This window comes from Anastrepha ludens, chromosome 4 (genome assembly GCF_028408465.1).
Source record: "Anastrepha ludens isolate Willacy chromosome 4, idAnaLude1.1, whole genome shotgun sequence".
In the NCBI taxonomy this organism is placed as follows: Eukaryota; Metazoa; Arthropoda; class Insecta; order Diptera; family Tephritidae; genus Anastrepha; species Anastrepha ludens.
In genome coordinates, this window is record NC_071500.1 from 88,795,966 (window position 1) to 88,898,645 (window position 102,680).

Here is a 102,680-nt window from a genome sequence, read left to right on the forward strand (position 1 = left end):
GGCCGCCGCGCTCGTGTGATTTGACACCTCTAGACTATTTTCTTTGGGGTTATGTGAAGTCATTGGTCTACAGTAACAAGCCGGCGACGATTTGTGAGCTCAGAGCCAATGTTGAACGCGAAATTGCTGGAATTTCGGTCGATTTATGCAAAAGAGTGGTCGAAAATTGAGTTCAACGATTGGACTTCGTAAAACGTGCACGCGGTGGTCATGCAAAAGAAATCGAATTTCATACTTAAATGTATATGTTCAAAAATAATAAAAATAATAATAATAAAATAATAAAATAATAAAAAAAAAAAGAGTTAAAAAAGTCAAACCGTTAGTGTTTTATTCAAAAAAAAAGTTGAAGCGCTCTTACTGAAAAACGCTTTACATAATCGCTGCTCCAATTCATGATTCCTGCGGAACTGATGCCGTTTATTGGTTCTGACCCTCGCCCACAAGGACACTGATTCACGTTTGCCCAATTCATCGGCAATTTCGTTTCCTTGAACACCGGAGTGCCCTGAAACCCATATAAGTAAAAGCCTCTTCTGTCTTGCAACAGAATTAAGCTTCTGCTTACACTCTTGAACAATCTTCGAGGTTTGCTTCACATTCTCCAGGGTCTTCAGTGCGGCCTGACTGTTAATGAAAACTCCAATCTGTGTCCCGCTCCATCTCCTCTCGATTATCCAATCGGCTACTTTCAGGATGGCAAAAACTTCCGTTTCGAAAACAGTTGCCATTTCCCCCATAGCATAGTGATACTTATTACTATCGTTTAAGTACCATCCGGGATAAGGCCCTATTTCATTCATGGACCCATCTGTGAAGAAATTATCCGTCAAATCGTGCATGCATTCTGAATTGCTGACATCAAATTTCTTTACAAATGAAACTGTGGGTATCAGGTCGTCTTTAGGTACCAAAAACAGTGGGTACTGCTCAGATGGCAACTTAAAAATTTATCTGGGTCCCGAAGTTCCGTCTTTAAACCATATTTATGGAGTCTACACATTGCTTTTATTGCTTCCTGTTGTATCTTAAGAACCAAGGGGAGCAAATCCAGCATAGCATTTAAGGCATCACCAGAGGTTGTACTCATGGCACCCGTGACGCATAAACATACACTTCTCTGCAGCGTGTATAGTTACCGGATTGTGGACTTAACCATGCTCCGTCGCCACCATAGGACCACATCAGGTTTCAGACCCCAGGTTTTACCAAAGGCTCTGCGGCATTGCTGAAAAGCCCTTAATGCGCGATTCACCTTCAGTGAAACGTGTGTCTCCCAAGTCAGCTCCTTATTCAAGATATATATATATAATTGGCGCGTGCACCCTTTTTGGGTGTTTGGCCGAGCTCTTCCTCCTATTTGTGGTGTGCGTCTTGATGTTCGACAAATGGAGAGACCTACAGTTTCAAGCCGACTCCGAACGGCAGATATTTTTATGAGGAGCTTTTTCATGGCGGAAATACACTCGGAGGTTTGCCATTGCCTGCACTTTCGTGCAAAGCCTCCTTAGGATTTTATGCCATGTTAACGCACAGACATCGTCCGCATATGCTTGGACATGAAAACCGAGTTCCTGCATCTCCGGTGGTGTAAAGTCTACGACCAACCACCACAGCACCGGAGAAAGAACACCCCCTTGGGGACATCCTTGCTTGGCCCTGACGGTGATTAGTTCTCAAGTATACAAAGCTTATTCTTAATGAATTCTCGTAATCTGCTTGTTATATTTTATATTTATAATATTATATACTTTTAATTTTATTTAATATATATTTTCATTTTTGGATAATTTTTGTTTTGTAGGTACTTTTAATGTTCAAGAACAAATTTGACGATCTGAATAGTTACATTTCGTTCAAACTGGAAGTGGGTAAGGCTTTTAGGAAGCTTTATTCTGACAAAGAGCTTCTCGACAAGAGCGAAGCATTGACTTTCATATGAAATTCTTTCCCTACATATCCAGATTTAAAGTAATCATGAGGCAATTGCTGCACTGCACCTAAAACTAGGTGATGTTCATCGCATTAGTCAGCATTTATGCGAGCATTAACGTTAAAGGAGCAATAAAATTTCATGTTAAATGCTGAAAAATGAAATTGAGCCCCACGCAAGGTTGAGACGTGAGATGTTAGCTAAAAATCAATTTGAAAGCCAATAAGATTACGGTGAATTTTTTTCACTTTAGGCACCTAAAGGAAATGTGGGCGTTATTAAGCGATTCGTAGCAGTGTTCGGGTGGCAGAAGATATTAAACGTTTAGGCTAAGCGGCATTCAGCACCTACGAGTTCTCACAGTTCACTAGTCAGCGCGCGCGTGGTAGCCAGCATGCTTTGTTGGTATTTCTCCCTCATCTACATACAGACACATATGCAAGTGTGTGTGTATACAAATGTTTGTATATATAAAACACGCTAATGCATCATTAATATTTGAATTAAGCGGCAGTAATGAGCAGACCCACAATATGGGCCACAACACAAAAGTTTAAAGGATAAAAAATAAGACAAAAACACGCAAAGTTGAAGTTACTTTAGATGTGCTTAGTAACCATATTCCCTATGCTGCTATGCACGTACTCGTACTCGTACTCGTGCCCGTATACCTTGGCATCCCCAGTGCGTATGATGAACCTGTTGTCGTTTGGGCGCAAATCTCGTTTTGCTGCATAAATTTCGATTCCACACATATCCATAAGCTTATCTACGCTTATAAGCAAGCATATGTATGTATGTATGTAACTTAATAAATTCCATTTCCAACAGCTTCATAAATTTCCATTAAAATTTAATAAATACAACCACAAAATGGTGAAAAGGCATAAGCGCAGGCAAGGATTTGCAAGGCAGCAGCTGGCAGAAGATAAGCAAAGTGCCTGAGAGGCTTGAAATCTTTATTTACTTGCATAAATTTTTGTGTATGGCATAGTTAGTGTGTAAGTGTATGGGTGAGGACACATGTGCCTTAATTTATTTCCGCTTTTGTTATTCTAATTTTTCTCATTTAGCCCACACAGTTCGTTGCATTTGTAAATACTTGTGTGGATGACTTAATTGTTTATTTAAGTATCCGTTGGCATATGCTGCTTGCTGTGCGACCGTTTTTATATAAAATATTGCAAGTAAAGTAGATGGGGGATGGATCCATATGTAGAAGCCCACGCAAGTGGGGAAAGTTACTGATTGCCATTCACTTGGGAGTGGCCAGGACGATTCTTCTACATATGGTTCAAGCAGCTCACAACGTCCGGGATTAGCCCACGTATCCTCTGGGTAGCTTCCGAACACCCGTTCGGGAGTGAGCCAACGTGAGAAAGCAAAGCATTCCAGGATAGCTGGTTGTGCGCTGGGTTTGGGACCCCCCACTTAAAAACCTCCCCCACTGAAAGCATATACAAAGCCTCGGATGAGAACTTCCAACACTGATGACGACCCCTGCAAACGAACTAAGGACTATGATTTGAGGGCATGCACCTGGAATGTCCGGTCCCTTAATAGGGAAGGTGCCTCTGCACGGCTAGTTGATGTCCTCATGAGAGTAAAGGCTGACATCACTGCCATCCAAGAGATGCGATGGACGGGGCAAGGTAAGAAAACCATAGGACCTTGCGACGTCTACTACAGCTACCATGTAAAGGAGCGCAAATTCGGTGTCGGATTTGTTGTGGGAGAGAGACTTCGTCGCCAAGTACTGTCGTTCACTCCGGTGGACGAGCGTCTCGCAACAATCCGCATCAAAGCCCATTTTTTTAACATATCGCTGATTTGCGCCCACGGCCCGACGGAAGAGAAGGACGATGCGACCAAAGATTCCTTCTATGAGCGCCTGGAACGTTCCTATGAGCGCTGCCCATGCCACGACATAAAAATCGTGCTTGGCGACTTCAACGCCAGGGTGGGCAAGGAGGGAATTTTTGGTCCCACAGTCGGAAAATTCAGCCTGCACAACGAAACATCCGGTAACGGACAGAGGCTGATCGACTTCGCCGGGACCCGAAACGTGGTAGTCTGGAACACCAGATTCCAGCATAAAAATGTACACCAAGCAACCTGGCTCTCTCCTGATCGAAAAACACGAAACCAGATCGATCATGTTGTGATAGATGGAAGACACGCTTCTAGTATATTAGATGTACGTACGATCCGAATGTTCGACAGCGAAAAGCTGCAATCACAACAGAAAGCCAGAAGTTTCGCCACTCGACTCTCACTCTTGCTCTCAGAGAGTACTGCCCAACAAACCGGCATGCACGAGCAATGGAGCAATATTTCTCGTTCTCTACGTACCGCCGCCGAAGAAGAAATCGGATTCCGGCGAGCCCGAAAAAACAATTGGTACGACGAGGAATGTCATGCTGCCGCCGAAAGAAAAGATGCTGCCTATAGAGCCACGCTGCGATCGGGAGCAAGGCGAGCCATGTGGGATCGCTACAGAGAGCTACGAAAAGAAGAGAGACGTATTCTTCGACAGAAGAAACGAGAGGCCGAAATACGTGAGTGCGAGGAGCTTGAGATACTGGCCAATAGGAACAACGCCCGAAAATTCTACCAGAAAGTTCGGCGGCTTACAGAAGGTTTTAAGACCGGGGCGTTTTCCTGTAAGAACAAAGACGGCGATCTGGTGACTGACGTACAGAACAATCTTAAATTATGGAGGGAACACTTCTCGAACCTATTAAACAGTGACAACTGCGCATGTCACCGAGAATGTGAAGATCCCGATACCCCAATCGTTGACGACGGAATTTTCGTTTCGCTACCCGACCATGACGTGGTGAGAATAGCGATAACGCGGCTGAAGAACAATAAAGCCGCGGGCGCCTACGGACTGCCGGCTGAGCTATTCAAACATGGCGGCGAGGAGCTGGTAAGGTACATGCATCAGCTCCTATGAAAAATATGGTGGGATGAAAGCATGCCTGCCGAATGGAATTTAAGTGTGCTCTGCCCAATCCATAAGAAGGGCGATCCTGCAATTCGTGCCAATTACCGCGGGATTAGTCTACTAAATATCGCCTATAAGGTCCTAGCGAGCGTATTGTGTGAAAGGCTGAAGCCCACCGTCAACCAACTGATTAGACCTTATCAGTGTGGCTTTAGACCTGGAAAGTCTACCATCGACCAAATATTCTCAATACGCCAAATCTTGGAAAATACCCATGAAAGGAGAATCAACACACACCATCTTTTCGTCGACTTCAAAGCTGCATTCGACAGTACGAAAAGGAGTTTCCTGTATGCCGCGATGTCTGAATTTGGTATCCCCGCAAAACTAATACGGCTATGTAAGATGACGTTGCTCAACACCAGCAGCGCCGTCAGAATTGGGAAGGACCTCTCCGAGCCGTTTGATACCAAACGAGGTTTCAGACAGGGTGACTCGCTGTCGTGTGACTTCTTTAACCTGATGTTGGAGAGCATCGTATGAGCCGCAGAACTTCATCGCTCAGGCACAATATTTTATAAGAGCGTACAATTGTTGGCGTATGCCGATGATATTGACATTATCGGCCATAACAACCGCGCTGTTAGTTCTGCCTTCTCCAAACTGGATAAAGAGGCAAAGCGAATGGGTCTGGTGCTGAACGAGGACAAAACGAAGTACTGTCTTCAAACAAACAGTCGGTGCACTCGCGTATCGGCACCCACGTCACTGTTGACAGTTATGATTTCGAGGTTGTAAAGGACTTCGTATACTTAGGAACCAGCATTAACACCGATAACAATGTCAGCCTTGAAATCCAACGTAGAATCTCTCTTGCCAACAAGTGCTACTTTGGACTAAGTAGGCAATTGAGCAGTAAAGTCCTCTCTCAACGAACAAAACTAACACTCTACAAGACTCTCATCATGCCCGTCCTGACGTATGGCGCAGAAGCGTGGACGATGACAACATCTGATGAAGCGACGCTTAGAGTGTTTGAGAGAAAGATTCTGCGCAAGAGAGGCGTAGGGTACATGAATTCTATAGGTTAGCCAAAGTTGCTGACAATGAGTTCTGTTGGAAGGAGAATAAGGATCTACTAAAAGTATACAAGAAATAAATATGTAGAGCCAAGAGAGAATCTTGGAAAGACTTCTGTGGAAGACACTAATGAAGTGGCTAGACTTAGGAAACTGCTATCAAAGAATCCATCTATGCCAAGAACAATACGAAAAATTATCGGGGAGTGGGCTGACAGCTGCGAGGACTCACTAGAAGACCTAGTCAACACACATTTTCCAGGGTGTTGAGGAAATTTTAGAACACCTTTTGTGCGTTTGTCCGGCATTATTCAAAACGCGTTTAAAATGCCTGGGAGCCCCATTGTTTGAGGGTCTGGAGGACGTCTCAAAAGCGGATCTTCCAGCTCTGTTTAGATTCGCCAAAAGCGCTGACATCCTACATAATGTCTACTTTCGGTATTCATAGAGGTCGGTCTCCATCTGGTGTCGCTAGGGACCAAAAGGTCTATGCGTGGCTTATTGCCAACCAGGCTAACCTAACCTAACCTATAGGGTTAGTGGGAGCATGCCCCACATACCACTGGCACCTTTGATGATGTTTCTGACATTTTCGATTTTAACCTCCTCTGCAAAAACCAAAAAAGTAGCTTTTCGATGGTTTTCAACATGAAAGACGTAAGACTGATTGGCCTTTAGGATGTAATAATTAGAACAAAATATCGGCCAAAAAGTTGCCGCGGCCTCGGCGGCACACCTCCATCCGATGGTCCAAACTTTCGATGGCGCTGAGGCATAATTGAGGTTCTATGCCATTAATGTGCCGAATTATCTCATCCTTAGCTCTTGAATTGTTGCTGGCTTATCGAGGTAAACCTTTTCTTTCAAATAACCCCAAAGAAAGAAGCCCAACGGTGTCAAAGCACATAATCTTGGCGGAAAATTCACATCACCGCAACGTGAGATTATTCGGCCATCAAATTTTCGCGCAAAAGACCCATTGTTTCGTTAGCTGTGTGACAAGTGGCACCATCCTGTTGAAACCACATATCGTCCACATCCATATCTTCCAATTCGAGCCATAAAAAGTTCTTTATCATCTCACGATAGCGAACACTATTCACAGTAACTGCCTGACCGGCCTCATTTTGGAAAAAATTCGGTCCAATTTTGCCGCCGGCCCATAAACCGCACCAAACAGTCACTCTTTGTGGGTGCATTGGTTTTTCGGCAATCACTCTTGGATTATCATTCACCCAAATGCGGCAATTCTGCTTATTGGCGAATCCACTGAAGTGCAAATGTGCCTCATCACTGAAGATGATTTTCTTCGAAAATTGGTCATTGTTGCCATTTCCTGCCACCATTCTGACCATTGACGACGCTTGAAATGGTCAAGAGGCTTAAGTTCTTGAGTCAATTGCACCTTGTAAGCGTGTTAATGCAAGTCTTTACGACGAGCGTGAGAAGTGCAATTGTTGGGCACGACGACGAGTTGAGGTGGACGGCTCTTCCACCACACTATCGCGAACAGCAGCAATATTTTCTGCAGTACGAGCTGTACGAGCATGCACTGGTGTTTTCACATCTCCTACAGATCCGGTTTGCTCAAACTTTTGCACAATTTTTCCGACTGTGCGCAGATTTGGACGATTAAATTGACCGAAAAAATCACGAAGTGCGCGATATGCATTTTGATTTGAACGCCCGTTTTCATAATAAGCCTGAATAACTTTAAAGCGTTGCTCGATTGTGTATCTTTACATGGTTCAAATTGAATTAGTCTGGGATTGGAAAATGTCAAATGAAATGCAGAAACAAACTTGATGTTTAGGTGTGATTCACCTTCAACATCGGCCCTTAAAATTTAACCATCCTTTATATAAGAAAAATCGCATTAATCTCACTAAATTACCATTTTATCACACAACCAGCTGTGCCGATCACCCCAACTTGAAATATTAGCAGGCATCCATATTCAAAATACACACAGCCGCTTCTCCTCACTCTTTACTTCGTAAATTTGTAATAGTTAACACTTTATTAACATGCGAAGACAAAAAAATTATAATAAAAAATTAAATAAAATTGTGATAAGCGCGAAATAAATAAATTTGCATTAAAATTTTTTTGACGCCTAAAAGTGCGCAACAATTCACGCATTGTGTGGCTGTCACAAGCGTTTTAACCACATTTTTCAGACACTTTAACAGACTTTTTTTGTGGTGAGAGCAGCCAGCACCAGTACGAGCGGATGTGGTTTTTTGGTGGCTCAAGCAATGCGTGGTCAAAAGCCATAAAAAATGATTTTTAAACAGGAAACATGATGACAAAAGCCAAAAAGAGAAAAATTGCTGAAAGAACTGACTTACTTACACACACACACACTCATCTCTATGTACATAAATAACAGTAATAATATAATATGACAAAAACCACGAATGCTTGTTGTTTTAGTATCAATTATAATTTTTTTTTACAAGTATTGCTGTGGTTTGCATGTGCGTGGGCGTTCCTTAACAAATTAATAAATAAAACCTGATTGAACACTATCAGTACAGTGGCAAATACAAAAACAAAAGACAAGTTGCGAAAAATTAAAAATAAATATTTCAATTGAAATTTCGGGTGGAAATGGGTTGAGCAGAAATGTACACTGGCACTCGTTGTTCAACTGCCACTTGCGCGCCAAACCCAGTCTCAAACCCTTAACGCTGTCGACAAATTGAAATGTCCGCCGGACGGCGTTGATTTATGTGGTCGTAGAGCGCGGCTGCTGAGACCTTTAACTTGCGATAAGCAAAAACAATGACTGAGTTGAAAAATGAGTAAAGGCGTAAAAAAAAAACTGCATTTCAAACAAAAAGCATGGAAAAAACAGAGCAGCAAGTGCGAACAATGAAAATATTAAAACAAAAAACAAAAAAAAAAAATAGTAACAATAAAAATATCAAACAATAAACAGAGCAGTAAGCACAACATAAAACATGAAAGCACACTAACAAAAACAACATAATTGTACACATAACACAATAAATCAATTGGCGCTTCATTTTGTTGGAAAAACCGTCTCCCATCTCTTCCTATGCCACTGCAAGAAATGATGCGAAAAAAGGGTGGCAGAAAAAATAAAGTGGCAAAAAAATGCTATTATCGCAGGCTGGTGAAGCGCGCATGAAATATTTAATTTACTTATAAATTAAAATTAACACTCCGCAATCCTTTTTTTTTTTGACGGCAAATGGTTATGCGCAAACTCTGAGCAAGTAAGTAAATGAATTGCCTGAGGGTCAACGGGTATGTCCCTAAGTGCAACGATTGCTTATGAGCAGGGTAAGGAAAACTCCTGAGTGATTTAGGATAATTAGTGCAACACCAAAGTTGGGGTTATTATACTTGGCCTTACCATTCACACACAACCCGTTTCAAAATTATAAATACGCCACTACTTTTTTTTATAAAAATATAGTTCATAGTACTGCACAAACTGTTAAAGGCAAAGTTGCAAAGTTTGTAGAAAAATTTTCAAAATTTTAACAAAACTTTCAACTTTCTAGCCAAAATTTTTAGAATTTTTCCGGATTTTTACTTTTATAACCGCCAAACAGCCTGACACATCTTCCACTTAGCGCTTAGATTTATTTTCGTTTTCCCAAAAAATAAAATATTCCATAAGCTATTTATACTTGCTTGCTTTTATTTTCGAAATGTTTTTCAAAGGTCCTTTTTGGTATAAATTTTTTTTATTTTTTTCCTTGTTCACTCCTCTCGGGAGCATAGGGCCTCGACAAGACTCAGTCTTGCGTTGATTTCGTTAATCTGTTTTTCGATTTCTGACAGGGTAGGTGATTAGCTTGCCGCTACCAGTCCTAAGTGGTGGAAGCGCCATCTGTGTTTCACATTTTTCTGTCAAAAGGATCGCATAGTTGGTTGAGGACTTCACTAAAGTGGTGTGTCTGCGCTTCCTCGTGCTGGCGCCACTGTTGCAATATGTAACTGTGTATTTTTCTTTGGTTTTGCTTGTTTTAGCAGCCACAATGCAAATAATACGCAGAATATTGTTATTGTGTGGGAGGGAGGATGGAAAGGATAAGTTTTTGAGGTTGAGGAATGGAATTGGAGGAATATTTTTTTTGTTTTTGTTTGCTTTTTTTTGTTTTTGTTTTTCGAAGCAGTGAAAGTAGGTAAATTTGGAAAGTGCAAGGACCATGTTTTACGTGGGAGTCGAACCCACAACCTCTGCGATGGCAGGCTAGTGCGCTTACGCTAGACTATCGAGCTATAAATAACACCCCCAAACAGCAACACTCATTTACGACTATTATTTTACCTTGTACTGCCATTTTGCTTCTTTCCTCACTTCCGCCTTCTCTAAAAACCATTTAGCATTTTAGATTCAACTCCATATTCCATTTTTCGCAATACTTTTCTATTTTTTTTTTATTTTCCGTAATTTACAATTCTTCATTCAGGTCATTGTGGTATAAAGCGACAAGCATTGGAGACAATAGACAATCTTTGTTTAACCCCAGAAGTTGTTTCAAATTTTTCAGATATATGTATTTATTTATTATTGCCTAACCAAATGATTGAGCAGGATTTCTGATATATTTTATCAATAAAGTAAACAAATTTTGTCGAGATTGTCATTGCGTGTAATTGGTAAACTAGTAGTTTCCTAGGAGCCTTAACAAAGGCGGCTTTGAAGTCAGCAAAAACCCATACACTTTTTTCTCTCATGAAACTTTAAGTGAGCTTTTGACGCCAGTTTGTATAAGTAAATATTATCAACCGTCGGTTATTCTTTCTAAGCCCTGCTTGGAATTCTTTTAGAACACTATTTTCTTCTACATACCTACATTCAACCAATCGTGTATGTAAACCACCCATTAAGACTATAGCTACACAATTCATAAAGGAGATAAATTTGTTTTAAAACTTTCATCTTAATACGAGTACCCGTATTAAATAATCTATCATAAATTGTTGCTAACTACTCTAGAAGGTCATGTCGGAGTTGGATACCATCGCATCGTTGTCTGTGACAACCTCGTTTGCCTCCGCAAATGAAGTCGTATTTTCTGCGGAGGTGTTCTTGCTAGCTATCATAAATCATGTCTGTAGGCATGAGGAGTCAGCACTTGGAAGCCGTAATTAATCTTCCATTTCCTGTTGGCAAGTGGGCCCAATGATTCCTCATTGAGGATTATCACGGCCTCCTCCTCTTCCCGTCCACTTCGCCAATCTTTGCTACCTTCCAGTCGCTGGTAGGTAGTTCGGGGTTGCCTAGCTTTATCAGGTCTAGGACTTCCTCTGGATCAGAATAGAAGTCCGGTATCCAGGATGTAGATCTTAGCCGGTTGGGGATATTTTCTTGGGGGACCACATTCGGGACGGACTCGCGGCCAAAGTTCAACTATGCGATTAATTTGCTAGGATGTAAAGGTCCAGGGAACGTTCATCAGCGCACCTTATTAGTTTGATGCGTGATTGAAACCATCCCGCATCCGAACAACTGGGTGGAGGACCTGGATTTTCTTTCAGGAAGTCCCTGTACACCTTCCAAAGGCTCCTGTTTATCAGGCCCCAGTTTGCTTGCGATAGCGCACCATCGTGGAAACTGCGATCAGTCATCGCACGTATATGACTTCCTTGCGCTATTTCCGCGAAAGACACCTTATTTGTTTGGCTTCCGCCGATGTCCCTTCACTCGATCGCTTGCGTTTGCCTTGTGCGGAGTATATTTTGACCTTGTGTTCGGTAAAGAAGGCTTTAGCCCACGTCTTCGAGTCTGACTGTTAGTATGTCAGATCCTCTACTCAAATGTCCTTCAGTCTCTCCAGGATTCTGAAGACCGATCGCCTATTACGAAAGTACCTTTCTGAAGCACTTATATGCTTCCGGGAGTGGATACTACCCGGGGCAGTGATAGTGCCAGAAGGGCAAACACCAGAAACCATTGGCTGAGCCATATGGCCCGACGCTGCCGACATTGGTGGGGCTGTTTCTCCTTCCGAAGTGCCCGTGCCATCTGGAGTGACGGGGACAGCAAGGTCTGCTTGCCTTCTGACGGGGCAGTTCTTGATTTCCAAGGATTTTGTTGCGTGGAGGCTCTACGCCTCGCACCAGACATAGATGTTATGTCGTCCTTAACTTGTCTTATGATTGGGATTGTTGCCAGTAAGAGGCCTTGATTGCTCCTTGATTATCGGAGCAAATATTAATATATAACTCGCTTCCACCTGGAGGTTGACAAAGATTCCGGTTGAAAAGCAGCAGTATTCGGCAGTTTTAAGGAAATAGATAAATTTGCTGATTTAGAGAAAATCCTTGCTCTAACTCCCGATTCCATCTTAGAGCCGTCAGTGAAGACAGAGGTACCAGCTTCGGTGCGCGTACCGGTACCTTCTTCTGGTGTAATTGGAATAATATATTCATCGTACTCAGTGCAGCTTCCAATAGATTCTACTTCATCACTGACTTCATTAAGGTTCAATAGTCGGTATTATTACAGTACACAACCCATGGGGTTAGCATAGAAATCATTGAGGATGGTTGGAGGAGGTGGATAGTACTGAGCACTTTCTCTATGAGTGTTCTGCCTTTGCTAGTGCAAAGCTACGAGTTTTGGGTTCCGATGTCGTGAGAATGAGTAATATTCGTTCTCTAAAACTGGAGGATATCTACAGATATACCAAAGATTCTGGTCTCTGTCTCTGTCTCCGTCTCTGTCTCTGTCTCTATTCTCTCCAATCTCTTTCTCTGATACTTTTCTCCTTTCCTCCTTGACTATTTACCCTCTTTTCAGAGCTCTAAATACAATGAGCTTTTTAGCCTGAGTGTTTTAGGAGCCACCAAATCTCATGGTACTCTTTGGCTCGACCAATTCAAATTTCTATTTCCATTAAGGTTAAAGGTTTTTTCCAAGTGCTCGGCAAATATACTCGGTTTTTATTCACTTCACTATTTTTTAACTTGAATTTCGTTTTCATCTCTGGAGATCTAGTTTGCTGCCAGCGTTTTCGTTCCGGATGTTCCGTTTTTCTCCAACTAAGTTTCTGATAAAGGGTGGATACTTTTTCTTATCAGGAGCTTATTTTGATGTTGCTGTACTGTTTTCCGCTGGAAACTGAAGTTCTTGGGTAAAATTTGTTGTTGGTTTTTGATATTTTCTTCGCTGAGTTGTCATGCCTACTCCTCCACACGAGGCACAGGTACATACTCGATTTTTTTTGTGTGGAAATAAATGCCTAGTCGCCAACAAAAAATAAATAAAAAGTGCCAAAAATCGAGGGTATTTTTGGTCAGTTAAAGCTTGCCTTTTTATGCTAAACTTCCATACAATAAAATTTCCAATGTATACGTACTTTATATGCTGCCTCAGATAGTTGCATCTGATTTAAATATTTTAACATAAACAAAATCATTTTTGAATATTAATCTACATATAACAATTTTTCCACACTCTGCATTAAAAATCAAGTTACTGAAATGATTCAGAAATTTTGCGTAATTTCAAAAAAAGAAAAAACAAATCCAAAAATTAATATTTCATTTTCACTTCTCCTTTCTTAGGAATCTCAGAACTCTAATGGCAGTGATATAGCAATTTGAAATGAAAACTTACAGATTTCCAAACAAAGCATAGGCACATTAAAAATACAGAAAAATGCCTATAGATTTGAGTACTTTATGGCCAGCACCGCTGCCTGCATTGGCGGCGATTACTTGATGCCACTTAGCTAAGTCGGTCACCTGCAGTGCGAAAATGTGTTTTCTATACAATTTTCGATGCGATTGCCTTGTTTTGAAGTTTTGGTGCACATAAATTTCAAAAAATGGCGCAGACTCCTGGCGCTAAATGGTGCGCCATGGAGGCAAACCGAGTGTTGCCGTAGCTGTAAAAAGCATTTCGAAAATCTGCGTACGAAGTGCTGGAAAACATCTCGAAATGGGCACGCAGTAGGACAGAAGATCGGTAAACGTGTGACGCACTCAGCTGCTGGTCCAAGGCTGGAACAATTATGAGCCATGCGGTAGCGAAAGTGTGAAACGAAGACATTGGCAACGCACACACTCGCCTTTCGCTGATCACTTTTATCAATGGCAATTGAGCGCGAATGTAAATAGTGCTGAGCGCTCGATACTAAGCGAGTGTGAAATATAGTACGTTTGTATTAGTCTCGTGTGTATGTGGAAGTAGATTAGATGAGTCAAATATCTGTTTTTCTTTGGCCATTAATGCACTGCAGGCGGTAGAAGCCGCAAAGTGTGAATGCAATTTTATGGATTCAGTTGACGTGTAGAAAACTTTGGTGAATTTAGTGGGCGCAGCTATTTGCAGAAATCTCCAAGGCAGCCTTAACGCCAGCCTGTTGGTCTGGGGTCCGCTTGACCGCCCGCTTGCTTGTTGCCACTTTATTTGACGGCCTGTGGCGGTTTTTATAGCGGCACTTGACTTCTTCAAGAACCGCAGTATAAATTCGTGAAATAATGACTTCAAATTTCTTTGTGGGATTGAAGAATAAAATTACTTTATAAACAACAATTTTTTCATCTTTTCAATGCAAAAGGCGTAACAGTTGATCTTAATTTTTGGAAAAACATGGATTTGCTTACGAAGGAACTTACGTCTAACAATAAGTTTTCAAATCTTAATCCAATTAACTCGCTTATTAGTCCATTGAGTAGGCTTTTTGGAATCTGGACATCTCCATCTAACATAGAGCCACATCTTCGTTTTAGACCTGATATGCCGATTGTGGCACGAGAGCAGTAGCAAAAGGATGGGTTTGGGTTTTTTAAGATATTTTTCTCTGCTATTTTTTGATTTCGTCATATTTGAAGATCTTGAGAGATATAATAGATTTGCTGCGTGGTTTGCACTTCGACTTCATGGCTTTTTGTGCTCTCTACTGTATCACAGTAATTCATCTAAACCCAGTTCTTTTATTAAACTCAAGATAGAGCTGGGTTGAGCTGAGCCTATGTGCCTTTCTTCTGGATGCAATTGGTCGAGATGTCTCAACCTCCTCCGCGCTATACCGCTGCATTCAAGAAGAAAATGCATTGGAGTCTCCGGAGATTAGTCGTAGAAACGACAAGAGTCAGCGGGCCACATCCCAATCCTGTGCAGATGCCTGCACAATTTCCAATGAGCTCTGAAAATGCCGGTGAGTATTCTTTGTGGAATACTTGCAAGACACATCGAAAACAGACTATCTGATTCCCAAGTTATATCTGAAAAAAGCCTATAAAATAAGAATACCTGATACAAAGGATTGGAAGACCAGAGCCATATCACCCGTATTTTACTGACGGCTCAAGGATGGACAATGGCACTGGATTGGGAGTGTACTCGGAAAAATAATCCTTAAATTGTTCCTTCAGACTAGAGTCCCAGACGGGTGTAGCGTCTTCCAAGCAGAGATCTACACTATAGAAAAAGCAGCGAAGACGGTAAGACTAATAGGCTTACCTCCACCAAACCTTACCATTTTTGTAGATATTCAAGCAGCGATCAAGGCACTGGCCTCAGCGCACATCAATTCGAAATATGTTAAAGAATGAGGAAGTCGCTCTCGCTCATCCAACAATACAACACCACTCTTTGTTGAGTTCCCGGACACTCTGGAGTGGAGGGAAATGAAAGATCTGATGAGTGTGCAAGGAAAGGCTCTGAACTGGATCTTCAGCGAGTGGTAGAGGGCATTAGCATTCCTCTGAATGGACTATACACTGCGATTGACTTGAGCGTAATCGCGGAAACCAATAGAAGATGGTCTTTGACTTCTAACTGCAGGGTATCCAAAGCACTCTGGCCAAAACTAAATCTTAAAAGAACAAAATGTCTGCTTGGATTTAACAGATCAAATGCCAGCGTCCTCAAAGTGTTGTAACCGATCACTGCACTATTGGCACCTTAGCCAGTAAAATGGATGTACCTCACAATGACTTGCGCTGGAGTGGTGGAGATGAAGAAGAAAGTGAGTCGGTAGAACAACTCCTCTGTGAATGTGCTGCACTTCAAAGAAGCCGTGCCCAATATCTTGCCAATTATTATTTTTTTTTTGAAGACCTGACAAACTTGCAAAATGTCTCACTGAAATGACAAGTTACCTTCTTAAAAAGGTCTAAGTGACTTAAGCAACATAGTTAGGGGATGGAAATCAAATGCAGGTTTCACAATGGGCCTTAGGCCACCGAGGGTATCGTTTTAGACAAGCAAATTGGCTAACCATTTTCATTTTATCCGTAGGGAGGGTATGAGTTTTGCTAACCTCCCATAGTCTTAGTTCTTCACTCCTGAGCTTCTCCTTATTGGTGTGTTGTCCCATAGTACAGCAGGACTCGCCCACTATTAATAATATGCCGGTCGCAGCCTCTCTTGCCAATGTGTCCACTACTTTGTTCCCAGTTATACCCCTATGACCTGGGACCCACATAAAGAATCCTGGGACCCAAATTAGCCGAATGCGATTGTTCTTTCTTAACAAATTCAGTTTCTCAATATACTGAAGAATCAGTGAGGACTTAACCTCACAATATGGCAGAGCCTTACTAGAGACACCGTCTGATTGTCTCTGAGAATGACAATTCGCTCATTCCGGAGATTCCTGTCTAAGTTGATCTCTGCACATAGACAGATAGCATACACCTCCGCTTGGAAGATGCTTGTAAAACTACCCATCGACACAGAAACTACTCATTGGCACCAGCGCCTATGCCTTCTGGTGTCTTCTATCCATCTGTGTACCAGCGCGGGATAATTACATTCTTAGAGTTTCCTCGCAAATGTAGGTGTACTCCAGCTTGTCTTATCATCTTCGCCTTTTCGAATTAGTGACTTTAGTGATATTATCCCTGGGTAGCTGAGCAAATGAGGGCTTCAGACTCCCAGACTTTGAAGATTTTTATGAATATTCGAATTTTTGACGTACCATGGTGGGGCCTAAGAAATAAACCTGACTTGAGCTCATTGACAAACTCGAAATTTAGAACAAAAACTTTTTGGTTTTTAATCTTTGATTTGAACATCAAAAGGGAAACTCTAATATAGTCGTTTATAATTTTATCAAATATTTGCTATTTTAGTGTCTGCAGACTTTTATGTTCCTTTTATGCAGATTTTTTTTTAGGAAACCCCTGTTGAAATTTTACGAGAAATAATTTTGTGAAATATTTTAAACCTCCAGCGGCCTTGCATATGCATTGTTTTTAAGACTTCCCAAAAGAGGAGGCAAGAAGGTCATATTTTAATGAAGCTAAAGGAGTTTAAATGAGGAGCTTTTTCATTGCAGAAATACACTCGGAGGCTTGCCATTGCCTGCCGAGGGGCGACCGCTATTAGAAAAATGTTTTTATTAATTTTGCTTTCACCGAGATTCGAACCAACGACGGCGGCCGCCGTAGCCGAATGGGTTGGTGCGTGATTACTGTTCGGAATTCACAGAGAGGTCGTTGGTTCGAATCTCGGTGAAAGCAAAATTAATAAAAACATGTTTCTAATAGCGGTCGCCCCTCGGCAGGCAATGGTAAACCTCCGAGTGTATTTCTGCCATGAAAAAGCTCCTCATAAAAATATCAGCCGTTCGGAGTCGGCTTCCCTCCATTTGTTTAACAACATCACACCACAAATAGGAGGAGGAGTTCGGTCAAACACCTAACAGAAGTGTACGCGCCAATTATTTATTTATTTCAAAGGGGCTTAAATGGTATCGGTATGGGGCGAAACAATGTATGTGTGACCACAAGTTAACCAGTTCAACCTAACCTAAAGGATTTAAATATTCTACAGAAATATTACTCGTGAAACTTTGGAAGCTATGAAAGTACTTCTTTGAGATATCTTTTTTTCACTTTTTCGAAAAGCACTTAAATTAGGGCATAATTTATAATTTTTTTCAAGTTGTAGAAGAAATTTCAACTGGGAATATAAAATTTTATAATTTTTTTATAATTATTTTTTTTTGTGTAAAAAATTTTTTTAAAAATTATAATTTTTTATCATCATAATTTCTTTATAATTTTAATTTTTTTACAAATTTTTTATAAAAAAAATGCTTGTAAGACATTTATATTTTTTTATTAAAAGAATTATGATTTTTATAATATAATAAAAAACAATAATAATATATTTTTTAGAAAGAATTTTTTAAAAAATTATAACTTTTTTTATAAACATTCATTTTTTTTTTTAATTTAAAATAAAATAAAAAAAAAAGTTTAATAAAAAAAGTATGCTATTATATTATAAATTTATATATTTTTTTTTTATAATTTTCTTTTATAAAATTTTTTTTAAAAATAATATATAATATATTGTAATTTTTTTATAATACTTTTTTTTATAAAATTTTTTTTTGTAAATTATAATTTTATCATATTCATTTTTTTTTTGTAATAAAAATTGATAAATTTTATTTATTTTAATTTACTAAATAAAAAAATTATTATATATTTTTTTTACTAAATAAAAAAATGATTTTGAGTAATGGAAATCTTTATTTTGACCTTAATGCACTTCTCTGCTTGTCTGTTTGTATGCTGCAGCTGTCTTTTTCACAAGTGTCAAATGTGATTGACATACGACGCTATTTGCAAAAATTATAAATCTTACGATAGGGTGACCAATTTTACGCCACCTGTATATGATCCTAGTACTCTCATCCTCAATGGGTTTCATTCCGCCCCCAGTCAATGGCACTGAAATTCTTGAACTTTGTAATTTCTTTAAGTACCCAAAAGTATGCAGCCAACTCATTTTCGTGCTTATTGAGTGTCGCCTCCGACAAAAAAATATTAATCAACAAAGAGCCGTCAAGGGGTTGTCACAAATGTCACACAACCAATCAGCGTTTCGGGAAAAGAACTTCGCTATTTTTATTGCTGTTGATTAAACGTGTGGAGCGCATGTAAAATGTTTTATTTTAAGTGTTGTTTCTTATAGTTTTTTTTTTCATTAAAAGAAATTACTTTTGCAGCTGTCTCGCTTGTCTTTTTTGTGCTTGAACACTTTAAGACACTTCCGTTGGCCGCACTTTGCTGCATTTAATCCCATTGCATACAAGGCCATGACGGATCGCCAAATCACAAGCAACGCAACTTCTCAACTCAACATCAATTCGTTTAAGCTTCTCATTATTGTCAACATTGACCGCGATGCCCGCTTAATGAAGTCATCAACGCTCTAAGCGAGGTCTTCGAAATATTCTTTCTTGTATGCCCCACAGCGCCGCCCCAATTCAAATGCATATTTTAAGTTTGTGCGCTCAATTAAAGACTTGGATATTTCCAAGTGTGTCAAAAGTCAAATGCTTTTCACGCTTTCAAAAGCGCATACTGTAACCCGCAGTTGCCAACAAATGGACACATTTTTGTTTTTGTTATGGGATTCATCAAAAAATTCTGTGAAGGAATAGAAATAAAGGCATATGTGTGATTTTCTTGTTTTGCTGAAGATGAGTTTTAAAGGGCAAACTGCATTTTTATTAATTCATGTCGATTGCAATTTCTCTACAATAATAATCTGTCGATTTCCATCGCATAAACTTCATTCCATAGGAGAAAAGTTTAACTACTTTTTTTCGTCTTTTATAAAAGAGATAACAGTGGTTAAAAGAATAAGAACTAAATTTTGTTGTTGACGTTCTATGTGCCGAAGTGGAATAAAAAAAAATAAAAAAAAAATTAAAAAAAAAATAAAATAAAAAAACATTTTTTCAGTTTTCTGATTACTTGGTGATAATTTGGTTGTTCACAAGCAGCACCAGGCAAATAAGAAGCAAATAATATTCGATTTGTACAAAAAAGCCCGAAAAATATCAAAAATTTAGAAAGAAGTTGTTTTCTACACCAATGAGCTTCAACGAGTTACTTCGCAAATAATAGCAAATGAAAAGATTTCGCTACAAAATAAATTCTATTGTAACCATAAAAGGTCAGCTGAAAACCGTCTCCTTGCAATTAACTGACCAAATTTGTCACCACCCGTCAACCTGTTACCCGCTGTCTGGCTTCAATTCGGTTACGGGTCTTAAGCTTCCAAGCCAAATATGTAGGACAGCGAATCAATGTCGGGAAAACTAAATTCATGGAAATTAACAGCTTGCGCCAAAACGGATTCACAATTTAAAGAGAACCTATTGAAAACGTTAACAGTTTCACCTATCTCAGAAGCCAAATCACACAGGACGGCAGAGTAAAAAAAACGATATTGATGCCAGCACCAAAAAAGCCAAGGCAGCCTTTGCACGCCTCAAAAAGATCTGGTTTTTCAAACAGCTCGCAACGCGCACGAAACTAAGAATTTTTAATTTGTATATTAAATTCGTTGCTGTTGGCGTCTGTATCAGAGATGCGGAAGTTGCAAACATTCGTGAACCGATGCAGTAGAATCATCCTCCGTATCCGAACAGCTCCTTGATGGAAGCAGACAAAAGCCAATGGGCATTGAAACCAGGCAGTGAAAATGGAAATGGGTTAAAAAAGTGGTTGTAGCGTAGTACACATAACAGAAGTGAAACTTTCAAGGCAGACAAAGAAAGAGGGAGGTACCAGAGAGAGAATGAGAGAGAGAGAAAGAGAAAGAATATATATCTAAATAAATTCACAACATTTGCAGAGAATACAAATAGACAAAATTTACAAAATACGGAGAAGGGTCGACCGGTGTAGGTAAACACCGGACACAAACCGTGGCAAAAACGCGCACTATTCCGAGTGTTTATCACCCGCACAAACGCAGTGATTCCAGGACCGCAGCAACGGCAATACCAATAAATCCGACGCCGGAATGGATAGCACTTTATAGTACGCACAAGCACTAGCCAGCAAACGGAGATAAGCGCCAAAAAGTAAACACCAAAAAAATTGGAACCAAAAAACACCCCAAACAGTAGGCACCAAGGAAATATAACGCCAAAAGTAGGCACCAAAAATATATTGCCTACATGTTTGCACCAACAAACAAGCGCCAAAAAGTAGACAGTGTTATTTCTCTCTAGAAATTAGCAACGACAAGGAAAAACTCAGGAAAAAGAGCCTAAAGTGTATCTAAGATATATATAAGATATAGCTCTCTCTCTTCTTTTCCTCTGCGTTACATCTTTTTTCTCTCTCGCGGAACGAAAATACCCAAAACGTTGCATGGCCTTGAAATTTTACTCTCCATTCTCGCTCGTCCATCGACGCCTAAGAAGTTTCACTTCAAAAACTTGTATCAAAATTTTTCTTTCAAATAGAATATAACTTCCTCAAAAATCCCACAAAGCAATTTCCCTCTTTGTACTCTTTAATAAGCAAATCAGCGTTTCGTTTTTAACCAAATATTTATGTAAATCGACTTAAGCTTTTCTTGCATTTTCACCGCAGTTATATTTTATTGGATTTATGTGGCGTCCAAGCCAAATGTTCGCCCCTCACTTAGCAGCTGTTGTAATAATAATAAACGAGAGTTTTTTCCCGCACAATTTTCCTTTCTAGCGGCACATCACTGCTGGCATTGCTTTTCTCATCCGCGTGTGACTAATTGCTTTGAGTGGGCGACAACAACACTCAATTACGACGCTGTTTCACTATTCAATCGCCTCCATCACTCAACCGTTGAGTGAAGTGTTGAGTTGTGTATGAATCTCCGCATGGGCGGGGTTAGTGCCAGCCCGTGCATCAGTCAGTTTGTTTGTTAATCGGTCTATTTGTTGGTTCATTTAAGTTCGCTTTTTTTAGTTTTCCGGTGTTGACAAAGTTTATTGAATTGTCAACACTTAATAATAATTTCACACAAGTCCAAAGCCAACTCACACATCTTCAATACCTATAATGATTGTGTGTGTGTTTGTGTGTATGTCTCAGTGATGGTGATGGGGTTTGCTCAGCTCAGCCGCTTAATTGAGTAAACAGCAGCAGTGCTTTTTCGAGGGTGCTCAGCGGGAATGGCGCAAACAGTTCAGAGTCAAGTAATTCCATCAATCAACTATTCGTTTAATTTTTTTTCTCAAATGTAATTGCATTCAAGTTTGATTTCTTAACATTCATGGCAAAAAATTGAATTTTCAGCAATAAAATAACGGGAGATGCATATGTATATCCTTGGTGAGTTGAGAGTTCCAATAAAAATCCTGGAAAGATGCGATCAAAGATTTGAAGACGTTGTGTGAACGTATGAAACGTGGCACGCATATGAGAGTTCCTAAAATTTAAAAAGACTCTTCGAATAAATAATTCACGCCCAATGAATATCCTACGAGCGAGGCCAAGAACACTGCCCTGTGGTAGGTTAGGTTGAAGTGGTTGTCCATTGTGAGACACACACAGGTTCATGGCCCATTGGGATGCCGCGTAGGGACCTTGCCCTAAAGCCAGTGTGTACTTTTCAAACATTTTGTAAGATCCTTAATTCCGACAGAGCCAAGATCTTCTTGGGTAGACACCCAAAATGGCGAATTTACGTTCGGATAGCGCAGGACAATGACAGAGAAGGTGCGGGATCGTCTCTGCCTCTCCCTCGTCTAGACAACTTCTGCAGAAGTCATATGTTTGCACACCCATTCTCTGGGCGTGCCTACCAATTAGGCACTGAAGTCAGTGTGTTAAGACTTGGCTAATTTTTTCTTAGTAGAAGTTCCGTGCGTTTAGCATTGAGAGTCGGCCACAGCTGTCGGGCGATTCCGCAAGTGCTTCGTTGCTTCAGTACGCCATATTTCATTTACTACTCTTACAATTTCTTCGAGGATAAGTAGTTTACATATTTACAAGGGTATACCTACATATATCATTGTCTATGTACTCATCAGTCAATTTGGTCCCGATTTTCGGTAGCTCATCGACTCTGCAGGAGGTTGTCGACTGTTATGTAGGGGATTTTATCGCCGCCTGGCTATCAATGAAAATTTAGATATTATCTCCAGGCATCGCATCACACAGTACCAGTGTCACGGCTTTCATTATTGGCATCAGGTCAGCCTGAAATACATTACAGTAGTCGGAAAGCCGAAAACTGAAGGAAATCCCAAGATGCTCGGAAGGAAATCCCTCGAGCTTTGAGTCATCTGTGAACACATGGATAAACTCGCTCTGTCTTACCAAGTCCTGTTCCCACACCCAATTCCCTCGGGGGTAAGAGGGTCGAGAACGTTATAATGGCAAGTATAGGCGGGACTATGTAGTCCACCTATCGTGGAAGCCCGAACGTGCCATCCAGCTCAGTGCATCAACCTTATTGCCGCACTGTGCGCAATGTACCTTACCTGCAGGTCTACCGGAAGAAAGTTTAATATCGCATTCAGTGCTTTCGATGGTGTAGTTGACATTGCACCGGTTATAAGAGCAAATGCAAGTCTTTGGACCCTGTCAACTCTTTTAATGTTCACGACCTTCTCAAGGGCATTCCACCATATTGCAATTCCGTAGTAGAGAATAGGTCTAATTACTGCTGTGCACAACCAGTGCATCATTCTGGGTTTCAAACACAAATTTTTCCCAATGAGCCTTCCGCAGGAGTATAACGCCATTGTAGCTTTGCGTAATCTATCTGCGACTGTGAGCCCCAATTTAGCTTCCTATCCAGTACGAGTCCTAGATATTTAGCGCTTTCTGTTACTTTAAGGGGTTTTCCCCCTAAACATATTTATTTAAGAGCAGGTGTTTTATGTTTCCTGCTGAACAGTATCAGTTCCGTTTTTTTTGGATTTACTTCTAGTTCTTGACCTTTGCACCAAAGTGATAGTCTGTTGAGAGCTCTTTGTTGAAGATCAGACATTGTTGGAAGGTGTTTGCCCGGGATTGTTATTACAATATTTTAGCGAATCGACATATGAAATTATCTGTCCTGCGGTACTCCGGCTATAGAAGCGTAGTCATTGGATATAGCAGCGAATTTTCTTTCAAAAAGATGTGGTTTTCGAAACTTTTGGGTGTTTAGTGCCAGTAGTGCTTTGTTTCTATACGTAAGTCCATCCCTCAAGACTCGGTCGAATGTCTGTTCAACGTCCAGAAATATTGCTGTGCTCTTGAAGGCTCCCCATTGAAGATATGTCTAATGCTCAACTGCTACCGCCTTCTAAGACATCCTCCTGGTAAACTTAACTTTCTTTTTCGCAGAAATGAAGAAATGTAACACCTTTACAAGACACTCCCCATCAAACCACTACGGAGGCTGGAACTCTTGGAACAACATTGTTTGCGTCTTTAGAAGTTTCAGCATAGATTTTGTCGATTTGCCTATTGAAAACTTCTTCAACAGTGGAAATTTTCTTATCTGTGAAAAGAATATTTTCATGGTCATTGGCTGCGTGCCACCGAAGAAGCTGCTTACATCTGTAAATTTTCTTGCCTAATTTTCTTCTAGCGTGTTGTGAACTGGTCAACTTAGTTGAGCGACAGAAGGCTTTCATGTGGAGATCATCTCTAATTAGTCTTTACATGGATGTGATCGATACATTTATTTGGACATGATTGTCTGCTTTCTAAGAAGATTTTTGCGAATTCTTTCTCGAACGGCTTTTATGGATGCACTGGTGAGGACCACTACTTCTTTTTCTGTCTGTCACTTCAGCCGTTTGGGAAAAACGATTGATCGCGCGGTAAACAAACATTCTCGAAATATTAAGTTTTTTCAGCAATTCGTAAATCTCAATTGACTTTTACCACCCTTAGGTAATGCAATCACTGCAATGCGATTTTCCTTAGCTCCCAACTCCGTTGGTAACAAGCAAAATTTGCCACGAAACTGAATATAATTTATGAGTGGACACTGCATACAAAAAAAAGCACAGAATAACCGAACTTTTTTTCTGCGAATTTGTTATCGATGTATGCATTGTAAAATTTGTCACAAAATTTATAAACAAGACTAAGTACAAAAAAAAATTGTGGAACTTTCATAGGTTTCTACTTCGCTTCATTTATCGCATGCGATAAAATTAGACAATCTTTGTACGATACAACGAACTTGAGCATATCAATTGCAGCCTAAAACTATGCTACTCTTATGTCAATGCACATAAGAATATTTGTGGCTGGCAAAGATCATATAATATGAATACTCGTACATTAGAGAAAAAGCTGCTAAAGCAAAGCGAAGAGTAGCAGGGGACAGATAAAATATAATGCAAGATGGCGCAAAAATAATCACCCTATCGGAAGATTTATAATTTTGGCAACTGGCAACATATTTGAAGCTTGTGAGCTAGACAACTGCAATATACAAACAGACAAGCAACAACAAAAACAGTATTGTATTTAGCAAAATTTTTCATTTCTATGCTTTTGAGTCCTTTTTCTTTAGAATTTGCTCTGAAATAAAAAGTAGCTATTCCCAGAGGACGTCACGGATTTACTAGATTGTTCAGAAAGTTTTGCGGTTCAACAAGAGGAACATCATCTTTTGGTTTTATATGCACTCTATTATTCAGTATAGTCTCCCTGAACATCTAATCCAACGAGATTCCAATTTATGAATTCCATCCCTGCTTCCACAACTGTTATCACCTCATCATTTGGTGGATAAAACTTTCCACGCAAGAATTTTTTTAGGTTCAGCATCCCATATTTCTACTGTTATAATTGATGGCGAAAAGTCCTTATACACTTTCAAAATTCACTCATATATTTTCTTTGCTTTAAGCTATCAAAAAATAAAAACTCCATTTTTCGATTTTTTCCATTGCAGAAACTACTGTGACCCGACGATGCTAAATGGCTTGTAAACTAAGAATAAATTGACAGATTGAATTGAAACTTCACATACATAAGTTATCCAATCGCGCAACTTATTGAACAACCAGTATTAAGCAGCCGAAGATGGCTGACATTGGGTGAAAATTAGACATCTGACATCACCTTTATAATTGTTGCTGCATGGAAGCCACTAACTTTGATAAAAAATTACATAAAAATTCAAAAAAAAGGACATCAAAAATAGTTACAACTTGGTAATTCGTCGTGCTACTATTGTTTTGATCACTGCGATTTTGACCCTCATAGCTGTTTGCATTAGTTTGAGATTACCGGGCCCTCTTTCTGCAGATACCAAAATGGAGTCCTGGTAACGGACGTCCAGAGTCTGCTGATGATATGGAGAAGTCACTTCTACTACTAAAATAAGTGAAGTGAACACCCTCATTAATGGAGAAGTTGATCCAAGTAGTGCAGTTTCTGATGACGGGGTCGATGCTCCACCACCCGACTATGACGAGTTCTTGAGAAATATTACCCGACTTAAGAGTAACAAAGCTGCTGGTGCGGATGTTCTCTCGGCAGAGCCCTACAAGACCGAAGCTAAAAGAAAATGAAGATACTCATAGGCAAAATATGGTCGCATGAAAGCATGACCAGTGACTGGCATCTTAGCGTTATCCGTCCAATCCACAAGAACCAACCAACAATGGAACAAGCCTCCTCAGTATCACATACCAGGTATAGGACCAAGCGTACTTTGTGAAAGGCTGAAACCCCTCGTCAACAAACTGATTGGGCTTGTCAGTGTAGTTGGGGTGTAGGGCAGATCGCCTCCGCGTGGTGCACCCTGGGTAGCGCTAAATGATCTGCGGCCTCAACGGCCTCCTGAACGATGACGACCCCACCTCGCTTTTTCGGATTTGGACAAATTCTTTTTTCACACTACTTTTCGACTTTTCTGACCCCTGTGCTGGTAGTCGCGGCATTCTGTCACCTGAGTATGCTGAGGTGAAACTCAGCAGAAATGGCTGATGGGCTAATGACGTGGCTGCCCCCGTCCCGTTAAAACCCTGGCAGACCTCGGAGTACGTTCCAAATCCGTAGCCATTGGGTTGGCGGTGTAGGCGAGACGACTCCCGTCTTTGTGTCCGGTCTGGCTCTGAACGCATGCGTCAACCCTCGCATGGCCTCCCTGCTACGGCACAGACAACCATGGGACCATTTAAGGACGACTACACACTACGGGTTTGGATAGCGGCTTCGAGTGGGGACCCAACAACAACAACAATGAACAATAACAATAACAAAAACACAACAACAACAAACAATAACAATACAAAAACCCTGCAGAAAGCTTCAGGGGGTAGCGGGAGTTCGGAATCGAACCACAAAACCACCTCTCTCAGGACTGGAGGAGGAAAATCACCTGCCAAAAAACATACGCCCCGGGGGATAGTCTCTAGGGGGGGTAAGGCGTCGGAATCGACGTGTAGGGGGACACCGGGGGAAAGTCGGAACCGACTTTCTCCATAAATCCGGGGGTTAAAGGTGGGAACCCACTTTTGATAGGTAGCGGATCACAGACGGAACCGTCTGCGACTCCTAGAGCAGTGGCGCTGGTTGGGGTAGCCAGCACCAGCAAAGGACTTTCACTTAGCTTTCCGGGGACTTCGGGGGTATCTCTTCGAGGACCCTCCGTTAAGCCTAAACGGCAGCCTGGCCAGAGTAAGCGGTCCTTCTCTGACCTTCGTATGGCTACCCGGATTCTGGAGCGCTACGGTGACCAGAATGACCCTCAGTTATCTGAGAAGCATTCTCAGACGCTCGAATGGGCCAGGAAGGTGGTCAGAGGAGCAGAGGAGGGCAGCGGAAAGGGAATGGAAGCGAGTGCGCTACACCTGGGCTCGGGAGTAAAAAGGCAACGCTCCCAGGAGGAGGATGTCTCCCTAGAGAAGAGACCCAAGATTGGTGGTGGCCCACCAAAATCGTTTAGCGAAGTCGCTAAGCAGGCGGGCTCCATCATTCTCGGGGTGATGGACAGCGGTAGAGAAGACGGCGCTATCTCTACGGAGGAGTGGAAGAGGGTAGCGTTCGCCGTCTCTGCCGTATTCATGAAGGTGGTGAGGGAAAACCCTGGACCACCTCCAAGCTGTGAAAGTGCCGGATGGCACTACGGTTCCTACAAGAAAATCGTCTGCGATGACGAAAGGTCAGCCTCGATGTATAGGGCGGTAGTAGCCTTGGTGGGAGAGGTATGGGAGGGAGCCAAGCTGAAGGTAGTGGGCAGAAGGGATCTACCTGTGCGTCCGCGAGCACGTGTCTGGCTCCCCTCCGAACCCTCTGCTTCGAACGAGATGGAGGAAATCCTCCGCTAGTGTAACATTAAACTTCCCACGCACAACTGGAGGGTGGTTTAGGTGGAGAAGACTGAGGGATCCTACCGGCAAGCGCTGATTCTGCTGAATGCAGAGTCTCTCAGTCCTCTTGCTGAAGCAAAGGGGGTCATCAACTATGGCTTCGAGAAGGTAGTCCTTAAGGTATACCAAACCGATGCCAGAGGAGATGCCCCCGCACATCCGGAAGTGCTGGGAGAAGCAAGGCCCACAGTAGAGGAAGCTCCTGTGGACATGGAGGTAGATTCCGTCACGTCGGAGGGTGACAATGCTGATGACGTCCGCTCTTTACCGGGGTCCGTCATAAGCCTCGGGTCGTTCTTCGACAGGGCGGAGGAGGAGAGGCTTCTGGCCTCGGAGAGCGAGGACGCCGTCCTGGAGGTGATGGAGAGGATCCTGGAGGATGAATATTCTTCAGATAAATCTTCAGCACTCTAAGGCGGCGTCCGCCAACCTACTTATCCACCTTGAGCAAGATGAAGCTGATATAGTCCTGATTCAGGAGCCGTGGCTGAGCAGCAACGGCATTTCTGGGCTCAGGACGAAAAGCTACAAACTGGTGGCGTATAGCAGGACAGGTAAACCAAGATCCTGTATACTCATCAGGAGGGAACTTAACGCATTTATTTTGCATAATTTCAGCAATGAAGACATTGTGACGGTGAGTCTGGAGGGCCCGGCTGGAAAGCTGTGGCTGATGTCCGTATATATGGCACATGATGACGAGGTGGAATCACCTCCGGCGCTGCTAAGGGAAACCCTGGCTGAAGCAAAACGCAGGAAAATCGGCGTTATCATAGGCACTGACGCGAACTCCCATCACACCTGCTGGGGAAGTTCTAACATCAATGCACGAGGTGAGTCACTTTTTGATTATATTTTAATCGAGGGCTTGTTTATATGTAACAGGGGTAAGGACCCCACTTTTATTACCGCAGCCAGAAAAGAGGTGCTTGACCTTACTCTGGCTTCTTCCTCACTGATAAATCGAATCTCCCTAACCTAACCTAACCATCGATCAGATATTCACATTACGCCAAATCCTGGAGAAGACCTAAGGGACTACCTGCATGTCACCATATTTCGTCCGACTTTGCAGTATGACCTTAACAAATGCCACCAGCGTAGAGAGATCTTTCTGAACCATTTGAAACGAAGCAGTGCTATGACTGGGCGATTCTTTATGGAGAAAATTATTCGCGCCTCCAACATTGACATCTCCAACACTATTTTCCAAAAACGTGTCATGCTGCTCGTTGATGTTATCGAGATTGTAGGCATTAGTCAGTGGGCAGTTAGTGCAAATATCTCCAGGCTTGAAAAAGAATCCCGTCGAGTGGATCTTGGGGTAAAAGATGGTAAGGCAAAGTGCCTTGTGTCAACACCCAGAAAGTCTACCCGCATTGGATAGCAGGTTGCGATTGACAATTACAAGTTCGGCGTATTTAAGGACTTTACTGCCTAGGGTCCAGCATTAACACCGACAAAAATGTCAGCCAAAAGATCCAGCGAAGAAAAGCTATTCGTTACTTAACGGCAGACTAATCACCTACCCTGTTAGAAATTAAATAGATTAATGAAACCAATGCAAGACAAGTGCTGTCGAGGGAGTATACCGAGAGAGTGAACAAGGAAACCAAAAAAAAGAACAAAAAAAATAACTGCAATTGAAAAGCAGAGCCATCTCGAAAAAACGCTCTATCAATCACTCGTACTCTCGGTCTCACATTCTGGTGCTGAGTTCTGGATATTGACGAGCACCGATGGGCGGTTATTAGAAGCCTTCGAGAGAAAACTTCTACGCAAGATCTGTGGTCCAATTTGCATGAATGATGGATATCAAATAAGTTGGAACCACGAGCTGCACGAACTGTACGTCCACATCAAGGTAGTGAAGCTCGTTAAAATTCAGTGACTGCACTGGTTAAGCCACGTTATGCGAATGGACAATAACGCTCCAGGCAAAGAAGGTGGCTATTTTCGAAATGTACTGATGGAACTCGCGCGGACGTCCTCATCTACGTTGAAAGGACCAAGTCGACGTCGACCTAACCGCGCTTGGTATTTCTAACTGGCGTCGACGCGCGCAATGCAGAGGCGATTGGCGCAACGTTTTGGTAGTGGTCGAGACCGGCCATCGGTTATGGTTGGCAGCTAAGTAAGTAAATTTGTGATTATTTTAAATGTTATTATTTTAAGGTCTCTTTCGCTAAAAATTTCACATTCTCATCTATCTCAACTTCTTTGTGTGCACACACATTCGTGTTTTGTAACTGATTAATTAAAATAATCTCCAATTTTATACCACCGGCACTTGCGGCAACAACTTTGTCATTCCCCTTTGCCAGCCACTCACACGTAACTGTACATCAAAAGTTTGCGTTCATCTTCCATATGGTTCAACTGTGGTTGTTTGGCCCAATAACAAGAGTCATTAGTTCCCTTACACAAACAAAAAATACAAAAATAAAAATAAAAAAATAAAGCAAGGACACTCTAAAAGCACAAATCAAAGGATTTATTTGTAGATGAAACACATTGATGACAAATCACAAACGAGTACACAAAAGAACTTCACAATTACACGCCGGTAGTCAAAGTAGGCGAAAAAGTTTTCGAAAAAGTGGGTGAGCAAATATGTAGGCAAATGTGAAAAAGCCATTGTCCCTTTACGTGTTTGTGCTTGCTTTCCCATTTTGCAGCTTACAACATACTTTTATTCTGTGCAACTTTATAGTGCAATGCCTACGCAATATGCAACAACAATGGATTTATTTTCTTTAATTTTTTTAATTTATTTTTATTAATTTTTTTTTACATTTATTTTTTTATTACTTTTTTTTATTTTTTAATTTCTTTTTTTTACATATTTTTTAATTTTTTTCATGTTTTTTTTTATTTATTTTCTTTTTTTTATTTCTTTTCCATAAACACTAGTAGCCATATTTTTGTGCTAATTATTGTACTTTTTTATTTCTTCCCTTCTTTTTTCGAACTAATAGATACACTTGAAAGTATGAAATGCACTCAAACGCAGCTTACGTCCCTTCTTCTTTGTAGCAACAGCTGCCACAGCCGTTGACTTCAAGTACAGTTTCATGTTGATTGTGCATACAGCGATTGGGTGGGTAAGCAAGTTGCATTGCGCTCACTACTGGGGTCGTCTTACCGCAGCACTAAAATCGTCCACAACTGCATTGCGGTGCATTGCCTGCATTTCCACTGCGTATGCCCGCACGTTTGCGTAGCCTGGGTGCTTAGCACTTTTTGACTGCAGTTGATTTTCACTTAGCTTTCACTCGCTGTCTCCCACCACTTTCACTTGCCAGTGCATGGCTCTTGCGCCTTTGTCTTTGACTGCCATCGTCGGCCTTTTTTCGCTTTATAGTCTCATTCATCCATGCCTTTATATGTCCTTCATGCGCGCTCATGTTGTTGGTTTCTTCAAAGTATCCTTGCCGTTGTCGGTGCTGCACTTACGCGCCTACATGCCTGCGCTTCAAGAGACAATTGCGTGTAGGTATAAACTACTACCCGATTTGGCTTGCCCACCTGCTACATTGATAGGCGTTTTTTCTTTTTATTTCATTCATTTTGTTTTTTTTTCCTGACTTCATTTTTTTCTTTTTATCTCATTTTATTCTTTGCCCTGCATGCGTTGTTATTTCTCTTCACTCTTCACTCTTCACTCTTACACTTTTCTACTTTAATGCACCCTCTTTTCCATTACACTCTTCTCTGCTTTGTGCCCCTTTGGCACTGCACCTCTTGCTTTATGCAGTTTTCATTATTATTCTTCCTTTTGTTTTTGTTATCCTTGTGTATGCAAATCCAGCTAGTTGAGTCTATTAATTGCACTGCACTTGCTTTGATCTTGCGCTCAACCTACTCCCCCTGTTCGATTTTTCTTTTCTTTCCGCTGTTATTGACTTCCTTTCGCATTCTTTGCCATGGGTTCTTTTCTGTTTTTCCGGTTTTATGCCCGCCAAAAATCATCATGTGGGCTATAAAAGAACTTACACAGTACTTAAAAACAATGAGCGCCGTATATTGGCCTCATTGAAGTTTAATTGGTGAAACACAGATTTTCTCTTTAATTAAAATTATGCTGGCATATGCTGAAAATTACCAGCTGAACGAAATAATGCAGCCGGTAGCAACTCAGTTCATTTTGTAGCGATGTTTGCTGGGAAAAGAAAGAATATTGAGATGAAAACAATTATTTTAACGAGTGAAAAAATATGTGAACGTAATCAGTTTTTGGTTGGCGAGTGAGGTGGATATTTTGAAATAAATATGAGTGATATTTTTTGACTTACTTAGTTCCGGTTAGGCTACGAAAAATATTATTTTTTAGTGCCCGCTAAGCTTATCCCGACTCTCTTTCGCTTGGTTGAGAAACGTAGTAAGATGAAGTGAAGAGATTGCGCCTTATGTGCCACAATGAGCAAACAAACCTGTTAGGGATGAGTGAATGTTAAGCTATCTGTCGCATTACCTAGGTAGGTAGGTAGGTGGGATGACTGTCGCAATGACACACTTAGACCTTTCATATGTCCATTGGGATACCATGGGAACTTATCCTTACCCTATGGGTTCCTTTTCAAACCATTCGGTAGCAAAGCTTCGTTAGTTTTAGATGCGCTTTGTCTGCTACACCAATTAAAAATGCCATGACAAGAGTGCGGAGCCTCCTTGTTGCAAAGCTTTCATACTCACATAAAACCTGTCTGACTGTTTCCTCTTCTTCTGTATTTATACAGTTTCTACAGAAATCGAAGTACGGGAGTCCTAACCTTCTAGCGTGGTTGCCTATCAGACAATGACCAGTTAATACCCCTATTATTTTTCTTATAGCTTCTCTGTTAATTCTTAACAAGATTTTCGATCGACCGCTGTTCCATTTCGGTCATGTCTGTCTGCTCAGTTCTCTTCTTGTGAGGTTTTGCCAGCTTGATTTTCCTTTTTGATGATTTCCCTGTCTATAAGTAATTTACAAAAGGCTATAGGCATGGGTATCAACGTCTTATCCACTTGGAGGTCGAACGTTGTACCGGTGGCCTGGCACCCAAATAAGGTGCACTTTGTAGCGCTTAGACACGTCATTTAGAAGTTCATTCTAAGACTGTTTTTGACGAGTGTGTTTTAGATTCAAGCGCTTTTATTGTCGCGTGACTGTACGAGTATATAAAGACTTCATTTGTGGATACTACTCTCGTTTTTATTACCGTAAGTCCCTCTTTTATGGCAGTGACTTCCGCCTGAAATACACTGCAATGATCAGGTCGGCAAATGATCGGCTAACTCCGAGCTTATCGGAGTAAACCCCTCCACCAGCTTTATTGTCTAGTTTTGAGCCATCTGTTTAGATGTTTATATCATATTCGTAAATAATAATTCCATTATCCCATTTCTCTTTGGAAGGAAATGCTGTGACGAAGGATTTATCTAAGTTGATATTCTTGGTCTTACAGAAATCCGTTGTCACCGTCGCATTACATAACACATGAGCTCAGTCACGGTTCAAACAATGTTTTTTTGTTCAAAATTACTCGTAGCTTTATTCATCAATGCAATTTCTATCAAGAACAACGCAATCAACGCCGCTCTAACATTTAAATACCACCTCTGTAGAACGGTTTATCTTTTGCCTCAAAAGCGGCCTCAGTATCAGCGATAACCTCTTCATTCGAGCGACATTTCTCACCGTCGAGCATTTTTTAGGTCTGCGACCAGCCACTAGTCGCTGGGAGCCAAATTTGGCAAATTCCGTGGATGTGGGCGCGATTAAAAGTTCAATTCATGTAGTTTTGTCATTGTTTTGATGAAATAAAAACTTTTTCTTTGCCATATTCGGACGTTTCTTTGCATTTTTGGGCTTCAAGCGCTCTAATAAAGCTAAATAATATTTACTGTTGATGGTATTTCCCTCTCAAGATAGTCGATGAATTTTACACCACTCACATCTCAAAATTCCGAGATCATAACCTTTGCAGCCGATTGTTGTGCTTTCGGACGCTTTGGACGAGGTTCACCAGTTGCTATACACTCAGATGACGATCGTTTTGATTCCGAAGTGAAGTGATGAATTCATTTTATATCCATTGTCACATATCGATGCAAACATTCCGGTTCATTACGATTAGACATGGCCAAACTCTGCTCAGAATCATCAACACGTTCTTGTTTTTGGTCAACACTGAGCAAACGCGACACCGACTTTGAACAGAGCTTTCGCATAGTCAAATGCTCATGCAATATAAAGCCAACAATTCTTTTGATATCTCTACGATGTCAGCTAACGCACGCAACTTCACTTTTCGGTCATTCAAAATGATTTGATGGATTTTTTTACTGTCTTCTGGTGTTACCGGCTCATTTGGCCGTCCACTGTGTTGTGCATCATCGGTGGATCTACGACCGCGGTTAAAGTTTATTTTGTTGTTGTTTTTAATGGAGCGGAATACCCAAAATACTTTCAAGTCATTGCTTCGCTTGAACGGTATTTTTGCGCATCAAGAAGCAGTGTACAATTAAAGCACGAAATTCTTTTTGATCCATTGTTTTGAAAATAATAAAAGTAGGCCACTCTTAGCACAATAACTCTCGAACTAATGAATAGAATATTATGAAATTTTAATAGCTGTCTTTTTGAGGTTAGTACAAACTGAAAAAGAGGTGAACGCAATAAAGCCTTTGAATCGCTTTCCACTCTAACACTAACACCCTTTTCAACTTTTCCAACGACTCCTTTACTTTAGAACCCGATATGAAGACATTAGGAGTAATTGGGACTATCGACGGCGTATAGCCTTCATATGCTTCATGGGAGACGGTTCTACCCAGATGTTATACTTTTGTAGTACCCGAGTAGAATTTAGCCGAGGTGTGTCGCATATCATTGGTGTGATGGCCCCTTTGGGATGTTTCTGGCATTTTGACTTAAACCTCCTCGAAAAAAACACTACAACTACTCGTATCACTCTTCCTTTGGCACATAGTTCTTCCCAGGAACCATAGGAAATGTTAGTAATCACTCTTCTTATTTGCCATTTCTGACCGTTTCTGATTAATACTCTACCTTATATCTCTAACGGGTCGATGCGGTAGGAATTGGGTTTCTGGCTCACTGTGAACAATTTCAGGACGATGATTCCCTTCATCTAACGCACAGCAAAACCTTCTTGCCTGTTAATACGGGGTTATCAAAAGTTTGGCCCGGGTCATCCCGATTTGTCTACTCAAACTTTAGTTGTCGTTTGTAACCACTTTTCCAACAGCTGTTATCATTCGTTTCAAAAATGGGTGGCCTTCATTATGTTGCATCAAAAAGAGGCATACATAAGTCAATTCGATTCAAAAGATTATTTTGCATCAACTGGCGTGGTCTCCAAATATCGAGCTTTTTCGTGAAACCAGTCTGGTCGCAAGCAATTTTCTGGCTTATCTTTGGCAATTAAAAAAGTGCTCAAATGTCGGTCCGACTCCACGATTTCCATGATTTTATCGAACGAGTCTCATATTCGACGTTCCTACTACCAGAACGGATTAGTTGGGACCTCCGCTTTATTATTGCATTCTATTGCAAGGTTCCTGCAATGGATTATAATAGATAGGGCTATGAAATAAACATACGTATTTGGGTGATTTGAAAATTAACGTCTGATTTTATTTTAGAGGGAGTTAACATTTGCACCCTTTTACACATTCTTTTGATGAATTGATATAAGAAACCACTTGATTGGGCAACAGATTATAATGGAGGGGAGCAAAAAAGTTTATGCGACCCTTACAATTTATATAATGTATGTATATAATGTGTTGGGCAGTTCTTTTGTGAAAAATTTCAACTCTTTTTGTTGCTCTTTTTTCAGTCAGTGAAAAAATTCACCTCGCCTAAAAGATGGAATTAACTTGTGATGATTTTCATGCGATTATTTGTTATTTTCGACGAGGATTATCGAGACAGGAGTTGTTCAACTCACTTCTGCTTCTGACGTTGAAGCACCACACTTAGTCAATATGAAACGCTGGTACAATGAGCGTAAATACTTGTAGGATGATTTCGTGAAGACGGTCCAAAAATGGATGTTGTACCAGAAACAATCGATGCTTCGACTGATAAAACAAGATCGTCATGTGACATATCGTTAGATAGAGGAACTTTTGGGCATTAGTGGTACCAGGATACATTCAATACTGCATGAACATTTGGTTGCCAAGAAGATTTATAATTTCATAATTTAATAATTGCCCAAAAAAGTACTCGTGTCGATTGATATAAAAACATTGTCAATAAATTTGGCCACGATGGCTCAAGGAGCATCATAACAGGTGACAAATCTTCGATCTAAGTTTATGAGTCGGAAACGAAACTGCAATCGACAGTCTAAATGTTCCAAGACGAGCTGTATCCAAACAAAATTGTTTGTGGAAGTAACAACTTAAAGCAAATGGTAGGTCGCCTGTTTTTTCGGAAAATCTATTCATGTCGCCACGGTAGCACTAGAGGAAATTAAAAGAAAATCAATTCGGAGTGGTGCACAACCAATTGTTTGGCAGAAGCTTTCGGAGAAATAAGAGAAATCAACCGCCGCAGATGAATCGTCCTTTACCAAGGCAATGCGAGCGCTTACGTATCGGCTCACACAAGAAAGTTTTTTCGCACTCAAAAGATTGAATTAATGGGTTATCCGCCTAACAGTCCTGATTTGGCACCTAATGATTTCTCTTCGGTCCCGAACATGAAAAATAAAATAATAGGTTTTGCAATCCCTGAAGAAGCTATTGAAGCCTGTAAACAGCTCCTTCTGGAGGTATACACTTCTGAGTGGTAAAAGTGTTTTGAAAATTGGTTCAAGCGAATGTAGACTTGTATTGACCTCCAACAGGAATATTTTGAAAAGCATTGTGAATAAGTAATAATATATAAATTTTATAAAAAATAAATAAAAATAAATAAATATCATTAAAAAATATCGAAAAAAAATGAAAAACATTGCGTTTATCCACTGCTGTCGTTGCTGTCAAGAAGCTCATCTATTGATTTGAAACATATTTGGGGGAGCAAGCGCATGGCAATGCGCCTCCTAAATTCAGCAAAGGTATGAGTCATAAGTTTATTTATGGAGCTGCCTCCAAATGCGAGTCCTTGTAACCTTTGATCATCTAGTTGCTACCTTTCCTTTTTTTTCAATAAAAAAGAGAAAATAGAAAAAATTATAATTTTGTGAAAAGCAGAAAAGCGCGGCAAAATCCAAAGAGAAAGTTGAGTTCAACGCATTTTGGAGTGCTGCGCGCAATACCAACTCTTAACTGATTTGGTGCAGAGTGCTTTAGGAAAACTACACACACACACACGCACACTTATGAAAATGATTACATTTATAAATGCAAATATGTATTCAGATCTGGAGAAACGAGTGCAGCGGAATGCACGCAACAGCTTCCCGTGTAAACAAATAAAAGAGTACGCACAGGAATGAGTTGAAGAAAGTCAGAAGGAAAGTAAGCAAAGCGAAGTGAAGATATGTGAATGAAAGAAAGCTTAACTTTAGCGGCAAAGTAATATTTCGAGCGGAACGCGGCGGCAATGCGAAGAAAGCCTTGCAAGTACTCGCCCACACACATACGCATCCACACATACTTACGTATGTGAAATATCAAAGGGATCCGTGCACATTTAGTGCGCGACTTATTATAAAATGCAAACGATGAAAGCACCACAGAATATGTAAAGACATACGGCATACCAGCATAGGCGAGTGTGCAGTGCAACACAAAAATGCATTACTTTGGTTGCAATTGCAATAGGAAAGCGCATTTGGCATGTTGCATGCAGCAGGTGCTTAGCAGTGAAGTTGCATTGCAGTTGTTTGTCGTTGTTAGGGAAAAATGGTTGCGCACAAAGCCAGCCATGAATGCAACTGCCACGCATCCTTGTAAGTACGTGCAACGGCCGTTGTATGCATGCCAAAGCGCGCGAAAATCCTTTTTGATGCATGCCGCGGCATGCGCTTTGACAGGCCAAAGTGAATAAAAGAGAGGGCATGGTTGAGTGAGAACGACAGACAGGGATGGGTGGTGTTTTGACATTTTTGATGGTTAGGGTTGTTGAACAAAGCCGCTTGACATATTCTCAAGTGGTTATCTTCTGCATACGTAATTCCTTTACTGCAAGTTGGAAAAATGCAGGTTGCTGGCGATGATGTGAAGCACTAAAAAAAAATAATAAAAAATTAGAAATAATAAGAAAACTAAAAATTAAAAAAAATTTAACAGCATTAAAAAATAATAACAAAATTAAAAAAAAAAAACAGAAATTAAAAAGATATAAAAACTAAATACATTTTAATTAAGCAATTAAAAAAATAAGAAAATTAAAAAAAATTTAATAAAAAGGCGATAAAAATAAAAAAAGCTAAAATTATAAAAAAAAACAACAAATTAAGAAATAATATATTAACAAAAAATTCAAAAATCAAAAAGAAAAAAGAAAGAAGAATCTATTCAATAATTCAAAAATAAATTAGAAAAAAATAAAAATATAATAATAAAATGTTAAATTAAAAAACAAAAAAATTAAAACATAAATAATACTGTCAACTTGAGAATAACAAAAAATAAGAATATTAAAAAAATTAAAAAAAGGTTCAAAATTTAAAAAATTAAAAACAAACTAAATAAATTTCAATAAAGCAATTTAAAAAATTAAAAATTCAGTAAAAAAACTTGAGAATAGCAGAAAATACGAAAACTAAAAATTAAACAATAAAAAAGAAACAAATCAAAAAATTCAATTAAACAATTAAAAAAATTTAAAAAAATAAAAAACAAAAATAGTTATAAAATTAATAAAAATTTATAGTACTGTCAAATTGAGAATAACAAAAAATAAGCTAATCTAAAAACAAAAAAAAAAATATAAAAAAAATATTTGTTTAATAAAGAAAAAAAATTCAATTAAAAATTAAAAAAATAAGAAATAAAAAAAAATTGTAATTAAATAAAATAAAAATTAAAGAATTAAATAATATAGTAAAAAAAAATTCAAATAAAAAATTAAAAAAGAGAAAATAATAAAAACAAAATAAATTTTAATTAAGCAATTTAAAAAATAGGAGAAATAATATATTATAAAAAAATTTTTTTTTTTTTTTTATATCTCCCCTTTATTTATTACAGTCTGTTATATGTTCACAATATGTAATTTTTGTACAATTAGGGTCTATTATGTTCTTTTACCAATGTAAGAAGAATCTGTTATTATTATTATTGTTTTTTGTGATTACGCTGTAAATCTTATAGTTAGATCAGTCGGTGTGAGTCGCTTTAATCTTCGTTTGATATTTTCTGCCGGTGCTATTTTACGCATTTCTTCGTTTTGGTGGACTGACAGTCACTGTATATGCTTAGTGCTACATTTTGTGATTAATAAAACAAGATAAAAATAAACAAAAAAACATTAGAATTTAAAATAAAAAAAAAATAATAAGACTTTTATTGTCAACGTGAGAATAACAAAAAATATGATAATTAAGAATTAAAAAATCAAAAAGTAAAATAAAAAAGGCAATTAAAAATTAAAAAAAATGGAATAAAAAAATTAATAAAAATGAAAAAGTTAATTATAAAATATATTACACAAATAATACATAAGAATACTAAAAAATAAGATTATATAAAAAAAATTCAAATTTAAAAATCAAGAAGAAAAAAAAGTCAATAAAAAAATGAAACAAATAAGAAAATTAAAAGTTAAAAAATTAAAAAGTAAAAAATAAAAAAATTAACTAAAAAAATGTTTAAAAAATAATGCGGCTGAAACAGACAAAAACCCCTATAAGTCTTTCGAAACACGAACTAAGGCATATAATATCTCTTATCACCGGCCACTGCCTTTTGGGCACTCACGCACAATTTCGAAACCGTAATTGAGCCATAGTGACGCGGTTCTTACGAGACAGCGGAAGCTTTTTATCTGCAATCGGTAATGATTGGACTCGATGACAGTATTAGAGGGTTGGGAATTTAGAAAGGTGGTTAGAGTCCCCCGATGAATGCCGTTTAATATCTTTCTATATATATTGTCCGATCCAGTAGTTGCAGTTGTGTTTAGTCCTGGATCACGTTGGTGTTGCCAAACAGATATCTCCGAAGTGAAAGCCCAATGGAACGAAAAATCCAATTCGTTCTTTGTGATACCATTGTCGGGGGAAAAAGAGGGATACATAGAGAACAAAGAGGAAAACGAGGAGGATGACGATTGACAGATGGTTAAATTACGTTTATTTTAACCTGCCTGATGAAATTCATGAAGTTGGTAATATCTACTATACATTAGTCAATATCAGCAGGCGTAGAAGGGACTTAAAGCTATTGTAAGAGCCAGATTTAGGCATCTAACACAGCCCCACCCCAGCAAGATAGCTGAGGAGAAGGTACTTAGACAATTCCTCTTCATCCTCCAGTCAGCTGGCGCAAAAAGAACTCGAAGCAATGCCGAGTCTACCAGGCGGCATACCGCGCGGACAATGTCCGGTGATGGAACCTACAAAATTTTGAGAACTAAGGCCTTGTTAGTCTTATAAGCTCCCTTGAACGCCTGCAACTATCATAACGTAGGATCTCCCGACCTTACAAGTCTCAGTCCAGTGGTCGTTAAGTTGACGCAAGGCCCAGTAGCAGAGCACAAGTAATTAAAGGAATCCAAATTCTATCTTTTCGCAGAAAAAACACCTTTTTTAGTTAAAATATTTCATAACGTTTGGCTGGCATGGAAATATGGTTGGCATAGAATTGGACTCTATTATTTTGTGTGTATATACCCGAATATACCAAAGTTATAACTTCGCTATGAATTATATTAGAAATCGATCGAAGCGAAAAAATCATTTTTTTTATCTCTCAAGAAGTCTGCGCGTTAAGCCACCTTAGCTTTGAAGACACCGAAGACTTCATTAAGAACTCTTTAAACTGATCAATGCAGTGACTGATTTCACTAAAAATATTGCATTTCTGAAATAGCCAACCCATTTCATAACGATTGTAGTGAAAATGATAGTCCGAACTTTTCAGCAGAAATTTTTATAACCTCGCAATTCCGCTTCGCTCTGTTTATCTCACAGACAACAAATAACGAAGAAAAAATTGTCCTCATTTCCAAACGAAAAATATTCGTAGGTAGTTGAACAGCACATAAAGTTCCTTTTCGGCGACAGTTGCTTTGGGATTTTCGGTGACTCCAGCCCCTATGGGTACGGCGCTTCCATTAACCTTTGGCGGCTTTTTTACTTTGACAACATCAAAAAGTTCGCGCCGACAAACAACAAAAGTCAAAAGTAAATGTTTAATGAGTGTCACTTTCTGGTTTGTGTAGTTGTTGGTTTCATAAGTATACATTATTGTTGCAGCCGCAGTGAGCTGCGCTGGTTTTTTTTTTGTTTTTGTTTTGCTTTTTTATTTGAGATGTTGCACACGCGACGCAGAAAAAAGCCAATTAAAGCAAAAGACTCAAAGGCTGCCTAAGTAAAGAAATGAAGAGCGCAGCCGGAGTGGGTAGCAGTGGAGTGGCGCCTAAGTGCCAGCAAAGTGGGTAAGTTGTCGCTGATGTGGGGTGGGAGTGGGAGTGGGAGGTTGTTGAAGAGCTTTGCCCCGCAGAGAGGAGTTTGTTGTGAAGGTTTGTGTGGCATTGCTTGGTAAGTATAACAAAAATGTTTTGAATGCAATCAAAATAAAGCTAAATTATGACAAACTCTAAAACAATGAGAACAACAACAACTACCACAACGTAGCCACCACCGCTAGCACCGGCATTTCCAACAACAATGGTCCAACTTCAAAGATGTTTAGGTAACAAAACAAGATTGGCGTGGATTTTGTCGTTTTGTTTTGGTCTCATTTCATCATTTGGACTTCTGTCGCGTTGGAACCTATGTAGAATTGCTTTGTCATGGTGTTAGTATGTGTAAATGGACTCTGTTTTATGTGTAAGTATTAATACCTGATTGACGTTTTTCCCAAAAAAGTTTAGAAACCAACTGAAGGTGTAAGTCCTCATGTCTCGGTATATGGAGACCCAGACACTGTAAGATAGAGCTGAGAAGTGTATAGTATTACTGGAAGCTAAGAAGATAGAACGACGCCTCGCTTTTTGCGACCCTAAATGTCCTCCACAAAAGCAAAGATCAGTAGAAAAGGACTTCAAACATTTATCTGTATTTTTATCTCGTCAACTCATATCTTTAATAAGTTTGCAGGTAGACGGAATAAAAATTAGAGTTCATAACAGATCCAAGAATATGAATAGCCATAAAAGCGGTTCCTGGTTCTGCGCTAATTAATCTAAAACGCCCTGTCCAGTGCCTCTCAGAATGGTGAGGAGGCCAAAGGACTTCCTGAGGCTTCCGTATATTGTACCTACTGCGGCCAAATGGTTCTCAAAAGTGCACATGAATAAATCGAGATCTATCTTTTCTGGGTTTCCTGAGAAACAATTCCCCTTTAACAACTGTCAAGGGGACGCCAATGCCCGGGTAGGAGGTATCTGAGGCCAATTCACTCCCCTTCCTGTCAAGCTCATCAGCAATTTCATTTCCCTCTATGTTCCTATGTTCTGGAACCCAGATCAGAGAAATGTTACCTGCACACCCAAGAGATTTGATCTCCTCTTTACAGGAGTTTACTAGTTTCGTTCTGCACCACGGCGTCGTCAGAGCCTTAATCGCGGCTTGACTATCGGAGAAAATATTAATATCTCCCTCGCTGCCGCGTTTCCTTGACAAGAAAAACACTAGCAGTATTCGGCAGTTTAAAGGAGATAGATAAATTGGCTGATTTAGAGAAAACCTCTGCTCCGACTCTCGATTCCATCTTGGAACCATCAGTGAAGACAGAGGTATAATCCGTCTTCTGTATAATCCGTAAAAAATTAAAGATTGGTAAGGGGCATCTATAATTTTACATATCTACATATGTATAGTCTCTTTAGTGGGCAACGAACCCGCCCAAATTCTCAAATTCAAAATTCAGTCAGAAAATATACACATAATTTTCACACACATAAATTCCATAGAATTGAGTACTTGACTAATTTAGCTCTTTCTTTCCTCACTACAAAACCGCTTTGACTTACAAAAAACTCAATAACCTCTACTCTCCACAAAAATCCAACATCCAGTCCAAACATTGATTGCCTACATTCAGCCACAAAATTTAATTTATCTAACATTCACTGATGTCCTTTGTGTTGCGGTTTTTCAATTCAGAACACACCTCAAATAGCAGAGGTGGAGAAGAAAAGTCACATACACACTTAGCCGGTTGGAGAGCGCATACACATACGAGCAACAACACAAGCACAAGTGTCACATGCGAGTGCTCAATTTTGGTGGTTAAGCAGCGGGCATGGTGACGGAGATGTTGTATAGGCGATAGTGGCGTTTGTTGTGAATCAAGGAATGAGAGTGTAGGTAGGAGTGTGTGGGTGAGCATGTACCCGTGTCAAAATTTCGCACGTCGCGCTGATAAAACTTTCCGCTGTTGATATTAGTCTCGTAGTACTAGTAGTTGTTTTGGGTATTGTTGCCATTTGGTTCACTCTGTGTGGGGGTGTGTGTGTACGTATTCACACAAGTGTTGTTAGCTTAGTTTGAACTGATATCATCTGCGTATGACACTGATATTAACAACAACAACAATAACAATGCCCGCAAATACAATACTCGTACAAGCATCAGGTACATTGCGCATTAGTGAGCAGACGAAACCGCAGTATGCTAATAGAGATGGGAGGCACTCATACCCGCGCATAACAGCTGCAGAGCACCACTTGTAACATACGTGCGCTCATATGTACGTATATATGTCTGTACATATCCAAAATTGTTTTATAGAGTGCCGGTTACTTTTTTTTTTTTGCTCAACAACGAAGCTCAACAGATGCTTCATCTTAGACTGCCACTGTTCAACTTGGCCATATTCAACTCCAACAGCTAAGGCAATTGTTATCCCACCCCACTAAGCTGCCAACGATATTTCCGCTCAACGAGACAAGCGATCGCGCAAAACGACATTGTCTCCTTTGTACATCTGTATGCGTGTGTGAGCATATGCAATATTTTCATTAACTTATAAGTGAAATTTGCATTACGAAAACGCTAAATGGGAATAAGAGATATAGGAGTTGATACAGTGAGGAGTTGATACAGTAAAATACATAGGATTTGATACAGTTAACTGAAAAATAATAGAGTTACTGGTATGTAATATGGAAAATGAACACAAAAGGAAGTAAAAATGGGGAAGTTTACTACACAAACGTTTGTGCTTTAGATCTGTTCTATTTAAAAATATTTTAACTCTTAACTGCGCACTTTTTTTCTCGTTTGTTAACCCTCCGATGTTCGGTGCCTTATGATGCGGTAAGTGCATCATAAGGGTATGCCCAGACCCATACAAATAATGTAAGAAGTACGGTTTTAAAAATAATTTTATTTATTTATTTGAACGGATTAGTATTAATTACGAAGAGCAATTGGGTTTACAACTATATAGTTGCATGGAATGTTTATTAAGACATATGGGACGATTACATTTGCTGCAGTTAGTTTTACGTTGCTTTTTCGAAGAAGAAGCAGCACAATGGTTGCACGATGACCGTGTTGAAGCAACTTGAGCATATGATTGTTGCTGTGCTGCATCTGATGTCGATGGACAAGATTCCGGTACCTAAAAGTAGCGAAATAATTTATTTTAAATTAGTAAATATGAATACATGCATACACATATCTTTATACGCGGAGATATATGTAGGTGTGTATATAATTCATACTCACCTTGATATTGAAAAGATTCATTGCTTGTCTTATATGAGCAAACCTGCATACTAATGGGTTAGTCGCCCGTTTCGTCATATGTGGGATAACTAGCTGTCCTGCCAATTCAATGATAAATGAGCGCCTCTTATCACTCTGCTTTGCCGGATTCAGCTCGTCATAGATGATGAATGAGGCCAAACCGGCAATATCAAGCATATCAAACAAACATTGCCAGTGGCCAACGGTTTATCGAGCGTTTGCACGAATAGCCAGTCAACATTTGATCCATTGTATCTACCCCTGCTTTAAATTTACTGTAGTCCAAAATTTGATCTGGCTTGAATCCTTTCAATGGATCGGTGATTTGACGGTAATGGGCAGTGGATACCATAATTACTGGCTTTTTCGGCTTTGCCATATACGAGCACAGAGCGATATTATTATTGTGATAACAAAATAAAGTGCTTTTAACATCACGCTTCGGATTAAGCAATTCATGCGGAATGAAGGTCTTATTTTTTCTTACGGTACCGAAGAAAGCCACTCTACGATCCATCAACATTTCTGCCAAGTTGTATGTTGAAAAAAAATTGTCAGCATAAACAGTCCTACCGCTGTCCATATAGTTTTCCATCAATTTCATGTCGACCCGTTCACCTTGATTCGTTTCTCGTTGGCCACCGGGTGGTTTTCCGGTATAAATTATACCTTTCAAAGGGTAGTTTGAAACAGAGTCACAAATCCACCACACTTTCATGCCATATTTTTCCGGCTTACTCGGAATATATTGGGTGAATCGAGTGCGCCCACGATATGAAAATAACTGTTCATCGACGGCTACATGACAATCCGGAGTGTATGCTTTCTCTAAATTGGCCATCAGCATGAGTCATACATCGTCCAGGGCAGCAGATTTGCTTTGCTTCAACCTCTCAGCACGAGTACCACTGTTATCGAAACGGATGAAAGTAGTTAAGCTCTTGAACCGATTCAATGACATAGTGGCCTTATAAATTGGCATATTGTAACTGGCCCACAATTCTTTCGCTGGCTGAGAATTCGAGTGGAATACACCAGCAATAAGTAGCATCCCAAAAAAAGCATACATTTCGCCTTCGTTAGTCATTACCCAAGAACGCTGTTTATTACTGGGATGCTTTTCATTCCATAGAGGAAATGCTTCAACGGCTTTTCTGTTGGTTTCCCGCACAATGATACTTACGATTTCAGGAGACAGCAATAGCTTGAAAAGAGCTTTATGACTCAGCGACGCTCCTCGTAGTGGCCCTTTACGAGTAAAAGTTGTAACATTGTGACAACGAGGCCTTCCAGGTGGTGGAGGATTTTAATTCCACATCTTACCATCTTTCGACCTGTATATAAGGCCCTGGGTAATAGATGTGCTGCGTGATTCCATTGTGGTTGAAGCCTGAAGGGCGATAGCTTCTCTATACAAATCCTCAATATCATCATGGTTTTCATCCAGAACAGCCTCTAACTCGATTTCCTGTTCTATATCTGATGCTTCACCGAAGTCATCTTCATCTGGAAAATATTCATCATATTCTACGTCGCCACTTGTTTCAAATGGGTCGGACTCCTGTCCCATAATTTCTTCAATTTGTGCCTGAAGTAGCTGACGTTCTTACGGGCTCACATTTGCTGCACTTAGCTTACGAAGCAAACGCGTCATCACATCAACTTCATCCATATTTACTTGTTCCATTTTATTTAAAAAAACACTTCCCACTAATTAAAAAACACGTGTTCACTTTAAATTTCAAATGTTAACTAAAAAATTATCTCTGTCGCTACCTCCGCTAACAGTTTAGTTGTTTACACCCAACGGTTAACCAATTTACATGAGAAGCTTATATGGGTCTGCACAGACCCATGTGAGCTTAATTAACGAAATTAGTTTAAAATAATTATTTTACAACAAATATAGTAAAAATCTTAATTTTGCTACTTCATTGTGCTTAGCACACTACATTTTAGGAAGTCATGGACTAAGAACCCTCAGATATTAAAAATAAAAGATCTACATACATTTAAAGATCGAATGGGTCTGGCCAGACCCATATGAACATCGGAGGGTTAAACAAAATATATACATATTTGTTATTTAAGAATAAAATTAGTGCATTAGTAATAATAAAAAAAGTAAGTTAACCGTGTTCGAAATACTAAATGGCATGAAATGGCAAAGAAAATAAGGACAAATAGTAATGAAGTACTCAAGAGATTAGTTTAGTTTTCAACACATGGGCTGAAAAGTCCCATGCTTGTTTTTCTTTTTTTGTGTTTGTTCCAAATTAGCTTTATTCATCAACGTAATTTCCATCAAGAACAACGCAATCATTCCAGCGCCGATCTAACATTTGAATACCACTTTTGTAGAAGGATTTGTCTTTTGCCTCAAAAGCAGGCTTCAGTTTCAGGTGAGTGCAATAAAACTAGTGTCATCTATGTGCTAAGCCCGGGACTTTTCAGCCCATTTGTTACATTGTAAAAAAATGGCGACTTTGACGGGAAAAATGGCAAGTGATGCAATATTATGTAGCTCTTCCTCCTTTATAATTGCTAGACCCTATTCTTGTAAATATTTGGCTGCTGCACGGTGCTAATCAGGAAATTATGGTGAATACGTGGTAGTTTTAATTTTTTTTTATTGTTATTTCGACAAAAAAAGTCTTTATTATGTATGTAAAACTTTTATGCAACAAAAGCTATTTTTATTTTACAATAAAATTTTTCTAAAAAATATTTAAAACGTTTTTTCTATATATTTTTTTTTTAGTTATTTACTTTTTGCCAATAAAATCTATTTATTTTAAAACAAAATTTTCATAAAAACAAATATTTTAAAAATGTTTCTTAAGAGAAAATTTTGTTATGTATATTTCCTTATTTACTTTTTTGCCAACAAAGTGTTAATGCAACAAAAACTATTGTGAAGCAAAATTTTCCTAAAAAATATATAACAAGTTTTTTTAAGAAAATTTTGTTATATTTATTTATTTATTTTTTGCCAAAAAAATTTGTATGTATTGTAACAAAAACAATTTTACGACAAAATGTTCCTAAAAAAATGTTTAAAAAGTTTTTGTTAATATTTTTTTTAAGGAAATTTTGTTCCATTTATTTATTCACTAAAACGTTTTTTCTTTTTTGAAATTTTTGTTATATTTATATGTATATTTACTTTTTGCCAATAAAATTTATTTATTTTAAAACAAAATTTTCATAAAAACAAATATTTTAAAAATGTTTCTTAAGAGAAAATTTTGTTATGTATATTTCCTTATTTACTTTTTTGCCAACAAAGTGTTAATGCCACAAAAACTATTGTGAAACAAAATTTTCCTAAAAAATATATAACAAGTTTTTTTTAAGAAAATTTTGTTATATTTATTTATTTATTTTTTGCCAAAAAAATTTGTATGTATTGTAACAAAAACAATTTTACGACAAAATGTTCCTAAAAAAATGTTTAAAAAGTTTTTGTTAATATTTTTTTTAAGGAAATTTTGTTCCATTTATTTATTCACTTTTGACCAACAAAATGTTAATGCAACAAAAACTATTTTAAAACGAAATTTCCCTAAAAGAAATATTTAAAAAGTTTTTTTCTTACTTTTTTCCGGAAATTTTTTTCAAATTTTTGTTTGTTTTAAGAAAATATGGTTATATTTATATATTTTTTTATATTCTCAAAAAACTTGTTTAATTTTCCTAAGCAAAAATATTTAAAAAGTTTTTTTCTTAATATTTTTCAGAAATTTTCTTTTGTTTTAAGAAAATTGGGTTATATTTATTAGTTTACTTTTTTGCCAAGAAAATGGTTATGCAACAATAACTTTTTTAAAATAAAATTTTCCTAAAACAATATTTAAAAAGTTTTTTTTTCATTTTTTTCAGAAATTTTTTTTTTGTTTTAAAAAATTTGGTTATATTTATTTATTTTTTTTTTGGCCAACAAAGTGTTGCAGGGGAAAAAAATATATTAAAACAAAATTCTGCTAAAAAAAAGTTTTTTCCTAATTTTTTTTTAAGAGGGAACGCCACTGTGAAAATGCAAAAAAATCGATTTTTTTTTGCATAAATTGTTAGTATAGCTACTCAAGAAAGTGTGGTAAAAATTTTAAAGCGAAATTCCCTTTATTCCCGATTATATGTGCACTTAAGTGAGCGCCCGGCGGTTCGGCCCCGTGGCGCGTACGATACGATGCTTTATTTCAAACGCGTTTTTCTCGAAGCGACTTTTTTTGATACGGTGGCAACGATTTCTCGAAGACTAATGTACCGAGTTTAATTTTCTTTTTTTCAAAATTTTTTTTATCGCATTGGCTATCGTTGTACGTAGCCGATTTTCAAAATTTTGAAAATAACTATTGTTTTGGGTCTGTTGAAAATCAAAAAAATGGCGAAATCACCACCATTTCGTCAAAAAAAAAATACGGCTACGTACAACGATAGCCACTATTGTGTAGATTAATAAAATTTTTGTTTTTTTTATTTCAGATGATTATTCATTGCTGTATCGCTGCCACCAGATGACGTCATTTTTTTTTAACTCGTTACGTTTATTTACATAAACTTGTCAATTTTCAATATTTTGTAATAAAAATTTGCATCAACTCAGTTTAATACATATATAATAAATTGCTTTTGTGTCCGATCCTCGAATTCTCATTCCTACTTACAAAAAAAAATTCCCAAAAATCGACTATTTTTTGACTCCTCGCCACCCTTAATTTTGTTACATAAATTTTTTTTTTTTGTTTTTTTTTGCGAGCAATTTACCTAAAATATTTTTTCCCCCAGTTTGTCTTGGAAATTGAAATTCATCAACATAAATACGACGAGCCTTGAAAGAGACCAGTAAGCGAAAATGTGATACCGCAATGACCACCGACAGCCAGTTCAGTCTAACTTAAAAGTAGCAGCAGTCTAATAAAATTGTTTTGCATAAAGTTTCTGCAATTCTTCCAAGTAAAAAAAAATGTCCATTTAAGCTTACATTTTATCACTTAATCACTTTTTGAAGTGCACTGATTTTAATAACACACCCAATCTTCGTCTTCAAAATTGAATAAAAAACTTAGAATTTTCGAAATTCATCAACTCAACACATTTACCACATTGTTTATCTAGCACACCTGCAATTTAGACCACAAGCACAAGCCTATTGGATGAGCAAAAGGCAACAGTTAAGGAATTCAATGGCTGAGAGTCATCCCATACTTAGAATGCACATACACACGCATGTATGTATGTATGTGTAGATATGCTAGTACATATAATATATTTATTTATACCTGTGCAGCATCTGAACTGCCAGACACTTCCAGCTGCAAGTCAAAGATTACATTTTCATTTACTTTGCACTTTGATGGCACTAAAATAAATAAGTAAGCACACACACACACACACACCCACATGCATGCACATGCATACGAAAGTATTCAATCATATAGTTTTCCTGCAAATATTGACAGTACAACAAGCGCATACATACCCCGTAAGCCTCATGTGTGTGTATGTACCCGTATTGCTACCGCCAACAATAGTTTCGGTTAGTGGGAGAGTTTCACAGAACTTCAACTTTGCCGTCAAGGACTCTTCTTTTTGCCACCGATGCTCTTGCAACTTTGACACCTACGGCTTGCCTTGGGTATTGTGGTTTATTGTAGTGTCCTTTCAAGTTCATAGTCCCCCCCAGCCGCTTATGAGCTCACACCTTGGCGGGTGAGATTATGTAAATACTCCTGTAGAGAGAAAAAGTTCACCCCGCCAACAATGGCCAAACTAACGAAAACACTTGAAACTTTATTAAATTCGATGTATTTACTTAGGATCAGATCGTGCGGTAGCCGCACAAGTTGCATGCCTCAAGCACAGGTAAATAATCGTATACAAATACTTGTGCATAAAACCAACGAATCCACTCACACATTTGCCACTTGAGTGTTTAGATGGAGTGCAAGCAAAAAATAAAAATAAAAATAACATACAGTTCAGTTTCACTCTTACATACACAAAAATTTATTTACACTGAACAGTTTTACGAAATTTTATCGAATTCACAATTACTAGTCTAGTCTTTGTGAACTCTCTTCTTCCACTTTTTTGTGACCTTCGCCTTAGTCATAGCCGATTGCTTGAAGGGACCAATATCAGCTGCGTACGCCATCAAAGCGGGAATGTTAGACTGCTCATAATTGCCAGAGAAGTAGTGCGCGTAGGGTCCCAAGGCAAATACGGCCACGTCGTCACCGCCATGAGTCTCGGAGTCCAGGGGCACAGTCGCCATGTACTTGTATTTCGGCTTATCCAAATCAGCATCACTCAAATCCTTGCGTCCATATTTGGAGGAGTATGTTTTCGAGAAACCAGGACCATTGGCGTAGGAAAGTATGGTATAAGGTAAGTCATCATCAGCGTTCTCAGGAGACAGTCCGAAAATGTTGGATCCGCGTGTCTGAAGAAAAAATGAAATGGAAAAAGTGAAACATTTTGAGAGTGCCAAAGAGTCAACGACATGCTTACTTACCGGAAATCCCCCTATTGTCATGGTATGCGAATGATCTGAAGTCACTACGATCAGGGTATCCTGCGAGTCGGTAAAATCTTGTGCTATTTCAACAGCGCGTGCAAACTCTGCCGTTTCCTCAAGTGAGCGATGCGCATATGTGTTATGATGAGCCATGTCAATTCTGGCACCCTCCACAAACAGAAAATAGCCCTCTTCATTTTGACTCAACAGCTCGATAGCCGCTTTTGTCATTTCACTCAACGATGGCACGCTGTGGACCAAGTCTTTGCGCTCCAAGTCACCATGGTAGGGGCAGTGCGATGAACTGAATAGACCCAGCAAGTATTCCGTATTATTAAGATCCACGTTCTCTAAACCTTCCTTATTCCAGACATATTGCGCGCTTGCGTTTTGATTTTCCTTATCCGCTAACCACTCTTCGATGAGGTTCCGTCCATCGGTACGCCTACCCTCCGTCTCCTCCTCATCGTATTCATTCTCATCAATGAAATTACGTCGTCCACCACCCATAATCACACGCAAACCCTTACCCACTGGCCATTCGACGAGTTGACGTGCGATGTCCACATTCTTGGTCGCATCACAACCATCTTTCTCGATCGCAGCATCATATTCCCACGAACGCTGAGCGGTGTGCGCATAAACACCGGCCGGCGAAGCATGTGTTACACGCGCCGTTGTCACTAAGCCCGCCCACTTGCCCGCATCTTGTGCCCACTTTGCTATGCTTTCCGTGTGTGTGCTCGTATCGGTTGCCGATTCGCAATCATATTTCAGTACGTCGGCATTAACACCAATCGTGCCATAGTTAGCTTTCACACCACTCAGGTAAGCTGTCGACGTAGAAGCGGAGTCCGGTACGCGCTTATCGACTGCATAAGTTTTCGAGAGGCCAGTGTAGGGAAATCGTTCGAAAGATACTTGTGCGGAGCTATCGCCAAGGAGAGCACGCGTGGCGGTAATTGTGTGCACCGACATGCCATCACCGAGGAAGAGTATAATGTTTTTGGCACGATTTATTTATTTATTTATTTATTTATTCATCAATTAAAGTATAACTTAAATAGATTACTAATATTAAAGCTTAAATATAATTTATGGTAAACAATACTGTGAGATACATTAGTCACAATTCAAAAAGTGTATCTCCAGATTAAGTCTTGATTTGAAAGTCTCTCGTGAGTTAGAGAATATATCCAAATGTTTGCATAATTGGTTAGACTGTCTTATACAACGTGTGAGCGGTTCATTTCGACTAAAATTGGTCTTGTGATAAGGTAAATGGAACATATTGCTGAGTCTTAGGTTACGAGTGGGACAATTAAAGAGTATTAGCTCCAGCAAGAAGTGACATTTGATATGATTCGTAACTATGTCTCTTATAAACATTACCGATGAAGTTTTTCTCCGCATTTCTAAAGTTGGCAGTGCTAACAAAAGACATCTACTTTTATATGCAGGCAAACTGCAAGGCCAACGAAGTGAATAAATAGCAAATCGAGTGAAACGTTTTTGAACCTTCTCAATTCTTAAAGATGAACCCATATAGAATGGATCCCAAATGATGCTGCAATATTCGAGGTTTGATCTCACAAGAGAAAAATACAAATTTTTCAGCGTAGAGATATCCTGGAACTCCCTCGAATTCCTTATTACAAATCCAAGCATAGATCTAGACTTGGCAATCATAAAGTCTATATGTTTGGAAAATGACATTTTTGATGTAAATATGACCCCCAAGTCTTTCTTTTCGTAAATTTTTGTGAGGGTGGTAGTGCCCAACTTGTAATCGAAATCAATCGTAACTTTTCGTCTACTGAATGACATGTGCTGGCATTTACCAGCATTAAGAGGTAAGGAGTTATTATCACACCAAGCTTCCAATCTGGCTAAGTCTTCCTGAAGTCTTATGCAGTCAGTTACTTTCTCTACCCGACTGTAAATTTTCAGGTCATCTGCATACATCAGACAACGTGATGTCTCGAAAACGTCTGGAATGTCATTAACAAACATTAAGAACAATAGTGGCCCAAGATGGCTACCTTGAGGTACGCCTGAGGTAACTTTGATGGCATCAGATTTTATATTATTTATACGAACGAATTGAGTTCTATCTGTTAGATAAGATGCAAGCCACTTGAGTAAGCTAGGATGAAGACCAAATGAACCCAGCTTTTTAAGTAGGATACTATGGCTGACTCGATCAAACGCTTTCGAAAAATCAGTGAATATGACATCGCATTGTTGGCCTGTTTCAAATTGGTTTAAGACATAATTTGTAAATAACCCTAAATTCGTAACAGTAGATCTACTCTTAACAAAGCCGTGCTGATTAGGCGATATGAGATTTGAAATTTGGAAGAAAATCAAATCATAAACTAGCTTTTCAAAGAGTTTAGGTATGCAAGAGATTTTGCAGATAGGGCGATAATTTTGGACTTCCGACTTACTTCCAGACTTATGTATCGGTATGATAAACGATTTTTTCCAATTATGGAAAAACTCACCAGAAGCTAGTGATTTATTGAATATAATTGTTAATGGTTTTGCTAGCGATGTAGCACAGTTTTTTAGTAATATAGGAGGGAAACCGTCTTCTCCAGGAGTTGGGTCATTTGCCAAGGCCGATAGGCTCCTGAGTACATCATTAGATGAGAGCTGGAAACCTTTATTTGTTCGTGAGCTGTTAAAAGAGGTATCTTCTATTCCGGTGTCGGATTGACGAACATAAACAGATCGAAAAAAATCTGCAAAAAGATTACTAATTTTTTGAATGTCCGACGACGTTTCCCCCAAATAATGCATTTTTTCTGGAATTCCAGTGGTTTTCTTCTTACCGTTAATGAACTGCCAAAAAGATTTACAATTTTCTTTGATACCACTCTCTACTTTAGAAATGTAGTTCTGATATAAAAATTTGTTCAGAACATCGAATTCTTTTTGCAAACGATTGTACGCTTCATAAAGTTTTGCGTTATTTTTAGATTTGCGGTATAATTTGTATGCTTTGGTTTTTTTATTGTTAAGATTAATGAGCCTAGAATTGTACCAGGCCGGTTTGGACTGATTTTTTGCAGACACTATTGGAACAAACATATGAATTGCACTTTCTAGTCTTCCTACGAAATCATCATACATCTGTGATAGTACGGGTTTGTTTAAGATAGTTTCCCAATCTACCAAATCCAATGACCGCGATATCTGGTTGAAATTGGCTTTATAGAAGTTATAATTTATGCAATTATTAATAACTGATTTGATATAGTTTATATGTTTAAAACGTACACATAACGCTTTATGGTGTATGGAGTTAGGAAGAGGGGGTGAAGAGAGGGACTCGACATCGGACTTTAGATCATTGCTTATGAATACTAAATCAAGTAAGCGATTCATATCATTGTGAACTCTGTTAATCTGGCAGAGGTTATATTCCGCAAAAGTGTCGAGCACCTCACATTCACTCTCGCTTGATACCCCATATGGTACTAATTTCTTAGCATCATCGTCGAAACACCAATTAACATTGGGTAAGTTGAAGTCACCCAAAATAATTATGTGTTGACCGCCAGTTAGACTATCCAGTATTGTACAACAATTAATTACATGCTTTTTATATAATTCAATTGGGCTTGAAGGCGGTATATAACTTACACTAATGTATAATTCATTCGATTTTCCTAAATTAATTTTAATTATTATTTGATCAACATCAAAATATCCGTTGTCGGAACTCATACTTGGTGACAAAGTGATTTGTGTACTGGGTAGCCTCGAACTTACAGCAACAAGTACGCCACCACCTTTAGAGAGACCAGTAGTGCGGGAGCATCTGTCTTTACGAAATACATTATACAGTTGACAGTCAAATATTTCTGCTGTATAATGGCATTCAGAAAGCCAAGTCTCTGTTAAAACTATGATATCATAGACAGATGAAGAGGAGAAAAACAACAATGGTAGCATTTTAGTTCTTATGCCGCCAGCATTCTGATAATACAGTAGAAAGTCTGCCGTATTTGATAACTTAACGTCGGTACACGTTAGGTGTGCGGCGGTTTCGTCTCTTCTCTTTGAAAATTTTTAAACGGACGCACTTTTATATTCTCTTGCCAGAGAGAAGCGTCGAAAATCTTGTTATAATTTTTTTCAGACACACCAAGCTTAAATGATACTCTCTTTAGTCCTTTAAGTTCGACGTCTTTCTTTACTAGCATATAACAAGAAAGTTCGCTCTTATCGATCGCTGCGTGGTTGTGTACATATTCGATTATGCTTTCAGCGGTCACTGTGGGGTTGAAATATGACAAATGTACCCACTTCATAGCTACAATTACATCCAGTTCACGGTTTGCATTGCAGCCAACAACAGTGTTTTTCGGTTTACGTTTTGGATTTTTGTTCTTAGCACCAACAGTTGTAAACATTTCATCATTAACCGACTGCTGCTGCGAATCAGCAAGAGAAGGGTTATCCGACGGCACTGCTTGATTGCTTTGTGATAGCAACGACGTAAGCAGCGCAGGAGAGTGCGTAGCATGTTTTTGTGATTCTACTGTTTTAGAGTGTTTGGCATTAGGCGGAGCAGCGAGAAAGAGCTTATTGCAAACCTTAGCATTTCGTACGGTATTGCATGGAGAGTTGGCAGCGGCTGCAGCAGCGGCAGCATAAGAGGTAGATGGAGCAGAAGAGAAAGATGGTGGTGTTGAGTTAGAAACAAGTACTCGATCCTTGTTTTTTGTTGTTGCAGAATTATTGTTGTGTAGTACATGTAAATTGTTGTGAAGGGCTTTTATATCATTAGCCAAAGCGGGAATAGTAGCAGCGACATCGAGATCGCAAAGTTTGTGACGAACGGCTTTTACCTCAAACTGTAGTTCTTCTACCTTTTTAACTAGATTTCTCTTGTCGGTTTGCAAAGAGCTAATTACAGCTATCATTTTCTCCTGAGCATATCTAAGAGATTTAATTTCGTCGAAAACAGCTTGCAGGTTGATTTCTTGCTTGCTGCACTCCTCTGATGGATTCGGTCTTACGGGTACCGAAGTAGCTGGAAGCGATGAAATATTGGTGGCCTCAGAAATATTTTGATGTTGATTGTTGTTGTCTGCATCTATTGGCGGAGAAACTGAGCGAGGCGACAGTAGGAACGAATTACGGCGCGCTTTTGTGCATTGTTTACAACAATACTGCTTATTTATTTTCAGCAGGTACTCAATGTCAGCAGGCAATAAATTTTCACAAGTAAGATGGTAAAATTCACTGCACTTAACACACTGAATTTTTTTGTTTGGCTGCCCACGGTCAACCTTTTGACCGCATATGCATGGCATTGTGGATAAAAAAGTGTCCAAGTAAAACGATAGGTTAAATCGAGTCACTGTCGCACGAACGATTAGGTATATTACCAATAAACTTAGTTAACGCGGGAGGTCGGAAAAACACGTCCGTTTACGTTCAACGCAAGCACAATATATTTGTATTGAGGTTTGAAGTCTGCTTCAGTTTGTCGGCGAGTATGCTTTGGGCTTTATTCACCCAATACTCGGTCGATTGTTCGGAAGAGCTTATTTTTGATGATTTTAAGCGTGAAAAAGTCGCTCTGGGATGATCTGCAATAGGAAAGAAAGAGAACTCGAATTAGATAGTGTCTCCATGTAGCTCGAAGGTCGTTTCGGCGCTAAATGTTAAGATGAATTTTATATACATGCGGACTAGAATGGCCGTCATCAGCATATGAAGTTCTCATCCGAGGCTTTGTACATCTTTTCATTGGAGGAGATTTTTAAGTGGCGGGTCCCAAACCCAGCGCACAACCAGCTATCCTTCGATGCTCACTCCCGAACGGGTATTCGGAAGCTACCCAGAGGAAACTAGGACTAATCCCGGAAGTTGTAAGCTGCTTTAACCAAATGAATGGCGATATGCACCTTTCCCCACTTGCATGGTCTTCTGCATATGGAACCATCCCCCGAAGAAGAAAAATGACTAGAATGGCTCGAAAAAAAGGAACTCAAGGAAAATGTTCAAAGTATTGACTTTAGGGACTTTTGTGAAGGAAAATCAAAGAGAATACTAAAAAAATCGTTCTACAAACATTTTATACCAAATTTACGGAAAAATGAGTTTTGCGAAAGGAATTCAACAGTGATTTTCAAAGCGTTGGCGAATCGAGTAAATATTATATTGAAAAAAAAAGATAAAAAATAAAAACCCAAAAAAAAAAATAAAATAAACGTGACTAAGTATTTTGGCCGTTAAGGAATGAATAAGGGGGGAAAAAATGAAGATTTTTGGCCGTAGAACAAATTAGGGGCTAAAAACAAAAAAAAAAAAATACCAGTCTAACGGTTAGACGCGATAGAAGTGAAACCTTCCGTAAAACAAACTGAGAGAGAATGAGACGAAAGCAGCATTAGGAGCGGGATAATTATAGGTTCATTATATTTAATATTGCTATAAAGTTCATATTTTATTTTCTTCATTTTATTGTTATTCATCCTCAATGTTTTCAATTTCAACAAATGATACGAGTGGCTTATGATAGCTAAAATATGATACAAATGCTTTGGTTTCGATGTTGTCAACATATCTTTGAAATACCGCGTCAATTGTTGTTTTTGATCGTGTTGTCGATTCAGTTCGATTGTTACACATTTTTAAATTGTATGTTGTATTGAGAAAATCAATTAAAGGAACTGCTGTGCTCAATGCAAAATTTACGTTAAAATCGTAATCTTTTCTAAGTATCCGCGATACTTCTGGTGTATACTTTATTAAATTTTCGTGAATGAATTCCGTGATACTATTTATTGATTGATTCGGTGAAATATAAATTGCCACAATTAAAACTGTTTTTCCATTGCTCAATCTGGTTTCGCATGCATATATTTCTCCCACTTTAGAGAGCTGAACATACAGTGATTCTAGTTGCTGTGCATTCCGATCTATCTGTGGAGTTACAATACGAGCACCGTCATTTTGATTGTGGTATATTGCAACACCGCCTGCTCTCGTTTGTGGTCTTTTAAATTGAACTACAATATCAAAATTGGGAATGTCGAAAATGTTTTCATTATCCAACCAAGTCTCGGAAAGAATTAGAAAATTAGTTTTATTTTCTTTTTGTTTTTTTTTCTGTCGAAATTCACGACACTTTTCTGCATTATTTTTCGGCATAATTGCGGTAAATATTTAAAAATGAAAATATTTACGAATATAAAAATACGGACGCAATACAGCACACGCGGTTGCTATTATGAGCGTCGTAACGCGTATAATACACAGACGTACTAACATACACGCAAACATTCGTAGGACGCTTGGTTTGCATTTTTTATACATATGTATGGATGCTATACTATGGCCTAGCCTATGTACGTACATGCATATTTGTGTTCTGAACTTCCAGCAAAACAATGCTTATTAATATACACATATGCATCTACATACAACCGCACACACAGGCCACTCACTTTATTCCTGTAAATGCGTATGTCGTCCAAAGCTAAAATTCTATGCCTAGCGACTACAAGAACAAAATGCATTAATAGGCGCAGGCGTAGCGGCCATCATCCTAGTTGCCATAGCGCTGAACAGTCGCGGCGGCGCCGAACAGTTTCAACTATTGTACTGTGCAACAAAAACTCATCATCAAAAAATTGATTTATAAATTCGAGCTCATAGTTCTAAGAGCAAGTACTTTCATTCATAAAACGAGCCGCCCATATGCTAATTTTCTCGACAATTCGAAAATAGTCAATATTGGAATATTTCGCGTAGAATTATTTGCCAATATTCAATTTTTGTCAAGTCGAGTGCCCGCGGCTCCGTAAATATGTTTGCACCCATATATGTATGTAAATATATGTTTCTAAATGCTCAACATCCGCAGCTGCCTGTTCAAGGTTACTGTACATTAGGCCGGGTCGATTTGTGGGAAGGCAAAAAAATCGCCCATTGCTCTGTGAAAATCATATTCTAGGGATCAGAATAAGAAATTTTGCCGAAGGAACCATACCTCTAAAACGATTTCTGATGTCCCCCAGTATGGGTCGAACTTTTTAGTTTCTTTTCTATAACTCACATTCATTGATTTACATATGTTCTGACTAAATAAATTTCTTAAGAGAAAAAATAGATAATATTATAAATAAATAAAAATAAAGAAAAAACATAGCCATTTAGCTGATTTTTTCATGTAAAGGCCAAAAATGGTGATACTTTGAAATTGGGGGACATCAGAATTCGTTTTAGAGGTATGGTTCCTTCGGCAAAGTTTCTTATTTTGATCCCTAGAATACGATTTTCATAGAGCAATGAGCGATTTTTAAATCGACCCGCCCTACTGTACATGCAATGCTGTGCCTATGAATGCGCGCTGGATTTCTTGAGAAATTTTACCGTATGTTTTGCTGTGGCGAGGCACATATGTACATACACACAACATATATACATATATCCGCATATATACATACATATATAAATTCACAAATTTAAATTTGCTTATGCCATCCTTCTGTGTGCCTGGTAATGAAGCATTTTCTATACATACATATATATACGTATATCTTTTTTCTTCTTCTTTTTGGTGTCACTTTTTCGTTTCATCGAGTCTCAAATCACTCCCAACGATTCTAAAGAAGTTTTCACTTCAAAAAACTTTTTTTTCGCCTTCCTAATGTGCGCTTTGCAACCCGCCACAGGGCAGGAAATTAATATTTACGTCAGCGAATAAAATTGAGTTGCACTTGCCTGCAGTATCTGCTGTAATCTCTTCGCAATTTTTATTAATTCTTCAGTACTTAGTTCTTTAAAATTGTACTTAATTCTTTATTATTTCAAAAACGAATTTGGAATTGATATATTAATTTTCAAAATGTCTGCCTAAAGGGTTTGCCAAAATTACCACCAAAAAGATCAGCCGGCAGGTAGGTGAAATGATTGATAGCACTAAAGCGCCGTTTTGATACCATTATGAGACCTCCAACAGGTAGATATCTACAGCCAATCAGAGCTGTTGATATAATGGAGGAGATTGATGGGATTTAGGTTGGCGCACTGCCGCAGGCTGTTGAAAAAAAGAGCGCCCAGTGACCTTAGTCGTCTAGCTGCCAAACCCGGACATTTACAAAGAAAATGCTCTACAATCTCCTTCTCTGAAAGGTCCCCACAGCTTCTGCAGTGGGGATTAAATTGTAGACCTAGCTTTTCCGCGTGTGTGTCGATCGTCCAATGACCGGTAAATACAGCTACGAGTTTGGAAATTGAATGGCAAAGAGTCCAGAGGACTTTCTGAACCCTTCGTATATCGTATTGGGGCCAAAGGGTTTTCGAAATAGTACAAGAACAAATGGAGCTCTATGCTTTCTGCGCTCTCCTGAGAAATAATTTACGCATTTCCCCTTTAACATCGGTCAAGGGGATGCCGATGACCGGGTAAGAGGTCTCTAAGGCCAATTCCGTCCCCTTCTTGGTAAGCTCATCAGCACTTTCATTTCCCTGTATGTTCCTATGCCCTGAAACCCAGTTCAGAGAAATGTTACCTGCATACTCAAGAGATTTCATTTATTCTTTACAGGAGTTTACTAGTTTCGTTCTGCATCATGGCGTCGTCAGAGCCTTAATCGCGGCTTGATCATCCGAGAAAATGTTAATATCTCCCTCGCTCCCGCGAGCCCTAAGCATTTCCATGCCTGCAGGATCGCAAAGACTTGTGCTTGAAAAACACTAGCAGTGTTCGGCAGTTTAAAGGAAATAGATAAATTGGCTAATTTAGAGAAAACCCCTGCTCCGACTCCCGATTTCTTCTTGTAACCGTTAATGAAGACAGAGGAGCAAGCTCCGATGCAGATTTTCCCCTGGATCCAATCCTGCCTATTTGGAAAGATTGCACTATCACCACCCTCAAACTCTAGTTTACGGATAGGGAGATCTGGTCGAAGTTCAGAGAAATATGGCGTTAACTGCCCGAAAATGCTACCATGTCCCTTGAGAGATTGTCTCCAGAGGCCAACCTCTTTTAACCTGATTGCACTTAGAGCTGCGATGGAAATAACGAAATAACGGAAAAGTCGATGGGAAGTAAGTGTAAAAGGACATGCAGGGCAGTAGTGGGGCAAGTTTTACATGATCTGGTGCTGCCAATATATGCAGTCCTTTGCACCCTCCCCAGTTTAGTGTTATTATAACCCTTCCGAAGAGCCCACCAAACTAGTTGTACATCCACACCACGATCTGTGACTTGAATCTCCATTTTTTATCGCACATAGGTTTGCAGGAGTAGAAGGCGACACTGGCCTTCTTTACCCGATTTTCTATGTGTAGCTTCCAATGGAGTTTGGAGTCAAGTATCACTCCAAGATACCTAACTTCCGATGAGAGCGGGAGAACGTGGTTATTGAATTTGGGAAGTCGAAAGGGTGGGGTTTATATTTTCTGGTAAATAGCACCAGCTCCGTTTTGTTAGAGTTGACTCGGAGGCCGCAAGTGGCAGCCCAGCGAATAATGAATATTACTCGGGTGTCATTCGGTATTTGAGAGGCCAAATTTGTTAAAACAAAAAACGATTAAAAAAGCCATGAATTTTACAATTTAATAAACCAACATTTCAAAAGGCTATTCTGTACGAATTCCTGGCGAAGGACGCAAAAAATATCAGCGTACAAATCAAAATTAATTAATACTTCGACGTTCCCGTCTTCGGTTGATAGAAGAGATAAAAAGGTAGCCGCATCTTGACTTGAAGTCGATTATCGAAAAAGCACAAGACAAAATGCTATATGGTTGCAGGGTAAATCGGTTAATAATACCAATAATAAATAAGCAAAATAAAAAAAATCCCCTTCGCCCTACTTTTTTGGCAGTAAATATTGCTCTAATCCACTACTAAGCGATCAGCAGTTTAAAGTCTGCCATAGACCCCTATCAGTCAATTTTATTGCTCTCTGATGACTTTTTGTTTTCCACATCTATTTATGGTATATTCTTTAAGTCACCTGTTATTTATATTCACGTTTACCGTACTTTATCACGTGTAGCTTTATTTTTGCTATTCCATGCGAAATGTTTATTAGTACGAGTACAAATTCTGTGTGATTAAATTTGCCGATAAGCCGAGCAATTAATGTTGCGAAAAAAAGATTAATAAAAATGTGGCTATGAGAAGTATAAAATTGATTTGATTTATAACTCAATTTTTATTGCTTAATTAGACTATTAGATTTAAATTTTAGATTAAAGACTGAAAACGTGCGTTGAATGGTGTTGCTGCAAGAAATTTAAATAAATCATGCATTTATTTGTTGTATGATATAAGAACTATTTGGCAACTAGGAGCTGCTATATCCATTTATATGATACATGAGGTAGTAGTGGTAGAGAGCCTGATTGCGGTCACGTTTGGCAACGTGAGAATAATTTGGCCACATGGTGACACATCACTGCCACACAGCTTTTAGCTATTTTAGCACCTTTTTGGGCACAAAAGTTAATAGTAGAGCTTTCGAAACAATTCGAGGACTTTATCTGCTTGGTAGAAAACGGCGCTTCAGTGCTACTTGAGGAGTGCCCGACTGGTACTTCAACCATTTCACATACCTACTAACCTATCTGCTTCTTATAAGGAAAATTTGCATAGCTAAAGCGAGAAAAATCCTCACAAGATTGCCAATACCTCTTTACAACACCAACAACTTACTGTTTGATGTTATTTACATATCGAAAGCACTGGTGGTCCACAATTTTTCAAAACTTATTGCATGCTGCCTCTGCATTCACAAAATAGAAAGATCAGAATCGAGTTTACCGACCCTAAAAAATCCCTGATTTAGAAGTTTCAAGCCATTTACATTTTTTTATGTGGTCTCAGATTCATATTTAATGCTTATGGAAATCACTTTCTCCATTGGGTTGCTTATTTTATTGCTTGTGTTTTTGCTCTAATTCAGTATATTTAAGGATATCGTGGAGTAATTTTTCAAACCTTGGCGTCTGTAAGAAATCAACTTTCTGGACTAATTCGACTATTATTTAATGAAATAATAACGTCTGTAAAATATTCAGCAGTTAATTTTAGCCTCAGAACTGGTTAATGGACCCAAAACGTTTGTAAATATTAGCTTGTGGAAAAAGAAATCCATTATTTTTCTTGGTAGATGGCTGTAGTGATCGATACCTTGTAAAGCATCGATCAAACAATTTAAATTTTGTGCTCGTTGCCAAGTTGACATTTCACAGTAAACAAATGATTTTGCTGTTTTTTGTTTGTTCCATTCAGTTGTGAGTTACAGGGTGTTAACAGCGGAAGTCAACAAAGAGAAAATTCGGTACATTTTACAGTTTTTCTTTAACATAGGCAAAAATGCAAGCCAGGCCGCTGAAGTTGTGAGTGATGTCTATGATGCAGATACTGTAACACAGTGGTCGCCAACCTTTTCAATGTGTTGAGCTACTTTCAAGATCTTGAAATAAACAGCGAGCTATTTGCACAAGCCACCATAAATTAAATAATACACAGTTATATTCGACATACAATACATGTATTTATTTTACTAATATACGTTCTATATATAATAAACTTATGACTTATAGTGCTTATACTTATGCATAACTACATCCATGTTCACACCCATCAATCGTAACAAAATTTTTTGCAGTCATAATGGCAAATCACAAGCGACTTAAAAAACAACAAAACAGTAATAGTAATATACATTATTATATAAATAAAATATGGGCAGATAAAAAGAGCATATTTAATGAGAAGGTTGACATTCTGACTCATTGATAATTTTTTTAATATTTGCAGTATAATTTGATACAGTCATTCGAATACAGTTATCCAAATGTATATCTGTAAGCCGATTGCGGTATTTATTTTTAATAAATTTCATATTGGAAAAAGAAGATTCACACAAATAAGTTGAACTGAATAACGCTTTCACTTTCAACGCAACACGACATAAAACTGAATACTTATCTTTACTTACTAAAGTCCATATACATTTTGTATTTGAACCTCAAGATTTTAAAGTCAAGTCACTTTGAAAAGCAATCAGTTCCATTTCTGTCACAGCAAAGTTGTTCATAACACAAGTTGCAAACTGTTGTATATCAATGTCCATGAAGGGTGAAACAACAAATTGCGTCACTAAAGTAATTTTGCTGAAATCCTTGAAACGATTTTTGAAGTTTTCCTTCAAGTTAGAAACTATTTCCATATGATATTTACTGTCATAGGGCTCTAATAGATTTTTGGATATCTTTTCAGAAAGAATAGGAAAATGCTTAGTATCGCGGTTTTTTAGGTTTTGTTCCCAAAATTCAAGTGTTGTAATAAATACATTTATATCAGAAATCATTTCCGCTAATTCTTTATCCCTGCCTTGAAGCTGCAAGTTAAGCTCATTTAATTTCTCTGTAATGTCCACAAGAAAACCAAAATCTCTGAGCCAAGTCGAATTTTCCAGTTCAGGAATCGGTTCATCGCGTTCTTTGAAAAATTGGAGTATAGCAGGCAGGACATCATTGAAACGTTTGAGCACTCGTCCTCTGCTTAACCATCGCACTTCAGAGTGAAGAAGTAGCTCTCCGTATTGACAGTCAATTTCATCAGCCAAGGTTTTAAATAATCTTCTTTGTAACGCTTGAGCTCTAATCTTGTTCACAATTTTCACCACCAGTTTCATAACGTTGTTCAAGTTTAGAAAATTTCCACATAATGCTTGCTGATGTATAATACAGTGGTAACTAAGAAATTGTGGAAAACTTTCATCCTTATGGCATAGCGCCACGAGCCCCTTATCACAACCCACCATAGCTGGAACACCGTCAGTTGTCAGACCTACCATTTTTGATATTGGAATTTTCTCAGAAGAGATGAGATTTTTTAAATGAGAAAACAACTCTAGCCCAGTAGTATGTCCTTTGAGTGGAATAAACTTCAAAAGATCTTCTTTAATTGTAAAATCACTAAAATCCATCCTGACAAATATGGCCATCTGTGAGGTGTCAACTAAATCTGTTGATTCATCCAGTTGCAGTGAAAAATAAATACAGTTATCTAAGTCACTTCTTAACTGTAAAAAAATATCATTGCTCATTACTTCTACTCGCCTCTTCACTGTATTAGCAGAAAGTTGCTTAGATTTTATAGCAGACACTATTTCGTCTTTATTTCTAAAGTTGGCGAATAAAGAATCTGCAGCTTCCAAAAATGCTTGTTTTATGATTTCCCCGTCTTCATAAGGTTTTTTCTTTTGTGCAATTATCTGGGAAACACGATAAGATGCTTCAGTTGCAGCCTTATTTTTGTCGATTGTTTTCAAAAATATTGACTGTTGTCCAATTAACTGGATTTTTAAATGTTTCAGTTTTTCTTTTCTGGTGGCAGAATTTAACGGGAATGCCTTCTCAAAATTCGAATGTATAGTTTTATGATGCCTCTCAATATTTCCTTTTTTAGGAACTGGCACAGATGTATTACATAACAAACAAACACTTTTGCCTTTAACTTCTGTGAAGAAGTATTGTTCTTCCCATTCCGAATGGAAATGGTTTGTCTTCGCCTTCTTACTACTGCTTGCCCTAATGTTTCGAACTCTAAACAGTATTATATGAAGCCAAAAAATTCTCGAACACGCTAATCAGTTCCAGCCTATCCTAGAACGGAGACGCGACTTCGCGTCGTGTTTGCGAAATCGCTTACCGCAGTGTTGCCGCTGTTTATCTATTTATTATGAAAATTTCTGAAATTTGCTAATACTGGTATGATTTTCAGACTTTTGGATTTTTTGCAACGTGAGCAACGCGAGCTACCAGAATTGCCTTTGCGAGCTACCGGTAGCTCGCGATCGACGGGTTGGCGACCACTGCTGTAACAGCTAATTATGTGAATTTTTGGTTTCGTCTATTCCCTTTAGGAGTTTTTGATGCTAAAGAAAATGTCGATAAAATCACAGAAATAATCGCAGTTAACCGACATGTTAGTAGTCGTAGCATCGCCCAGGAGCTATTTATGTTGTCCCTTGATTTTCACAGAGCTTTCGACAGAATTGGAGCTCATATTATAGATCGGCAGCTTATAAAATGGAAAATAGGCCCAAAAGTGCCACGTTTCGTTACAAACTTTCTCACAAATCGTAAACTCAAAGTTAACGTAAACGGTTTTCTTTCACCAACACTTCCACTATATGATGGTACGCCGCAAACTCACCTCTCTCCGCCCTTTTGTTTATTATCGTCTTTGATAATACGAGTATCAGTCGAATAATAGAAACATATACACGAATGAGCACCAGATCTATGCAGATAATGTTTTAATGTACTCGAAAGTTTCCGACGTTCCTTTAGCTCCATCTCTATTTTCAAATATTCTTGTCGACATTGAAAATCGTCGCTGGAGTCTGGCGCCTCAATTTCTTTCAGAAAAAACCCCTATCCTTCATATTTGTAGGAAACACAAATGCACCGGGATAACTCTAACACATAACCACACTAACATCAAATGTGAAACACAGTTAAAAATACTAGGTTTAATCTTTGACTCTAAGCACAACTTCTGCTCACTCATCAATGTTGTCAGAGCTCTACTTCTTTCGAAAATGATCTACATACAGGGTTTGATTGAAAATGAAATGAGCCTTATTTTTTTTAAGCAGTTTTATTAAACCTTTTAGCTTATACAACTAGTATTCTTCAAAATAGGACCCTTGAGCGTCAATACACCGCTGGTAGCGGTCCTTCCACTGCAGGAAGCAATGGAGTCCAAACGCCTCTCCTTCAACTTTGTTTTCAGGCGAGGAAACAAGAAGAAGTCCGGAGCGGATAGGTCTGGGCTGTAGGGAGGGTGGGGAAGCACCGTAACCCCCATCTTGGCCAATGCAGAGGGGCAGAGGAAGTCGGTGTGCGCTCACATCTTCGTCTGTTTGCGTCGTCGAAGGCCTTCTAGATCGCTGTTCGTCTTCGACGTCCTCCCGGCCTTCCTTGAACGACTTGTGCCACCGTTTTACCTGGGCACTGGACAGAGATTGGTCCCCGTAGGCCTCCTTGAGTAGTCCAATGGTTTCGGTACTCGTTTTCTTGAGCTTTACGCAAAATTTGATCGATTAAAGTTGCTCCAAAGATCGCTGCATGTTCGCCGAAGCAAAATACTAATACACTTTTAAAACAGCTTTCACGCGCGGAGCGATGTTGACTGCACCGCTGTTATCAGCGAACTGGGACCGGTTTCTAGTGGAAGGGGAAGGCCCAACGATCATTTTCCGATTTCAGTTGATCGCTTGGCAGACGCTCCGCGCGGGAAGACTCATTACTTTTCAATCAAAGCCTGTATACGGGAACTTCTCAAAATCTTGAAATGCACCATACCATTGCGCAATACAACGGAGTCTCAGCGCATTTCCAACCTCACCTACCAACACCATTCTTGCTGAATCAGGGCTACCCAGCATTCCAAATAGAATTATTGACCTTAGGCGCCAACTTTTTGCGAAAGCGGTCGATAACACAAACCCACCACTTTACAGAACTTTCGCACGTACCATACGCAAAACGAAAATACCAATAATGCATTCAGCTACTATGAGGTGCTTAGATTTTGCCACAAAAAAACAATATTTTATCCAACATACAGCTGAAGACTATAAAAAGCCATCCACCTTGCAAGATCAATGACGCACTTCCTCCCAACAAACTGTTGATGTTTTCTAAATAAAACACACCAAACGAGAACTTTTACTGAACTAAAATCCAAGTACCTAAGTAGTGGCTGGAAGTTACTGTTCACGTACGGCTCCAAGTCTGGAGAATCTACCTCGTTTGCAGTTGTTACTGACACGGGCGGATTAATCTGTAACTGGCTTCTTCCTACAATGTATTCTATCTTTACCGCTGAAACGTCTGCAACTCTAAATGCAGTCCACTACGCAAGGAAAACTAAAGGAAAATTTCTAATATGCACGGATAGTAAATCATGTATCTAAGCAATAACGTCTCCGCCCAACTACAACCCAATAATTGAATCAATTAGAGACATGGTCATCGGTGCCACTCGAAAAATTAAACTTACTTGGATTCCGGGTCACGCTGGAATAAAAGGAAACTACTATGCAGACGCTGTTGCAAAAAATTTTATAAGGGCATCTAGTTTACTTTGCGACATTCTAACCAAATCCGACATGCTCCACTTAGTCAAACATATAAGGTACCAAGAAGATGCAAGCGATTGGAAGACATACAAACACCATTGCACAGAAATTGATCCAGACAAAAAGCGAATTACTTATACGGTGTCCCTTACTTATATTATACATCATCTTTACCCACAAGTGCCATGAGGATATTTACCAGATTACGAATTAGGCACACTATCATAACACATGCTGACTTACTGTCAGGTGATAGTCCTTCCAAATGCCCTCTTTGTGACCACACCGTCACTATCAAACAATTGCTTACTCTCTGCCCGATCCTGCACAATTCATCAGTCAGCTATGACAACATTGATATCATAAAACTGCTTAAAACACCTTTAGATGAAAACATTATGACAATATACAACTTCTTCAAAAACAATGACTTGTTAAAATATATTTAAATACTAACACTTAGGAAATAGTTTTTACTCATATGTATCTTTAATTAAAATGGCGGCTGAAGACCTCGTAGCCAGTGCTGCGTTTTGATATTTATGTAATGAAATAGTATTGTCATATAAATTTAATAAAATAAAAATAAAATAAAAAATAATTTAAAATCTGCAGAAAAGTGTTATGGTAAGTGCGTTGGTTGGTTTAAGTGGTGATTCGTCCAGAATCCAACTAGCGCTTCCGCACCATTTCGTTGCGACATCCTCGTTACCAACTTGTTTACCAGTTATTTACAGCATGACTATATCCAGTCTGTGCAGTTCAGGAACTTTATCAGATTGTTGACATCTAAGCCAGACAGTTGTTCGAGACTCTCGAACAGCGGTTTGCCCACGGTTAACATTCTGTTCTTCCATAGGGCAGGGCATTCGCAGAGGAAATGGAAAATTGTTTGCTTTTTCTCTGGTTGTTTGCAACTATGAGAGTATGTGTTGTAAGGGATGCCCATTTTGGCTGCTTGTTCTCCGACGGACCAAAAGCCAATTATGACTGCCGTTAGTCTCCAGGCGTCCCGTCATTTCATGTTTAACAATATTGACGATTGTTTGAGGTTGTAGGTGGGCCATAACATCCAGCTAATTTTGCATTTCATCTGGTATCTCCATCTTCAATCCGCGATTCGGAGGTATTTTTGGGAAATTATATTCTTGACTGCACCTAATCGTGTAAATACCGATTCTGCAAGGGCTTTATTCATGGCAGATCCCCTTCTTGCCAGTTCAACTGCTTTTTCATTACTTTCAATGCTGCGATGTCCCGGCACCCAGATTAAGGTAACTTTATGGTTTTCGCTCAAGGTGGTAAGGCTAAGGTAAGTGCGTATTGAGAATAAAAACTACAATATTGCTCGAATTTGTTGCATAACTTTATTATAGGGATAACTTCTTGTAGAGCAAAGACACAAACGGTTTGCGATTTCTTCAAAAATCCCTTTTCGAATTCTTTAAAAATCTTTAAATTATTGCCGAAGTTGTAAAACGTTGGATACTCTGCATTCTTTTTATACTAATATTTTTTCCAGACTCGAGACTTTTTTCGAGACTCCTTTTTGCGGACTGATGTACCAGAGGCCGCAAAGAGCCTTTTCATGGCAGAAGAACACACGAAGGCTTGTCATTGTTGCCCAAGAAGTGACCGATATTAGAAAAAATCTTTTCTATCAAACCCAGAGTGGGTTTCGAACTCAAGTCCAACCGAATGGTAGTCACGCACAAACTTACCCGGCTACAATGGCCGCTTTATTTAACTTAAAAACGCCATTGGAAATCGTATTTTTAATGAAATGTTATTTGGTTATGACCGGAATGAATATTTTGACACTTTTCGACCCATACAACTTTTTTTCCATAAAAAAGAATGACAGATAACTAAAAAAATTAAATTGATGAATACTAGAACTAAACTAAGCTGAAGTACATCATGAAATATTTTTGAGTCAGGTGGAAAAGCTAGATACAGTAGAAGCTCATAGATGAGTCTCACATAAAATATAGGAAAAAAATGTCATGGACGATGCGTGCTCAAGCTCTGAAATGGTAGAATACCTGGATTGACTCTAAGCAAGATGCCAGTTTGATGAGATTGGAATGTATTATTATATTAAAGGTTGCAACCTCCAAGTAAAGTAATCCAAAAATGGTGGACAGACAAACGATCCAGCCAGAGCGGCCAGAATTAATTAGCAGCGAGGAAATTGTATATCATCATGACAACACCATGCCCCATACTATCATACTTAGCAAAAACGTGTTGATGTATGCACCATATAGTCTCGACATTACAACCGCAGCCCGACATAAAACTTGCTTTAGGCTGCGAGCTCTTTTAGTAAGTAATCCGCTTTTCGTTCAGAATAACCATTTGACTAATCAACTGGATGAGTGACTTCAAGTGAGCTAAAGTGTGGTATTCCAACAGAGTAATCAAGCGAATAACACATGAGTTCAATTTGAACAGGGCTACCAAATAAATTTCGTACTAGACTTTTGACCAAAATTTAAAGTAAAAGATTTTTTTTACCAAAAATAAATTTTTCTCGAAACTATTTTCGTCAAACTGCACGAACACATTGCTTGGCTGAAATGGGGTACCAACCTGTTTCACATCTCCCCTATTTTCCAGACTTGTATAAGCCTAAAAGGAGACTATGTCGAAAAATAGAAAAAAGGTTGACCCCAAACTATTAAGTAGTTTTTATTTATTTTTGTTCGGACTTTTGCACCAACCAAAATTATTATTTTCTATTGAGTTAAAAAGTTATTCAAAAACAAAATTGAATGACTAATTTTGCACCAAGTCGATATACAGATAATGAATTCTTTTGAAAATGTGTGCTTATATTAAAAAAAAAAACGAAGAAATCTTGAACTAACTTGGTATTAAATACTAAATTTTCTGTGACATTTTACTACTCACTTTTTCCAAAAATTTAACCTTTTATGCGAAGTGCACAGTTTTCACAAAATTTGATTTAAAAAAGTCGCTATATATGTATTTCCAAAGGCAATAATATTATTATTACTTATCAGGTCAGTCCATGAGTTCGTGCGTTTTTTAAAGGTGATTTTAAAATTAATAAAAGAAGATATTTAAAGCATTTATTAATCAATAATATATTTTCCTTCATTATTTACAATGCCTCTCAACGTTTAGGCAAATTTTTAATTCCCTGCTCAAAAAATTGTTTGCCCTTGGAGCCAAAATACGCTACGATATCCTTGTTATAGTTTCTTTTGAGGAGTAGTTCTTGTTACTCACATGGGATTGAAGTCCACGGAAAAGATGATAATCACAAGGTGCAATATCCAGAGAGTATGGTGGATGCGGCATTAGCTCCCATTCGTGCTCGTTCAGCTGGCCTAATGTTTGCCTTGCGGTGTGAGGTCTTGCGTTGTCGTGGTGAAACAAAACTTTGCGCCTATTCACAAAAATGGCTGATTTTTGTTAAGTGCCTCATTCAGATTTGATAGGTGATGGGAACAATAATCAGCAGTTATTATCTGGTTTGGTTCCAGAAATTCATAATAAACAATACCGGCCATATCCCACCAAATAGACAGGAGAATCTTCTTGGGGTGAAGGCCATCGCTAGGGGTCAGTTCTGGGGTTTCATCTTTATCTAAACATTGGCGTTTGCGAACAGGATTATTCTAAAGGACCCATTTTTCATCATCAGTAACGACACGGTTCAAAAAACTTTCATTTTTAAGCCGTTGCAGCAGCTGAAAACACACATTCACTCTCTGCTGAAGGTTGGCGACGGAAACTCTATGCGGAACCCATTTTCCCAGCTTTGAAACCTTTCCCAATTAAACCAGGAGCCAGTGAACTGTTCCATGCGATGAATTTAACCTCTGATCTATCATATCGACTGTCAAATTTGGCTCAGCTGCCACGAGTTCGAGCAAGGCGTCGGAGTTAAAGGCTTCAGGACTACTAGCGCGCGGCATCGTCCACGTCGCAGTTACCACTTCGGAATTTTAAAAACAACTTTTGGGCAGTACTTACACTAACGGTACCCTCTCCGTGAACAGTGTTTGTTGCATTTTTACCACTTTTTTAAAAAAATATAAAATATGCCTCTTATACGCGTTCGTAGGGACTTAGCGAGGTGCGATTTCAAAGTATTTCTTGCAGCTCAACCACCTTAATAAATTTTAGTATTTGTCCTATTTTATTGAGTTTTATTTCCTCCTCTACTACGTAACATAAAATAAATAAATAATTGACGTGTACAATTCTGTTAGGTGTTTGGCCGAGCACCTTCTCCTCTTTGTTCCAGAAGTTAAGGGACCTACAGTTTGAAGCCGTCTACGAATGGCAAATGGTGTTTTTTATGAGGAGTTTTTTCATTGCAGAAATACACTCGGAGGCTTGCCTTTGCCACGGAGAGACGACCGTTATTAGAAAAAAACTTTTTTTATCATTTCAGATTCGAACCCACGCACTCCCGAATGGTAGTCACGCACCAAGTCATTCGGCTACGGCGGCCGGTAATAGTACAAAGATTATCTAAAATTTTGTTTACTACTCCAAACATTGCAATCAAAAAATAAGAACCCGTAATTTCTCGAAAAAAATGTGCAAGTAATTTGTCTTCTTTGCTACGTAAATGTGTCTTTTTTATTGCTATTGCTTTTCGTTCCCGCGCAATTCGGTCAAGCAGCTATGGTATTAGCCAACAATAATATCATGATATGGAATTAGAAGAATTTTAATTAGCATTTGTTGTTTGTTTCTGATTTTTCTACTTAAATTAGATACGCCACAAAAAAAAACATTCAACCCTCGCGCGTTTATCGGAACGCATTGGAGACCTACTGGCACCTTTCACTTTCATTCGCTCACAACCGCTCCGCTATTACCTTATTTTGGCAACGAATAATTCGTCGTCTGTTCGTGATACTATTTATGCCGCTGCTGGTTTGTTTACACTTACATTCATCTGCAACTGTCGCTACAATGAAGTACGCCAAAAGGCCCAACGCCAAACGCCAAAAACTGCTCATCATTGAACTCACACTGAACACACTGAAGTGAAGCGAACGTCGCGACCTATCGAATATCACTGTTGAGTTTTTTTCAAAGCACAAAGTTTTTATTCAAATTTAGAGTGTAAAAAAAAACCAAAGAAGCTACAAGTCTAAACAGCTAAAGAGAATAAATAAATGTGACGATGAGTATCAATAACATTTTAATATTTGTAGGTTTTAAGGGTATTTCACATGAGCTACGCTGGCTAAATAAAATCAATATCGAAATGCTTCGTGCCTTAAAAGTCGTTAATGGGCGCGACGATAAGTGAAAGATTTATTAATGGGCAAAAATTGAAGGAATACAGCGTTGTCGGTTGTTATTGCCAGTAAGAGCTGTCCTAGGCTATGCACAACTGGTTGTAGAGTACCACAAAGTGCCACTTTCACCGACGACCATGATTCACGTGCAAGTTCTACAGGTTTCCCCGTGCATTAATAATCTAATCAAGTCTAATTGCGCGGCAGTAACTTACATACTGTTGTCCCAAGAGGGGCCGTCAAACCCAAAAGAGCAACGCTTCAACGAACTCCATGCGCTGATTGCAAAGACTCTGTGCCCACTATGCGTATGTCAGTCGCTATAAAAGACCGCATCTACGCTCTCAACAACAGTCGTTAGTAAAATGTCGCCTCAGACACAGAAATTACACAAGCACTGGTTCGTCGCCGCTTTGCTGCTACTGCCCCTATTAGCGGTCTATACCACTGAGGCCTTGCCCACCTACGCTTGTGGTCTTGGAGTTGATGATGACGATTGCATGGATGCAGCAATGCATCCAGATTTACGTCCCGCCTCGATGTCAAATCGGGCACAAGGCAACAGTGAGCATAAAATTGAGTATTGGCTGGAGCAGGGTAAAGAGTTCGTAAGCAAACAAGCAAATGCTAAACGTAATACGGGCAAAGCCAAGAATATTATACTTTTTCTGGGCGATGGCATGGGACTAACCACCTTTACGGCAGCGCGTCAGCTGCTCGGTGGCGAGGAGCAGAAACTCTCATTTGAGAAATTTCCATATACCGGTTTTTCGAAAACTTATTCGGTCAATACAATGGTGCCCGATTCGGCTTGCACTTCCACCGCCTACTTGTGTGGAGTGAAAGCTAATCATGGCACGATCGGTGTTAACGGACACGTAGAACGCAGCGATTGCGAAGGTATGGGCAATACTACCAACCACGTGCACTCTATAGCGAAATGGGCTTTGGACGCGGGCAAATCAGCTGGTCTCGTGACCACAACACGCGTAACACACGCCTCGCCGGCTGGTGTATATGCGCACGTAGCGGATCGCGAATGGGAGAATGATGCAGACTTAGCGGCTGATTGTGGTGAGGAGTCACTGCTGCAAGATATCGCGCTGCAACTTATGAATGGCGTGGTGGGCAAACAATTGAAGGTGATACTTGGCGGTGGCAAGCGTGAATTCATCGACTCCACGCTGTATACGAAGGGAAAAAGAAAGGATGGGCGCAATTTGATTGAGGAATATCAACAGCAGTCGGCACGTAATGCTTACGTGGAGACACTTGAAGAGTTACAGAATTTGGATGTGAAATCACACGATCGGCTGTTGGGCCTCTTCCACAAAACGCATTTGGATTACAATTTAGAGGCAGAAGAAACACAACCGTCTTTGAAGGAAATGACTGTGCGCGCTATCGAAATGTTACAAAAAGACGATAATGGATTTTTCCTGTTTGTGGAAGGCGGGCGTATTGACACAGCGCATCACTACAATATGGCGGAATACGCTTTGGACGAGACCGTAGAGCTGTCGAAAGCTATTGAAGCAGCACGAGAAATGACATCGGAGGACGATACACTGATTGTCGTGACGGCGGATCATTCGCATACATTCAGCATTTCAGGGTATCAGGTGGGTTATGGAAAACGAGAAATAAAATATGGTTATAAAAATTGTGTCTGAATCGAAGAGAATTTTTTCATCGCGATATGTGGTAGTATGCAACCAGACAGCTGTTGTAACATCAACCACACGATATCTCACTATATCTGATAAAGTAGCAATGCAACATTTAAAACACCTTTTGAAATGACTTTCGTTTTTTGCAGGACCGTGGTAGCGATATTTTCGACGTAACACCAAACCTAGCCACCGATGATAGGTCTTACTTAGCATTGAGCTATGCAAATGGTCCCGGTTTCGAAGACTATTACAATACTGCAAAGTATAAGCGTCGCCATCCTGAAAAAGTGGACAGCGACACCTATCCCTCTACAGTACCTTTGGAGAGTGCAAGCCATGGTGGGGAGGATGTTGCTGTGTTCGCTTCAGGCCCTTGGGCCCATCTATTTACCGGCGTCTACGAACAGAATACAATACCACATTTGATGGCCTATGCAGCATGTGTGGGGGAGGGGTTGAAGGCGTGCTAAATGTAGATTGAATGCGTATTGATAAGGTTGTGAAAATAAAGTTTTTAAATTAGTTGTGTACCTAAAGTTTAAATATCTTTACGATTGTATTAAAAGTACAAAAAAATAGGTGTGCTGATAAGTAAATTTCTGAACGGGCTGTTAAAAAATAGCGCAGATTGGAAAATGTTAACAGTTATATCAAACCCGTTTGATTGATTATGGACGAAAATGAAACATCCTTTTGAATAAATGATGAAGGTGCAATTTTATATACTGCCTGTAAACTAAATAAAATCAGTTATATCAAACCCGTTTGATTGATTATGGACGAAAATTAAACATCCTTTTGAATAAATGATGAAGGTGCAATTTTATATACTGCCTGTAAACTAAATAAAATCTTCACTTGACAGTGAATGCTTTGTCTAATTTTAATTTGAAGCTTGTGGAACACTTAGAATATTATTTTAAGAACTCTGTAATTCTTACGAAAAAACTTCAATTGAAGGTAATGAAAACTACTATGATGACTAAATCGTTTGTAAGAAATAGTTTTTGCATTGAAAAAGCGATAGCAATGCTAAGAAAGTGATTTGTAGTACTCTCCACATTTCGAATAATACTCATATTTGCTACCAAGCAGCACTAAATACAATTATTTTAACTAGAAGTGGGTCAGCATTGATAATTTAAGAATATTCATGTACTCTCCAAAAGTGGAGACTTTTTACAATTCTTACTTATTCAATGTTTTAGAATGGCAGACATCAGAATGTCAGTCTTGTATATAAATAATGTGTTTTTATAATTCTCCAAAAGTGTAGACTCTTCGCAAAACAGCAGAATATAAATTAAACGAAGTAAGAGTAGTATGAAGTTATGTTCTATCCAAAAATTTAGATATTTTACCATGAAATTATTCTTAGTAAATCTCTAAAAATATTTTAAAAATACCCAGTTGCTTGCCTTCTCAAAATATCAATACAAACATTTTGACTACACGTTTTTTTTTTGTTGAACTTATGTCCTGTTAGTGCTCGGCTGTCGTATTTGGCATGTGATTATCAAAACATTTGATATATTGCCCATGAAAGAAATTAAGATTAGTTAATTTATTAAAAAAAAACTTCATTTTATAAATAAACGCTCTGCAAAACATTGATTTAATCTTCCAGTGCATATTTAGGGATAAGTAGGTATTAAAAAGTAGATTAGCATACGGCTGTCATAAATTTCTCAACAACTATTCGTTTTAATTAGCTTACGTGCATTTATGCAGTTACGCGAAATAATGGCGCCGCAACCAAGCCTGTATGCGCATGACATACCCGCGGTTTCTAATTCCGACCATTCTTCAAAATACAGTAGTAAAACAAATAATATTTTTATATTTTCAACTATTTATAAAAAAAAATCCAATAAGAAGAGAAATTAACTTCGAATTTATTGAACGGAAATTCATTATTTTGAAATTTGCTTTAAACAAATTAAGTTATGATTGATTTTGCTATAAACTTATGTTTTTCACAGAAACTGAAACATAACCACTATTGGAGAGTTAAACACCAGTACTTACTAATTGGGTTTTTTCATCATTCCAAAGCACCAGATAAGTAAATTTTAAAATATATAAAAAGTCTCCACTTTTGGAGAGTATGGGAATATTAAAAATTAAGCTATGATTGCTTTCGCTAAGAAAATCTTCTGTTTTTTAACACAAAGTGTTCGCTGAAACTGACACATATCCACTATTGGAGAGTTAAACGTCAGTACTTACATATTAGGTTTTTTTATCATCCCACGACATCGAAGCAGCTGATTTTACAATAAATAAAAAGTCTCCACTTTTGGAGAGTATGCAAATAATTAGTTTGGGTAGTTTTCATTAAGTTTTCTTAGTAATAAATACAAGCATCCTAATTTTTAAGAGCATTAAAAATAAATTTCGTAGTTTTTGAGTCGTTTTCCCCCTTTTTTCTCCAAACTGTACCATTAAAATATCTTTCCCCGATTGATAACGCACACACACTTAAATTGCGACTCAATACTAGCAATTAAATTCAATCATAAGCCAATAAAGCACACGCCACGGCCTAACTATATTAATTTTAAATTATATCATCAAATACACATCCATGCAAAATTTACTACAGCGATACGCGTATTGCCAATATTGACCGCAATATAACGTCACTGCATCGAAAATCGGAAAATGTATAATTAATAGAATTTTCCGCCGCACCGCTGTACGCATAAATCCATAAATTACAATGATTTCTTTTTTATTTTATATCAACATACACACATCGTTATGCTGTGAGTGCTGCTTGGCTACTTTTTTCTTGTGCTATTTGTGGCAACATATCGCTGAATGTTGCAGAAAAAATTTGTATGCAACGACAGCAGCTGCTGCCAGCCGATAGCCAAGCCGCCAGACACACCGGCAGCCAGGCTAGCATTGATTGCGCTTTCTCACTTAACTCATCAGACACATATGAAAACGCATCCGTACCTATACATACATGTTAATATGAATATGTGTTTACGCACACATTCACACCTATGCATAACTCTGCGTTAACGACCACACCTTCACATTCGTTCACACTTTGAACTGCATATCAGTTTGAAGCATTGTCCTTTCGACCTACACACGCACTCTCCCAACTGGCACGCCCACTGCAACTGCACAACATTTTAATTAACCATTATCACAGCTGTCGCAGCGCTAGCGATGTGAGTGTTAAATTTACATTTTATGGTGAATGAATTGAAAGAAAGAGTGGGCGACAAAGGGAGAATGGCAAAGGGAAATATGACGAACGGCAAGGCTTTGGGAAGAGCGAACTTGTGAAGTGATAGGTGACATTTACATATGCACATGCGGACAAACTCATATTTTCTTTTGTTTTTCAAACAAACACTCATGTGTGGAAAGATTAATAATAAATATTCTTGCTTCACCCAGTGAACTTCGAGAAGCTAACTTAGGAAGTAGAAGCTATTAAACACCCACTACGACGCTACCACCAAACTTTCATAAATCAAAAATATCCACTGTTAAGGATTATAAAAACTCTAATTATTTTCAATCTGACTTTACAAATAGAGTTTACTACAAAAATAATGGTTTTAAAATTCCTTGCATTTAACAACTGTTAAACATCCTCACGGCGCCGAAGAAGCCAGGTCGGCCACAACAGATATGAACGTGAAAGAAAGTGATAGAAAGTGATATGAGACGTGCGAACTTAAACATTGAGAGAAGTCCGGATCGAAAAATCTGGATATTAGGTACTAGGACAGCTGACCCCAAGAGGAATGGGGTAAAACCAAGGAAGAAGAAGAAGATTTAGCAAGTGTATTTTGAGGCAAATCTTCTTTCATCTGTTTTTTAACCCTTTATGCAATTTGGGATTTAATAAACAAAACTTACAAGTTTTGTGCGCATACAAAACTCTTCACTTTTTGGAGATTTCACAACACACCTTGTGTACTTTTAAGTACTCATATATCGTTTGCATGTACATTGAAACCTGGGCTCCGCTATATATTTCTTGGAAAATTTAAGAGTAAAAATCGCAAAGTCTTTATAAATAGTTTATTATCAAAATTTCTGTTTGAAAGTTACTTATGGAGGGAGAGAAGAAACCAGTGGGTGGCAAAATGTCATAAGAATAGAAATAATGCCTTATTTGAAATTTTACTGTTGTATAGATAGCATCATCGATATAAAAATAATATTTATTTGGTGATTTTTGAAGTGAAAACTTCTTTAGAATCGTTGGGAGTGATTTCAGACTCGATGAAACGAAAAAAGCGACACTCTTGGCTACGAAGCGTTATATTATATGTTGATATAAACGTAGCGACGAACTAAATAACTTTTAGGCCAGCGCCGACAGCATGGCGCGATAGCCGAGCGGCTAGCAATGTGAGCTTCCAATCCAAAATCCTTGGTTCGAATCACAAGAAAACATTTTTTTTATACAGTTATTTTATTTTATTTTATGATATGTTTATGAGGAGCTTTTTTTCATGGCAGAAATACACTCGGTGTTTTGCCATTGCCTGCTGAGGGGTGAGCGCTATTAGAAAAATAGTTTTCCTTGATTTTGGTGTTTCCACCGAAATTCGAACTGACGTTCTCTCTGTGAATTCTGAATAGTAGTCACGCACCAACCCATTCGGCTACGGCGTTCGTTTAATTTTACTGATGCAAAAATGAGGAAAAATATATGAATAAAGTTTGCTTACTGTTTACACATTTTCCAAAGGTGACGGAGAACCAAAAAAAAAAGTCAATTTTCAAACAAATACGAGTGCATATGTGTAATTGTGTTAGAGTTTCGGTCACACCCCAGCAAAACCTGCGTGCATATGTGCTTGTAACATTAAAAAAAATGTAATTGTGTTAGAGTTTCGGTCACGCAGGTTTTGCTGGGGACGCTCATAATAGCAACCGCGTGTGTATTTTTATATTCGTAAATATTTTCATTTTTAAATATTTACCGCAATTATGCCGAAAAATAATGCAGAAAAGTGTCGTGAATATCGACAGAAAAAAAATCAATAAATAGCATCACGGAATTCATTCACGAAAATTTAATAAAGTATATACCAGAAGTATCGCGGATACTTTGAAAAGATTACGATAAAGCTCCAATGATTTTTTGTGGCGATTTTAACGTAAATTTTGCATTGGACACAGCGGTTCCTTTAATTGACGTTCTCAATACAACATTCAATTTAAAAATGTGTAACAATCGCACTGAATCGACAACACGATCAAAAACAACCATTGACGCGGTATTTCAAAGACATGTTGACAACATCGAAACCAAAGCATTTGTATCATATTTTAGCTATCATAAGCCACTCGTATCATTTGTTGAAATTGAAAACATTGAGGATAAATAATAATAAAATGAAGAAAATAAAATATGAACTTTATAGCAATATTATAAGGAACCTATAATTATCCCGCTCCTAATGCTGCTTTCGTCTCATTCTCTCTCAGTTTGTTTTACGGAAGGTTTCACTTCTATCGCGTCTAACCGTTAGACTGGTATTTTTTTTATTTTAAAACAGCATTAAATGTGATTTTAATTATAATACTATAATAATAACGATTTACAGGAAAATTCATATTTATGTATGATATATACACTACGAACATTAATCCCAGCATCAGTAAAAACCGCCGAAAGTGGCATTGGTGGAATGTAGTATAAGCGTATATAAAAATATTTAAAACAAAAACAAGTTTAGTATGTGGTTTTAGAAAAGTCTCCACTTTTGGAGAATTATTAGATACTGTATTCTCATATTCCTTTCTGACGAGCATATATTTACAAACAAAACCAGTTTAGTATGTGGTTTTAGAAAAGTCTCCACTTTTGGAGAATTATTAGATACTGTATTCTCATACTCCTTTCTGACGAGCATATATTTATTTTTATTAAATTTGGAAATAAGGAAAAAATATAAAGTCTCCACATGTAAAAAGCGCTCACACTATTTGTATACTAAACTTAACATTAGTGACTGTTTTTATAAACAATTAAGCCAAAACAAATGCAAATAAAAAGTCTCCAATTTGCGGAGAGTATCAACAATGTCAAAAAGTACTTCATTAAGCTAATAAATAGCTTGGACTACTTATATTATATAGGTGTACTTATTTTTTAATGCTTCTTGAAATGTGGGGTGTTTTTACAGACTATTGTGGGATATTTCCACTGCTAGGTTACCATAATAATTCATCGTATTCTTCATTTCGCATTACTGTTGCATAGATATTAATTTACTTTACATATGCGTGCATACTTTTTACATTCGAAAATAAATACTATGAATGTACATGCATATGTGCCTTCATGCCATGGCAATATGATATACATATATATTATGTGTGTATGAGTATGTATGCATGTGCATATGAGTAGACAAACTTGACATTCGAAAATGCCGAATGCACTGACAGTTACATGTTGACAATTATGACAGCTACAGCATCCTGGCCAGAGATTGTTTGCCACCAACCAATACAGTCATCACCAATTGTTAGTGTTCTTATTGTTAATGTTGCTGTTGTTGTTTTTTTACTGCTGTAGCTGTGTCTGTTGCAGTTGCATTTATTGGCAGTATTGTTATTTATAGCATTGGCGTGGGTGCCGTTTGTATTGAAATTAACGCCATTTTAATTGAATTTTAATATTTCACACATGAACGAAGGGAGCGGGTTAAAGTGGAGATTTGGTCGGAAGAAGGATTTCATACATGTTTCTTGCTGCTTTGGTGGCTTACAAAAGACAAGTGGCAACATTTAATAAGCGTGCGGCTGACAGCTAGTTGAAAAAGTAAGCCGGCAGCAAAAGCTGGGATCACCAATGGCTAAAGGCAAGTGTGGAGTACGAAAATATGAAAGTGGGAAATTTTTTGCGGCCAGATATTATTTCACAGTCAGTGCTAATGGGATTTTTGCGTGTGAATTGTTATATTTGGTGTGTGGTGAAATTATTTTTACCATAAAAAAGTATGCGCACACATACATACATATACTTGCTTAATCTATAGCAGCATCAACAGCCAATATCCAATGCACATTACTCCTCAATTCAATGCATAAATTAAACTCATAATGCCATTAATGCCAAATGCTACGCCTGGCATTTGGTGGTGTGAAAATCAAAAATTCATTTCAATTGGCTCACACAGATTGCAAATTGGTGGCAACGCTTTGCTGCTTTAGTTCAATGGTGATTTTCGCAATTGCAAAATAATGATTGGAATAAAATGTCTGATTGCAGAAATCGGAAAATCCCTCAAATGAAATAGTGAATAGTGCAACTGACAGGCGCATAGTCGCACACAGCTACAAACCCATGTATGCAAGCAGAGCTGAATGGATGCATCTAAAAAAATATGAGTGCAAAAGGATTGCAATGAAAAGAAATGAGGAGCAAAAAAAATAAGCAAGCATTTATTAAATCGCAGCTACGCATTGTGACAAGCGTTGACAATAAAAGTGTCAATGCATGACATGTCGAAGCTGTGGCTCAAGCTTTTTGTACGGACGGCGGTGTTGTCTTTGACATGTTGTCGCTTTTGCTGTCATTAACTACACACCATTGCTGTAGCGCCAACAGCAGCAACAGCAGCAGCTTTTTGTTCATTTACACTTCTTTTCTATCGTCTACCCTGGCAGCTGCTACTTACTCATCCCAGCCATGTCGCTTGTCAATTTGCAATTTGCATACGAACGCTGATGCTGATGTTGTTCATACAAACACATACACATGCATGCATGATGTGCTTGTAGTATGAGAATCTATGTTTGAGCGCATCTGCATATATTCAGGTTTTTGCTTTCATTAATTTTTTCGACACTGTAGTTTGTGTTGTTGCCTTTGGTTGGCATTATTGTCATCAATACGCATAAAATGCAAATTTAAACGAATTTCAATCATTTCGCAATTGTTCTCGAAAATTTGCAAACAAAAATGACAAAAATAAAAAGAAAGCAGAGCAAGTACGGCGCACTTGGGTAGTGACGTTGCCCTCCTACATGCGCTCTGCGGTTGATTTCATTTTTCGTTCACGACTTAAGTGCCCGGCTATTGTGCGTCAAATGCATTGTTGCTGCTGCTTTGATTCACGCCAAATGCAAACGCTTATGAACCTAGCCGGTATATAAATGTGTTTGTGTGTTCTACTACGAGTAGGCCCTGTAGGGAAAGAGAATATTTTATCATGAAGCCCTCTGAATTGTTGGAGTCAAAGTCTGGGTCCTCACTCAGTATGAATAGGCAGTGGTGAAGATGATCTGTAAGGTGGAAGCTGCCCTACTAAAATCATTTTTTGAGCATAGGCTAGAAAAATTATGAATCGCGCGTTCTGCGAAGTAGTAACTACTTGAAAATTTTGGGTATTTTCAGGACTTTTTTTTACAATAAAAAAATGAAAAACGATATTTAAATTTTTTAGGCTTTTTGTTTAACTTCTTTTACATACAAAAATTAACAAAAAAAACATTTTTTTTAATTTTAATAATTTAGTTTTATTTGCCTTCTTTAACCGGCAGTCTAGAGCTAAAAAATGTAGGGTATTTTCAGGATTTTTTTTTTTTTTAAATAAAAAAATGAAAAACGATATTTAAATTTTTTAGACTATTTATTTAACTTCTTTTACATACAAAAATGAAAAAAAAATAACAAATAATAAACATATAATAATTTAATTTTATTTTACTTCTTCTACTTTACTTTTTCATTTAAAAAAATGGCGCTGAAGTTGACCCTCTCGAAAATTTTAACCTGGACGGTGTGGTCCATTTTGGCTCTTCTATTTATCTAAAACACAAAAACCAAAAAAATTATTAATCAGTATGACTGTAGCTATGCCCCGTACAAGAATTAAAAAAAAATTGACAAAATGGCGCGGTTTTGAAATTAATACTCTAAAAATCAGGTTTTTTTTCAGTTTTCTAGTCAAAAAAATTACGAAAGAATTGAAATAATAATTTGGTTCTAGTACGGGCGATAGACAGTGATGTTATGAATAACATCTTAAAATTTCAGACGATTCGATTCAATATTTTTTTTACCACACCAGGCGGAAAAAAGTAGTTTTGAGATAATTGAGTTTAAAGTTTTGTGAGTGGATATTTTCCATTGATGCTGCCGCGTGATGAATCTGACTCTACCTACTAAAACGGCTGTAGATACGAAAATACTGTGAATATCATTCCAAAAATTTTACAGTATATACTTAAAAGCCTATACTTCCGAAATATTACAATAAAAAAATGATTTTTTGAAAATTCTAGACCAGGAGGACAGAGGGTTTTTTGGTGAATAGATTGCATGCACGAGCCGGCATGTTGCTGAGTCGGTACGAATCTAAATTCTGCCTACAAAAAATCCTCCTTCAAAGTTTTCAATGCACTCAGATAATAAGATAGTAAGCCTTAATTGTGATTTGATCTGGCGAAATGAGTTCAGAGTGGACCACTTGACGAGAAATCAAAGAAAATAGTCAACAAATTCTTGCTTTTCAATCCATTTGCCATGGTTTTTCGATATATTTATGAAGCACTACTCGGATAATTGTTAGCCTATTCTGCAGCCATATTCAAAGACCTTGCAGTACTTCCCGAAATCACACATGAGAAAATCGATGTACCCGCAAGACTAGAGCTCAAATTTAATAAATTTGCCTTTTCACTTTTTTCGTTGAATGTGTGAATGATTTTTTCCTTAAGGACCAACAAGAATAGTGGTTTTAGAAAAATAGTTTAAATCTAAAATTATAAAAAGTTATGAAAATAACTTAAGTGCGCAGTGCACACAATTACAAGAATTTTTTTTTCATTGTCACCCTGTGGTTTTTAAAAGTTGTTATCCTGGAACATCTTTGACGATTTTCGTTTAAATTCTTCAACAAAAATATATTTTGTGAATTGTGCGCTATTATCAACTCAAACTTTATTCTTCTACCTTCATTACTCCGGGATCTTTAGTGGTCAAGAATCTTCCCCAGATATATGAGCGTGATTTGTAATTAGATATTTTCATCAAGCATGAGAAAATCTGTACATGCACAAAACTACAGGTATACTATAGGAATTCCATGTTTGCAGTTTTCTCATAGTATGCCTCGATTTTTTTTTTAACTTTAAAGTTTCAATAAGGATAGTGGCTTCGAAAGAAAAGCCATAAGGCATATAAATATGGGTATCAAATGAAAGAACGAATTTTTTTCGTATTGATTCTGTGGTCAATGTCCTCCATAGTTGTCATCCTTGCATATCTTTAGTGATTTCCATTCAAATCCCCATCACAAAAATGTGTTAAGGCATTTGTGCTCGCGAGACAACAATATCGACTGCCATCAGCCTGTTGCCGTAAAAACCTGGAAAAAATTGATTTTGACAAAATCACTGGTCCTGTTCATTTAACTGAGATATTCCAAGTACCTTTTAATTACTCAAAAATAATCGGCCGTAAAAGTTTCTCCAAATAAGACAATTTCCAAGTGCTGAGTGTTTTTTTAAGAGAAGCTTTTTTATGACCGAAATGCACTCAGGCAAGAACTAGCCTTCCGAGGCGTGAACGCTATTTGAGAAAGGGTTTTCTGATGTGCTCTATCCACAGTGAGCTGCGAACCGTGGGCCTTGATACTTTGTAGTCCAAGAAAGTGTTTTTGGAGTCAGTCGATGGTCATGCGGACTTCGAATACTGCGTATACATATGTACATCGTATCTTGTACACTGATAATCGCCGTCTTTTCGATACTTCGAAGAGGTTAATAAGCAAGAAATTAGTAGCTGCTGATGGTGAAAAATCTAAAAGACAAGCTGGTAAAAAAAAGTCAAAGTAAAACACAGAAGAGATTTTTATTTCTAACAAACGAGAATCTTTCCGTGGAAGTCAAACTGGAATATGGTTGATCATGAAGCAATTAAAGAAAAGTAAGTTTTAAAGTATTTTACGGCTCGATGCAGAGGCATTGTTGTTTAAAAATCCACACCTTGAAAAAATAATTCACACCTTGACAAAAGGATGTCACGTAACCGAAAATTGTTGTATTTTTCATGTCCAACCGAAGTAGCATTCGAACTAAACGTGAGTGGGCTGACAAAATACCTTTTCGGAAAAACTGCTTATGGTTCTTTGCTGACGGTTCAAAGCTTGGCCATACAATTGGCTTTGTCTACTGTAAGGGGTCAAAAGTATGGCTGAAGTTCTGGTTATTAATGAGAAAGCTGCCTGATTACGCAAACATGTAACTACCTTTAGAGAAATCTAATTCATCCTGCTAGCCAAGCGACGATTAAGTCACTTGAGTTTGTTGTTAAAAGTTTCATCACTGATCGCATTGATTCCATCCATTTGATTGGACATAGTGACATACCAGGGAGTTATCAAACTAGCGAGAGAGGACACTACCACTCGCCCACCTCTTGGTATTGAGAGTATAGGTATACGCCTTTCAACCTACAAACTGCGTGGTACAAGAGATATTATCACTTCGGTTAGATTTGATAGTCTGGCAGGTAACGCCACAAAAATAATTTAACCAAAATAGGAAGTCAGGCATCCAAATGCACTACTTAATAGGTCAAGGAAAAGCGTCTCTATGCTAGTTGCTTTAATCACACACCAGTGTCTCCTAGCTCGACATGCACAAAGTTTGAATGTACCTCATTTCGACTATTGTAGAAGCTGCAAGAATGAGGAGGAGGAAGAACACTTCAGGCATCTTCTCTGGCACTGTCCCGCATGGCATGCCACTAGGTTTAGATACTTCAGCTCATCGTTCTTGAATGATACCTATGGCCTTAGGGGTTTAAATGTCAGCCAGATTAATGGGTTTGCACTTAAAACAAAATAGTTTAACGAGGAGTAACAGGTAAACTGCTGTTGTGGTATCACAATCGATCGGCAACGCTGTAAGTGAGTTGGCTTAGAAACCGACTCTCACTTGTCTCTACCTACTTACCAACCTACCTACCTATATCCAACCGAAAGCAGGTTTTGTGGAAATTCACGAATCTGCATATGTAAATATTTTCATTTCTCGAAGAAATGTTCCCAAAACAGTTTCAAGCAACAGAAAGAGAGAAAGAGAGAGAGAGAGAAAAAGTGCTGTGTGAGAACCAAAACGCGTAGCTACTTCTATTCTTGCTTTACAACTTCACAATTCATTGCCAATATAAAAAATGTAATATACCGAGACAACCTCACTGAGAGGGCTAAACTCCTTCTAACATAGAAAAAGCTTGTGCTCTATGTATAGGGTTTTCCAATAACAGTGAATGGATTGAGAGATGATTAACGATTTTTTTTGGCCGGAATTGGATGGTATTGATCTGGAAACGTTTATTTTCAACAAGACGGCGCTACGTGCGACACAAGCAACGAAACCATTGATCTTTTATGGGAAAAGTCTCCGGACCGTGTTATCTCTTGAAGAGGTGATCACAATTGGCCACCGAGATCTTGTGATTTAACATCTTTTGACTTTTTTCTTTGGGGCCACGTGAAAGAGAAGGTCTACGCCAACAGCCCAGGGTCGATTCAAGACCTCAAAGATGGAATTCGTGAGGCTATCAAGGACATAGACATAGGGCAGCCACTTTGCAATTCGGTTATGGAAACGTTCATGAAAAGGAGGTTGTCCTGTAAGCGTGATTGTAGTGGTCATTTTCCTGATGTTATTTTCCACTATTAACGGCATACCTTCCTTTTTATAATGAAATACATAAACATCGAATCATTTATATTATATTCAAAAATAGCATTTTTCTTTAAATATCAAAATAACACCTCTTATAACACCTCTTATATCATCTATCTTCACCCATATTATTGTGCCATACTGTTGTTGTTGAGCTGAGCTGAGCTCCTTCTCCGATTTGTACTGTGCGCGACTTGGTGTTTTTTTAGACAAATGGAGGGAGCTACAGTTTTGAGCCGACCCCAAACGGCAGATATTTTATATCAGGAGTTTTTTCATGGCAGAAATACTCTTGGAGGTTTGCCATTACCTGCCCAGGGGCGTCGGCTATTAGAAACAACTTTTTCTAACATTTGGTGATTCATGACGAAGCTTCGAACCTTTGTCGAATGTTCCGAATGGTAGCCGCATCAATCCATTCGGCTGCGGTGACTGCTAACATACACCAGCGGATAACGAACTCCATTTCATTTTCCAGGATATTCACAATGTTCAACAAAATTATTAAGCATTCAAAGCATGTGTTGCTTATAAAAATAACTCATGCCTTCTGGAAAGGTGCTGCTGGTCAGTAATACTTATAAAATCATTCAAAAAACGACTAGTTTTTGAACACTACTTCCACCAGTTCAACTCTTAGTTCACTAGGACACTTTGTGTGCATTTCACCACATCCACTGGTAGTTTATTACAATTCAATAGTCTCATTGGGTGTTCATTTAGCCTTCTGCAACGATCCAGCTTTCTCTTACTTCGACTACTGGCGCGCAATGAAAAAGTAATTAAATTTCATTAAACTCCATACCGACAAACACCCGTTCACCCAACTGTCCCCAACGTGAAATGATGGCAATCGTAGCGCAAACACCCTCCAACCTATTGCATGTGTGTGTGTGTTTGTGTGTGAGCATAGTTCAATCTACCGAAGGGCGAATGTAGTGGGGGGTGGTAACTGACATTGTTGCGCTAAAAGTGTGTGTCGATGGGTGCAAGTGTCAAAAAAGTGTCGGTGACAGCCACCAACAGCAGACAATGACAAAACGCGCTGGCCATCAGATCAGTGCCATCAACACAGCACGAATGTGGGCAACAAAAAAGGGAGGAAGTAAAACAAAAAGACCCACATATATGTGCCTACTGAGCCACCCGGTACTGTGTGACTTTGCCAACTAAATACTATAACTGTATTCGAACTAAATACAAGCATACAAGTCATCTTCAAACAAACATTCTGTGCTAGCGCATTGAAGGTGTTTGTGTGTGAGTCTCGCTGTTAGTGCTTTGGTACAGTTCAAGAGATTTTTTTTGTTTCTTTTTTTCCTTTATATTTTAAATAGTGAGGGAATGGAAATAGTGGAAATAGTGTTGTATGTTGTGTGTTCACTTGCGTTGGGGGTAAAATAAAAGTTTGTGTGTCTGTTAGCCACAGAGTGTCATTATTTACGCATTCACAGCTGGATAACAGCTGCGTTGGGGGAGTCACTAGCGATGCTGTAAAACCCTTTTTTAACTTTACTTTTTTTATATGCATATGCGAATTGCTTTATTCGTTTTTTGTTCAACCAAAAGTTTGTTAAAAATAGAAATATAACATCGCAATAAAAAGGTAGTCACTTGGGCTCAAACATTGAAAAGATATAGACGAAATTTGACATTTATTTGAAAAGTTTGAAAAGCGATATTTTAAGCGCTGGGATGATGAAGGAATTTGAGAATAAATCAATAGAATTTTTATTGAAATTTGAGTATTTTGTATGTTATTTTTAGAAAATAAAAACATGAAGAATTACTCTTATTCTTTGGTGTCTTCTTTAAAGGATCAAAATCAAATTTAATGCAGAGTAGTGGAGCCACCAAATCTCACCTAATTGAAATTTCAATTTCATTGCAGTATAGTCGTAGTGGTAGTCCAGTTGCAGAGAAAAACCATGTGATTTAGTGGCAAATAGGTTGAGACTATTCGGAAAAGATTTTTTTTTTACTTCTTCAATACATTGTTTGTAAAACTAAGTAGAAATATATACAGTTTTAAAACTCTATATAGATATAATATCTCTTTCTGGAGTTACGCCCGTCTAAAAACCCCTCTTGCGGATATTTGCATATTTATTTCTTTAATTAAATTTTACTTAGTATTAGTCCTGGTCCTAGTATTTGGCTATTTAGTGAAGTGAAACTTCTTAGGTGTCGATGGTCGGGCGAGAATGGAGAGTAAAGTATCAAGGCCATGCAACGTTTAGGGCACATTCGTTCCGCGAGAGAGAAAAAAGATATAACGTAGAGAAAAAGGAGAGAGAGAGAGAGCTATACCTTATATATATCTTAGATACACTTTAGGCTATTTTTCCTGAATTTCTCCTTGTGATTGCTAACTTCTAGTGAGAATTAGCACTGCCTGCTTTTTGGCGTTTGTTTGTTGGTGCAAAATTGTAGGAAATATATTTTGGTGCCGCCTTTTTGGCGTTATATTTCCTAGGAGCCTACTGTTTGGGGCGTTTTTTTTTGTCCCAATTTTTTGGCGCTTATTTCCGTGTCCTGGCTAGTGCTTGTGCGTACTATAAAGTGCTATCCATTCCGGCGTCGGATTTATCGGTATTGCCTTTCGGTAATTTGTGCCGTTGTTGAGGGCCTGGAATCGCCGCGTTTGGGCGGGTGATAAACGCGCGGAGTAGTGCGCGTTGTTGCCACGGTTTATGTCCAGCATTTACCTACACCGGTCGACCCTTCTCCGTTCTTTGTAAATTTTGTCTATTTGTATTCTCCACGAATGTTGTGAATTTTTTTCGACATCAATAATTTGCAAGCACGTCGGCAGGTAGCGGACCTAATATTCTTTTTCAAAGTTGTGAATGGCCTGATCGATGCCCCAGATATCAATAGTTGCTTTGAATTCGCACCTGTTGGACTTCCACTGAAACGCAATCACCTGCTAAAAACCACAAGGCCAACTAAAAACTATGTTTTTAGCGGTCCACATAACCGAATAGCTAGGATCGTCAACTCTCTGCACAACGAGGTGGACTTTTACAGCGGATCACTCAATACCTTCGTACCAGATATTAAATTACGTCTATTACCATACCCCTAGGTCAAACAATATTTCGGAATTTTTTTTTTGAATCAATTAATTGTTACAAATACCCTATTAATTTTTATAAACCCTTCCCCTCAAAATTAATTTTTTCTCTTTTCATTAACTGTTACCAAGTTGTATATTGCCGATTGGCGTTTGTGTATTAAATAAACAAATATATTCTTTCTCTCTCTTTCTCTCTCTCTCTCTCTCTCTCTCTCTTTCGCTCTCGGGTCTCTCCATCTTTCTTTGTCTGCCTTGAAAATTTCACTTCTGTTATGTGTACTACGCTACACGCACTTTTTTTCATTACATTTTACCTACTTCTCAATAAAGGTCTAGTTCATTTTTTAAAGTAAGCCGTATGAAGGTAGGTTCCAAACTTTTTACGAAATTCAGAAAAATTTATAAAACTTCCATCACAATTTAGATCTTTTAGTCAGTTGGTTAGGGAAACTCTCACAAAAGGAAACTTTAAATGCGTTTTGTGGATTTATTTTTCAAATATCGAATTTGGTCTTTTTTATTCTTTTCTAAAGTAAAATACTTCCTTCATGCTGTACCAAAATTTCAAAGGAATGCCAGAAACATTTACTGAGATATATGTGTTTAACTGAAATAGCCCCCTTTGTTTAGATTGAGATATTATAAAAATAGCGTATTGTTAAAAAAAAGCCACAGATGGCAATAAATTTGGAGTAAAAAATTATATTAGAAACAAAAAATCTTAAACAAAATTTTAGCCATTTGAGCTCATTCAGTTTTTGCTAACTTTATAAACTAGTTGAGATATATTTTTGGTGCTTTTTTAATTTTTCCACTCTCTATCAAAGCAACAACTCAATGGACGATACAACGTACTATTTGGTTACATGAATCGAGGACTTACTGTAACAATATTTTGCTATAAAGCAAAAAAAATCAGAAACTATCTTGAAGCATTTGTCTCTGTGTTTGTGTTTTTTGAAAATTTTCAACTCTCTATCGTGACTTTGAAGGTACAAACTTTATTTGCTTACATGAATCGAGGTGTTACTGTATCAATAATTTTGTTATAAAAAAAAATATTAGAAATTCTTTGCAATTTGACATTTCACTGCATCTTATCAAGCAACACGTGTGTTACACGCTGTCAAAGTCAGCAATCAGCCGCCAAAATCTTTGTAATATACAACCATTTACATTACAACAACACACGCAAATACAATATAATTGGAGATCATAACTTGGCGGTTATATGGAGAATATATCGCAACCCAGCATCTATGAATTACAGGCATAACAATTCACTGAACAGCAAAAACTAATTTTGATAGAAATCAACAAAAAAAAAAAATGGAACAAATGATAATTTGCATAATATTTCGGCAACACTTTTAATAAAAGCCAAAGAGAATTTCGAATACTGCCGTGTGGTGTGTCACTTGCAATGCGACACATTTTGACGGCTAAATATTATATTTGACAGTTGCACAGGGTTCAACTGCCTTTTTTAACATTAAACACATGAAATGCGTATGCATACAACTACATACACACACACACACACACCCATGACAGCGCTTAACTCCACCTCCATAAAAATACAAAAAGCTTGCCTACGAATAGAATATTGAATGGAATAACCAACCCTCAAGCCGCTTCGAAAGTAATTTTTGTACGCATCAACCTGCAGACAGACACACAAACATACATAGATACATACATGCATACACACACACATACATAGCTACGCACTCATCACACAATCCATCATAATCATTGCTCGCAGCCACCACAGAGTTGAAGTTTGTCAGTTTTTGATCGATCTGTTTGTCCGTCCATCGGTCTACATATAAGTGACCTGTCGTCGCACCCTTAAGTGTGTATTTAACCCCTCTTCCCCACACGCAAATTCAAGTGAATATAAGATTTTCACGCCCTTTTATGGGAAAAGGTATTGAATCAAGTACAAAAATGTTAATTTAAATTTTTTATGCAATTGTTGATCTGCGTCGCACGCCGCTGGGCATTTCTGGCAGGATAAAGGATAAAGGATATGTATACTAAGCTGTTATACAAATTTCAACCACCGCAAATTTAACACTTCGCAAGTGTTTTCAACGCCTCCATTTATTAATGCTTTTCATGGAGCAGTTGGCACTTCCGGGTACGTTTTTACGATCCCAAAAATGTGTTAATGTTCATTTTGCATGCCTCTTTATACTTCGTAGCCAAAATTTACCGCCCACAGCGAGTTATATTACGCCTTTAATAGTTGATTTCGCATTTAACTGATATTTGATAAACGTACGCAAAACTTCTTGTTACTAATATCAATAGCCACCTGAAGCCATAGCGATGGCAGGCATTTGGTGTTCCGGTTTCAATCAGGACCAAAATTGCGCATAAAAAAGTAAAATATGGAATTGCAAAGGTATGAAACCAGTTGCTGTTTCGCAATCTTTCTTGTGCTGAGGTGATTATCATTGAATTGAACTGGGCTGGATCTCAAGATTGCGTTCGACTTCAGATTGGGTTAAATTAGGATAAATGGCTGCCCTTGCGGGGAGCCCACGTAGACAACTATTCAAAATTTGTCCGTTCTGATACCATACAGCGGGAAGAGAGGAGAAAGGAGAAGGGAAGGAACCAGGTAAGTGACACCGGACTTGAAGAAGAAACTTTGGATTAGTATAAATCGCTTTAATACTAATGAATTCCGCCAGGTGTGTGATATTTAAACCCGCTATATCCCCAGGTGTGGCGAAAAAGTAAGAGTCCAGATGTCTAAACCTTTGCCCGACAAGAGCAGGGCAGCTGAGAAAAAGGTGATGTGATGAATACATCTCGTTCTCCACACAGGTTCTACAGAAAGGACTTGAAGCAATCCCAAGCCTCACCGCATTTACACCTAACAGACAAAGTTCGGTAAGAATACCTACCAAATTTGAGAGCTGCGGCTTTTTTAGTCTTAGAAGTTCCCTTAAACTTTGACCTAACCGACGCCTCTACTAAACAGAGATTTCAAATACTAGGTATCGAAACAAATCACCTTCTCTTGAGCGATTACTTCTTTTTGGCGTACAAAACTTGACGGACGGTGAGCGTCCACTCAAGGGAGGCTTCACTGCATATCACTAAACTCTCCTGTGCTTTTGGAAATTTTCCTTCGCTTTAAGGGCAAGTGAATGAATTAAATATCTAAATGAGAATATCTGATTTTTGTCATTTCCAAAATTTTCCATTTATGCTACTCAACTGTCATTTTTTAATACCCAAAACTGATTAAATGTCATGCCTCAATGTTTACTATTTACTCTGCACCTTATTTGTTGTTTGCCTTTGCCTGTGGCTTTTGAATTTTTGTTTGCAGTTATTAAACTGCCGCTGGTTGTTGTTGCGTATTATTGTTGTTGTGTTATTGTTATTTTGATTTTTAGCACTTATAGTGTTGGATTGATGCTGCTGCGGCATTCAGAGGCGCTTGTGGCCGTCAAAGTGACAGGCGGAAATTGATGCAGTGACCAGTGAAGCGTGCGGAAAGTTTGTTTTCCGAATATCTACTCATGCCATATATGCACGGCGCCATATGAGAGTATATACATGTGTGTATGTAGGTATGTATATATGTGTGACCGCATGTATGCATTTAAGCATATTCATGCATACATTTGAACTAAATTTGCAGAAGCGGAAACGGCTGAAAATGAGGTAAGAACCGGCAAAAATCAAGAAGACAGGCGCATGAGAAATATGTAGATGAATCTCACACACACACACATACAATGATCAGGTGCACTTGTATGCATGGTGTAGCTTCTAAATAAATATGCCACCCTGTTGCGCCAAAGCTACACACTTTGATGCCCAACGCAAGGGTTGTGTGCGTTGGCATGAAATTGAAATGACGAAAATTTATGCGAAAATCATCACCAATTCAGAGCAACCACAATTTGACGTTGTGCATTTGACATTTGCACACGAATCTAATGCTGATGGAAAATTTAGTTACACACAAATATATCTACACACGAGTGAGTATATGGATTATTAAAGCCTCTCACGATGGTTATGTGAATGTGTGAGACACAGAAAAGGCTTGGTTTAGATAAGTTAACCAGATTTCGAGGACGATGGTTTTTTCGTTTAAAATCAGAGTTAGAAATTAGACAAAAAATGTCTTCTATGCTTGATAAATTTCAGTTCCTGTCTCCCGGTATCTTATTTTTAATCTTTTATTTAAGTGGACAGATAACTGTAAAATTTCGAAAAAAAAAACTTTTTTTCATAAAATGTTAATAAAGGGTGGTTAAGTTTCAGTGGTCGGTACTGATTTTGAATGAAATACAATTTTTTTTGGAAATTACACTAGTCTACAAAGAAAAGTATCCGAAATAATTTAAACTTATATCTGCTTCTCTGTCCATGCAAAATTCGGATTGATAACTAAACTTACTAATTTTCTTGGGTTTGAGGGCCTGAAATATATGGATTAATAGTATGTAAATTTGGAGTTTGTGGGAAAGCCTGCTTGCGGTTATGTGGGTTAGCCTGCTCGCGGTATGATAGGGGTGGTTTCTAGGGGTTAGGGCTGTGTGTGACTCGGTACCCAAAGGTTAGATAGTGTAGGGATGTGGTGAGTCAGCACACTTATGGTGTGAGACAAAATTTTAAGAAAAATAAGACTCAATTCAAGAAAATTAGTAAGCGACTATATCATGTCTATGTTATCTTAATCGATTTTCAGGTGTAGGAAAATTTCGAAACATGAAAATTTCAAAATGCGATATCTCTGCGAAAAAAAATGATATTTGAGCAAACAAAACGCCATTTGAAAAAAGAAGGATTGTATTTAAAGATGCCATCCTTTAATTTTGGTGAAAGAAAACATCTGCAAGGCTACATAACCTCAAATATGGGCAAAAATGGGGTTTTTGCACTTTTAGGTTAGGATATCTCGAAAACTCAAACTAATAGAGCAATTCTGAGGCCAGATTTGGATTCAGCGCATCATAAACCTTCGGAAATATATAGTCTGGTTTCTGGGTCTGAATGTTGGTTAAATTTTGTCGGCCTGTGTTATTGGCATTTAATATTGGTATGGCTCAATTAAGCATGGAACAAAATATCGGCCAAATAGCCGCCGCGGCCTCGGCGGCACACCTCCATCCGATGGTCTAAATTTTCGATGACGCTGAAGCATAATTGAAGTTCTATGCCGTTAATGTGCCGAAAGAAAGAAGTCGAACGGTGTCGTTGACGTTTAGGTGTGGTTCACATTCAACAACGGCCCTTGAAATTTAACCACCCTTTACAAGAGAAGCATATGCGATTATCCTCTTACGATTTCTGTTGCAGCCACAGGCGCGAGGAGGAGGTGGAGAGCGTTGATCACTTATTTGAAGTTTTAAAGACAAGATATAAGATTTTAAGATTTGAAAAAAACCATGCAAAATCGGTTTTTAAATTAGTCTTTAAAAATATTAAAAAAAAATCATCACAGATGATAGAATACTTCAAAAGTCTTCATAAAAATGTTTGGAAACTTTATCAGAGGAAGTTTTTTTTTATTTGAAGTTTTGAAGGCACGATTTGCGATTTTAAGATTTCAGTTTTGAAAAAACCGAAAACCGAATTTTAAATTAGTTTCCAAAAATATTTTTTTCATAATCAAAAATCGTTTCAGATGATAGAAGAGTTCGGACTTCAAAGATCTGCATAAAAATGTTTGGAAATTTTATCAAAGGAATCCAAATAATGCAATTTTTGGAGATTATTTCAAACCGACCTGGCTTACATAATTCTTAATCTTTTTTTAGGGAATATTTTGGCGGAAGTTTTAAATTGGAAAGTGATTACACTTTTGCTTGAGATTTTTAAATAAAAAAAAAAATGTTTATGGAAAAATGTAAAAATTTAATTTCATTGTGTGCGTCTTTATGTTGTTCCACAAAGGCAGGGACCTACAGTTTTAACCCGACTCCGAATGGTAGATGATTTTTTCTGAGGAACTTTTTCATGGCAGAAATACACTCAAAGGGCAGAAATGCACTCGAAAGTTTGCCATTGCCTGCCTTTTAGATAAAAATGAGATTCGAATCAAGGCACTTCCGAATGGTGGTCACGCACCAAAACGTTCTGCTACGGCTTCACATGGCTTCTCAAAAATTTCACGCGACCCCTAGACTATAATTCCTTTTGGCATCACTGCACTCAAGATGAAAATAAGCCTAATCAGAAATGATAAGTTTTCGCCAGAATTTGACTTTGGATTCCAGCTATGAAAGATTGTTCAAAAGTTCCCGCAGAAGGCCACAATCTTGAAAGCACCAGAAAAAGGCAAAATTGAAAAAAATTACAAAAAAAGCTGCAACTAGAAACTTGATATTGGCGTAAAACTCAATAGGTGCCTGTGAAGCTCTGAAACTCAAGAAGTAGAGTTTTTTACCATTATTCAGATGTTTATAAATGTTTCAATTTCCTCCACTGACGAAATTTTCGCCGGGCAGATAGCTGGGTTGGACTCGTTGTCCAGGCGGCGGTTAGACCGCAGCTCAGCAGAACCATCGCCCGCCACATTGATATCACCCTCGTACCTTGAGCGGTCGTGGCGCGGATATCAGCATCAGCCTCAGGGCAGGGAGGTGTGCTGCTTTCACCCACCGTCTTCATCCGCTTACGTCCAGAGCGAGACAATTTGGGAGCGCCAGTGCCCACCGAGGACCTGTTGGCTTCTGTTGGTGTGACTGCCGCCGATCGAGGTCTTTTGGAAGACACAGACGCAGAAGGACCGACAGGGCCGCATGAGGATTTCTCCCGCATGAGCCTTGCCCGCCGATTTCTACTTTCCCTTCTTGCCACGCTGTTCGATTTCCTGGCTTCTTTGGGAGGTCATGCCGCCGCCGAAGTAGCCTCACAACTCAGGCCCTCCGAAACCGGGAAACGTTTTTTCGTCTCTGAAGAAGAGGACATTGCGATAGCAACCCCCGTCTCCTTAGGGTTGCGCTCCCGCTCATAGAGCTGAGAGACTTGGGTAATGGTTGAGGCCTCCAAAATCCATGCCACTGCCGCCGAAACGGTTGGATTGCCACTTGTGTGGGTTCCACCTGGAGTAATTAATCCATCGTTTTCCATTACCTTTTCGGTTTTTGTTCGGGACTCCTCCCTAGCCTGTTTGGTTCGCGGATGGCACCCTGATTCTGTGCCAACGTCGTGTCATCACACGAGTGTTGGAATCTAACCCAGCTGGGAAGGCTAATATTATGATGCCAGGGCTTCCCTATCTACCACCTGGGACGCGCCCGATGGGAGATCAAGCAACTCGAAAGTGGTATAGTGAAATGTGTCATAAACGGTTACTAAACAGAAACTAAAAAGCGATCGCTAAAACTTGTATGATATTCCAAATATTTTTAGAATGCAAATAGCCCGGTTCCAATCAATTTCGTTCATTTTCATTCGCTGATCGACTAATATAATATCAAAGATTTTATCCTCGATTTCTGGTGTGACAATCTGAATTGCGTGATAAGAACACTCGACGTGAGTTGGGCTGGTATGACCGCGCTAAAATTCAAGCATTGATGTATGACTTCAATCGATGGTAAAGAATTTCCATAATACTTCCCTTCCTAGCTTACATTTGATTTGATTTTCGATGGTTTTTCTAAGCAAAAAATTGTGTTCAATGAGCGCACGAACTTCATTTTTCCCAACTATTTTAATGATCTGTAAAAAAAACGAGTATGAAAGATATTTCTTGGCAATCAAAATATGAGATTTCATGTTGGCAACACTGCCTGTTCTAACCTGTTTCTTTTCATTCTTTACCTCGTCCAAATCTCACCACCAGAAATTATTGAACTAAAAACTCTGCCTCAGTGCATGAAGACATATTAACTGCGCACTGAATTGCTTCTTCTTAGATTAACAACAAAGAAATGTAAGCTATTTCCACATTCCATCTGCTTTTAAAAATCTTCCTCCCGTTGCTTTGTGCCAAATATCTAAAGTTCACTGTACGCAGGTTTTCAAAAAGTTCATCAACTACTTCGCGGATTATTATTTCTTTGTAGTGTTTCATTGCATGCAACCCTCAAACAGCGATAACCAATATTCCAAGTGTTTAGTAGGCAGAATCACCCAGTCATCCATCATTGCGTCAAATTTGACAATATCGTAGTTGCACAATCGTTGATATGTGGACGTTGACATTTCATTAACCGCAAGTATTACAAAGTGCGGAAATGAGGCATGAGATTTAGATATGCATATGCGTACGGATGCTTACACCAAACAGCTTTTCTTGTAAGTGGTGTGAGTGCGGCCCGCAGGAAAAATGGGGACAGACTCGTATAAGGTCTTATATTGGGTAGAATTTGGAGAATAATTAAGAGGGGTTACTCTTGCATATTCTTAACTAAATTGCGGCAAGAATGCTTCCCATATTCTGGTAGTGAGAAAAGTGCAAAGTCACTTTGTATTTTAAGGTCCCTTCCAGCGTTTATTGGCACCATGTCCTCATATCCTCAGTGATCAAACCTTCTATCTTAAACTACCACTTAAGACATAAAAAGGCCTTAAGGATGATTTTCTTTCAATGGTTGCCAGTAAACAAGCCCGTAAGTGTCTCTGAATGTTTTTTGAAAGAACGGAAATGACTTTTCTTGCCACTTAAGGCCAGCTATTTTCGTTCTGTGGCCGATAAAATTGAATAATTTAAGAAAATTTGTAAAGTTAGAACGCTTCGTGGGTTCTCGCACTATAAGTGTTTTGTTTTTTTAGGATGAGTACTTCTATATCGGCATAGCAGTATGCAAGACTTATAGCCTCACAGCTACACCTACCTACCACATCCCCACAATCTACCACTCTCCCCGCGGAACTGCCAAAATATTGCCTCATGGGGCTGATTAGCTCATAGGCTGCCAGCTCATAGATTCGCTTCCAGTTATCACCAGATTTCAGCATAAAACTGCAATATTTTCTCCGTTTAATATGTTAGCGGTAGGCTAATCACCTACTCTGTCAGAAATCAACTAGATTAACGGAAACAACGTAAGACTGAGTCTTATCGAGGCCCTATGGACCCGAGTGGAGTGAACAAGGAAAAAAGTATGTTACAGGTTTCGGGGGCATAGCGTGAGCGTCATGGCCGAATCTCTGGAGATAGTTTCGAAATACTCCGTGCTCTGAATGGAATTGAGTTAGGTGGAAGCTTGTTTCCCCATAGTTCCTTTCTAACCATGTCGCAAGAATGGATATTAACCCATGCGGCCTTCTTCTACCTTTCGGTGGTCTGTTCCACCGGTCTTGCCAGTGGGCGATCGAATGACGCCTTTCTTCTTCTGCAATATTTTTACGCCTTGCTCTACTATCGTTTTTGGATAGCCATATATACAACCTCTGCATTTCTTTCGCCAAAATGTCTCCTGTAATAACGAAGGAGGCGTAGTCCGAAATTGTACGGAAACTGCAGATAGTTCGCAAAGCTCTTAACCGATGGACGCCTATCAGTTTTTTATATAGCGATTTATTTTCAGTGTCTTATGCCCTCATTCCAGCTTCATAGACCTCAACAAATCTACAAATGTTTTTCAATGTGACTCAATATAATTTTTAGATGTTCCAACACTTACCCTTGAAATCATTCAAGACTTAAACCAGCTTTTGGTATACTTAAAATATCTTGGCATTTTAATTTTCAGTAGTCAATGCGTGAATAAATTCTTTTCATCGAAATGCCTAATAAAAGTGAACTTTGTTACGTCAAAAGAGTGCGAATCCAAGTTTTAAGTAAAAAAGGGAAATCTGTGGTTGGGATTGCCAATTTCGTGGAATGTTCCCGGTGCGCAATCTAATGTGCTTTTAAGTGATTTGCGGAGACGAAATCCTACCATAGACAAGTGCAAAAAAAAAAACTAGTGAGGCGTTTTTTGAAAAGGCCGAAAACTAAAACGCGAGTCCCTCGAAGATCGTAAAAAATCCTCTTCTCTCCTTACAGCAGCCCTGCCGGAAGAAATAATTACTTCCGTAATTACTGTGAAGGATGTAAATATCTACTCCGGCAGCGAAGTGGCAATTAGGACCCTGGGCTCGTTGTTTGTGCGTGACCCTGGAGACGGTTTCACCGCAAAAGAGGGGTTTGGGTTTCCCTTAAGAACCTGTGGCTGCTCCTGGAAAGATGAGCCTCGCGCCAACTCAACGAGCGCTGGGCTAGTGCGCAAATGTGCAAAGTCGCGAAATCTTTCTGACCACGGGTATATTGGGGGCAATCGAAGGAACTTCTAAGACTAAAAAAGCCACAGCTCTCGAATCACCACTGTTGCTCGTCATCCTCTAATCCAGAGCTCCTTCTTCCTCTTATTTCACTTATCTGGTTCCTTTCCCTCTCCTTTTCCCCTCCCCTTTCCCTGTTTGCGACGGCTTTAGTCAGCATATGGCTGCCATGGGGGTCGTCAACAGCCCGATAAGTCTATCCTGTCTTAAGGGTGATGACACTGCAGAGCATTTTCTCTGTAGCTGTCCGGCGTTTTCCAGAATCAGACTTAGGATATTGGGTTGGGATCCTCTTCCAGATCTCTTAAGATTTATCGATGATTTCAAGATATTTGTGGACGAGTGACCGCAAACTAATTTTCCCCTCTTACCACCCACATTTTATCCCTCCTATCTCTCTTTCTTTCTACTGAATTCTGTCCGGATGTGGTGCAATGATCTCCAGACTGAGTGCTTGGACTTTCCCAACCCCCCACAAATCAAATTTCAGTGCATCTTTAGTATATATATATACAAAATTTTAGAACTCTATGACTATATGGAAGTTAGGCTAGGTAATGCGTGAACACTGTTTTCTTTAAACGTCACCAGGGCTAAGCCCACAGCCCCCTTATTCTCATGAAGTTATCTCAGAATGCGGATGCTTCACAAAATAAACGTCCCCTTCGCATTCCCCAAATTCCCAAATTTCATATTGGTACCGAAGTGGTAGCAATAGCTGAGAACTTCAAATATCTCGGCATGCATCAAGAAATTGGTAACTCAGCCACTTCTATCAATTGGACGTGGCAGACCATTCAAATCCCGGCTAAATACCAATAAAAATGATATGTACAAAGTCAACGAAGGGACAATCCAGAACTGTGTAACCTAGAGATTGCGTACAAGGAGGGCTGACCCTAAATAAGGGACCATGGTGAGGTAGAAGAAGAAGAATTAGAAGAAGTGTAATTATCAATTCATCTCTCTTCAAAAACCTAATTTGTTAAACTTTTTTGTTGCAATCAGTTTTCTAAGAAGAACTGCCTATTTGAAAAAAAAAAACTCACTCGCTTGGCTTGTGACACAAAATTAATGATTTGTTTAGTTTTAAAGCTCCCACCAAATACTTTGCATTGGGCTTTGAAAAAAGCTTATTCCCAGTTACGTTCAT

At 38.5% G+C, this 102,680-nt stretch overlaps 3 protein-coding genes across 3 annotated transcripts; 2 read left to right on the forward strand and 1 right to left on the reverse strand.

Annotated features, from left to right (window-relative positions):
• Window positions 1-15,875: 15,875 nt before the first annotated feature.
• Window positions 15,876-37,496, forward strand: LOC128861906 (uncharacterized). The gene is made up of 3 exons (XM_054100284.1): window positions 15,876-15,927; window positions 28,404-28,868; window positions 37,420-37,496. Exons 1-3 carry the CDS (start codon window positions 15,876-15,878, stop codon window positions 37,494-37,496), a joined length of 594 nt encoding a protein of 197 aa, XP_053956259.1.
• Window positions 37,497-50,926: 13,430 nt separating this feature from the next.
• Window positions 50,927-73,581, reverse strand: LOC128860138 (membrane-bound alkaline phosphatase). Its single transcript, XM_054097415.1, has 4 exons — window positions 73,471-73,581; window positions 56,864-56,996; window positions 51,385-52,405; window positions 50,927-51,312 (listed from the first exon to the last, which is right to left on the reverse strand). Exons 1-4 carry the CDS (start codon window positions 73,541-73,543, stop codon window positions 50,929-50,931), a joined length of 1,611 nt encoding a protein of 536 aa, XP_053953390.1. The 5' UTR covers window positions 73,544-73,581; the 3' UTR covers window positions 50,927-50,928.
• Window positions 73,582-74,190: 609 nt separating this feature from the next.
• On the forward strand, window positions 74,191-76,221 carry LOC128862043 (membrane-bound alkaline phosphatase-like). The gene is made up of 2 exons (XM_054100446.1): window positions 74,191-75,447; window positions 75,645-76,221. Exons 1-2 carry the CDS (start codon window positions 74,191-74,193, stop codon window positions 75,966-75,968), a joined length of 1,581 nt encoding a protein of 526 aa, XP_053956421.1. The 3' UTR covers window positions 75,969-76,221.
• Window positions 76,222-102,680: the final 26,459 nt, after the last annotated feature.

Coding starts and splice junctions, on each gene's coding strand:
- LOC128861906 (XM_054100284.1), top strand. CDS start 15,876: ATGGATGTACCTCACAATGACTTGCGCTGGAGTGGTGGAGATGAAGAA. Junction 15,928..28,403: donor TGGTGGAGATGAAGAAGAAA/GTGAGTCGGTAG, acceptor GGTGATGGAGAG/GATCCTGGAGGATGAATATT. Junction 28,869..37,419: donor TTCTAACATCAATGCACGAG/GTGAGTCACTTT, acceptor ATATGTATTCAG/ATCTGGAGAAACGAGTGCAG.
- LOC128862043 (XM_054100446.1), top strand. CDS start 74,191: ATGTCGCCTCAGACACAGAAATTACACAAGCACTGGTTCGTCGCCGCT. Junction 75,448..75,644: donor TCAGCATTTCAGGGTATCAG/GTGGGTTATGGA, acceptor CGTTTTTTGCAG/GACCGTGGTAGCGATATTTT.
- LOC128860138 (XM_054097415.1), bottom strand. CDS start 73,543: ATGATGAGCAGTTTTTGGCGTTTGGCGTTGGGCCTTTTGGCGTACTTC. Junction 56,997..73,470: donor AGCGACAGTTGCAGATGAAT/GTAAGTGTAAAC, acceptor TTCCTATTGCAG/ATCATCCCAGAGCGACTTTT. Junction 51,313..51,384: donor TGACAATAGGGGGATTTCCG/GTAAGTAAGCAT, acceptor TTTTTTCTTCAG/ACACGCGGATCCAACATTTT.